Source organism: Limanda limanda, chromosome 12 (genome assembly GCF_963576545.1).
Source record: "Limanda limanda chromosome 12, fLimLim1.1, whole genome shotgun sequence".
Lineage (NCBI taxonomy): Eukaryota > Metazoa > Chordata > Actinopteri > Pleuronectiformes > Pleuronectidae > Limanda > Limanda limanda.
The window spans coordinates 655,226-799,404 of NC_083647.1; the positions used below are offsets into that span (position 1 = coordinate 655,226).

At 41.3% G+C, this 144,179-nt stretch overlaps 1 pseudogene; it reads left to right on the forward strand.

Moving 5' to 3' along the window:
* Positions 1-11,183: 11,183 nt before the first annotated feature.
* LOC133015653 (uncharacterized protein K02A2.6-like) lies at positions 11,184-96,228 on the forward strand (annotated as a pseudogene).
* Positions 96,229-144,179: the final 47,951 nt, after the last annotated feature.

Here is a 144,179-nt window from a genome sequence, read left to right on the forward strand (position 1 = left end):
TCTTTCAGTCACTTATATAGATCAAGTTCCAAAAACACTGTATGCTATATTATAACTTGAAAAACTGACTTTTCTTGTAAAATTTAAATTTCCTTGAAAAAATGTAAAAAACACCAATGAGGATAGATCCTGCCATGAAACGCAGCCAGCATTCTCATCAGTGGTTGCGTAATGGTAAAGAATGCTCACAATGCATATTCATTGCAGGTAGGCAGGCTGCCCCCATCATCAGTGCTGTTGTGATGCAATGCTGCTTTTTCCTTTCAACACCAGTGGTGCTGATGCAATCATGTTCGTTGGAGAACATGCTGCAGTTATTACGTTTCTGCTTAATTACATCCTGTTTTCATGTGTTGGTGTGTGTGTTGGGGGGTGGGGGGGCAGTGTACATGTTCACTGGCATTGTTGCTCATAATGGAATCATATGTATATGTGTGTGTCCACGGTGTCCTTGGAGATCAATCCTCTGCATCTTGTCTTTAATGAGGGCCCTAAAAAGAAAGAGAGAGAGAGAGAGAGAGAAGGCGAAAAAGAGAGAGAGAGACTATGGGATGGAAAGAACACAAAGTTCGTGACACGCAGTAAATAAATGTGAGAGACATGATTCCAGTGCTGATGTCCTGGCCCCTGGCTCAAAACAAGCATTTTAATTGGTTGTGAGTAGCTGATTAATGCCGCTGGTGGCCGAAGTAGCACTGGCTGAGTCTCCTCACCTCCTGTGGCTACTTTACAATCACTAAACTGACAAGGGTCCACTGGGCCACTACCAGGCAGCAGGGAGATCAATCTGCAGTAAGCAACACAACGCCGAACAACTGTCCTGATGACACAGCAGTCATTAGTTAGCCTGATTACCCCAGATAGTTAACCTCCCTGATGGACACACACACACACACATACCTGATCACCGCAACAACAATGATAATACCCATTTACATAAATATGTTTCATAACTGTGAACTCTATAGTAAGCTATATAACAATAAATAAAATTGTATTATATTGAATAAATTGAAAAAACAAATGAATAGTGTATGACCGATATATACAATCAGGCCATGATTCCCTTTCATCTTTAATCAACCTTGCTATTAATTTGCCAACCCATTATTTCTCCCAGCCCACAATTAGTCAAACATTTCAGATTTTCCAATGAATCGACTTGTAACGACTAGAGAGAGGACTGAACTCAAGAGCACAACAACAGTTTAGTGCAGTAAATGTGGTTTATTCACCGAAGACCAGAAAAAGACAGGCAGGGGTCAAAACCAGGATATCAGTCTGTACAACAAACAAATCCGAATGGGCAGCCAAGACGGGAATCCAAAATCCAAACAGGGTTGTAACCATGTCAGGAACAGGCAGGCAAGAATTCAGAAATATAACGCTGGATAACAAGGCTTGAACACACTAGACAGAGGGGCGGCTGTGGCTTAGGGGTAGAGTGGTCATCCTCCAACCTGAAGGTCGGCAGTTCGATCCCCAGTCGGACCCATCTGCATTCCGAAGTGTCCTTGGACAAAATGCTGAACCCTGAATGGCCCCCCATAGAATAACAAAGTGCTGCAAATAGATGCACTGTGTGAATGTGTGTGTGAATGGGTGAATGTAAAGCTGTTCTGTAAAGCGCTTAAAGTGGTCGTAAAAGACTAGAAAAGCGCTATATACATACAAAACCATTTACAATGTGGCAGAGAGTGAATATAACTGACCTGTAAAAATAAACAGATGAACAAATGAGGCAATGGGGAGAAGGTGAGTGTGTGTGGAGACTCAGGTAAAGGGAATGGGGTAATTAGCGGCTTGTGAAGGGTGGTTGGATCTGAAATGAAAGATCAATCAATCAAATTTTATTTGTATAGCCCATATTTACAAATCACAATTTGTCTCATAGGTCTTTAACAAGAAGGACATCCTCTGCCCTTAACCCTGAACAAGAGTAAGGAAAGACAAAAACAAAACTTTTAACAGTGTAAAAAGAAAGTAGAAACCTGTCCACATGTGAGGGATCCCTCTCCCCCGACGGACAGAATGGCAATAGATGCCACGTGTAGTGGAGAACATCAGAAAGATAAGGGTTTTTACTGGTTTGATTAGAAGAAACACTTTGTAGCATAACGGAAGGTAAATGAATTGAGCAGTCTTCTTATAATCATAGTCCATGGTCAGCTTCCACCACGATCATGATCCGCCATCACGATCGGATGCCACCATAGTCCACGATCATGATACATCAGGATCCACCATCAGCTGCCATCTCGATCCTGGTCCACCACCACTATCAGATGCCAACACAATGGGGCAGGTAGAGTGGTCTTTATCCAACAATAACGTTGCAGGTTCAATCCCCACTCTTTCCCATCTGCATGCCGGAGTGTCCTTGGCAAGATACTGATCCACTAAATGGCCCCTCATAAATGTTGAGTGTACTAATTGTAAGTCGCTTTTGACAAAAGCGTCAGCCAAATGACATGTAATGTAATGTACAGGATACGCCATTATGATTACGATCTCTGAATCGCGATCCACCATCATAATCCACGATGTGGCTGCGAACTGAAAGTGGGAGATTATTCCACAGGAGAGGAGCTTGACAGCTGAAAGCTCTGGCTCCTACTCTACTTTTAGAGACTCTAGGGAAAACATGTAAGCCTGAACTCTGGGAGCGCAGTGATTTTTAACCTTTTTTGTGCCTCTGCACATTTTTTACATTTACAAAATCCTGGGGCACACCACCAACCAAAATGACACAAAATGACACTCTATGGCCTAACACAGTACATATAATACATATAGTTAGTAATATAGTTTCTAAATGTATTAAAAAGCACGATTTTAAATTACTTCAGCCCTTTATTACTCTTATCTTTTAATGAGCACAAATTGAATCAGATTTATGAAACAATCTTTGATTTAACTAAATTTTATTTAACGGAGACATATTATGCAATTTACTTAAAGGGGACATATTAAGCCCATTTTACCACAGTTGATATGGTTCCTTGGGGTCTTAATGAAATGTCTGTAACATATTTTGGTCAAAATACCACAAGGATCATTTAAAACAGCACCTTTTTACCCTGTCTAAAACAGCCGTCCTCAGATTGACCTGTTTTGAGTGCCAACAGTTACTCCCGCCGTTTACCTGCGCTTCATTGAATTTCTTCACCTTGACATTCAGAGCACTGGGCAGAAATCACATCGCGTCAACACCCACCGTGGGCCTTCGCGATGCTTTGTTTTAATTAAATAGTCGGATTCCCCTGGTCCGCACCAGTTCTAAGTCAGCTGCTATGCGCCAGCTGAGGTGCACTGCCGGAGGGAGGCCCCCCGCGCGAATGGAGGGTTCCCCAGCGGGCGCCGTAGCTGAGGTGATCCGCGAGAAGGGCCCGACACGCGTCCAGAGTCGCCCCTGCCGACCGGCGTACCCGGTCCCCTCCAACGGCCCGCCTTCCGCACCGGCGACGGACACCATCCCGCGGTCCAAGAAAAAAAAAAGCAAAAAAGCCCCCGCACGCCGTGAGGCGCCGCGGACGAGGACCTCCCCCCCATAGTTATTGGTATTTGTGTTTAATCACAAATACCAATGAACAACGGCCAATGATATCGGTGAAAGTCAAGATTATTACCAATGTGCCGATGTCAGTAAACGAGGAGAATATCGGCCGCTACCGATGTTCGGCCGATACATCGGTGCAACTCTGGATATTAGATCATTTCCATCGGCACACCTGACGATCTCTCACGGCACACTAGTGTTGACAATCACTGCTCTAGTGGGTTGATATGGTACTATCAGCTTTTTAAGAGTGTGGAAAGAGTGTGTCCTGATAATGTTTCCTAGTGGAAGCATATATAATGATAAAAATTGAGCTGAGCAGAGAAACCTGTGGAACACCGTGGTTAACTTTGGTGCACATAGATGACTCATCATTAATTTGCACAAATTGGAATTGATCTAAAAAATAGGATTCAAACCAGTTAAGGGCAGTTCATTTAATGCAAATTAAGTCCTCTAGTCTCTGTAATAAAATTTGATGATCAATAGTATCGAATGCTGCACAAAGATCTAAAAGAATGAGGACAGACACAAATCCCTGGAAGATAGGGTAGCAAAATTCCGGGAATATTCAAAGTTAGAAACTTTCCATGGGAATTAACGGGAATATACGGGAATTAACGGGAATAAACTGGAAATGTTGTGGGTAATTTATACTAACTGTATTTACCTTGTCATATACAGACATAAATATTAGGGATGAGCGAGTACAGCATTATCTGTATCTGTTAACCATATGAATTATCCGTATCCGTACTCGGAATGGGCGGGGCCTAACCCGGAAGTGGGTGTGATTTAACCCGGAAGTGGGCTGGTTCAACATAACTTTCTTTATTAACTTTGAATTTTTTTTATGATTTTTTTATTTTTATTTTTTTTTAAATTTATTTCCACACCAGGTGTGTGTGTGTGTGTATGAGATGCGAGGGACGTTCACTGTCTCCCGGAGAAATGAACACTCTGTTTTTAGTATGGAAAGACGTGAATTATATTCGTTCACAAGTCATACAGACTGGTTTTGTTATTTTCACTTTACATTAACACTTAAAGTTTAATGCAGTGTAATTGTTTGCCGTGATAATTAAATGCCAGTGTGATAATAGATGACAATTTCAAACCAAACAAACTGTCATGTTGTACTGTATTTAATAGAGGTTTACTTTACTGTAAAGTAAGTGTAAATGTAAAGTGAAAATAACAAAACCAGTCATTATGACTTGATTATGAACAAATATAATTCACGTCTTTCTATACTAAAAACACAGAGTGTTCATTTCTCCGGGAGACATTGAACGTCCCTCGCATCTCCAGCGCTCCTCTACTGAGCCATTGCAGGTCTCGTGAAAATTTTTCCAAAGACTCGTACCCGAAGACCCAGTCGGGAAATGAACGAATCATTTCTGCTTCCTTGACTGAGCCTATGGAACAGTCCCGATGCGCAGTGAACCTGAGTGACTGAGAGACAGAGAGCTGTTCTGTGAGTGAGTGAGCAGAGCCGTGTGTGACGGGAGGAGCGCTGTGACGCTGTGTGAGGATTTTCATTCAGTCCGAGCACAGATAATGACTCCGATTACTCGTATTATACTCGTAATCGGCAAAAGTGCTTTATCCGTACCGGATACTCGTTTCAGCCGAGTATCCGGCTCATCTCTAATAAATATAAACATTTTGTTTTGTTATAGGCTGATTTGAGCCCTGAGGAAACTTTGGGCCCTTGACTATATGCTTCTGCATCGTTGTGTCATTCTTAACATAGGTCTTTGCACAGTATTTGCAAATAAACACAGATCTACATTGGATGGGGTGAAATGTCTCCAGACATGAGATAGTGCACTTGGCATTGTACTGTAGAATAGGATGAGAAAAAAGTTTGTAAAAAAACACTAATGCAATGCTAGAGATATAAATAGTTAGCCAAACAATTGGACTCATCTGTAAAAAATATTTTACAATTGATGGATATATGAATGGAAATAGGCTAGATGCACAGATGAACAATCCTCAATCAGCATGCTAATAGATTTCCCCCGGTAATATCATCGAAACATACCTGACTAGTCCTGCACACTACAGCAGGTAACAATAATGCTGTAGTGTGCAGGATGCTGGTAATTATCTGCATGTGATGGAAGAATGCACAGTGGAGGGTTGAAATTCAACGTGTAGCGTGTGCTGCATTCCATACATCTTCAAAATAGAGTTTTGAATGAAGTTTGTATTGCTCAGCGTTTAATTCCCAAAATTCCCGAGCTAAACTTCCCATGGAAAGTTTCCGGAAAGTCTCCGGAAATTTACCGGAAAGTTTCTGCCCCTTTGCAACCCTAGCCATCAGTGACTTTTGCCAAGGCTGTCTCCGTGCTGTGATTAGCTCTAAATCCCGACTGAACGTCTTCATATACCGTACATTACCTTCCTGGAGAAACTCACACAGCTGATTGGCTAGAACCTTTTCAAGGATTCTAGACAGGAAGGGGAGGTTGGATATCGGTCTGTAGTTGGCTAAAACCTCCAGGTCCAGGGTGTTTCTTTTTAGAAGGGGTTTGATTACAGCTAGTTTAAACGACAGTGGTACATTGCCTGATGAAAATGAAAGATTATTGTGTTCAGTAACATACTATCAATTAGGGGCAGAATTTGAAACTGAGGGCAGGAGATGGTTGATTTTATTTCTAATAGTTAGAATTTTATCATTACAGAAGGTCATAAAGATATTGCTATTCAGGGATTGAGAAATACTGGGTTCGATTCAGGTGTGACTCTGTCAGCCTTGCTACAGTGCTGAAGAGAAACCTGGTGTTGTTTAAATTTTATTCTATTAATGTGGAGTAGTAGGCAGCACTTGCTTTGTTGAGGGCACACTGCGCTGACATGATAGCACACACACACACACACACACACAGGTTTACTGAAGTAGCTCTCAATGGAGCTGATACATAAGTCCCCTCTAAAAAACCCTAACACATTAGGGCCTTCTACATGGCATGTGAAGTATACAATATTTCAATTGTAATATGATGACTGACTATGCTCACTTAATGCTTCCATTTTATGTTGACAGAGCCCTCCCTCGTTCCCCATCCCACCCGCTCCATGTCAGTTTATTTGGAACAAGAGAGAGAGAGGAAGAGAGAGATATACAGGCATCAAAGTAGGTCTGTCAGTTCGTAGGTACGGGCACATAGTCTTCCCTCCTTTCTTCCACCCTTTCTTGTGTTTTTCAAACAGACATCTTGAGCCGATGGCAGGATGTTGTCTCATTAATGATTTTTTGTGTGGGTGTGTGTGTGTGTTTGAGCATAAAGATGACCTAAAAAAGTTGTCTTTACTCATCATTGAATGTCACTCCCATCACATTTTAATATGAAGGTTGTCAGGTTTCCTCTTCTTCCTTCTTCACAAAAATAATGCTATATTGTGGTTGACCCTGCAGTGCTGCAGAAAACATGGCATGAGCTGTGATGTCTGTCCTCTATTGTCTGGAGTTAAAAGTGTAATATTAGCATATGTGGCTGAAACACTTTATTATTGACACCTTCCACAAAATCATGACATAGTTAGAAACACTATGGCCTCAATGTCCTCTGTTAGCAGTTGCACAAATTATAACACTGGAGGGGAAAAAAACATTGTGCCAACAGCAGGCAAAAACTTTACCTTTTAATTTCCAGGTTTGTGAGTAAACAACTACAGACCTGTCTCTCTTCTTCCCTTTCTTTCCAAAATTCTCGAGCAAGCTATCTTTAATGAACTCTCCTCCCATCTCCACAACCTTCTTGACCCTCACCAGTCTGGTTTAAAGACAGACTCGGTGAACCACCCAATTCTTCTTTCCTCAATTCAGGACCTGGGTGTCTCAGGCTCTGCTCTCTCCCTGCTGTCATCCTACCTCAACGGGCGCACTTACCGGGTAACTTGGAGAGGAACTGTGTCTGAACCTTGTCATCTAACTACTGGGTTCCCTCAAGGCTTTGTCCTGGGTCCCCTTCACTTCTCTCTGTACACCAACTCTCTCGGCTCGGTCATTCACTCATATGGCTTTTCCTACCATAGCTATGCTGATGACAACCAACTAATCCTCTCTATTCCCCAAGCTGAAACACGAGTAGCAGCAGGAATGTCTGCCTGTCTGACTGACATCTCTCAGTAGATATCTGCACACCACCTGAAAATTAACCTTGACAAGACTGAACTACTTTTGTCAGGGCTGGCAGAATGGCAGGCGTGAACCCAAAAGCAACGACACTGAAGCAGAGTGGGAATGAGCAAAGTTCTTGGTTTATTAAACATAGCAGGGGTCAGGAGCCAGGCAGTCAGTCCGATACAAACAAATCCGAGAAGGAGCAGGCTAGAGGGAATCCAGGATAGACGGCGCAGAGGTCAGGAGCCAGGCAGTCAGTCCGATACAAACAAATCCGACAAGGAGCAGGCAAAAGGGAAGTCCAGGGAAAAAACAAGCAGGTCACGATGGGGATCAGGCAGGAGATGAGTCAGGAGAGAAAATGCTGGAAGGTCAGGCACGAATACACTAAACGATCTGGCAGAGGACAAAGGGGAAAGGCAGGCAGATATACTAATGAGTAGATGGAAGACAGGTGCGTCTGTAGGTGGGGCCGGTGAAGGGATGTGAGGAACGAGGAAGTGCAGAGCAGGAGGGGAGTGGCTGAGTTGTGAAATGACAAAATGGATTAGTATATGCAAAACTATGATAATAGAAATGACAATATTAATAAGAGGGTGAATCCGTGACAACTTTTCCTTCCAGGAAAAGGCTCTAAAGGCTCTCCCACCCACGACCTGACTAATACCTTTGACAACTCTGTGTTAGCCCCCACCCAGATTGCTAGGAACCTGGGTGTGACACTCGACAGGCAACTCTCCCTTACTGCCAACATTACTGCTACAAGACGTTCTTGGAGATACACGCTACACATCTTCAGGAGAATACGTCCCCTTCTTACTAAGAAGGCGGCGCAGGTTCTGGTCACGGCCCTGGTCATCTCACGCCTAGACTATTGTAAATCCCTCCTGGCTGGTCTACCTGCTAGTGCTATCTGACCTCTGCAGCTCATCCAGAATGCAGCAGCTAGACTGGTCTTTAACCTACCTAAATTCACTCACACTACTCTGCTCCCTTCACTGCTTACCATTGGCTGCCCGCATCCATTTCCAGACCCTAGTACTTGTGTACCGTGCTGCGAACAGATCAGGTCCAGTCTACATCCAGGACATGGTCAGACCTTACACCACAGCCTGTTCGCTCTGCATCTGCCAATCAGCTTGTTGCTCCCTCACTGCGAGAACCAAGAAAAGAGAGCACATTTCTCCAGTATTAGCATCGCTACACTGGCTTCCAGTTAAATCTAGAATAGAATTTAAAATTCTCACCTTCAAAGCCCTAAATAATATGGCGCCATTTTACCTTAAAGAGATGTTAGTACCCTATCAACCCACTAGAGCACTTCGCTCCCAAAATTCAGGCTTACTTGTCGTTCCTAAAGTCTCTAAAAGTAGAGTAGGAGCCAGAGCTTTCAGCCATCAAGCCCCTCTCCTGTGGAATAATCTCTCGCTTTCAGTTCGGGAAGCAGACACCATTTGTACGTTTAAGAGTAGACTCAAAACCTTTCTTTTTGATAAAGCTTAAAGTTAGAGCTGGTCCAGGCTTGTCTTAGACCTGCTCTTAGTTAACCTCTAGAAGGTTGATAACATCAACTGGCTGTATGCATTAACAAGTGCGGCAGAGCTAACTTTACCTATGTTCTTAAATAGGACGCGTTTAGTTCAAAAAGGCATAGAGGTATTGATGTGTGATCTACTGAGTGGGCCACATGGCTTTCATAGTACTGTCATACAAACCAGTAGCCAGTCAGATTTACCTTGAGCCTCACTGTACCCTCAAGTTCGGCCTGTATCATTGTATCACTAATTACGAGGCAAAAACACCTGATGGTGCAAAGGGAATTTATGACACATGACACACAGAGCTTCTCTTTCCAGCTTCTCCTTCCTCTTCTCCATCCTTATTACATCAAAGTAATTCATATCACATCAATACATGTTTCTGACTTGACCCCTTCCCCGGAGTCCCTGTGCCTTATCGCCCGCAGATCCAGGGCCACAGCTGTGGCCACATCATCATGGATTGCGATTTGTGGATCCAGTTTGGTGGATTCTATGTTATGCCGGCTGATCGTAGTGGGAATGGCGGATCCTTTGTCACGTTGGCATCTGATAATGGTGGTGGACCACGGCCGAGGTGGCAGCTGATGATGGATCCTAACTGGCTGCAGTGGACAATGACTGTGGACTATGGTGGCATCCGATCTTGATGGTGGATCATGATCTTGCTGGCTGCTGACCATAGACTATGTCAAGCAGTCCTGCTGCAATCATATAGTGTAACGGACTGGGGTTATGTTTCGTTATGACGTATGTTCAGTAAAACACTGTGTTGAAGGAGTGTTCTGATATCCTGAGGGGCAGTGAAGGGGTCAGGGTGGGACATGTGACTGTTTGGACCAATAGGATGGGGTTGTGTAGGGATGTCAGGCTCTGATTTGCTGGTTTTGTTGGGTATCGAGGGCTAATGAGGAAGTAAAGTGACGGAGGGAGTTGTTGATGTGTGGAGTGAAGGAGTAAGAAGAAGAAGTGGACATGTTCGTGTGAACTATAATAAAAGTTACTAAACCGAGAAGAATTTCGTGTCGTCTGTAAGCAGGGACGCTACATTGGTGTCAGAAGTAAAAAGTTCGCCTCCGGATTCCGCTACACTGACTTTAGCAAGATGAGCTTAAAGAAGATCAAGAAGGAAGCCGACCGTCCGGATTATAACAGCGCTGACGAGGGACGGAGTGCGGCCGAACACAGAGAGGGGGTGAGAGAAATGACCCGGAGAATGGCTGGATGGGCTGGCTTCAGTCAGGGGCAGTTTCGACTGCGAGAGGAGCGGTCCCCAAGACCTCATTCAAGGGTCTGCTGGGGATGTGGACAGCCTGGCCAGCTGGTTCGACAATGCCCTCGCAGCCCAGCTCGCCAGGGAAACGAGCCAGGGACCGCATAATCGAGACGATGTGGACCCCTGCTTCTGTTTCCCGGTCCCCTTCAAATAAAAAGACATTAAGCTGCACTAATCAGGTGGAAGTGCTACCATCAGCAGATGAGGTTGACGGCCAGCTGGAACGGCTCATCATGCTGGGCCAACCGTGGATTGGAAACTGCTGGTATGCACCATTGACTATTGAGGGGAAGATGTGTTTTTTGCGCTTGTGGACACAGGCTCTTCGGCGACGCTGGTGAAACCAGCGATGGTAAAGAATAAAGCAAATATTCTCCCCACCATGGTGAAACTTCAGACAGTCACCGGGGAGCGAACACCTATGGTGGGGGAAACAGTAGTGACTCGGGTTGGGGAAAAGGTTTGCCTGCTGTCCAGTGTGGGTTGCGAACCTCGAAGATTGCATACTGGGGCTGGATGTTCTTGGGGCATTGGACTGTATCATTAGTACAAGGAGGGGGACCCTCACTTCTCCAGCTGGACACACTATCCAGATGTATCGGCGACCACCCCAGCCAGGCTGTCTTCTGACTCACACCATTACAACAGGGCTCAACTGAGACCGGGACAGGCATGCCTGGGTGCTACAGTCCCTCAGGGACGCTGCCTGCGCCATCTTTCCCCCCGCCAACCACCGGCGTGCATCTACGACCAGCCCCGTCTACACAACCTGAGGGAGAAGAGAGAGCACTGGCGGTGAGTGGGGTCTGGCAGAACAACTGTGATGGACTAACCCACAATGAACAGAGTCTACTGCTACAGCTTCTGCTGGAGTTCAAGGACTGTTTTTCTTTGTCAGAGAACAATGTTGGTTGGACTGATCTCATCGAACACGACATCGACACTGGTGAGGCACAGCCCATTAGGATGAGACCACGACGCCTTCCCCGGGCTAGACAAGTAGCCACAGACAAAACTCTGCTGGAGTTGCAACAGGCTCCTCCAGCTCATGGGCCTCCCCAGTAGTCATGGTCCCCAAAAAGCAGAAGGATGACTTTCGATTCTGCGTGGACTTCAGGCCCCTAAACAAAGTGACCAAAAAGGATTCCTATCCCCTTCCGCGCATTGATGAGGCCCTTGATGCAGTGGCGGGGTCTTCGTGGTTCTCCTTGCTGGATCTGCGCAGCGGATATTGGCAGGTTCCCCTCGCCCCTGATGCCAGACCCAAAGCTGCCTTCATCACTAACAGAGGTTTGTGGCAGTTTAAGGTTCTCCCATTTGGCCTCTGCAATGCCCCCCCAACGTTCGAGAGGCTGATGGACAAGGTGCTGGCTGATATTCCCCGCCGAGAGTGTGTCGTATATCTGGATGATATCCTGGGACACGGAGAATCCTTTGAGTCTGCTCTCAGGTCCCTCAAGCGGGTGTTGGAGAGGCTGGCAACAGCAGGACTGAAACTGCATCCCCAGAAGTGCTGCTTCATGAGACAGGAAGTGACTTTCCTTGGTCACAGGGTTGGTGAGGGCGGTGTTGGCACCATGGAAGAGAAAGTACAAGCAGTGAAGAACTGGCCCACCTCCAGTTCTATCCAGGACCTAAAGAGTTTCCTCGGCCTATTACAGAAGGTTCGTGAAGGGGTTTTCCTGCATGGCAAGAAAGGGGAGGCGTACTTATGGACAGAAAAGTGTCAGACAGCGTTTACTTCGCTGCAGGAAGCCCTGCTGGAGGCACGGTTCTCAGGTGCTGTATTGACCCAGTTGACACCTGGGGGAGAGAGAGTGGTGGCGTACTACAGCAGGACATTCAACTAGGCTGAGCTTCACTACTGTGTCACCAGGCGAGAACTTCTCGCTGTGGTCAGCGCCATCCGGCACTTCAAATATTATCTTGGGGGCCTCCACTTCACTGTCCAGACTAATCATTTCGCTTTACAGTGGTTAATGTCCTTCAAGGAGCTGGAAGGCCAGCTGGCACGCTGGATCGAGGAACTACAGGCATATGACTTAACAGTGGTACACAGACCAAGTACGCAGCATGACAACGCAGATGCACTCTTCCGTTGGCCCTGCCACAGCGACGGCTGCCTCTACTGCGATAAAAGGGAGGCACAGGAGTGCGAATGCATAAAGACTGAGGTGAAATGTGCAGCTCTGGGACTTGGGGGTCCGTCTGCCGATCAGCGACTAGTGGCTGTGGAGGCTCAGGTCCTTCAATGTCTGCAACAAGATGCTGCAGATGTTCTACCAGTCTGTTGTGGCGAGCACCATCTTCTTTGCTGTGGTGTCCTGGGGTGCGGGCATCAAGGCAAAGGACGCCAACAGACTGAAAAAACTTATAAGGAAAGCAGAGTCTGTGGTTGGCTCTAAGCTTGTCACCCTGGAGGAGGTGGTGGAGGACAGGATGCTGGCAAAACTGCTGGCAATCATGGACAATTCCTCTCACCCCCTCCACAAAACACTGGACAAGCTAAGGAGCAGCTTCAGCCACAGACTCATTCAACCCCGCTGCTCTAGGGAACGATACAGGAAATCGTTCCTCCCAACCGCAATAAGACTGTACAACTCCTCCCCCTCTGTCAGAGCCACCATCACAGAACTGCACTAAACCTGTCTCCTGCACTGTGTACCCTGTACAACACTCCGCTCCATATACACTTACTTCACATCATATGTGATATGTGTTCATATAAACCATATTGATATTATATATCATTTTATACAATAATATTGTCTTTTGCACACTCTGTCTACATATTCTTACACTCATAGTATATTACACCGCGTTCCACATTATTATGCAGATTACACTTTGCTCAGATTTTCCTAAATAGTAATGCACAGCCAGTCAGTATATTTTTCAATTCATCAACTGTTAGAGTATAATTCAAATTTTATTGAACAAAACTCCCAATGATAACAGTATTTTTTTCAAAAATAAAAAACTCAAAATTCAGTGTTCCAAATTATTATGCAGAGTCTCTGAGTTTCTGAGTTTCAAGATATTTTATAGGTTGTAAAGAACTAAAAATTGTCATTTGTTGAATTTGCAGCATTAAGAGGTCATATTTACTGAAATCAAAAAAAGGTTTTAATCAAAAACATCTTAACAGGTCAAGTTACATGTCAACATAGGACCCCTTCTTTGATATCACCTTCACAATTCTTGCATCCATTGAACTTGTGAGTTCTTTGATAGTTTCTGCTTTAATGTCTTTGCAGGATGCCATAATAGCCTCCCAGAGCACATGCTTGGATGTGAACTGCCTTCCACCCACATAGATATTTTGCTTGATGATGCTCCAAATGTTCTCAATAGGGTAAAGGTCAGGGGAAGATGGGGGCCACACCATGAGTTTCTCTCCTTTTATGCCCATAGCAGCCAATGCCCCAGAGGTATTCTTTGCAGCATGAGATGGTGCATTGTCATGCATGAATATGATTTTGCTTTGGAAGGCACGGTTCTTCTTTTTGTACCACGGAAGAAAGTGGTCAGTCAGAAACTCTACGTACTTTGCCGGGGTCATTTTCACACCGTCAGGGACCCTGAAGGGGCCTACCAGCTCTCTCCCCATGATTCCGGCCCAAAACATGACTCCGCCACCTCCTTGTTGACGTCTCAGCCTTGTTGGGACATGGTGGCCATTCACCAACCATCCTCTACTCCATCCATCAGGACCATCAAGGGTGGCACGGCACTCATCCGTAAACAAAACAGTTTGGAACTTAGACATGTAGTCCTGAGCCCACTGCAACCTTTTTTGCTTGTGAGCTTGGTTTAGAGGAACGAATAACAGGTTTAAGGACTCTTGCAAACCTCTTGAGCATCCTTCATCTTGAAGTTTACAAGACTCCAGAGGCACCAGCGGCTTCAAACACCTGTTTGCTGCTATTCAATGGCATTTTAGTGGCTGCCCTCATAACCCTACGCATTTGTTTGGCAGAAATCTTCCTTATTTTGCCTTTGTCTGAACGAACCCGCTTGTGCTGTGAATCAGTGACAAATTTCTTCACCGTCCGATGATCACGCGCAATTCTTTTGGAAATATCCAATGTTGTGATACCTTGACCAAGGAATTGCACTATTTGCTGCTTTTCAGCAGCAGAGAGATCCTTTTTCTTCCCTATTTTGCCTGAAACATGTAGCTTGCTTAATAATGTGGACCATCCTTCTTAAGTAGTTTTCCTTTGATTGGGCTCACCTGGCAAACTAATTATCACAGGTGTCTGAGATTGATTTCAATCATCCAAATAGCCCTGAGACACAATACCATCCATGAGTTTAATTCAAAAACTAAAAAATGAATGTTTTTGACCCTTATATCCAATTTGCATAATAATGTGGAACGCGGTGTATATTACCTATTGTATAGTCAAATACTTATATTCATACCTCTACTATATATCATATATTATATCATACTCTCTGTATATTCTTTGTAAACATAAGTCTATATACACATATTTATACATGTGTACATGTTATAATTACTATTATTATATCACTATTACTATTATTATTATATATACTGTTGCTGCCATTATATATACTGCTTTTATATTGGTATAATTACTATCATATATAAATGTATATTATGTTATAATGTATACTATATATACTGTACAAAAGGACCATGGTCAGTGTTTGAAACCCTGCGCCTGTGTAATGGTGTTCTACAAAGGGGGTGGAAGGAACCGGCTACAGGAGAGACACAGTGGCAGGTGGTGGTTCCAGGGGCTCTGAAGGAGACTGTGCTCCGGGCGGTAAATGGAGCTCCTGGATCTGGTCCCTTTGGGATTTCTAAGACTCTGCGCCGGCTCCGACAGGGATTCTACTGGGGCCAACACAGGCGAGATGTGGAGGACTATTGTCGCTGCTGCGACAGCTGCACCGCACGCAAAGGCCCCACAGACAGATCCAATGAGGAACTCCGACAGTTTCCAACAGGGGGTCCCATGGAGAGAATCGGGGTCGATGTTCTGGGGCCATTCCCTCGCTCAGAAAGGGGTAACCGTTATGTCCTCACCGTCATGGACACCAAGTGGCCAGACGCATACAGCCTGCCTGACCAGGAAGCGGAGACCATCGTAGATGCTTTGGTGGAAGGAATGTTCAGCCGGTTCGGGGCACCTGAGGTCATCCACACCGACCAGGGCAGGAACTTTGAGTCCCGTTTGTTCGCAACCATGTGCGAAAAGCTGGGCTCCCATAAGACACGCACCACACCTCTCCACCCGCAGAGCGACGGCTTGGTCGAGCGATTCAACCGCACACTGGCGCAACAACTTGCCATAGTGACGGCTAAACACCAAAAGGACTGGGACACCCATGTTCCCCTCGTGCTGATGGCATACAGGTCTGCTGCCCTAGACTCCACATCCTGCTCCCCATCCTTATCATGCTAGGCAGAAAAATCCGGACTCCTGCTGACATGATGATGGGCAGACCTCCGGACACCCCGGTGGATCCTCCGGGGCCTGAATATGCCAGGAAATTACAGGACCGCCTGAAGTCAGCTCACAAGTTTGCCAGGGGCCAGCTGCAGAGTGCAGGGGCAAGGCAGAAGAGGAACTACAATGTACACACCAGAGGACGGCATTTCAAAGCCAGCGAGTTAGTCTGGGTGTACAACCCACGGAAGAAGAAAGGCAGGTGCCCAATGCTGGAGAGCAAATGGATGGGGCCCTTAGAGGAAGGTTGCCCTCCACAGAGATAGACTGGCTCCCTATCGGGGCACGGCGACCCCACTGCGAGTAGAGACTGGAGCACAGGGCGTCAGGGACACTGTTCGATCTTCTCCCCAATGTCCCTCTGAGGTGCCGGTGTCCTTGTCAAGTTCCCCACAGTCAGGATCTTTTCCCCTGTTTCCAGTCCCTGCCCCGGATTCCACGTTGGATGGACCCCTGTAAAAAGGGTTTTTAGTAGTTTTTCCTTACTCTTGTTGAGGGTTAAGTAAAGAGGATGTCTCACACTGTTAAAGCCCTATGAGACAAATTGGGATTTGTGAATATGGGCTATACAAATAACATTTGATTGATTGATTGATTGATATACACTCAACAAAATCACAACTGTTTTTCTGGCTCCTAGATGGTGGAATGAGCTCCCCAATGACATCAGGACAGCAGAAAGTCTATACATCTGCTGTCGCAAACTAAAAACACATCTCTTCTGACTATAACTTGAATAAAAAAAAAGACATATATAAATATATAAAATATATTTAGAAAAAACTTTAGTTTAAACAAAAAAATGTGTAGCACTTAAATGGCACTTACTTAAAGAGCTTTGTAATTTGTCTTTCTTGAAGAAAATTGTACTTTCTTGAGCCTCATGGTTGAATGCACTATTGCACTACTATTGTAAGCCGCTTTGGATAAAAGAGTCCGCTAAATGAAATGTAATGTAATGTGAGGGCTGTTTGAAAATGACGAAACATTTGTTGTAAGAATTTGTTGTAAACAGTCCCACTAAAGATTTACAATATTTACAATATTAAATAGTACAATTTTAATTTTTTTTGCAGATTTACAGAGGGCAAGGATTCGTGACAAAAGGTCCAGGGCAAACTGGAGACAAGATTGACAATGTTTAATTTCAGGGACCATGTTAAAAAACAGCAAAATCACTTTTCCTACAGTACAAAATCCTTAATATTAAAAAGCAAGAGGGTTAAAGTGGATGTGAGACAGTCTATTCCTTTTCTATGTTATGCACAGACTTAAGTTTGTAGTAATTCATTGTCGGAAAATAAATAGTTGTAAAATGATTATGCTTTAAATTATAATACATTCATTGTTGCAATTGACTTGGGCTTTTGCTCGCTGCCATATTGATATTACGTCACTGGCTACGTCATTTGGTTGGTTGGTTGGAGAGGTGGCATGGGTGGGTCATGTACTTGTGCTAATACAACCATTGAACGGCAGCAAAATTTCTCAATACAATGCTTCTCTTGTATTTGCTTTGAACTACACATTTTGACAGCATGTTAACAAGCTAGGGATGTCGTCAGTGAATAGGTATTTTAGAAGATTTTTTTAATTCAGCTTCACTGTCAAAACCTATACAGATTTTCAGTGTCGGAATCCCTTTTTTAAGTCATGTTTCATTTCCACATTAAGGCCATTGATTTCAATATGTATGATATTTAGACACAGAGCTCAATTTATTACAGTTGGCTTTTCTACTTGATCAGTCAAACACTTTACAGAACAGTTTATGGCCATTCACACACACATTCATACGGTGCATCTATTGAGATGGCGGCTCTGGAACATGGTGAGAGCTCACAAAGCAAATATATTCAGAGAGGAGGCTGATGACTACACTGGCTCAAAGAGCACATAGAGAGAATGTAATATATTAAATTGGTCTCAACATGAAATATTGACAAGATCCACTGCATCGGCTACACCCGTATTGCTCCTAACTCTATAAATGAGTTGAATATCACAGACCCTTGCTGTGGTTTGATGTAATAAATGGCTGGTTAACTTGCTGTGTGGAGTGTGGACACTTCATGGCTTACATTGCATGGATCTTATTGAGCCTGAGTCAACAACTCATAATGCTCTGTTTTTATTTGAGCTTTGCAACTCTTGTAAAATCGAAGGCCAAGATCGTTATTGGCACATCACTTTTTAAAGTTAGCTCCATCAGCCTATCCTATAATCACCAGTGGGACATAAAAACTCAGACACAGGATAAAATACAGAGCAGTGGAACAGCACCACCGACAGACAGGGAGGAAGAACAACAACACAAAACAACATAAACACACACATACACACAATATGAGTCATAACAAGTGTAGCAATCAGCTTAAGTTTTATGTCTAGTTTCTATCACGATTCAGGAGCTATTGTGACACTATTTATCAAGGCCTGGTTAAGTGAAACATTTTGGTGTCAGGGGACTTTAAACTCAGCTAACTGTAAAGTATTAAACAGAAACTCAAATGTGTGCCAACACACCAATTTATCAAGAAACTTCCCCCAAACTTAAGGTCCTTAAATGTACGTTAGATAAATCCAAGGGAAAACAAACTCCTTAGGCAGCTCGCTCAGTCCACGGAAGATAAAAAACTGTAAAGGTCCTCCCTTCAAAATGCAAAAACAAAAACAGAATCAGTGTTGACAGTGGTTATGGTCCTTCACGCACACTGTGTTCTCTAATTAAGAGGTCTTCAACAGGGGGTCGGAATTTGTAGTTGATCAGACAATTTTTAATCTTTAAGTTATTTAAATATTTTTTTCCACAAATTGAAATGTCTTTAAATACACATTAACATGAATCCAACATATTGTAGCGAACGGATAAATGGAGGCAGAAGACGTTTTCTTTCAGTCAGCAATGCACACATTCAGCAACACACAGCCCTATCAAGCTGGGAAACGGTTCACTCACAGCACCAGACTAGCCTAGACCTGTCCCTCCAAGCCTCGTGTACTAGGGGTGTCACGATACCAAAAATTCAGTAGTCGGTGCCAATACCAGTAAAATAACACGACTCTCGATGCCAATTTCGATACCACGGTAAAAAAAAAGTGCATTCTTTGGATGTTGTTAATGTCATATACGGTAGTTCAATGTGCTTGCACATATGCTGAGGGTTATACAGTAGTTGTGGACGCATGTGAGTGACGCTTTGTTGTGAGACACGTTATGCATTAAATGATACATCTGCCTCACACCGGGTTTACACCGGATGCTGAAGCGACACCAAAGCGACGCGTAAGCGCAGCAACAAGCCTTAAATAACAGCTGGCTCCCATCCACTCCCATGTTAAACCTTTGTGCGTGTAAATAACCAAGCACCGGCGCGCTTAGGATTAGAACGGCGCGGCGGTGTTGCTTCCGTGTCCGGTGTAAACCCGGCGTCAAACGCAAAGTACTTCCATACACGACTCATTGTGCCTTTTTAATAAACAAGTCGAGGTGGGGCAAACGACGCAAATTTTTCACGTGACCTGCATAAGCTCAGTACTGGCAGCTAGAGGAAACAGAAATGATTCGTTCATTTTGACTTGGTCTTCGGATACGGATCTATGGATCATTTTTCATTAGACATGCATAGGCTCAGAAGAGGAAACAGAAAGGATTTGTTTACCTCGTTCACTTTCGCGTGACTTGGTTTAGTAAGACGTGAATGATATTCATTCACAAGTAATAATTACAGGTTTCGTTATTTTAACTTTTTTGTACTTTACTTACAGTTCAGTGCAGCGTAATTGTTTGCCATGATAATTAAATGCTAGTGTGATAATAAATTACCATTTCAAATCATCCAAACTGTCATGATACATTATTTTAATGCAGAAATGTCATGCATTCGTTCATTTTACTTTACGAGATTCAAAGAACCGAGTCGGTAAAATGATCCGAACTTCTGTTGAGCATATTTCATAATATGAGTAGCAATGCCATGTTTAATAGCCCATGCAGTGATGTCACATTAGACCATGTTGTGCCTGCCTGCACTGGGATGCTGTTGTGCGCATGCGCAGAATGAACGGTCTCTTGAGTTCACAGACCAAAGAGACGAAGGTGTGCTGACTTTTTCTCCCATTAATATTAGCTACGAGAAGCTACAAGCTAACCACTCTGGTGACTGTCAAACGATAGACTGCTGCAGGGATGTCTAAAGTTACAACTTCCCATCACTATCCTGTACACAAAGAGGAGGACCTCTTAAAATTGTGTATAAAAACGCAATTTTATACAATATATATAGTAGGGGTCCCTGCTCCATAAGTTTGGGGGTCCTTGGCCTAAAAAACATTGAAGACCCCTGCTCCTATTCCTCGTGGTTAAGGTATCACCATAAAAATGAAGCTAATATCCTTTCTCTTCCCTATTGCTTCTTAAAAAAAATCACCTATCTCCAACAAACAATTCACCTCTCTTTGTTATCCTAAGCCCCACCCCCATACACCTGTGAACTGCTAGTGGAAATTACCTGTGAGAGTGATTATAGCAGGAAACTACACAGAACAGCCCAGTGACAGCACATGTGATGACGACAGAGGTTAAACCTTGCAAAGACTCAGCACTAAACCATCTAAAATACATATAAACATTCTCTTAAACTTGCAAAAACTTCTCAAAATCTGAGTTACTTTTCAAGTTACTGTAAAGGCAATGTAATAAAAATGAGAAAGATTTCCAGGTAATTGGACATAAATCAAAGAACTGCAAAACGGAAATTATTGACTTGACGATGGCACTTGATGAAAATAGGAGTAAAAGTACATCATCTTTAAAGGTAGAGTTGATAATAGACTATAATAAGAGAATGCCCCAACCATATCCAGCAGTGGTAAACTCAGGTGGAGCCGTTTAAGTCCCTAATTTGGAATCTGATTTTATGGCCATCCACACTACAATCAATAACTATAACATAGCTATAATGATGCATGTATAAGCACTAATGAGCGATCATGTTTTGTAAACTTGCATCCCTCATGCATATTTGAATTTTTTCAACTGTACAAATGAATCTGTAGTGTCTGTTAGGGTAATTACTAATGAACAGTACATACCCAATGTAGTGTAACAAGGATCTGATTTGCTTAATTCTGCACAATATGAAATGAAATCTCCCTAGCCCTGATCACACCAGAAACATCACAAAGGTTGTCTTTATATGAAAAGTTATTGTAAAAACTTCAGGTGCAGGGCAATAAGGTCTCTCTCTCTCTTTCTCTCTCCCTCTCTCTTGCTCGCTCACCCCCCCCCCCCCCATTTTCTAGATTTCCATTACAGACTTATATTGTGAAGGGTAACCAACTGAAGGGGTTGTTTTTTTGGAGCGAGACTTAACTCGATGTAGAAAAACAATGGACATGTCGTCCTGGTTCAAGACCACATTGTTCTTATTTTACTATGAGTTCTCAGTAAAGGCGAATTAAACCTTTGGCTACATGAACATCAGACAACTGCGAATCTGCGACACACAAACAGCCAGTTTCATAACTGTGATAGTGGTTCGTGGATCATAATGGCAGCTGATCGTGGATTATGGTGGTGGATTGTGGATCGCAATTGTGGTGGCAGTTGATAGAGCATTATGATTATGGCTAGATTGCTTTGATATACAATATGCCTACATATACTATTATTGGCAGTACCTCTACTGTTACTAAACTGCTCCCTTCATCTCTGTCAGACATTTTCTTTTGTATTAATACTTCAGACATTGCTACACAACTAATGTATTTTAGGCACTGTCTTTTCAGAATGTTCTGACTTGTGTCTGTCCTCCCTCACATGTGGCTCTCTCTGAATGTTCAACTTCTGAAATGTATGTAATATATTTTTTATATTTAATCATATTGTATTACTTTTTTTTGTGTTTGATTTGTCAAATGTTTATCTTTAGAGTTTTGTGGTTACCACGGGACTAAAATGTGTCCACACTGGCCTCCAGTCTGGGGTGCAGTGTCTCTACTTTAGCTTCCACACTGATATAATGGGAGAACATGGGAATATCCATTATCCATATCCAATACATTTTATGAAGATTTCAAAATCGCCATAAAATACACACAGTAATTATGATTATAATGTTTTCTACTTTGTCAGGTAAAATGACAAGCTGTGGAAAAAATCATCCAATGACAGCTTGGTTAAACTCAGAATACTGCCTAAGATGATGCCATCATGCAGGTTTTCTGGGTAATGAAGTCCTCTAAATTCAAACAGGGCTGTAGCTTTACAGTATGTAATTCATAAAACATTCTCTAAAATTCATCTATGTTTATGTCAGGTCATTAATTTGTTTTTGTCTTTGTATATTTCAGATGGTGTATTGTTCCATCTGCCTCTGTCTGTCTGTCTGTCTGTCTGCAGTTCCATGAATGAGTTGGAGATGACGTTGGAGACATGACTGATTTCCCTGTAGAGTAAGTGCTTCTTCCAGGCTGAGTTGCTGCCATCTGGACCCTAGACCCTCGGAGCTTTATATCTTTCTTCTCACTTCTTCCCTTCCGCTGACACTAAATATATCCACTGTATCAAATTTTAACATCACTAGCACAAAAATATTGCATCTTTGACAATTTACATCACTATCCAGCACACAATGTTATAGAGGTTGCTACACTGTAAAACCTGACAAGTTAGGTCAACTCAAACTGTTTGCTGAAACTGATTGCCTTGAACCATTTAAGTTTATTAACTCAAACAATTTAAGGTTTACAAATTATTTGATTTAAGCAAAAGTAACTCAAATATTTATTGATGAGGCAACTTGAGAAACTAAAGTTAATATTGCCGATCCCTATAAGTTACCTGACCTTAAATCTATTTAGTATTCTATACTCATATGCAGTATTTACACAAACTTATTTACAATGTGTTGACAGAATGTAAGTGAATTAAGTAAGACTAACTTAAATTAACCTTCTTTATACAAATGTTACCACTTAAGTTCAATTTACTTAGTTGTCTTCCATGATGAAAATGATTACATTGTAGTTGTGATAACTTAAAACTTTATTATGGCTACTCAGTTCATTTGATGAAACTGATTGCCTTAAACATTTTAAACTCTATTAACTAAAAATAATAACACCCACATGACTCAGTTTGAGCAATTTATTTTGTTGTTCACATTTCAATGCAACCAGCTACTGAAATTCAAAGAAATATCTCTCAGATTTTTCACATATGCAATCTTAAAGGCTACAGCAGACTAAGCACATTATTATGCCAATAACGATGAACTGTATAACATAAAGCAGGGCAAATTTTAAGTAAACAGTTTAAAGGTATAGTTCACCCAAAGTGTCAGTAACTGAAAAAAGAAAACATTTTTAACGTCAACATTTGGATACCCTTGGATTCTGTGCCAATATTGTTTTACAATGAAGCTGTTGAATTAAATGTTGTATACATTAACATTTATATGCTGGAAATAACAATGAAATGAGGCTCATATAAAAATAATATAAATATAAATTAAAAATATTTCCATGTGGTAAAGAAGATAAGTGAGAACACCACAGAAGCAATCCAAGAATAGGATCTATTTTAACACAAAAATCAGAGGTGCCATAGTTTACTCTATATACATGTCATTAGCTACCAGTATTTGGCATGCAAGCAAAAAACGATGCTGACATTCAACATTATAAGCTACTGACAACCTACTCAATCTCATTTCTCAAGGACTGCAACTTAGCTTTGAGCTGCTTTCTCCCATCATCAAGATTTAACAGGACAACCTGGATGAACTCAAAGAAGCCACTCAGCTTCTCAGGGTACCTCAAATGTAGAGCATTGATCAGTCCACACAAAATTACCAGTGAATCAGTCCAAGATCTGTGAGACAATACAACTTGATCTTCGAGAACGATCGACACATGATGAGTTTCAAAGGGAACTCCTGCAGGCACCTCCGCTTCATCCACCACTGCAACCAGAGCCACTGCTCCCTCCTGGGTTGCCTCCATCTCATCCTGAAAAGGGAATACATGTCCAGTGTAGCTGAGTGTACTTTTACAAACCATATAATATGATTGCTGTGTGGACCATTACCTTTTTTTTTTTTTTTAACAATATTTTTTATTGAAGTTTCAAGTGCATATCAAACTTTATGCAGAATTTACAAACATTTTCATTTATATCCCCTCAAACAGCCACTCATTCACACAGACAAAAAAATAAAAATAAAATGGACAACAGACATAAAACTAATGGAGTAAAAAATAAAATAAATAAATAAATAAAAAGAAAAATAAGAAAAAAAAAAAAAAAAAGGCAGGATCATTTCACAACCTGTTGTTCAGTCAGTGTTATCCGTTTCATTGGTCAAAAATGACATAAATGATTCCCAAATACAAGCAAACTCCTCCTGTTTACCTTTAACAATGTATGTCAATCTCTCCAGTCCAAGACAAGTCATCAACTCCCTCTTCCATATTGCCAGTGATGGTGGTTCTACATTTTTCCAATATAGTGCAATCACTCTCCTTGCATGGAGAAGTCCAAAGTCAACCATCTTCGATTGCTTTGTTGTTCTGATGGAGTCCTTGGGGTATATTCCAAGTATACAGATTGTTGACGTCAAAGGAATGTTACACTTAACCATCCGTGATAAACATTTAACTACATTTTCCCAAAATACCAAAATCCTAGAGCATTCCCATAGGCAGTGAATCAAAGTTCCCTTTTCAGTCAGACATTTAACACAAACATCCGGGATGTTAGGGGAGATATGGTGGAGTTTTGCAGGGGTTATATAAACCCTCATTAACCACTTATACTGGATCAATTTTAACCTTGTGTTAATTTAATTCTTTTGCGCTTTTAAACATGCTCTTCCCCAATATTCTTCACTAATATTTTCATGTGTGTCTGTTCTCCACGCATTTAATTTATCTGATGCTGATTCTGTTGAGTACTCCGCTAAAAGGTTATAGAATCTAGATATATGTTTTTTACCATTCAAATTATTAATCACCGTTTTCTCAATAATCGATAGCGGAGGTATGGCCATGAGTGTCTCAGATTTTGATTCTATAAAACTTCTTATTATACTAATTCCTTACTCTGCCCATAATTTGAATCCTCCATCCAATCTACCAGGTTTGAATTGTCTGTTGCCCCAGATAGGAGTAAAATGTGACAAAGTTAATGTTTCATCAACAAAGTTATGTGCTGCATACCACACTGATATTGTATTTTTAACAAAAGGGTTTCTTGTCTGTTTTTTCAGTGTCTTGATATCTGAGGAATATAAATACTGCTTTATGGGCAAATCTGACACTGATTTTTGTTCAATATTTACCCAAGCAGGTGGTGTGGATGAAGAAAAATAGTACATTGCAGAACTTAATTGAGTAGCCCAATAATACCATTTCAGGTTTGGGACCCGAAGTCCTCCCCTTTCATAGGGTAAATATAATAACTTGAGCCGGATTCTACCCTTTTTATTGTTCCAAATGAACTGGCTAAATATACTATCAGTTGTTTTATAAAAGTTACTTGGTAATGGAAGCGGGAGTGCTTGGAAAAGATATATAAATTTGGGTATAATAGACATTTTAATAAGATTTATACGACCAATCATTGATATCGGCAATTTTGAGAATTAAGTTATTGTAACTTACTTCATTTAGTAAGATGTACTGTTAGGTTTTACAGTGTACTGAATGAACAGGTGTCGAACATAAGTTAGATTTAGATTAATAATAATTAATAATTAGGGCGCAAGCCCCGACCACTGGAGAGTCATCTTAACCCCTTGGAGATGTTGTTGTTAAAAGCGTGAGTTTTCGTCACAAAGTGTGACCATGATGTGGCATCAAAGTTAAATGACTCACAATGAAAACAGGATGTTTAAGGAAGTTTTAGTTTTGTAGGAAGTCTACTCCAAAGTTCTCAACCTGACAACATCTACACAAATAAACTACACAAATGTCTTGATTTTTACATGTTTATCACTTTGATGTACTGCTTCTAGTCCATTGACCACAACAATGTCAAACTTTGTGAGAAGGGCCCTCAAGATATATATGATGAATTCTTGTGAAAACTGTCAGTTTACATTGAATGGCAGTCTGTGGCATGGTGTCAAATTTCAAGAATTTGCCATGAAACAGGAAGTTGTTATAACTGCCAATCACCACTTGATGTAACCGGATGTTAGCGACCACCACGGTTGTTAATCAGTTGTGTGCCTTAGGATCAACAGGGGTTTCAGCCTTTTAACCACAATACACCCTCTTCTAAGGCAGGCCCACCACAGGTTGATCAGACCTGAGTGTGTCCCTAACATTTGGAGTCTTTCCTCCTGATCCAGAGCTATTGGCTGCAGGGTTCTGTAGTCCATGATCTTTCCTTTATAGTCTGGCGCAGGGTTTGTCAAAGATTCCTAGCTCTCTGAGCAACCTGATGGTGGATGTTACAATAAAACCCCTGCAGTCAACCTCCACAGGGCAAACTATTGCTTCCCAGCCATGTTGCTCTGCCTCAAATGCCATGTCTGCATACAGCAAGCTTTTCCTGTCATTCGCTTTGTCAACAGCTCCTCCCAGGGTACAGTCAATTCTACGAAGTGGACAAGACGCACGTTGTTGGACCAGAGTACCAGGCCTGCTCTTAAGGTGGTAGTGACAACCTGTGATTGGACTGTAAGCCGCTGGCCTACATCCACCAGCTTTTCCCAGTCTAGGGCTTGTGCAAACTTACCACTCCTGTTCAAAACTTTTTCTCTTAGGTGGATAACGCTCCAGGAACAGGCCCTTCTTCAGATGTCTAAAATATAAATGGTTTGTATTTCCATAGCACTTTTCTAGTCTTGGTGACCATTCAAAGGGCTTTACAGTACAGTTTTACATTCACCCACTGAATCTCTCACATTTTATTACTTGCCACTGGTGTGTTTTTTACACCCAGAACATTTTGATTTTCCCAGGAGTAATAACAACTCACATGGAGACATAAAAGCTTTACAAGTGTGAAACTGGTAATTACTGAAACTCTGATATGATGTGAACACGTTAATTATCATTGTCATGAGTGTCATGGTCTTATTTTAAAACCAGAAATTTCATTTTTACAGCCCATGATTTCCGAGTTGAATTGTGTACTTGTTATAGCACTACAGTTCTCTAACAGCTGTTATGATTCTGCAGTCTGGACCTCTATGAAAAGTAACCAATAACTTTTAAGTACTGTAAACATCTGTGGCAAAGAGTGTCTGATTTACTCAGCTTTACATGTTAATTTTACACCTCACACCATGTTATTTTCTATTTGAATTAATTAAGCTGTATTTTACCAGTGCTGTAAGATTCAGATCCCAAATGTGTTTGTAGTGTGTCACAACTGATGAGTGTGTAAGTGTGAATTAAACACCATAAGTTTCCTTTGTGTTAACGTTATTTCATGCAGTTATTTATTTCTTGTTATTTTTGCCAGTAAGGTCTGCTAAGTCTGCCCACCTATATCTTTTCTTGACCTTAGAGGTAGATTGTAGATCACAATTAACTATATTTATGTCACAGCTTTAGTTACTCATTAGGTTTTAAGATATCGTAAAATTATCTTTTAAACAGTATACAGTATACAGTACTTGTGCTGAGCTCCACTACCATTGATTACACTAGTAAATTGTATTTTAATGTAAATGTGCCGACATTACTGCTTACTTTGGCTCTGGAAACAATTCCACTGTAGGTTATTTGATGTAGAATCTTTGTTACGTAAAGGATCAGAACATTTCTTAAAAAAAATTCTGAGCAGACAACTTTTAGTTCTGCCTCAACATATTAAGGATAGAAGTGCAGGAGCACACACACTCAGACACACAAAGCACTGGACTGCCCCTGAATGCCCCCTGCCCCCTGTAGAGGGCAGCACTGCCAAAACACCTCAGGCTCCATGTCTGTATCAGAGGATAGCAAACAGTGAGAGTAAGAGGGAACAAGGGAGGGGAGAGGAGAGGAGGGGTTGCAGCGACAAAAGTGTCATTTCCAGAGCGCATCAACAGATACCCTCTTCTATCCTCTACCTCCCTCATCCTCTCTGCATCACCCACTCCCCTCCCTCCCTCCCCAGCCTCAGGCCTCATCAAATTGGACTTATGGCTGTGTTGCCAGCATAAATAAGTCCCTTTGATACTTAGCGGAAGAAGTTATGACCCTCCTGGGTATGGCGAGGGACAGTGGCAGGGCGGCGTCTGGTGTTGGCTCGCCTGGCGCCCCGTGGCTCTGATCCTAACACCGATTCAGGGCACGCTCTCTTCATTACAGGCGGCCACCGGGGACTTGTTTTTTCTGCAAGATTAATGAGTGCCGCGGAAATTCTCCAGCGCATCTCGATAATTAAGTCTTTGTTTATCAAAAAACAAGTTATATTAGGAGCAGGAAATTCACAGTAATTATTCATAATCCTAACAATTCAAGTGTAGCTACCTCATTTGCCTGTGTAATTCTGCTTTTTAATTTCTTGCATATATTTGCATATTAATTTTGCCTATCGGCTGCTGCTGAGGCTCTGACGATTTTTTTTAACTTTTTTTTTTCTTCCCTGTCCTAGCTTGCTGTGATGTTTTTGTTTTATTTTTTCATGGGTGTAATGATAAATTATGATTTTTTCTAATTTGATGCATAATGAAGTAAATCCTTCCCATCCGCTTCCTCTCTGTCTCACTGATCCTTCCTCCTCGGCCTCATCAGACAACCACCCCCATCCCACCCCTCCCCCAGTCCCTTTCACCTCCACCACATTCAGCCATGTGGTCATTAGGGACAGAGAAGCCACATTTCAATGGTGTCAGAGGCTGTCGGGGGGTGAGGGAGAGGAGATCAGCAGTCATCAACCAACATGGCATTCTGTCCATCTTTCTGCTTTGACTGTCTCTCTGTGCCCTGGCACACCACCGACAGCCTCTTCTCTCCCTTTCTTTTCGTTTCATTTACTTTTCTCCTCCTCTTATCTAAATTTTCACCTCGGATTTCTTCTCTCCACTCCCTTTTTCCTATTTCTTCATATTTTCAATTCATCAGTCTCTTCATCCCCTTCCTTCCGGTCTCTTCTCTGCTGGATTTCATATTTCCTTTACTCTCCTTTCATACTCCACTTTGTCCTGATGCCCTGTACAGAGGTTTGTTTCTCTATTCATGCCCAACTTTCAGGGCTGTGTGAATATGTGAGTATGTGTGTTTAAGGCATGTTAGTATGACTGAGGATCGGCACAGAACCCTTGTCCTTGATGAAAACATCTTTGTGGTTCGCTGACATACGTTTAAGTAGGGAGTTAAACATTTGTTAAGGGCTAAGCGTCACACAAGGCTGACTGCCACTGTCATGCGGAAATTAATATTGATGATCCTAAGGCCCGTGATGCATGCTGGATGACAGAGAAAGCGTTTTGGACCCCTATTTGATGTCATCAGGATTTGTAGGGGGTGGAGCAGAATGTAGGATAGGAAACCCCCCAAAGGGTCTAGACACAGATGGAGGTTGAGGATCCAGGTAAGGTGATAATGATTCTGCTGAAGATTTGAGAAGATTGGGGTGGTGATGGATTACTCGCGTAACTGAATGACGGCTGACTGGGGAAGAGAGAAGAAGGGATTTAAAGTTTGACAGCAGCCGCATGATTTGCTGGAAGAGAATGTGGGAGAATCTTATTGGCCATTTAGAAACGCCCACAATCAGCTTATTAATAAACATATAGAGAGAGTAAGAGAATGCAGTGTGGAGATTGATTGATTTGGGAAAGTCTTCCTGATTGAACTTGTGCTGAGCTTCATTTAGAGTACACACACACACAAACCCAGTGAATGAACGGTGGCTAAATCGGACACTTAGCCACTGTTATTAAATATGGAGTGTGCTTTAAACTGATAAATACATGAGAAGACAATACAACTTAATCAATACTACACTGAATTATCCAACTGAAAAGGTTTAACTTACAGAAGACAAACCACACATGCAGAACACAATACGCATACTTTACAGACTTTAACATTAAAAACTGTTACTCATCAACTCAGAGCTCTCTTCTTTTTTTATCTCTATGATGTGGTCACCTCAAATGAGATGCTGATGTTTGTCAAGGCTAATGCTCCTCCAATTACCGCTAACACAGTGAGGAACATATCATTATCCATATAACTCCAATATAACTTCTGTTTTTTTTTTCACTAAAAGGAAATTGTGCAAATTTTGAACTGATTTTTAAACCAGTCTGGCAATATCTCAGTATCTCATGATGATTCATTTATGCTACTGATGTTTCAAAGGTCGAGGTCGACAAAAAATATTTTCTGGAAGACACTTCTAAAATATCACTGCAAATATTAACAACAATTTAAAGTTTCATTTGACCAGATTATTATTCCCCATTGTATGATTGTATCCTATTTAGAAAATAATTCATGATAACATGGTAGGAATGATGTTGCAGCCATTTCTTATATAAGAAGCTTCCATTATTTGATAATGAAATCAGTTTTTATATCATCATACTCTTATTTGTTCTGTCTGAAGACATCGTTCTCCATTCAGATCACAGCTCTCCCTGAACAACTGACATCCTTCTATCTTTCCTCCCTCTGCCAACATGCACTGTGGTCTCAAAGCCCATGTAAATGTCAAAGATTAAATATTCAGCATATTTTGGGATTAGATGCACTGGAGTAGAACCATTGCCTTTCCCCTGTATACATGCAGACATATTGTCACTCCTATTAAGCAAACTGGTGTTGATGCAAGCAATCTCTTTGGCCCCTGACCTTTGTGAACACCAGCCTGGTTCTTGTATTAGACATCTTAGATTGTGTTCTCCATCTATTTGCAGATTCTTAAAGTTCAGCAATTGTACACAATTTATGCATAACCCTGTCATTCACAGCCAACTTGACTAATGTACGAACCTCTAAATAATCATGGAGGAGGGAGTGGAGATAGAGATAGGGACATGGTGAGAAGAATCATTTAGGAAAGGTAAGGGAGAGTGGTGGGGGGTCATCTGGCAAATTTTCGACTAGATATGTGTTATTGGCTGCCGGGGACACGACCCTTGTAATTGCGAGGTGTTAAAGCATCCTGCTACCACCACAGAGGGCTGGATCCGAATCTGGGTGACACAGGGCAACACCGCAGTTCCGGGGGAGTTGGAGTTCAGGTCAAACCGGATGACACCTTGTATTCAAAGGAGGTGACATGTGAATCAAACACAGTACCAGCAAGAAATATTTACTATGCACAGACACCAAGAGCCAGCACCTTTATACCAATATTATTTCCAATAGTTTTGCCAATAGAGAGCATTATAAAATAAACTCAGTTTATTAGGTAAACCTAACCAAGACAAACACTTTAATACAACAGTCCAACAGGAAATAGAGAGGTGATGTTTGAACTTTATGGTCATTCTGGAATAATATTCAAATCAGAAACCTTGTTGTTGTGTTGTGTGTATTTGTGTATCTGGTTTTGTTGCGTATATTTGCAGCTCACTGTTTGTTCAGAGGGATGAAGATGAGTGTGCCATTTCAGGCGCTGTGCACAGAGCCTCTAGACCAGGGGTTCCCAAACTTTTCAGCCTGCAAAATAACGGTACCAGAGACTGGCGACCCCCGCTACCCTGGAGGTGGTATGTAATGTTGCACACAGCCACGCACACGCACTATTAGGCCTATGCAAACACAGGCCTTTATACAACATAAAAGAAAAACAGCCTTACAGCCATGATATTATTTAATATTGTTACAACCCTGAGGTTGTGTGGATCCCTCTCCCTCTCCCCCTCTTTGCTGTGATGCTTGGGTGTGATGTGTTGTACGATACCGAATGACAAAAGAAATACGATCAGTCACACATCAACCCAACTCTTTAACTCAACCCTTGAAGTTGCAAGTAAAACTTAACAGTGATCTTGTACACGTAAGTTGGGAACCCAATGAAAGTTGGTAAATCGTACAAAGTTTGTATTTATTTTGTGGTTTTCCAGTCTTGATGACCACTCACCACTTGCCATTCATCCATTCATGTGATGTCTTGAGGTCAGGAGCTTTTCTCTGGGAGTTTTGGCAGTGTGGGTTCAGGCAATAACAATAGCAAAGCGTTGTTTTTCAACTTAAATGCAGTGTACACAGACTTCTTTGAACAGGTTAACTTAACTCTTGCAGATATTGGGTGAAGAAAACCAAAACGGGTATTCCAATCAAAACTTTTAGCTCACTGAGTTCTTCGAAACTAAAGCATAGCTACACTATGTTACCTTCAGAACACCCTCATGACATCACATTACACACATTCATACAGTGCATCAATGTACAGCACTTTCTATATCACCCATCACTTACAAGCACAGTTTTCATATGCAATTAGGGATTCTGTGCCTTGCCATTCCATGTGCCCCTTTCGAAATTTGATCACCTGCCCCTCTAAAGGTCTCTGCACGGCCCTGCTAATTAGTTTACAACCTCTTGACACCATAGATGCACCTGTTCTGAATTCCATACCTTAACTTCTAACATGAGAACAGAGATAAAAAAGTGGACAGCATGGAAGAAAAAACAAACAATTGAGTAAAACGAAACGAAAGCCATACATTTGTTAAAATCGCAGCAGTAATAAAGATTAAGTAGAAGTTAATGGCATCCTCAGTCATGCTCGTGGAGGTAATCTCTCTTCTTTTAAATCAAAATTAGATTTGGAGGGGGGGAACAAACAGGGGGTGAGACTTTGGCGTAATATTTTAATCAAATTGTCATGAGTGAGTGGATACAATTAGGTAGGCTGTCAATCACCAAGGCAGGGACCCTATTGTTGTTCAGCTGGCAAGGAGGCTGAGGAGGATGGAGTGAGTGCCGGATAGGCCACGGATGGGAAAGGAAGGATATTAGAGAAAGGGTATCTCATCAGATGCACTGGCAACCTGACTGAACAGGCTCAAAACACAACCTCAATGAAGAAATGTTTGCTTTTGAGGGTTAGGGTTAGCAAAGTTAATGATGCTTTGCCTTGCCCAGTATGTATGGGAGATAGGGTTAATAATTCAATGACTTATTGTGGGACATATCTCCTGATGTAATTGATTTAATTGACAGAAATGTACACACAGTGAAAAATAAAACAGGTAGTTTCACTACCGTTTCAGGGGGTCTGGAGAACAAAGTGGGGGAGCTGCGGGGGGGGGGGGGGGTGAGCGAAGACGCGGAGCGAAGGTGTGATCTAATTAGCATATGAATCGGAGTGAAGCCGCTGGTACGAGCCTGCCACCACTCACCATTGGAGGAAACCACAGACCCTTGAAACGAAAAGTCACTTGTGATTGGCTGGTAGATCTGCTGCTATTGGTCACCCTGGGTCATTGCAGTACACACGTGGGTAAACCCCTCCCACACAATATTAATAACAAAAATTAATATATTGATGTTACTAATAATGTATATATTAATATAATTATTTATTAGTAAACCTTTAACAAAAGCACTGCAGTTAATTAAGACTATACATTCATTCATGTGATGCTTGATGTTATATGTGAACATATTGTACAGGGAACAAACATAAACAAGGTAGATGTGGAGTCAAAGCTTTATTTACATACAGCACAAATATTGTACAAACACAACTGGCCTAGCCAGTGAAAAACTCAGGTGAAGCTTGAAATGTCTGTTTGCAGCCTCTGGGTTCTTTGTGGGACTCTGCCTGAATCTTCTCCAGTGTGTAGACGTCTGTGGTGTGTAGCTGTGAGATCCAGTGTAGCTTCCAGTCTTATATGAAGAGTGGCACACAGGTCGGTGAGCTCCTGGCTGTGGAAGGATGGATCCATGTCGTCTGTCCCGCTTCAATCAGCTGTAAACACAATCAGTACAATTAGCACAGTTCAATGACAACATACACCTATACATGTAACTGAAAAAATATGTAATGACTCTAACCTTACCCTCTTTCTTCTCTGTCGATTCCTGAACTCCTCAATGCTGCTGCAAGGTCCAGTTGAATGTACTGGAAGCTCCTTCATAGTGTGTCTTAGAACGTCATAGTACAGGGAGTTGGAAAATAACATGAGTTTATTATTAATAAACTGAAATAGCCTCGCTGCATCACCGTTGGAAGATCCACAGCAAAAAAACACATAAACAATTCCTAAACAGTTACTGGGCGGCTGTGGCTGAGGGGTAGAGTGGTCGTCCTCCAACCTGAAGGTCGGTGGTTCGATCCCCAGTCTGAACCATCTGCATGCCGAAGTGTCCTTGGGCAAGATGCTGAACCCTGAATGGCCCCCCATAGAATAACAAAGTGCTGCAAGTAGATGCACTGTATGAATGAATGGGTGAATGTGAAACTGTACTGTAAAGCGCTTTGAGTGGTCTTCATCAGACTAGAAAAGCGCTATATAAATACAAATCCATTTACCATTTACTTACATACAATGGCTTCATTTTCCGCACTTTAAATCCGGACTTTCTGCGAGTCTCAGCCTAACGCGCAGTGACCGCCTCGTTGTGTCCTGCTCAGGCTGTGAAAACACAATGATGAAATGGATCACATAAAGTGAACCTGGAGAATGTATTTTAAACAGCACAGCACATCTATTCTTTAATCTTAGTCATCTTAATCAGTTCGTGGCGCCGCCATTTGCATCAGGTGTGAAAAGACGGAGACTTTCCAAAAAAATACAAACAGAGAAAAAAGTCACGTTGATGAAAAAACTTAACGAGAACAAACTGTTAGATTTAAGTAGTTCATACATATTATCACATGCACTAGTTCTGCTCAAGCACTCGATGCTTTATTCTTATTTTAGCAACTTTCTCGCTATCCCAAAGTTGCTGACACGCTTTTCAGATCTCACCTTAACTAAGGGACTGTGCGCCCGGCCTCGACTCGTCCACACGGGGCCCGCGGCTTTGCTTTCCAACGCACTTTTCTCTCCTCCAGGGAAACAGCGTTGTGTCAACTTCAGCAAGTTATTTACGCCGAAAACAGAGTCACTCGTTCCGACCACGCTAACAAGAGCCGCTTCATGTCTGCGGGAGACTGACGCTGCATTTACAAGGCTGGGATTGGACGAGCCCATCAGGTGATGACGCGAGCGAGTGACGTGAGGTTTCCAGACTTAAACTTCACAACTGTCCTTTTCATCTTAAAGCAGCGGTTAAAACAGCTTTTAAATTGCACCTTCATATGGGATGAGTATGTGACTGAGGACCGTTTATTCTTTCTGGTGTTAAGTAAATGTACATACATGATTCTCGCTGTTCTGGGTTTGTACCCTCATAGTTGAATGCACTTATTGTAAGTTGCCTTAGATAAAAGTGTTCAGTGTTTTAATGGAATACTGAGAAAGTTTAATAACAACAATAAGACAATTGAAGTTCAAATTATCAAGGAATTTCAGCTCTATATTGTGTCTTCTTTATATTTAAAATAATAATCAAACTGAGCAGAGATGTATGTTGTTGCCAAACAGGCGGCTGCTGTTTGGTCACTGTGCAGTCCATGGGGGATTAAATATTACACTGAAAAAGGAAATCAGTGAATCAATGAATGTTTAGTAGCAATTTTGAAAGTAGTGGTGAAAACTAAGCAATTATAATGGACATGAGAATATGGTGCTATATTTGCCAGTATTTTGGGAGGACAGATATTTTTATGTAAAGTCAGTAGAAGTTTGGAGTCTACAGGGCACAGCATCATTTCTTCCCGTTGAGGGGATTGTTGGTAGATGTGTGGTTAACACATCCACTGTGCATTTAACCAACACAAGTGAAAAAGTAACTGTAATCATGCCACTCTGCACAGTGGTTGAGATTTAGGATAGTGTTCATAGGCAATTAAGATTGAAGAGGTGGTTTGTCACTCCTGTCCAGGGAAACAGACTTACTGAGCCTCATTGTTTTGGATTATAAAAAAATGTTGAAATAAAATGCACTGTTTCAAATTTTTTTCATAGCATTGACCTTTACTCATGGTATACAATGTAATTCATTATAGCACACTCACTTACTTAAGGGAAACATTTTACGATTTCAGGTTTTATATTTATTTTGAGCCTGGTGTAGTTGGTATCTTTTAGAAAAAGGTGTTATCTGCACTGAGGGATATTATCCTGATTTGCATTTGTAAAGCTCAGAGCATTGTCATTTGCATGTGAAAGCCTCGCCTAGGCTAAGGAGCAGGGGGGTCACCTCCCAACATTCTCAGGCCTGTAAAACTGCCAGAAACTGGTACACCGCATCAATTCATGACAGTTTTCTGTGCTGCCTGCAGATTCCTGTGAACAGCCGTTAACCAAAAATTCTCCCAAAACACGGTAATTTCCCGTGCTCAATCCTCTCCGGTACTCCCTGTTCACACATGATTGCGTGTGCGTGGCCACCCACAGCTCCAACACCATCGTTAAGTTTGCCGATGACACCACTGTCATAGGCCTGATCACCGGCGACAATGAGAAGGCCTACGGAGAGGAGGTCAGAGCCCTGACATCTTGGTGCCAGGACAACAACCTCCATCTCAATTTCGGAAAAAATAAGGAGCTGATCGTGGACTACAGGAAGAGACGATGAGATGAACAAGCCCTCCTCTCAATCAACGGGACTACGGTGGAGCGAGTCAGCAGCTTCACATTCCTCGGGGTCCACATCAGTGATGACCTGACCTGGACCCATCACACAGACTCCATTAGTAAGATGGCCAGACAGTGGCTCTTCTTCCTCCGCAGGCTGCGGAAGCTCCACATGGATGCCAGGATTCTCTGCAACTTCTATAGGTGCACAAAAGAGAGCATCCTGACTGGCTGCATCACCGCCTGGTATGGCAGCTGCACCGCCCTGAACCGTAAGGCTCTACAGCGGGTGGTAAAGTCTGCCCAACACATCACAAGGTCGGCGCTACCATCCATGGAGGACCTCTACACCCAGCGGTGTAGGTGGAGGACCAAACAGATCATCAAAGCCCCCTGTTCACCCCAGCCGTAAACATTTTTGACTGCTGCCGTCTGCAGCACTATTGTTTTTCTTTTTTTTCTTCAGGTGTATATACTGTATATATTTTAGATATGTATATTTTATTTCTATTTACATTTTTTTTTGTATTCTATTCTATCCTATTTTATTTACATTTGTTTTGTCTGCTTTTAATATTCTGAGCATTTTCATAAGAGAGCCTGTGACCCAAGCATTTAATTGTAAGCAACTGCTTAATGTAATCGTTGTGTACATGACAGTAAACTCTTGAATCTTGAATCTCTTCCACAGTCTAATCCTAAAAGTTCACCAGAAGTGGCTAAGCTAGCGGATGTTAGCATTTCAGTCCCTGAATGCACCTCGCCGGATGATATCAGAGGACATTAAGGCTAGAAACATGTGTAAATGTAAATGACGGTGATGACGATATAGTTAATTACAACTTGTGAATTCAGTGGTGGACCTTGGCAATATGCATGCATGAATGTGGGGGCAGAGCAGTGAAGGGAGGGTTATATTTGTTTTAAAATATTAGGTTGTTCTGCAGAATTACTAACTCCACCTTTAATCAAAACACTTTAACTTATTAGCGACATTTATTTAAGTTGGGTATATTTGTTGGTTGGGCACATGCTCCATGTGGTCCCCTGAACTAGTGATCATGATTATGATCTTGTGATCAGACAGAAAAAGCTCAAACAGTTTATAATATTAAATTTTTTTCCTGACAAAAATATTTTATTACAATTTAATTTCCACTCGTAAAACCTGCTTACACATTTATATCTGCTGATTAGAAGCTGAAGGGAAATTTTGTGGTGTAATGTAAATACAAAGATGCCGCAGCAACAACACATAACACTCCCAAACAGTTGCTAAATAGTCAATATTTATATAGTGCCGTTCTTCTGCCGTTTTACCAACTGATCCACAGCCACCTCACTATGACAACAATGTCAAAGATAAGGAGATGAGACACATTGTAACCACATTCATCAAGGGACAGGACTATATGTCAGGGTTTTGTGAGGAGCAGGTGGACCCAAGATGCAGAGACAGAGACGATTCAACAAACAGTCGTTTTAACAGAAAAAACAACTAGAAGTAGACATCAAAAGTATAAACTTAAAAAAAACATAGAGGACACTGGGGAAAACACTAGGAACTCATAAGAGATGGAGATGACGCAGAGGAATGAAAAGCAAAGGGAAGCACAGAGATTTATATACACAGGGACCTAAATGGTGGAATGAGCTCTCCATTGACATCCAGACATCAGAAAGTTTACACATCTTTCGCCGCAAACTAAAAACATACCTCTTCCGACTACACCTTGAAAATTTTGAAACTAACAATTTATTTGCACTTAAATGGCACTTATTTATAGACCTTTGTAGTTTTACTTTATTTTTGAAGAAATTGTACTTTCTTGATTCTTGTTGTTCTGGGTTTGTACCCTCGGGGTTGAATGCAATTATTGTAAGTCGCTTTGGATAAAAGCATCAGCTAAAAAAAATAAAATGTAATGGAAGGCAGGGGCAATTGAACACAGGTGGAACACATGAGGACTGGTGCAGACAATCAGAAGGGTGGGAAACAGGACAAAGACAGGAGGTGAAGATACATAACAACTGCAAAATAAAACAGGAAACAGAACACAGGGAGAAAACAAATCTAATCACAGAATGAAACACAGAAAGAAACAGAGTGGGACAACATGAAACACAGGAATTGACACAAAACACAAGGAGGTCATTTTCAAAACTGAAAACACTCTTCTATAAAGAGGCGAGAATAAACAGTCCGGAGTCTGGAGTGAAAAGCTGTGGCATAGAATGATGCATAAGAATTTGTGTGTTTGAAGGGGAAAAAAAGGAGGAGAGGTTTAAATGTGCAGATACTGGAAAAAAGCTTCAGTGTGGTACAGAACAAGCAAATCACAGATCCATGATGTTCCTCCTTTTCAGCCTGACCCCCTCCTCATGTCTCTTTCCTTACCATCCACCCTTTTGCATGAGCTCTGTAAAGCCTAAACACGTGTTAGAACAGTCGCTTATTTGCCCCATTTGGGCCTGCGCAGACTTTCCACACGTGCACAAACACCATCTTTTTTATCTGTGATCTGCAAGCACTGGACTGACTGCTCATGGTGAGATAATCAATTTGTGACACACCTAAAGAGGACTGAGGTTAGTTTCCCTTAATTGGGCCATTACTGGAGCGAGAGGCATTGACTAACGAGAAAGGGACTGTGTTATTATTAACTACATTGCATTATTTGTCCTTCCACTGGCTGCATTGGCTGGTTTTCTACCACTCAGTTAAGAGGTAAAAACAAATAGATTTACAGGGGACGATTGTAGTTGAAGGGGTAACGTAGCCATTAGGGAGTCATTTGTTCATTTTACTTGCTGATGACAAGTCATTCCTCATACACTAGATTGGGATGTATTCAAATAATTTACATTACACTAGTGCTGCTGCCAAGTCATTGAATGATTATACAAATACAAGTAAGCTTTTCCACGCAAAGCCACCCCCACCTCGAGTCAACCTCCCTAAGTTGTACATACCGTAATTATGATTTATCAAATTAATTTGTCAGGTACAATTCATCACTCCGTGTGACATGTGAAAGAGCAAATTGACATGTAAGCACACAGAGTGAGGACAGGTATCTCCTCCAACATTTTGTTACAACTAATTAAACACAATTTATGTCAGATAGAGTGACTGATGCCTGGTGTGATGGTTTAAACAGCAGTCAAAAAAAAGTATTGAATCAAGGAGACAAAAAGGAAAATATTTATATTTTCGGCCACATGTTTCATTCCATGTCAGTCTTTTCCGATTAATTTATCTGCCACTGAAACTAATAACTTTGGTAGTTAGGTGGACACACAAATCCTTGCCACAACTATGGATATGGTATCAGTTTAACGACGTTTTAGTTAAGTACTTATCACAAACACAAAACTATTTTTTTCAGTATTACAACCAACTATGCAAAAATCGTATATTTTAAAGATTTACAGTATGTCATTGTGCAAGTTAGTATTTATTCTTTGTTAAAATTATACATTAATCTGAAGTATATTCTGTCATATAGAGGTTGTAATTTTATCCAGAATACATAATAATACAACTGCATTTGTGTTGTCTGCATTTGTTTCATAGCCTTGAAAACAGATAAATGACATTCAGATACTCGTGTGGTTTAGTTTCTATATGCTAATGATAATACTAAATAGCACATAAACCTCATGTTATCTCCAGGTCTGTCAGTGAAGATTTTCAAGATCCTTCCAGCAAACAGAGAAGACAGCTATATTTCTGTATGTAACACATAACATTACCTGATTGATAAACAGACATTGAGGAAAGTGCAGTGAACACTTGAGGCAAGGCTGTAAAAGTAAATGGTATGTCCTCCGCGCTTATACACTGGGCCATCGCTAAGAAGGGGAAACTACTGTAGATATTCCCTGACAGGTCTGTATATGGTGAATGGACATGGCAGAGAGTTTAAGTGGATGGAAGATGGCTCTATATGAGCACACATAATAACTGAAGAGCACTGCAGAATGAAATGTACAATTAAAAATCTTCCTTCGCTATAAATGCCAAATGATCCAGTATATTCAAACCAGTATCCCTATAGAATTACATTCATGTTGGATTACTCACTAACACAATTTATGTCCATGCCAACATGTTCTGCTATTGTAGAAAGCAGTTGACCCTTCACAGATGGAGTTAGGTGTATGTAGGGCAAGAAGGTGGATGAGTATGTACACACACGGACACAATTGCTTTTAAATTGTGGTACAACAGAATAATTTTCAAAAGGCTAATTAATGATAATGGCCTAGACAAAAATGATGGTACCCTTAACTTAATATTTTGTTGCACACTCTGAGGCAATCACTTAAATCAAGCAATTTCTGTAACTCTCAGGAGACTTCTGCACCTGTCAACAGGTATTTTGGCCCACTCCTCGTGAGCAAACTGCTCCAGTTGTCTCAGGTTTGAAGAGTGTCTTCTCCAGACTGCATGTTTCAACTCCTTCCACAGATGTTCAATGTGATATAGATCAGGGCTCATAGAAGGCCACTTCAGAATAGTCCAATGTTTTGCTCTTAGCCATTCTTGGGTGTTTTTAGCGGTGTGTTTTGGTCATTATTCTGTTGGAGGACCCATGACCTGCGACTGAGAACAAGCTTTCTGACACTGGGCAGCCCATTTTGCTCATGAAAGCCTTGATAGTCGTGAGATTTCCTTGTACCCTGCACATATTCAAGACACCCTGTGCCAGATACAGCAAAGCAGCCCCAAAACATAACCGAGCCTCCTCCATGTTTCACAGTAGGCATAGTGCTCTTTTCTTTTTATGCTTCATTTTTGCGTCTGTGAACATAGAGCTGATGTGACTACTAAGCTCCAGTTTTGTCTCATCTGTCCAAAGGACATTCTCCCAGGAGCTTTGTGGCTTGTCAATATTCATTTTGGCAAATTCCAGTCTTGTTTTTTATAATTTGCTTTCAACAGTGGTGTCCTCCTTGGTCGTCTTCCATGAAGTCCACTTTGGCTCAAACAGTGACGGATGGTGCGATCTGACACTGATGGACCTCTAATCTCTTTGGAAGTTGTTCTGGGCTCTTTGGTTACCATTCGTATTATCCGTCTCTTCATTTTGTTCACAATTTTCCTTATGGGGCCAAGTCCAAGGAGGTTGGGTACAGTCCTGTAGACCTTAAATTCTGAATAATATGTGCAACTGTAGTCACATGAACATCAAGCTGCTTGGAGATGGTCTTATAGCATTTACCTTTAACATGCTTGTCTATTATTTTCTTTCTAATCTCCTGAGACAACTCTCTCCTAAGCTTTCTGTGGTCCATGTTCAGTGTGGTACACACCATGATACCAAACAGCACAGTGACTACTTCTCACCATTTAAATAGGCAGACTGACTGATTACAATTTTGAATACACCTGCAATGCTAATTCGAGGACACACCTTAGTTTAACATGTCCCTATGGTCAAATAGTTTTCAATCTTTTCTAGGGGTACCATCATTTTTGTCCAGGACATTTTCATTAGTTAATTTTCAGTAAATATTTATTTATTATTACTTTTGTCAGTTTCAAGTTATTTCAGTGAACATTGAGGGTTTTTCTTCATTTAACGGAAGTGTACCAACAATTTTGTCGTCGTGTGTATGTTTTACTTTGATTTAGGAGACTGGAGTTTGCATTTCCATACAATCGATATCTGCTCTTTAGTCATATAACCAGAAAGGGTCGGCAATAGAAACTATTAAATGGACTGCCCGAAAACTCATTTCATTCACATTCATTGTCTCCAGACGACATTTCCAACCTGTTTTAGTGGTCTTTGACTTCTCTGGTGTCACCATTAAGTTGACATTAGTTGTTCAGACTGGAATGTATTGAAAAATATTGGATGGATTGCTACAGATATTCAAGATCTGGCATTGATTAACTCATTAAAAAAGTGATGTACTTGCTAAACTTACCATACAATTACTGTTTTTTATTAACATCAATCCAAAATGTCCCGATTCTTAAGTATTAAGTAGTTGTCACATCACAATATTGTAAATATTATAGAAAGAAAAACATTTGTCGAAATGTTATGTAATGAAAAAAATAATCAAATCTGGGTTTTGGTTAATCATTAGCGTTCTTTCTGATGAAAGGGCTGAGTATGTTTTCATTCAAGAGGAAGGGTAAAACTACACTCGTACACTTCCACTCTTATCTATTGTGGCATTTTGCATTATGACACCATTATCAATAATCATCACCAGACTAAATCTGTCTTTATTAATGTGGTGTGCTTGGGTTCTGAGCTGGGGGGCAGCCTGACGGAGAGCCATGTTCATGCCAATGTGATTTCTTGTCATTTGTCTACATCATGGGCCTGTGCATCTGACTGAGATTGAGCTCCAGCCAAGCTCTACCACTTAATCAGCAGGTTAATGCCAGCCTCTGAGAGAGAGGTGGGGGGATGGGGTGGAGGTTGTTTCAGCTCATTGACAAAATGTGCATAGGAAAGTACCTTGTGCCCGGATGCCGATTGTCCCCTCCCATGCCCTCAGTGCACCCTTAAAGCTGGCAGGGCATGGGGGGAGGGATGATGACAGAAGGAGTGAGAGATGCTATTATGTCCAGAAGAATTATGCTTTTCCCTCAGTTCCCGGTTCTCCCTCTCTTTTCTCTTTGACATGTTGTCTCTCTCTGTCTCCCTCCACCTGTCCTCTGCCTTCCACCACCCCCAGCCTTTATCTGTCTTTCTTACCCTCTCCTTCTCTGTTGTCCTCCTCTTCGTCCTTTCCCTCTTTGTCTGTCACCCCTATTCTGTGAAAACTGACTCTGTGCATGTGTCTGGCTGCATGTGCGTGTGTGCACGTGCAAAAATGCACACATGCCTGCTTGTGCTCTGGCAATATGCTCTCACTCAATCAGATTTGCATAAGTAACCTCTCAGCAGGCCTGCTCCACTGGCCAGGTGCGTTGCTGTATTTGCATATAGAACTGTGAGGCTCCCCAGAGTCACTTTAGACTCCAGTGACTGCTGAGTGAGCCCACATGAAATGTGAATTAAAAACCCTCCGCCTGACACCGTCCTTCATCCATACCGATCTACATATCTACCTCCATCTTTTCCCTCCTCTTTACCTATCAACCTTTCAACCTGGAAGACTACCTCCATCTCTACCAACATACTTCTCAAGTTGACTATCTATCCCCCTGTCCCACCTACTAACCTTTCTACATGGCTACCTATTTCCATTCAAACATACAGTATCTGCTGTGGGTCCTCATCCTATAAATTACAGAATTTGTTGTACACATGCGTAAAGATTTACTCATATTAACTTTATTCGTCACCTGGCAAAACAATTATAACGCGAAGCACAACTACTCACGAGATCCTCGAACTTAGGACTGTTTTTATAGTCTTGGGGGTACCTTGGTTGTCAGGGAACTATTGGTTTTCAATCTTTCATTTTTTCTAAATCCAAGAATTACCCCAGTCAAAAGCTTCCAAAACAGAAAGTAAGAGGACCTTAAGTCAAAGATGTTTTGTCAATGCATTTGGATGTTTTTTTGAACAGTTATGACTTTTGGGCATGCAAATAATGACTAACGCTCGGTTTACACTGGACGCAGCAGAGCAGCGCCATTCTCAAGGGCGCATCCGCCTGGCTGTTCACACGGGACCTTTCTCCGCTTGTTGTTGTATGTAACCCGTTCAATGTAGGGGTTCGGGGGTAAATGATGATGGTCTTCATTTACCCCAACCACCACCCCTCTCTTTCTCTCTCTATGTCTATCTGCTTGTATGCGTGTAGTGGATGGGCAGAGGAGGACATTTACTTATGTGATTGGGAAAATTAAAACTCCAGGACAATAGATAGGGAATACAAAGTATTGGATGCATATTTGATCATTTATATCATATCAAATATGTTTATATCGTTTAAAATCATTTTTCAGTGTGTTTTCCGGTGCGATACGCTCGCGGCAGGCAAAAAAAATAGACTCAATGCCGAAACCATCATCACTAACGGGGGGGCAGAACGGCGGCGCCTGGCTCCCTTGGCGGTGCGCGGCGCTTCCGCGTCCTGTGTAAACCCGGTGTAAGAAGAAACATCTCCATCTTTTACTAATGGTCAACATAGGATTCCCTGATCCATGGAGGACATGTGTAATGCCCTTGTGACAGGCCTCTTTTTGTGCACCATGACACTTGGTCATGGTGGACAGATGGTCCAGAATGTGGTAGCAAGCCTAGTTGTCAATCTGCCTACATGTCACTCCGCTGCCCATCATTCTCCTGCCTACCCAAGGTGAACTCTAATAAAGATAATTGTTATCATGAAAACTAGGAAAAGAACTGCCGACCTGAGGGATAAAGTTGATAATGCCGAGTCTAAGTTTGTCCTCCAACATTTGCTTTATTAATGTTCTTGAACAAACACAATCGGCATCATGGACCAACTGATCTTACTACTATTTGGCAATGACAACTTTCCAGATGCTTATCAGGGAAAGGGGTCACTGCTGTCGAACCATCAGACCTAGCTCCTACTTTAAAACTTTTGATGTTTGATTTTGAGGAAATTAAACTGTACTCTGCCATATCCTTGTCTGCTATGAAGTCTCCTCTTTTCGAGAATAGTGCTGTAACAAATCAACCTGAATGCTGCAAACTCAAAATTGTGTTTAAATAATGGATGTTATTCAGTTCTTTCTCCTGGAAGATTTTTTGGTAACTGTACCATTGATTATATTGATCCACTTATAAGTTTATTTTTTATGTTTTTATCTGCAAATGATAACTCTATTAGGTGACCTCTCATGATGTGAGTCGAAGTTAGGCCTTCTCTACCATAACCCGTGGTTGTTTGCGTTCTGCTTTTTTGTGTGTGTGTGTGTCCTGATTTCCATAGCATTGTCATTGGTACAAAAGGCTTAATTGGTAACAATTTAAACCTGAAGGGAATTTGATTTCATTTTGTCTTCAAACAGTTTTTTTTAAAAGACATCACTAATGGAGACATGATTTAGTTGCATATATATGTCCTCATATCCACTCTGACATGCGCAACATTCTGTTTTCTTTGTCTGTAAAATTTCAGTAGAATTCATATTCAAGTCATTCCAATACAAAGCTTCCTCTGCTTGGAATAATCCTCCACTTTTTTCTGAGATCACTGAAAAGAACATTTAAGAAGTCTTTGGTGAATTTTGTCTTATAAAATGTCCACTACACCAGCAATGATTGAACAGAATTCTAAACAGTGCACAGTGTACTCAAACCGTAAAAAAAGTTATGTTTTATACTGTCAGCAGTGGACATAACACACCACAAAAAACAATACATGGAATGCATTTAAACGTTCAGTTACAGCTATATCAGGAAAAAGTCAAATAATTATATCGGATTTGAAGTCAAAATAAATATTGTGAAACACAGAAGAGAGGGGGAAAGAAAAGAAAGGTGCACAGACTTATCTGAACTGGAGCAGCACATCATTGGAAACACAGCACTGCAGGTGAACCCTCAGCTGAGCATAATGTGGATACTCAACCTGAGCCTGACGGGACCCATTGGGACTGGACATGACAGGGCAGGTTCATACATTATGTTTTGAGTAATATTCGGGCTCAGGTCCCACTCTGTGTGCGATGCACACATCGTTTGGTGCTGTTGCATCTCCTGAGCCTCCCTCATCTCTGGTCTCAGCACAGAAATAAACTTGGTTTCCAGAATTAATAGGCCACACTTGTATGGAACATTTTAACTAAAAGCTGTAGCTGTAAAGTTACAGAACATGTGACAAATTTGATGTGTAAACACCAGTGTGCAAAACCTAAAGATTGGTGACTAATTATTTTCCTCTTTAACATGTTCATGAGTTTGAGATATGATATATTTTGCAGTATAAACCAAATATTCTGTGTTCTCCTCTTCAACATTTCCATGCTTTTAAAACAATTATTATTGTGCACTGAAACTTGTTTGTCTTTTTGAGGATACAAATTCTAAACTATTATGGTAATTTAAATATTATAATACAACTGTAGAATTAAAAGTAAAAAACACTAACTGATACTTTTAGTCAAAACTTTCAGTTGTCAAGTGTGCGTAGATTCTGTTCTTACATAAGAACAAATCCCAGATAAGAAAACATTGGTGAATGTCAGAATCTTCATAAAAACTGTGTAAGTAGGTTTTATGAAGACATTTCCTCTTAAGAATGGTTGGTGAATGAGGCCCATTGGTCTATCATCAGTGGTTAAAAACTACAAACGACAAAACTATTGTAGAAAACAGACGTGTGATGTTTTCTATCAACGCCAGATCATCAGATGGACTGAAATATTATTGTTATGCCCTCATGGTGTTCATTCAGTAGAAAGAAGAATGCATAATTTCCCTGGCTCTTAGCTTGACCTCGACTTGAGTGTGTCCTTAACTAAGGACTATTTGACGAAAAAGAACTGGCTATACTCTATGTCATTTGTACTTTCATATATGTTAATGTATCCAGAAATTTATTCTAAGACCCTTGTAGAAAAAAGGGGGAGCCACATGGGAATACCAATGGCTGAGCAATATCGTTTTACCATGAACAGAGGAAATTGTTCAGTGACCCTTTGAGGATCTACCCCATTTAAATGTGTGTGTTGTCCCTGTCTCTGGCCTAATCAAAACAGATTGAGTCATGGCCAAAACACAACACGGGTGGTTCAATAAAATGAAACGCTTTTGTTCTGGGGCCCTTGATAGAAATACACATTAAACAAGCTATGCCTGCCAACTAGCATTTCAGAAATCTTAAAGTAGAAAAATTATTTGAATATTGTAAAATTGAAGAACACAGCTAAAGTGAATCTACCAAAAAAGGAGGTGATTCTATTACCAGAGTTGTGGTTTTATACCCAACTTTGTTAAGGCTACTTTCTCTTTTCTAACAGGAACTTCACTAACACATTCTCAAACTCTCCTCTTCTCCGCTTCTTCTTCCTCTCCAGTTTATCAACCACTGTGCAGAGCCTTTCTGTTCAGTAGTTTACTGGCAGCAGCAGGTCAGCTAGCCTGCTGCAGACACATGGAAGGACAGTTGTTATATACAGAAAGGGTAATGTTAGGGTCCGGGCAAAATTATAATAACATAAAAAAGGTTACGGTGAGCAGAGGCACGAGGTCTTCATCTCTCATGTATAGAAATTGGAAATGTCTGACCAGCCGAGGGTTCCTTATCTCAGAGGGCAGATAGCATCATGAAACAGGCCTGTAATGGCCACATGCTCCACTTGATAATCCCCTCCTTCCCCTCCCAGCTGCTGTCCGTCCAGAGATATGGGATCGTCGGTCGCAGGGCTTAGAGGCTTGGAGAGCAGGGGAGCATTACCAATACAAAAGAAATGCATTTGGGCTCTTCCAGTGCATCGGTGGACTGGGTTAACATAATAAGTTCCCCTCCCTGACCCGTGCCTTGTTTTTGATTGATACTTTTCAATTACAGTCCACTCCCGTCTAAGCAAGTCCCAGCACAGCCCCTCCCCAAACATTCAAAGTGCTATTTTTCCCACCGTGTGATAACTTCAAACATTTAGGGGGTACAAGAGCACCGGTAACCCTTTTTAGCTGTTGCAGTAAATTGGTTCCATGCTCAACATAATAGCACTGACAGGCTTTTGCTAGGGAAATCAGTGCGGCAAAGGGACATGCCAACGATAAGACATCCAGCTTTGAAATTCTATTTCTCCGTATCAGAATTAAATCTGGACTTTATATTTCTTTTTGCCCGGGCGCAGGCTCTCCAGTCGCTTCCCGGCTGTACTATTTGATCATGGGGTGACAACTAATACTTACCCCTGAGATCCTTTGCTCTCCATTTTCTGGGACTTTGGACCCTATTTTTTCCTCGTACCTTGTTATTTTTCCTCTTCTTTTTTTCCATATTGCTTGTCAAAATCTCAGATGATTTGTGCACCCCCAGATGTAATGCATTGGAACGTACTCTGTGCTTCTGCAGCATTTTAAGATACAGCTATACACCTGGGGGCTCTCTGCACACAATATTCACAGGGGCAATATCATGTACAGTTAAACTGAAAAGCTGGTAAACGTGTATCATGGGAATCAGCATCTTAACAATAAAAATCCCCAATACCTAACAGGGCTGAATAAATATAGGACAAGTGTGATACCAGACTTTTGCTCAGTGCTTTTTGTAACCTTTCTTGACTGTTTTAGCTCCTTGCATATGAGCCCTATCTCGCACCATGAATCTCTTGATAAACATATTCGTAAGCAGCAGCATTGCTGTAATCATTAGCAGAAGGAATGCTTTCCAGCTATATCTGGGCTGATCTGATATGTTGCTCCCAATGACAGCACCAGGCCCTGCAGATAATTAATCTATTTAGCTGAGGGGGTGGAAAGCCCTCTGTCGCTAGGTTAGATAAGTTTGTGGATTTACACATTTTAAAGCCATCCAGTCCCTCTATGGCACCAAACTGTGCAATATTCTAATGCCATTAATTACCATTTCCGATTGGATGGTCACGGCTGTGTCTGGACCAGCTGTTTCATCGAGCCTGTGTGTGGCAACAGTCTGTGTGTGTGTGTGTGTGTGTGTGTGAGTGTAACTGAAACTCCCACTCCCAATGCACCCCACATGCATCTTTTCCTACATTCTAGACTCCTACTGTAATTCAGAGTGGAGTGTTTGCGTCTATGTGCATGTGTTTGAAAACTGAATTGTGTTATTGTGTTGTTTTGTCTATTCAAAACCTTTTTTTGTTTAAGTAGTAACTTCGAAATAAAATAGACTGCACTTTTCTACTCTTAATGGCCACATCAAAGCACTTAACTGTAACCTATTCACATAAGCTGCTTTCAGACATGCAGTCAACTCCAGAGATTTTTTGTTTCAAAAAGTGTTCTACATTGTTTTAATGCAGAAGGAGAGAGAAATACACAAGACATGTCTCTAGTGAGTGTGCTGTAACAATTCCTTAAGGGAAAAATCACAGGTAAGTGAATTTAACAGTAAATATAAATATATATCTTGCTGTGGATCAAAATACTGTAATTTTAAGCGATAATTAGTCTTCTAAATTATTAGTCTTACATTTTGTATATTTTCTAACACAGCACACAACACTTTAGAGACAGGAACCCAACATCTCAATCTTTATTCAGCCTTCCGACTTTAACAATGTAACTAAGATCTTTATTTTTAAACTGTACATTTCATCACAGCTTTACCTGTGTGTGTTACATTAAGAGTGCATCGGTAGAAAGAAGAGAGACTCTTAGCTAGTTGTCTAAGGTAGGGCGCATAATATTGCATAATATAACCTATTTGCGCATGAGATGTTGTTATTGGATGACAGTTTGTTCATAGCTTCACTACTTTGTGTCAAAGTAACATTATTAGATATTTAAATTGAAATTGGGCACCTGTTCGTGTATGTGTCCGTGTTTGTGTCGCAATGCTGGGTAGCTAGCTTCGTTTGGATCGGCCAGACGCTCATTTTGCCTTTAGTAGCTACTAAATATATCGGTATGAGGTGCTGAATGGTTCTGCAGTGGTACAAGACAAAACACAAACCTTTTATGCAACCTGAGCATAATAGATTGGTTCAATAGAATTCCCTTCATTAAGATTTTTGACATTACAGTATATTAACTCTCACAAGGTATTTTTGCAGCAGTTTGTCTATTTCCTTTCGGGCTGTGTAGCCAATGGCTGAGGTGCAGCAAAGATAACAATTACTTCAGGTAGAGGAGTAAACCCTTATGTATAAATTGTGTTTATCAAATGCAAAGAATGTTATTTTTCAGCAGACACAATCCCAAGATACATCTAGCATTTCAAAATGCACAGAAATGTGCAAACTTTCAGTTTCCATGTGGAATCTACAAGTGTCCTTGTAATTTCAAGACATTTTTTGCATTACAGACCCGCATGTACTGAAAAAAACACAAAACCGACTTGTCAAATTTGGTGACCATTAAACGTTGCACATTAGAGATGGGAAAAAGATTGTTTGACTGATTCTTTTCATTTTCAGATCTTCGTTCACCCCACACATTTCTGCAGGAAGCATGCAAATGACTTGGTAGTTTGTAAAGATTTAGCAGTGGACAATGATGACAACAGAGGTTATGAGCTTGGTAAGATTATACTTCTTCTAGTCAGCCAGGAGTAGGTTCATTTTGTGCATTTTGTAATCGTGGACAGTGCCAGCCTAGGATCTTGGTGTTCACATTCTCCACTATGATATAGTGCAATGCCACCATTCACCAAATCAATCTCCAGCAATTGTCATCATGGGAGTTGAGACAGCTGATACCATGGAATTCATAAAAGAAGATTATTTGAGACACTTCCTGTCCCAAGTTAATTGCAGGAAACTATAACATGCATCCATGAAAACCGGTAAACATATTATACTGTTCAATAATTTTTGTTGAATATAAAGTTATTATAAAAGGAAATATTTTAATAAATCCAAAAACTTTTTATTCCATAACTTTAATATATTCAATTTGATTTTATTTGTATAGCGCCAAATCATAAATAACATTATTTCAAGGCGATTTACATGAAAGGTAATTATAGAATGACTATACAGTTATTTCATTTATAATCAATTTACGTTCATGATTTTTGTATTCTTAACCACCTTTCCTTAACTGATTCTATAGGACCAATTTCTGGCTTTTCGTCTGTTTTAGATGCACAGATGTACATCACATAATGAAATGATCACCTTCCTTCCCTAATGTACACAGAATTTTACAATAGCAAGCAAGCAAAAATGTAGTCTCTAATGCTTGCCCCTAAACCTGATACCTCAGTTAGTTCAGAGCTTTCTTTCGAACTTGCCAGTGTTGTGTCATTTTATTAACAACCGATGTTCAAGACAGAACATCATACATGGTTTCAGAAAGTTGGCAAGACAAATTTGTGAGTAGAAGACGGAAACTTCTGATAAAGTAGAAGAAATAGAGGACCAGCTTTCCCTGCAGTGGCCAATGCTACAACACTGCTAAGCTGTGTGAGCCTGCTAGGTTGTTGACTGACTCTTTGAGAGAGAGGAGACTTTTGCCTTTTGTGAAGACAGACAGATTAATGCTTTGTTGCTGTTATAGTAGTTACTCCTCCCCACCACTAAGAGGCGAAGGGAGACAGTGAACAGGTCGAAGGAAGAGAAGAAGAGTGTAGAGATGTGTTGTACACCATAGATATATATAAAGACTAGATGTCTAGTTTGACGGAGCCGGACGTCCGCACATGGCGGCCATCTTTTTAGAGTGAGCACGCTCACCCATAACATCGTGTTGTAGTGGTACTTACTTTTTAAATAACCATAACTTGCTCAATTTTCAACCGATTTTTAAACGGTCTGGTTTGTTATAAACGTCAGAGATGTAGTTATGACACTGCATAAATTATTGAATTTTTTAGAAAATAACATAATTATTCATAAGTATGCAGTGCCATATCTACATCTCTGACATTTATACAAGTACTTATATTTTGAAATGGATGCGAGCAGCCACTGAAGGGAGCGGAGGAGCGGAGTAGTGTGAGTGAATTTAGGTAAGTTAAAGACCAATCGAGCTGCTGCATTCTGGATGAGCTGCAGAGGTCAGATGGCACTAGCAGGTAGACCTGCCAGAAGGGAATTATAATAGTCTAGGCGTGAGATTACCAGGGCCTGGACCTGAATATGCCCCCTTCTCACTCAGAAGGGAGAGAGCAGAGCCTGAGACTCCCAGGTCCTGAAAGGAGGAAATAAGGATCTGGTGGTTCACTGTGTCAAATGCAGCAGAGAGTTCTAGAAGGAGTGTGTCGAGAGACACATACTCCCAGCTGTGGATGATACTCTTGCAAAACTTGTTGTAGTATTGTAGTATTGTCTAAACTGGACGCTACATCAGGATTTTCACAAATACCGTTTCATGAAGATCTTGATCCAATGACAACGTTCATTACACTTTCGGCAGGGATTGCTTTAAGAGAGTACCCTTAATTTTGTCCGTGCCGGAGCAATTCAGCTGATAATCTCACAGATCGTTGCAGGAACACCAGGAACACTGTGCCATGCAGATGACGTTTTAGTGTTCTTCAAAGATCAGACAGAACATGATATGTAAAGTTCTCTGGAAGTTTGAGAGTGCAGGTTTGACCCTACATGAAAAATCTGAGTTTGGTGTAAATGAAATGAAGTCTCTGGGACATAAAATTATTGCTCAAGGGATTGAGGCCAAACCAGACCATTATCAGCATGCCAGAACCTCTCAATGTGGAAGGTGTTAAACACTTTATAGGAATGGTGAACTACATCGTGGGCGGCTGTGGCTGAGGGGTAGAGTGGTCGTCCTCCAACCTGAAGGTCGGCAGTTCGATCCTCAGTCTTCCCCATCTACATGCCGAAGTGTCCTTGGGCAAGATGCTGAACCCCGAATGGCCCCCCATAGAATAACAAAGTGCTGCGATTAGATGCACTGTATGAATGTATGTGTGAATGGGTGAATGTAAAACTGTACTGTAAAGTGCTTTGAGTGGTCATCAAGACTAGAAAAGCACTATATTAATACAAAGACAAAGACACATAAGACATTTACATCGGCAATTTTTGCCCTCACTTGCCCAGTCTCACAAAGCCTTTCAGCAACCTGTTAAAGAATGACAGCACATGGTCATGGGACATGCAGTAAAAGAAGGCCTTTGAGGAAGTACTGAAGGAAATCAGCTCCCCAACTGTCTAAAAGTAAAGTATAGCTCAAAAAGAGACACTCTTGTGTTTGCAGATGCATCGTCATATGTCCTTGGAGGATTCCTAACGCCGGGTTTACACCAGGTGCTGAAGCGTCGCGTAAGCGCTAATCCCTAGCGCGCCGGCGCTAGGCTGGACACACAGGACGCTGAAGCCTCGCGTAAGCGCCGCGTAGATCCCTAGTGCGCAGGCGCCAGGCTGGTCACAACAGACACGCTTTTCTCCGCGGCGGTCATCCAGCGATTCCTCTCCGTGATCACACATACAGCTGATATTTGTCATTAACTGCAACGGCGTCCCAGCATTATTCCTTTTTGGTGTTGTCTTTATACAACATGTGCCGAGGATCATACAACTCACTGTACTTCTCCATATCAATTATTAATTTAATGTCATCCATCTTCAATAACTTCGCCGCTGTTTACTCCGTTCAATGTCGGTTGTCGAGGGTAAATTACATATTATCCACTCAAGCCTATGAGGAGAGTACGTAGACACCCCCCCCCCCCTCTCTCTTTTTATCTTTATGACTGTTCGTGTGTCTGGATGGATGGGCAGAGGGGGGCATTTAATAATGTGACTGGTAAAATTGGTAAAATTAAAACTCCAGGACAACAGAAGGGGAATACAAACTATGGGATGCATATTTTATCATTTATATCATATAAAATATGTCATCAATATCGTTTAAAATCATTTTTCACTGTGTTTCCTGGAGCGATACGCTCCCGTCAAGCGCAAAAAATAGACTCGACGCCGAAACGATCGCTGCACGGCGCTCGGCAGCCTTGGCGCAGCGCTGCACTTCAGCCTCTGGTGGGACCGGCACAGAGGATTAACATGAGAGTGGATGGAAGTCAGCTGTTATTTAAGGCATGGCGCTGCGCTTACGCGACGCTTCAGCGCCCGGTGTAAACCCGACGTTAAGCAGCGACAGCCACATGGAGAATACAGACCAGTGGTGTACATATTCAAAAGCCTGACGTCCACTGAAGCTTGATATGCACAGATCGATAAAAAGGACCTCCCCGTGACCTGGGTGTTCGAGTGACTGAGCCCTGGGGTTGGACTTCACTGTGCGTACAGACCAAACGCCTCTGATCTCCTTGTTAGGCTCCCAACCACTTGAGTGACCTCCAAGAATACTCAGATTCAGGCGGAGTTTCAATTTGGAGTATTGAAATGAGTATCCGGTACAGATAATGAACTTTTACGAGCACAAGTAACATCCGAGTAAAATGTGTATATATAAAGGTCAATATACGTACTCGTGATTAATGAAAAAGTTCACTGCTGCTGCTCCAGCAACGCCACACAACACAATCGTGTTGTTGTCACAGCCACTCTGTCCACAGGGATACTAAAGTGTAACATCGTTATCTATGATTATATATTCTTAGCGTCCACTGGCCGGCCAGACAGACAGAGAGCCACGCTCCGCGCATGGGCTCCACAAACCAAGTGCCAGTGCGCAAGGCCCTGCAGGACAGAGACCCGGGCGGCATGCACAAGCTCCTGCGCACGTTTTACTTTGTGCAAAAATAAAAAATACATGCCCTCCCCCCAAAAAACTACAACAGGTAGTGAAAAAGACCTGTGATCAGTCACACACACAATCATCACACTGTGTAAATGTAATTAAAAAAAAGTTTAGAATGAAAACTCGTTGAGTTGAGTATGTTCAGTATGAACCTGCATTTTAATGAATACTTCTTAATACTGCATGTGTTGTGATCATTGATTCACTGAAATTTATAAAAACCTTCTGAATAGTTCTTTGACTCTTGCAATCAAAAACATTGATCTGAAGTTCAATTCTAAGGCGTTTCTGTAAATAGTTACCTGTAAGACCGTGGCAGAGAGTGGCTGCAGCCATCTTTCAGTGGGGAAAAGGCCCCTAATTAGTAGTAGTTGAATTATTTCAATATACTTTCAAAGTAGAGTAGAGTGAATAATGAGTGAATTTTCCTTTTCAGCGTGTTCAACATTAAATATCCAAAAGAGGCAGCCACATTACTGTAATTTACTCAGGGGTAAGGACTTGTTTTCTATTAATAATCTTCACTTAGGATGGGAAAAAGCTACTTGGTACTTGTTATGTAACCATCATTCAACTAGTAAATACTTCTTTAAATTATTAAATAGATTCTTTTGATCTGAGACAAAAACTGAAAAAACTAATTTTATCCTGAAACTGAATCCATAGGGTGGAAGAAAAGCAGTCAGAGCTTTTTTTGGTTCTACATGTAAAGGTCGAAATTTCAGACTTTCACTTTGTAATTTAAAAAAAAATACTTGAGGGACATCATGTTGTTGTCTGTCCATCCCATTCTCATGAGCGTGATATTTTAAGAATGCCTTCAGGGAATTTCTTCAAATTTGGTACAGATATTCACTTCACTCAAGGATGAACTGATCTGATTTTGGTGCTCAAAGGTCAAAGTCACAGTGACCTCACAAAGAACATGTTTGGCTTTGGGAAGGTGATATCTCTGGAATGCCGACAAGGAATCCCATCACATATAGCACAAACATTCACTTGGACTCAAGGATTATATCACTTGATTTTGGTAGCCAAAATTCAAGGTAGCTTTACAAAATATAACATTGTGTTTTTCTTGAACATACATATCTTAATATCAGCTTGAGGGACTGTCTTCATGTTGGTAGGTCAAAAGGTCAAGGTCACATGATATTTAACACAATATATCAGTAATTCCCATAGAGAATGTCATTACATGTGGTACATTCTGTCTACACGGATGGCGGTGCGTGTAGACGCAGCGACCACTCACGCGGTGTTTTGTTTAGTTCATAAGTGTTTATCCGAAAGTTTGTCGTGTTCGTAATCGTCTGTCTGCGTCGGATTACAAGTACAGTCAACAGGCTCTGTTAGACATCTGCAAGAGCAAGCAACGCGTAGGAGGAGGTGTTTACATACATAATGCGTGGTGCCAGGACGCTGTGGTAGTATGCAGACACTGTTCACCTCTGGCAGAGTTAATGATCATAAAGTGTTGTCCTTTCTATCTGCCGAGGGAATTTACTGCGGTTTTGCTTATCGAGTGACAGGAATACGGCACTTTGTGAACTATATCAGGCCATCAGCGAACAACAGACAGCAAACCCAGATGGATTTACAATCGTCGCTGGAGATTTTAATCATGCTGATCTTAAGACTGTCCTACCAAAACTTCATCAGCATGTCAATTTCCCAACAAGGGAGAAAAACACCTTGGACTTGGTCTATACGTCATACAGAGGAGCATACAAGGCCTCCCCCCTCCCACACATCGGACTTTCCGACCACATCACTGTTATGCTATTGCCAGCATATAGACCCAGAGTGAAAGTGGGAAAACCGGTTCGGAAGGAGATTACAGTGTGGCCGGAGGGATCAAGGTGTGCTCTTCAGGACTGTTTTGCGACAACAGACTGGGGCATGTTCAAACAAGCAGCTACACAAACAACCACATAGACAATGAGAAGCTTACAGACACTGTTTTCTCTTACATCCGCAAATGCACAGATGATGTGACCCACACAAAGACCATCATCACTCGGGCTATCAAGAAGCCATGGCTGACAGGAGCTGTCCATCGGTTGCTGAGGGCCAGAGATAAAGCCTTCAGAGCCGGGGATAGAATTGGCCTGAGAACAGCGAGAGCCAGCCTGTCCCGTGGCATCAGAAGAGCAAAACAGGACTACTCAAAAAAGATAACCAGCCACTTCAAGGACAGCAGAGACACGCGCAGCCAGTGGCAGGGCATCAAGAACATAACGGATACAAGCCTGCATCACAGACCTGCGACGACAACATCTCTCTGCTCAACGACCTCAACAGCTTCTTTGCACCGCTCAAAGCAACAAATAACACAAGCCCACAGAAAACTCCACCTTGTTGTCTTATCCTTTGTGCCTGTGCACTTTATATGCTTCACCGTGGGAGAGTGGGAAACGTTTTATCGATTTCTTTGTAAGTCTGAACATGTAAAGTAATTGACAATAAAGCTACTTTATTGACTATTGTTGTCAACACTATATTGACAAACATTCACTTAGACTCAAGGATTACCTGAATAGAATTGGGTGGGCAAAAGTCAAGGTTTGTTCTCTTCATTACAGGAGTACTGGAAATTGTAACAGAGTAGACATACTTAAATAAAAGCTGTAGATAATACAAACCAGAAAACATTATTTTGAGAAACAATAGAAAGCTGAAAATATTTGTTTGGTTCAGGTTTGTATTTTCTGGCGTACATATATATCTTTTTTTCAATTATATTTATCTTAAGGAAGAACAGAAAAAAAGATCTTGGAAGACTTAAAAATAAACTACAATTAAATAATTCCAGGCCATGCAGTTACTCGAGCAAGGGGGAGATTTGTATGTTTAGGAAAGTATTTGTTCTTTAATTTTATAAAATGAATAACACAAAATCATTTTCAAATGTGTGAAATTGTTGAAAATGAAATAAAGTGATTACAGTGTGTAAATATTTTACAAATATTCATTTACAGTATTAATAAATAAGACAGTGATGCTTTTTAGAGTAGTGTAATATTAGTTATAAAATACAGCACACTATTACTTTGATAACAATTACAGTACTGTGATTACCTTTACTGTAAGCATACTAAACTAAAGTAAATTCTGTGTTTGACTCACCTGACATTGAATGGACTTATTTTTCATTGCTTATTGGTGATAAAAAATGATGTTGTTTAACTTGGCCCGGTATGGAAATCTTATACCTGCCAGGTTTAATTAAATATTATGAGACCAAACTATCTTGAATAATTGAGTGGGATAACCCTATTACGCACCTAAGTCTGCTGTATAAAAATGTCCTTTAAACCTCTGAAATAATAAACACACCAGACACCATCTTGATAAAAGTTATTTAACTAAGTTTGGAGCTGGGGCCAGTTCTTGAAACCGAGGCAAAGTCAGGGGCCGGAGGTTATGAGTTATCACGGTAACAAATAAAGAAATTTCAACAACATACTGAAGGAGTCAATATATTCTATTTTGTAAGAGCTTAACAACATATGCCCAAGAGGCCGCTTAGGCCCAAGGATTCAAAAATCAAACCAGGTGAGCAATAACCAAGCCATATTAACAGACAATTGGAGAAATGCAATTAACTAACAAAAACATGCACTTCATTGTACATAGCTGTACCAACACAACTTTACTGGTAATTATCCTCAATATTTAAGATTAAACTGATTTGAGTGATAGGCAGAATCAAATGTATCTCCACCAACAAAGTGCATTGCATGGAACTGAATAGAATTGCAACAACTTAAAAGTGCATGTTATTCTATCAAGGAAATGTGTTTCAAATTTCATCACTCAGTTCAGGTGAACTGTATCAGTAGTTTAGAATTTCATTCATTTAACTGGCAAACATCTTCCAAGTGCACCAACAAATCCAAAACAAAACTGCATAGTGCAAAAGTGTCTTGAAAACGTCCGATGCAAGGGACTCTACTCTCCTGACGAGTCAGATATTGGAACTTGCTTGATGGAATCGATAACGCTTTTTCGTGTTTTCTCATCTGTTACCACGTCCTCATTGGATGCTAGCATACACTCCTTGACCATCTCGGAGTCTGTAAACGGCTTTTTCTTTTTAGCCAATATCCATGCCACTCGTAACGATACCACCGTTGCTCTCTCTTGATCCGTAGAGGCCCTAAATAAAGTTTGACATCTTCGCTCATAACAAGATTTGAGGCTTGATATCTTCTGCTTCCAAGACAGTAGAGCCCAGTGGGAAAGTGACATCAAAGTTAGCATGCGCCGTCTTCAAATGCCTTTTCAAATTGTACTCTACTGTACTTTACACACAGCGAGGCACTCATTGCAGATTAAACATACCGGGGTCCTACAATCCACAGTAATAAATAAGTATTTCTCTGTCCATTCATTTTTGAACTGCCTATTTTCTGAGTCAACTTTTCTTTTTTTTAAGGTGGAGAGACATTTTTGTCTCGTTAGCACAGCTTGAAAGGTACGAGTCGGAACAGTCACAGTGATGCACTGTAGAGCCGAAGTGGTAAATTTGATTGTGGTGTCAGCTGCGTCTCAGGTACGTGAAGTTACTGTGAGTTACTGACCATGATCCTGTGACAATACAAGATACTGGTGATTGAAAGTTATAAAGGCTATTTAGCTGGATGTCTTCTGTAACAGAAAGTTATATTAAATAAAGTTGAGTTAAACTAAAGATTGTTTCATAAATCTGATTGAATTTATGCTCATTAAAAGATAAGAGTGATAAAGGGCTGAAATCATTTTAAATAGTGCTTTTTAAATAATGATTTAATTATTTTCCTGGCACAAAGGGTGACTGAAACAAAAACAAAATAAACAAATATCGTATCGGCTAGATTTTTGTTTTAAACATCGGTATCGGCCAAGAATTTCCATATCGGTGCATCCCTATCACGAACTGAATGAGGCTACTGGAGCATTACATTACATTACATAACATTTAGCTGACGCTTTTATCCAAAGCGACCCACAGTAAGTGCATTCAACCCCGAGGGAACAGACCCAGAACAACAAGAATCAAGAAAGTACAATTTCATCAAAATAAAGCAAACTACAAAGTGCTATAAGAAAGTGCCATTTAAGTGCTACTAAATTGTTAGTTTCAAAAATTTTTAGTTTATTTTTTTATTTATTTATTTTTTATTCAAGCACTTTTCAAGCACACTCGGGGGCCAGTCCAAAGCAGCTTGAGGGCCGGATTCGGCCCGCAGGCCGCCTATTGAAAAGCCCTGGTCTAAAGGATCCTTATTTATATGGCACATTCTTGTCATGATGAACACTTACAGCACTGCACACTACAATTTTGCCATTAACCCGTTCACACACACATTACATCTATTTTCAGCACTTTATCACACATCCCCCACATTCTGCTGGCACAGAAGCAGTTGGGAGATAGGGATCTAACCGCTGATCCTCTGCTTAGTGAACAACTCGCTACTCTTCAGCCCCAGCCGCCACTCAGTCTCTTTACTATGACTACTATGACTAAATCGTCATAAACTGCTCCTAGTAAAGTTTATTAATACTCACTCGCAAAGATTAAGTGCTAGTGAATTTCATTTCAAATTTCATGTGTTGGCAGTGCAAAGATCTATAACTGTGTGTTGATGTTCATCCCAGCTTGAGACACAATGGTCATTGGTGCGGACAGAGTTTGCAGTTACCCAAATTCCTAGTATTCTGCATTTCATCATACCAAAACATATGCAAAACCGCCCTTGCACCTGCCAATTGACTTGTTGCTCCCTCACTGCGAGCGAGCCACTCTACAAAATCACGACTGTCTGCTGTCCTGGCTCCCAAATGGTGGAACAAGCTCACTATTGACATCAGGACAGCAGAAAGTCTACACATCTTCCGCTACAAACTAAAGACACATCTCTTCCGACTACAACTTGGTTTCAAAAAATGAAAATATATATTCAGTTTAGTTGCACTAAATGGCACTTACATGAAGCACTTGTAGTTTGGCCTTTTGAAGCAAATTGTACTTACTTTATTCTTGTTGTTTTGAGTTTGTGCCCTCATGTTTGAATGCACTTACTTTGGATAAAAGCGTCAGCTTAATGGAATGCAAAAAAAGTGTTTCTAAACTGTGATGTTTGTTTACTGCAGGAGTACAGCATATGTTTATGCATATAGTAGCATTAGTGTTGTTGTCTCGTGTAGATGTCATTGGGGCATCAGCATCTGTACTATCTCCAGCCTAAGATTTACACATTCCAAGCAAGCATCAGGAGGAGAGGGACATAAAGAAACAGAGCTGGGGGAGAATGACAGAGAGAGAGAGGAGGGTGGGGAGCAGGGTGCTCCTGGGTTTCCTGCTCTGACATTGTGAGTGTCAGACTCCGATCACTTTAATCAGAGCGAGGATATGCATGATAAAATGGATAAGGGACTTTAATCAAAAAAATCCGCCGAGCTGGAAAGGTGACACACTCCGACAAGCAGGCCCCTGCCAATCCCTCCTTCCTCCCATCCCCCATCCTCCACCTTCAACACCCCCATCTCCCCAAGTGCCAGTGTCACTGCCACTACTGCCCTGGTCTGGGCTTTCCATGAATATACATGGTCCAACCAAGACTTAGGCGAAATATTTAAATGGACCATTGTGTGCTCAGCTGGGGAGGAAATAAAAAAAACATCATGTACTCCTGACTCATTCCACTAATACATACATATATGTACACACAACACATAGTCATCGCTGCATGAACATCATTCTGCTCATTTAAAATATATACTACAGAAATAGAGAAAGTGGACAAGCTCCTATTTATTTTTCAGGAGCAATTTGTGCAGCAGCTGCGGCCCCTCCATATTCTTTTACACATTTCCTCTTTATCACGTGTTAATGGGATTCATGTTCTCAGTAACAGGTTCATGTAAATACAGTAGCTGCTGCTTGTTCTTGATATATTAAAAGTGTTGGCACTGACATGCGGCACTCCTTTAGATAAGTTCATATTTTCAAATTAAATTAGTCTTGACACCGCGTTAAATCTATATACAAACTGACATCAGCACAGTGTGATAGAGAGTGATTGCTACGCAATTCATAAGAACTAAATGACTAGCTGGTGCATGGCCTCTGAGTCAAAGAGATAAATACAACAAGAGCTCTTATGATGTATTAAAGATCTAAGAATTTTTAAACTATTAAAACTATAACTGACAAAATATCAAAGGCACATTTGGCCCCTTTTCCTCGATGCAAGAAGAACACTGTGGCCTCTTATCGAAATCAAAGCCACTTACATATAAATGATCTAAAACAGTGACAACTGAAATGAAGTCACAAATGATTATTATTACAACTGACAACACATCTTATTTAACCAACAATGTGTTAGTCCATCTCCTAAACCTCTCTGTCCTCCCTGCCTTATGTGATAGTCCCTGCTGACATTCATCAAATTTCAAACAAATACTTCACAAATATCAAAATTTTTAATTGGGTTCAAAAGTACTAGGTAGGAGCAAGTAGTGCATTTTTTCTGGACTACTTTCAGTGGTAGATCAATTTTCATTTAGTGCTGAAGTGTTGGGGAGCGACAGGATGGTGTGTGTGTGGGATTAAGTCAAAAATAAATCTTTGGTTGACACCAAAGGAGTAGTGAGGAGGCATTTTTTGTTTTTTTCTGGTGTTTTTTTTTCATTTGAAGATGGAGTCACCAGTTACTTCAATTGTATTGGATTTGGTTTACCCCTTTAGACTCCTAAAGTGTTTAGGAGTGTAATGGAAAAATTAACTAAGTATGTGTGAAACCTATGTTGTAGTTGGATAGTAAGTTTTTGTAGCTCTGTCTAAAGGCTTTTATGACCTTTCTACATGCATATACAAACTGTTCAAATTGTTTATGACCTGGACTGTTTTAATGGTCTGAACTGTGTATGACCTGAAAACTGTTAGACCCTGTAGACTTCCCAAAGAACTGAATGTATGTCTGCTTATCTCCAAAGGAAACACATGTAAATCAGTTGTCTGTGTTTAGATAGCTCTCTCCCTGCACCTACAGAACCAGTCTGGATTGGCTGAGAGAGATAGCCATAGTCCTCCTATATAAGATCATATATTTGACTGTCCTGCATCTTCACTCTGGGACCCTTGTGGTTTCCCTGTATTGATCCTTTCTGCAGAAAGCCCCTTATTAAATACACATAGATAACTTTGGTGTTTCCAGCCTCTTGTATTTCCAGATTTCCATCACAGTAGACTTAAAGACTAGAACAGCAAGAATAATGTAAGTACATTAACTTTAAAAAAGTGTGACATGTAAGTGCAATATATAAGTGCAACTAACTCTTTTTCTTCTTTTTACATGCTTATAAAATATAATTGTATATTTGGGGTTTGGGCATTTCATCAGACAAATCAATATTACTAATAATACAAATTTTATTTTCATCCAATCACAACTTGCAATTGGCCAATCACTCGTATGCTGTCAGTGTTTAACACTTTCTCTTTCTCTGCTTCATTCAGCTGTCATTTCAGAACTGCGATACTAAGTCACCCACCTCTGCCCTGCACCATCCAGAAACCCCTCAAAGATGTCCCAACTCCATGCTCCGTCCATTCCTCATCATCATAACCAGTGTCTGGGAAGTGTACATCATATCATAAGATCCTAATGCATAGGACTGCTTTCAAGGTGTTCATGCCAGGGTCTAAGCACCATGGACTATTTCTATGTTCACAGTAAATAACCTTTTCATTCTAATTTACTCTCTCATAAGTTGTTTCTCCTGATTTAAACATCTTCACTGTACATTTGCATGGCCATGTTGACATGCTTATAGGGCCAAGATCCAAAGACTAACTGTCAGTGCAGGGAAGATGTGAGTGAGCGGTGAATGACATGCATGGCATGTAAAATGCTATGGGTCTATATGTGTCACTTGATATACTCATACAGTACAAGGGGTAAATTGCATGGGCGGCTCCAGTGTACTGTTTGACACCAGATGGCCTCTGAACGCAAACCTTTTGGCCTGTCCAGATTCAGCCTAAACAACAGCAGAGGACAGATGCCACGTGACAACAATTTGGACAGTTGCTCCCTCTTCCTCACATCAAAGCTAATGAAGTGTATTCAAGTGCCATGGAAAGACTTGTAAGAAAGAGAGGTAGAGAGCGTGTCTGTATGTGGGGGTGTCGGGAGGGACTACATTACAGTATAATTGCTTCCTGTGCTATGCTAATTAATTAGCACATACATGCATTTCCGAGCGGGTCATACATGCAGAGCCAGATGGTCTAAAAGAAAACATGTATGTGCGTGGAGTGCTATCAGGGAGTGAATAAATAGTACATAGCAGGCGTAGCTGCTGATATTAGCATAATATATTGGTTGGAGCACTGCAGACAATTAAGAAAATTAACTGTGTGATAGCGGGGATACTTCCTGAGAGCTGGCACTACAGGGGGAAATTGAAACTCTGGCACACGTTACGCTTTCAATACTTGTGGCTAGGTGTTTTCCATTAACTACTTTTATTGTCCATCAGCCAGAGTGTGTGTTCATTAAGATTAATGTTACGGGTACAGTTTTGGCTGATGTTAGTGTTAGTGTGGGGTTTTGATTTTGACTTTACTCATACATCTGACTCAAAAACATTTGTTTCAAGGCGGGACCATGTCATGTGTATAGAGTTACACAGATTGACTGGGGGTAAATCTATTAGACAATAATAGCTCACGTAAAACTAAGCAAAGTTCATAATTTCTTGCATGACTTAAGTGTTTTTGCATCATTGGGCTAATTTCTGCCACATGTTTCACTTACCAATAAGCCGCAATGTAACATAATGTTAAATGTGCGTTAATCGATTACTTCTGCCTCTTAAAGGCAGAACAAGCTCTGAACAGACATATTCAGCCATATAAAATGTATATGACAAATATGCAAGCATCTACATTCATTTGGTTTGTTTCTTGCCAATCCCTCTCTTTTAGCTCTGGTTTTGTTCTCCACCAGCTCCTGGCGCTTCAGCTGCTAAATGCTCCACTATGTAAGCTTCAGCTGTTTTGGTAAATAAAGCTGCCTCAAATCAAAACAAGATTGCTAAGAGCTGTGAGAATTGCAGTCCATAAAAACAAAACAAAACAAAAAGACAATAAAAAACCATCTTGTCCCATATGTATATTGCTACAGAAATCCTCACACATGCATTCATTTAAATTTTTTTTATATCATGCAAAAGATAGGCACATTCAAATCAAGTTGAACAATAAACCCTGTGAATAAATAAGTTATTGATTGAAACTGTTATTTTTATTACAGAGACTGTATTCTTTTAAATACCTTCATACATATTCAACAAAGTCATAGAAACTGAAGTTTGCAAGGTTAGGCCTTCACTTGCAGGTGTAAGTGTTTGTAAATTTGTTTATCTCTGTTGCTGATCTCACAGCAATTAAACATGACAAAAAAATGTGAAAACTTCTGTCTGTGTCTTTAGTGCCTCTCAGCCCAGTTACTGACGCACCTTCCAGAACAAATCCTTCTAATTCTGAGGATGTTCATTTGGAGGGCAAGGAGAATGTTAGCCTAATGATTGAGTTTAACCAGCCCTTTAATAATATATGGATGTGCTTCAGCTGAGCAGAACAGTGTAATAGTCTGAAAGTGAGACAGTAGACTACGGGGAGGAGTTCAGCCTAGGAGTTAGAGAGGTAAAACTATGTTGGTGGAGAGGGGTGGGGGAGGAGATAAAAGAGGACAAGAAGACAGGAAAAATGCATGGGAAAAAAATGTTATGTGATTATTTACCTCTGCTCTCCTGTGCATTCATTTCTGGCTACAAGAGGAACAACTAGGTGAGCTCTCTCTAAAAGGGGGTTTGGTGATCAGCTAGAAGCGCTCACTTCACAGGAAGGCAGAGAACTGTAAAACCCTGAAGTTGAAAAACACCCTTCAGCCAAGCATGTTCTCAGTGGGCACACAGTTTTGCCACGGTTGTGCGTTGTCATATATTTTCCAAATGAAATGGTTTTGCTGGGGTTTTCAGACTGTGACCTGCAGTCTGCCTAGGGACAGTCAGCAGCCCAGTGTGAAGCAAAATGAGGGTGTCAAGCCATGGTAAGACTGTTATATCTCTGTGTTAACAGGTGGACTGGTGCTGAATAAGCAATAATGTCTACCCAAGTAATCTGGTGAGAAAAGCCTAAAATATTGTTGTGAGCTTTAGTAATTGCCAAAACAATGATATTGTGGCTACAGAATTGCTGCTTACCCTTTGAGGTGAGAAACCCTGACATCCAGAGGGACCTCTGACTAAATCCACTCTTTTGGGTTAAAAAGAATAACCTATCCCAATATCTTGGCACATGCTGCTGGGAGGAGACACAGGGGCAGACCCACACCATGCTGGAGGAGGTCAGGGTCGACTTTGGCTCAACTGGTCATCCTCTGACCAGAAGGTTGGTGGTTCGATCCAAGTCTTCCCCATCCTACATGCAGTAGTGTCCTCAGACAGGATACTGAACCCCAAATTGCCTGATGGCTGTACTGTTCTCATAGAGAAAGTGCTGCCTATATGCGCTGTATGAATGTGTGTGTGTGTTATTGGCAAAAACCTGTGCTGTAAAGCGCTTTGAGTGGTCATCAAGACATCAAGAGAGTGCGATATAAAGACACACCATTTACATATCCAATCTGGCCTGAGAAAAACTCAGGATTCCCCAAGGTCAATGGATGGATAGATGGATTGTCAATGGTATTGTTCAATAGTGCCAATTAGCCTGACAAATATTACCCTAGTTCAGGGGTCGGCAACCTTTACTATCAAAAGAGCCATTTTGCCCCCTCTTCCACCAAATGGAATTCATCCGGAGCTGCAAAACATACGTGATAAAACAGCTTCGGAAGTTTTATATATAGTTGTAATCAGTGTTTTGCCAGTTCACACTTAAAATGAACCAGGCGAAGTTCATAGTTAATTTTTTTAAATTTTGAACTAAATTCATGGTTCCAAAAATTAACTAGTTCACGTTCATTTTCATTGGAATGATTTAGGTGACAAACTTACAATCATCTGTTTTTATTATTAATGGATGGTGTTGGATCATGTCTGTGTGTCGCATGTCCTGACTGAGCGTCACGTTTCGTGTTGTACTGAACATTTTTCATGATGTTTAAATGCAGTCTCATAAACTCTGGAGAGAACCAAACAAAGACGAAGTTAACGTCATGTACTGATCAGTTCTTGATCACTAGTGAAGAGTGTTTATTAGTTAAAGTGAGAGCAGGTCAGAGTGGAGGAGGACACAGAAACTCCAGCTCAGTACAAACCATCTGCTCTGATCATTGATCAGATGTAATTAGAGATACTCTGTGTTTTCACTGTTTTCACTGTTCTTTTAACAAAGTCACTGACCGGCTGCTTCACATGAACGAGCTATGATCTCACTGCGTGTGTGTCTCTCTCGCTCCTGGTATTCACATGATGGCCTGATTCGATGATGATTTAAAAAAGGAACGTGAATGACATTGATCCTCGCTAGAGTGTGGGCGTTATTTACCTTCACAATCAACATATAAAAACTGATTCGTTCAGTTCATCACTCACATAAAATATAAAACGCTTTCATGCACAACACTGTACAGGGAGCCACTGCAGAATGCTGAAGAGCCACATGCAGCTCCTAAGCGACGCGCTGCAAACTCCTGCCTTAGTTGGACTGTATTTGAAATCTACCCATGATTCCCATGTCTACTGATCATGATGATGAGTAACACTCACAGTTTAATACATTTTACTCTGGTGATTTCAATTAATTGTCCACTGAGTTTATGCAGTGTACCCACTGTCTCCAACAATTAATCTTTATCTATGGTCTGGTCTGGTCAAATGTCCTAATCATCTCCCCTTTCTTCTCTAGTTGTGGACCAAACCACAGCCTAGGTCACGCTAGCGTCCCAACTTCCCTTCAACTGAGCACTGAGCCTCTGTTTAACTGGAGATCTGTGTTAATTATTTTATGCAAGATGGTAAGATAATAAAAATGGTGTTTGGCGAAGGTCTTTGCAATATCATTTCACTTCAGCGTCATTATCTCTTGAGATGTATGAAGAGAAGATATGGGATGGTCATGTTTCCCTTTCTAAGAGACACACCATTAGAATTAATGAGGAAAGGTCAGAGGGGATTTTCGGTAGCCCTCTTAATTCCTCTGAGCTTGTCATGACATAGACATTTATTCAGGAGCACAGAGAAAATATATACTATTGATGTTATCATAGTATTTAGCTACTGGTTACACAGACTCCATTTATTTGTTTTTAAATGAGTCTAATCAAATCCTTTAATTTTAAATAGGTTCTCTGATAGCATGGTAGATAAGAGAGAATGCAAAATTATCAATTTATATTATGTAAATATTGATTGAAATGCTCATCTACATACAGCATTTGCTGTGTGCTAATGTTGTATGTACAAATAGCATATCCATAGACTGCTTTTCCTAAACTGTCTCTTAAAATTCAATAGACTGGTACACTTGGAGTTTTTATTTGATTGAACGGTGTATTAAACTGTTGTTTTATTTATGTTGCTTTCCCCAGTTGGCATCTTGTGGGCATGGAGGTGGCTGGGAGAACACCTCCACCACAGGATAAATCAGTGCAGGTGAGAGCTGCTGGCTAATTGATCCTCAGGTTTATAAGGCATTAGCAGGACTGCCAGAGAGGGAGAGAACGGAGAGACACAGAGACATGCGGTGAGAGACACCGACTAGAGCTGCAAAGGTGAGATGCCAGCAGAGACTGCTGGCACTTTAATTTGACTTTCTGTAAGTTTGTTTAATTTATAAAGAATAATGAAAAGCAACATTCGTCTTTGGCTGTGTTTGGGAGACCATGGTGGCAGGGGCGGATCCTGTTATAGGCTCTTTTCTGCGCCCATGTTAATCAATCGGGCTGTTCGCACTGGCAGTGAAGTACTGGGAAGCAACGGGAAGCCCCCACATGATGAAATGTCCCCATCTTTCATTATGTACTTATTCCACACATTTGTCAGTTGTGTCTATAAAGACAGACAGACACAAGCACACAATCTATTGTGGAGGGGTGGCGGCCATAGGCTTGCGTAGGTCAGTCACCAGTGAAGACCATCTTCATTTACCCCCGAATCAGTGCAGAGAAATGCACTTCCTGTGTGAACAGCCAGGCGGCTGCTCTAACAACAATTGCACGTCATTAATGTTTATTTTTGTCGACATGAATAGCTAGCTTTCAGTACAGCAGATTCCAGACTCTTTTTGTATTTTTTATATATATTAGTATTGTTTTTTACAGCCTACATCCATTTAAAACATTTTTTTGTTAACTGTTTTAATGTAACCTGTGGAGTGAAGGTAGGAATTTGCATTTGTGTGTGTGTGTGGGGCGCCAAACAGCCCTGCCTGGTGGCAAAGACGGCATTGATTCGGATGGCGGAAGAGTACATGGCCATAAACAGGGAGCAAGCAGTGGAGAGTGCGGCTGGAGGCTCTCCAGAGGCAGGTGGAGAGGCGGACGGTGCTGGTGGAGCATCTGCTGGGGTACCTGGCAAGATCAAGGCCTGGATTTACCAACATGGCATCCTCCCACAGACTTGCTCTATGAGGTCCTGATCTCTACACTCTGCACTGTATGTATCGCAGAAGGGCAGCACAACAGCCCGCTCCTGGTCTTTCCTGCCGCCTCCACACCGCCACCTAAGCCCCGGACGGCAGTGAGGTTGACGCCCCCTGCTTCTGTTCCTATTCTCAGGAAGGCAGTGAGGCCAATCCCCGCTGCTCCTGTCCCTGCCTGTGGCCCCTCGTTGGTGGTGAGGCCGACGCCCATGCTCCTGTTACGGCCTGTGGCCCCTCGTTGTTGTTGAGGCCGACGCCCCCTGCCCCTGTTCCTGTCTGTGGCCCCTCGTTGCTGGTGCCTGCAGCCCCTGTTCTGGGTTTCTCTGTCTTTTCCTGTTTCCAGGGCGCCTGTCCGATATCAGGACCTTACGGAGGGCAGAGTGGCATAGGACGTGGAAGAAGGAGAGGGACAGGAAGCGAACTGCCTTTCTAGCAAGGTCAGGAGGTCTCCCAAGGTTACTCCTCAGGCTCTGGAGGATCCTGAAGGTGATTTGGAGGAGGGGCCAGGTAGCTCATCAGTGGAGGCATGCAGAGTTGGTGTGGATTCCAAAGGGGGAAGACTCAAGGAATATCAATCAGTTCCTAACCATCCTGTATGGGCATAATTCAGCTCGATATGAAACATTACAGCAACGACTAAACATTTTTTGCTATGTACTTTGAAGACATAATTTAGAGGTCAAAGGTCAAAGTCTATGTGACCACACATAAAAACTAATTTAATTCATGGATAGCTTGAGAGAATCGTTTCGAATTTGCAACATATGAGGCTGGAAAGTACAGGTCCATTGGTTGAACTATGCTGCAGAGGGTTTGTGGCGCCATTTAAAACAAGGCTTTTGCACAAGATTCTAGGCCCTATACACAAGCAATTTCTGTGGTCCCCCTTCCCCTGTCGATTCATGATGATGAATGTGTGCAGGTGGTTTTGTCTATATATGTTTGATTGTATCTGTGTGTTGCAGTGCAAGTCTTTGTTTATCTGTACATGTGTGTCTGTGTGTATGTACGTGTGTATCATTGTGTGTGGGCGTGACCATATGCCATTGCACAGGCATATCATATGGGTATCTTGCAGTGCTCTGAAGTGGAAAGATCCAATGCAGTGCAGGTTAGATTTTCTCTAAAAGCTCTTCTCTGTGATGCTAATGGAAGCACTGAGGCCACAGTAAGGTCAGGCGTGTGGATATGCCCAACAACTTATCTCCCTATCACACACACTAACACACACAAATTCATGTCTCCATGACTTCACAGACTCCAACTTTAACACTAACTTCTTCGGGCCCACCCCTAAACATAACCCAAAACCTTACAATATCCTAATAATAAAGTGTGTCTCCTGCTTAAATGTAATGATTTTGTCTGTAATATGTTTTCGTTTTATAACAGCATTTTAAAACTAAAATGATCCACACAAGCATTTTAGCTCTATCGGTAATAATCCCCATCCATAATTACACGCCTGAGGAACGCATATCACATGCATGCACATACACTGGGCATGTGCAGGGCCAGTGAAAACAGGAAATGTTTAGTCTGCAGCCAGTTTCTTACTGACAGAAAACACTACTAAAGAGAAACAACAATGGTGAGCGGTAAAACAAGGGATCTTTTTCTTAGACCAACTAAAAAGTGAAATTGTTGGTGCTTTAAACTTTTTGCCTTCACTAACAGTTGTTGAGTTGTGGCTAATACTGACCAAATTGAAAGCGAATGAGGGTGATGGTGTCTTTGTTTTCAAATGTCTCTATTTTTGCCCTTGTATTTTCAATCTTAAACAAAGCCAGTCCCAAATTCTCCATCTTAAGTGCTCGAAAACTCCTGAGTAGTGTGGACAGGAAAACTCAAACATAGTAGTGTGGTTTCAGCCTGAGTGATGTTAGTCACAACCATTTATTTTACATATGATGACTGTAAGACAGGGATCACATTTCCTTTTATTGTAATATAAAGGAACCAGTTCTGTTGTGTTCGTGTCCAACGCAAAATGGTTCCACAAAGGCTGATCTTAGGAAACTGGTGTTTAAGTGATAGATCAGACAGTGGAAAGAACAGTGCATAAAGTAGGATAGATAATCTTTTCAATGCTAAATACCCCAAAACACAAATAGTTTGAATTTGAAAATTTAGTATTTATTTGTTCTCCTCTGTTGGAAAAAAATACTGAAGCTTAACTCAAAGCAAAGACAATTAAAAAACAAAATGTGGCTAGGAAGCATTCAATTTTCAAGGTTACCTTTTGGATTCAAAGCTTGATTTCAAAAACCCATAGAGAGAAATAGAAAACAATCTGTGTGGGAAAATATCAGTTGCAGACATTACTGTCCTACCACTGTCAATCAACAGACTGAAAGACTTTAGGCCTAATAAGGCCTCTTCAACTCGGACAGCCTGCAGGAAAACCATCACTAAATCGTCACTATGCAGATACACTCCAGACTGGCACAACAACATATCTCTCTACATAACTCCTTATATCATCACGCGATTTTTGTTGATAGTTTTTATTGAACTATACATTATATAGTGTTTTCAATATATATATTTTTTTCCTTTTGAGCAAATCATTTCTGCACATGCTAACTTGAAATTTCAGTCCATTATCCTTATTTTATTCTATTTCGGTTATTTCCAGACTTTTTTTTTCATAAGATCATTCTTTCTTGCATATTGTTAGTTTTTTCTCCATCGTTCATCTTTAGTTCTGCCTAACTGGCTTTATTTTGTGTTCTTGTTTGTACTTGTTTGTCTCCTTCTTGTATATTTTCCTTCCCATCTTTCTCCCAGGCCAGGAAAAAAAGTATTTCCGCGTCGCACATATCGTGCATAACGTGCGGTTCACGACAAAATAGAAAGTTAAAATTATCTTTCACCAGAGTTACTGTCTTACTGTCAAATACTTCACAGATATAAATATTCAGAAGCAGTATCGCATTTCCTTTGACTTTCAATCCTTCATTTGTTTTTCCAAGGTTTTGGACCAAGATGTACAACCTCATACCTATAGTCCTGGCATTTAGTTGCACACATAGCCCGATTTTTCTCAAGGAAATACAGTAGCCATACCAGAAGCCTCACACTGCAGTTCTGATGTATCTGGATGTCTATGACAACATGTGGTGGTTAAACAGCAAATTTATATCTGGCTTAACAGACTACCCTAGTGAATAAAATAACCACAAGCACAAAACAGAAATAAAAATGTGCCGATGTAAAAAATATTCATAATAGTATTTAACATGTTAAAGGTCTCTTCAGGGCAGGACATACCACTGCTTTACTCTGCTTTCAATCACACACAAACACACTTTTATTTATTTGGGATTGGGACTAAATGTAGTAAAAGCCCACTTCGAGAAAAAACATGCACACGCACACACAATTTTATATTTCATCCCTCTGTGTATACACACGACTCCTACACATTTGTTCTCAGATATTTCCTCCTCTGACAAGCAATTTAACAATAGTAAATGTGTTTAATTTATACAATTTTCTGTCTCACTGACTTCTGAAGGGCAAGACGGGGGGAGGCTGCAAACAGTTGGCAACAGACAAAGACAATCTAGAAGCAGGTTATTTTGTGAAGTGTCAAACCTGTTTAAGAAAACAAAACTCCACTCCTGCCGCCCCCGTCTTCTTCAGCGGACGGAAATGTGAGACTCTGCTTCTTCTTCATATTATGAAAGCAGGAGCAGTGAGTATTCTATCAACGGCTGGCAGACAACTTGCAGCAACACTGCTGAGATGGCCAGGGACACAGCACACAAATTACAATTAACCACTAATCCTTTAAAGACGAAATCAAGATGGCAATTTAATTTAATTTCCCTTTTTAAAAATCTTTTTCAATTTCCCACCCTGCATTCCGAGGTGCCAGACCAGCTTTGAAGAAGTTACCAATAGTTTATTGGCACTGAGTATTAATTTAACATGGGGCAATACTATTTTTTCAGACACAGAAATGCATTTTGAAGGATTAAAGAGGTTTTCATCCACTCTGGAGATTAGCAGCAAAAATAATGAATTTGAGAGTAAAAGTGGGGAAAGGCATTAACGAAAACTTCAGAAAGATATCTTTAGAGACAGATAAGAGGCACATGAGAATGCAAGCTTTAATGTGTCATTATTTTGGAGGAGCGAACATGGCTTCTAAACACAGGGCAACTTGCTCTGTAAATTTGCCTGCAATCTTTGAACAAGAATGTAGAAGTATTCTCAGTTCTGAAGAAACCTCTTGAATGAGAGGTGAAACGTCTTCAAGAAACTCAACCAAGTCCAGTTGACTTGTTTGGTAGCACTTGGATATACCATGATCTCGATGACTGAGAATCTTTAAAGGCAAGAACGTAGAAGGTATTAGGCATCAGCAAGAACACCATTATCTGTATCTGTTCAACCAACTAAATTTACTTATCCGTATCCTTAACCCGGAAGTTGGCTGGACCTAACCGGAAGTTGGTATTTTAAGAATTTTTAGAACATCCTTAGAATTAAGCTTCAGATCAATGTTGTTGATCACAAGAGTAAGATAACTATTAAGAACAAGTTTTTTATAAACTTCAGTGAATTAACGTCAATGAATCTATGAACACAACACATTCAGTATTAACTGATGGGCCTATATAGAATACAAAATTGAATATACCAAGATACACCCCAAAGTTTCCTGTTCTGCTTTTGGAATTATCTTCTTCTTGCTCTTTAAAATCTTTACTTTTCTTTCTTTTAAATAAACAAATTATGATCAGTCAGGGCTAGTTAAGTTGGATAACATGAGTGTATGAGTGAAACACATTTTTTATTTTAGTTTCAACATCATTCAACATGTGGTGCTGATTATTGCTCTACCATAGACAAATTACACTAGCAATCTGCTAGAGTAAAAGAAAAAGCTTTTTTTTAAAACTGACATGAATCCCAGATTATTGTCTTCATATTGCTTTTCTGTTTGAACCAATAGTCCAAAACCCAATGATATTCCATTTGCAATGGCATAAAAACAGAAATGACTGAGATGGCCGATATTTCATGCCTTCATATCTGCAAAAGAGTAAAGGGTGATTACTCAATACATACATACAATCATTACAATCAGCAAAGATTAGTAATATTAACATTCAATATTAAAACAATTTAATTAGACAGGAAAAACACTTCTAAAACCTCCTTAATATTTTTTTGACAAACTTCTAGTGTCGTTGCTGAAGAAGCTTTCTTTGAGAATGCCCCAGGCCATGCCTGGTTGTGGCACCCCAAATAATGTGCTATCAGTAGTGGGTGCTTAGTTACACACAGCTATGCACAGGTAAATCCAACACTGCACCTTTGTTATGGCCAATAGGGCTTGAGATTTGATGTCACATGCCACCACATTTGAGGTTTATACTAGGGATACAGGATATGGATTTTTTCATGCGATACCGGTAACCAATGATTACATGCTTCACATGGCCGATACGATAATAATTTCAGGTTTCTTAAAAAGCAGTTAATCGCCTGTAGATAATGCACACCTGAGGGTAAAATTGCAAAATAATTTTAAACAATTTTAGATTGAGGAAGAAAATTTCTCCTTCAAAAGAGTTTAAATTAAATATTTGTTTTTGTATAATGTATAATGTATCTGCTACATTCCAGCACTTAGTTAACACTGACTTGTGTTTTTGAGGGGTTATTTCATGCAAATCTCGCACTTTATCATGCAAAATACGAATTAGGCCAAGCGTCCATAACCTATTTGGGTAAAGTTGTGGGTTCGGGGAGAGTAAATCCGATACACTTGATAATGGAAGCTATCCTGTCATTCCCTGCTCTTGTCACTCAATTTAGGCTTCACCATTTTTTGACGATGGAAGGGTACTGTCAAAGTTCTGGTAAAAACTTTACGGCTATACGGATACTGACCTGTTAAGCCTTAAAAAACACTTTCACTGGTCTGACTGTTGCCATCATTCTTTTGACTCCATTATAGCTTTGTTGACCATTGCCACTTGCGGCAACAGCATTTGATCGTACGTTCAACTTATCTGTAGCCAGTGGTGCAGGGGCGGGTGCTGTCCTCCTGAGTGAGACGATACTGTGGAACATCCGGTTTCATATTTTTCTAAGAAAATCAATCATAATCAGCGGGTGTATTCCACCATCGAAAATTCACACCCACTACTAATGAACTGTGCTCTTTTTCTGCAGGCTTTCAACTGAAGCTCATCTACAATCAAAGAGCAGATTAGAAGCTGTAGGAGCAAAGTTTATCTTTCTTCTTGCTCTCTTGCTCTGTCTTACACCACACAGCATTAGCCTGCAGCTTGGGAAAGATCCCCTTTCCCTTTAGTTTTGCCGTTTGTTGTTTTGTTTTTACTCCTGAATACTTGTTGGGTCTTTCTTATTTTTGTTTTTTGTTAAAGTCCAGTTTTCATGTTTTGGTTTTGATTTAGATATAGATTATTTGTTTATTGTTAAATTAGGGGGAAGAGTGTCAACTGCAAGGCTCGTCCAACGTGTTCCTAATATTTAGTTAATTTTAGCCAAAATCTCGACCTCTTTTTGTCTACATAACTTAGTCTGGTTTTCGTTTGGTTGAGAATAAACTCCTATTTTGGTGCATCCAATCGTTTGTTTGTGTTGTCTTTCATATATGTTATGTCATCTGAGCCTTTCTGTGGGGTCGTAACAATCCTGTTTTACGGTTTGTGGAAGTTTTGCTTCTATGTTAATATTCTTTATATTCTATTACTAACCACATCCCCCAAACTTAAATTTCAATCTGTGGCCAGGGGTCTTGACCATACCCTCTATAATATTATTTACAGAAACCAACAATCCTAAAAGCAAGTACTGTGACAGTGGAAAGAAAAAAATCCTTTATTGGGAGAAACTGATAAATACACACCATCAGTTTTTGTTGAAGTGGCGATTGTAGCTGTGCTTCCCCACCCTGAGGTAGCAGTCCATTCTGCACTTGGCACAAATTAATGAATAGGGGCATGGCACAGAGGAGGGGGCTACTCCTTGCAGTTTAGTCTTCTCCGGTAAGGTGGAGTAAGTAGCTGAAGCAACATGCTGTGTCCCACCGCTGTGGTAACTTGCAGCTTCCTCCAAATTGTTGGGGTCGATGCCTTCCTACTTTATGTCACAGGCCTGGGTCCTGTCGACAAAACACTGTACAGAGTTGCTCCACATTAGTAAAAATAAGAGTTATAATAATAATAATAAAATTAGGAGTGCGTGTTGGTCAACATGATGTGGGCAGTACGAGGCCCGCAGTCAGAGGTGCAGACTGGGACATCTAATAAAGAAGTACAATAGGCAAGTAACAAAAGCTTGGACTTATTTTATGTGGGAATCAAATTACATATTTAAGTACAATAAGATTGGGTTATATAACCACAAAACACTTATGGAGCAGTGTAGCTGATTAGTGAGTTATCTTCAGACGCAATTTAACAACAGCAAAACCATAAGTGTCCGGAAGCTCCGAAATTCAACTCAAACGAGGTCATTTACCGTGTTTAACACTAAAAGTCCACCAGAAGTGGCTAAGGTAGCGGACGTTAGCATTTCCGATGGTCACTGACTACACCTCGTCGGAAGATATCAGAGGACAGAAGTGTTTTGTGGACTCAACCCAACCCGCCATCGCCATAAGGGTGAGTAGATAAACAGTGAATTTTCATTTTTGGTTGAACTATCATTTAAGAACAGTAAAATTTTTATGGGCTTCTACAAAAGTAATGTTGTCTGTTAACAGGTTAAGTAGATCTGCCCACACTCCCTGACGTACGACCCAACATACCAGAAGGCACCTTAAGACTTGCAGACTGAGGCTTCTGGAAGACTAGAAGCATGTCCGCTGACCCATTCCAACCTCACCCCTTAAACCAAGCTTTGGCACTGGGGGTTGGAGGGGAAAAGAGGTGGGTGGGTGCTGGTGGGTACAGAGCTTGAAGGCCTGGTGCTGGCTAGAGTGCCCAGGCTTTGGCAGGCAGGCCTGGGTGAACATGTCAGGTTGATTTATGTGATGGCTGGCCCCGTAGCTGACCCCGGGGTGGACTCCACCTGTCTTCTATCCAACCAGCCACCATATTCCCTCCCCTCCCCTCCCTCTGCTTCTCCTGGCCTCAGTGCCCATCAAAACGCTGGAGGAAAAGGAAGAATAGGAAGAGGAGGGGCGAACGGGCCGGAGGTGAAGTCACTGGCTTCAGTTCATTGATCATTATTGAGCTCTGGGTTGTATCGGACATGAAGGGCAGGAAAGGGGTCAAGCAAGGATGCAGAGAGATAGAGAGAGGGAGAGAGAGGCTCTGGCCAGTTGTGGAAACTCGGTGGCGTGTTTGATGAATTCAACTGAACTATTAAGTGTAGAAGTGGAAGTATAATGCATTTTGTGATATCATGATATCCATGGCACACAGTTCCAAAAGTAGTAAATATGGTTTCAGTTTCCTCCAATGAGTTTGATTGAGAAAATTGTGGTGGCCTAACACATGCAAATAGACACAACTCATGAAAAGTAATCTTGTTAATAAATACATATAATACAACAGTACTTTTATGGGGGAAGATTGGTGTCACCTTTGGGATTTGCTGTTTTTATTATTCCCCCAAACAGTCTGCTGCTTTTTGGCTATTTGACTGCTCGCATTTGTATGACATTGCAGTGTCACCAGCAATAGATGAGTACATGAGCAAGAGTGTATGTTACTGATGGAGCTGCTGCAATCATCCTTATCCCATCTCTCTCTTTTACAGTTCTCTCTCTTCATCATTTTTCCTGAGAAGTTTATCCAATTAACTGACGATGGGAAGAGGCAGTCCATGCCTTTTATCCCTGGGGTGCTGAGAACCTACCCTCCCAGCGGGAATTTTGATTGGGTTGTCTGGGTGTTCCAGTGGTTCACCCAAGTAGAAAGAGGCGAGATGGAGGTGATCATTGGCCATCGATACCCAATTATATGATGAGAAGGGGTGCTACTGGCCCTCAATGATGGCCCAGCCTGGGGTTTCTTCTCTAACCTTTATGTTTGATAATAAATTGTATTGCTGGAGGGGTAGATCGGTCATCCTGCAACCAGAAGGTTGGCAGTTCGATCATAGCCTTCTGCATACCGAAGTATTCTTGGGCAAGAAACTGTCCCCCAAAATTGTCCCTCATAGAACAAAAAAGTGCTGCCCATAAATGTCCTGCATGAATGTAAATGGCAAAAAAAATGACAACTGGAAAAGTGCTATATAAAAACAGACCATTTACCATTAATGGTCAAAGTTATAATGTTCCTTAAAGGTGAGTCATAAAAGGACTCTCAGAGTTAATCCAAGACCTGGACACAATTTATGGACCTTGATTGCCTGGCTGTTCAAAACGGACACACATTTCTCTGTGCCTGTCAGCCCGCGATTCTGCTTTCTCCGCTGGTTGTTATTTGCTCCGTTCAATGTAGGTGTTTGGGGGGTAAATGATGATGGTCTTCATAGCCCCAACACCCACCCCTCACTTTCTGTCTCTGTCTGTCTGCTTGGGTAGTTGTAGTGGATGGGCAGAGGGGGGAATTTAATCATGTGGGGGAAAGAATCAGGGAAATTGAAATTCCAGAAGAACAGCAGGAAAATCCAAAGTATGGGATGCATATTTGATCATTTATATCATATATAATATGTAATTTATATTGTTTAAAATCAATTTTCAGTGGGTTTTCTGGCACGATACACTCGCGGCTAGTGAACAATGATTAGCAATTATCACACACATACACACACGCTTTACATTTTAAGTACAGCTAACCTTTTACATGCTGCACCTTAATGGATAATTATTTTACTATTTTATGTGTTTATTTTATTATTATTTTACCTCAAAACCAAAGTTTGTACCAAACCGTGATTTTTGTGTACCGATACACCCCTAGTTATATATTAGATATTTTAGAAGGTGTAAATGTCTACATAGATATCAAACCAGAATAATGCGGTGACCAGGTTACTTGCTGTGCATACATGTGAATATTCTTTGTGACCTTTCATAATAATGTCTAATCCAACACATGCTTATTTAATATCACATAAACTCTGGTATTGCAGGATGATGAATGTAAACTTCATTAGGAGCCGGAGTGACATCTATTGCCTCTGGGTTTCGGTACTGACAACCTTACACCCCCTGCCCCTCCTTCATCTGCCATATACAGGTCACAGACGGCGTCCCGGCACCCTGAGGTGTCCTGTAAATGTGCCTGTGGAGTGATGGGCGGGCATACCACGATGCCACATTCATTTGCACATCAAGAAGGCAGAGAAGGAAGCTTTGGCCCAATTAACACTGAGGAAAACCGATTAAATAAAGTCTGCTGCCTTACTCCTGTAAGTCCAGTGTGACTCTGAGTGTGTGTGTGTGTGTGTGTGAGAGAGAGAGAGAGAGAGAGAGAGAGAGAGAGAGAGAGAGAGAGAGAGAGAGAGAGAGAGAGAGAGAGAGAGAGAGAGAGAGAGAGAGAGAGAGAGAGAGAGAGAGAGAGAGAGAGAGAGAGAGAGAGATGTAGATGGATGATGAGGTCCTGCAAGGGCCACAGGATTAAAGTAACACTACTCTCAGCCAATCACAGAGGGTGTGGATAACAGAGGAAATATTGCTTTGTGGAACTGGCACTGCTGTCAATCTTCTTCAACCAAAAAGCTGATCGGACTAGAGCTGATTTCTACATTGGCCTTTAACTGAGACCTGTATCAAACCTCACATTTACATTAACATTTCAATATCAAAGATTTATTTTGGTTGTAATAAATGACTATCCTTGAATAACTGGGGCTTTCAAGATGCTTAAAGCTGTCAGTATGACAAATAAGAGAAATGCTGCAGTGATGTCATCAAAATGTTTTGTTGAGCAACTTTGTGGATCTTGAGACCAAAAATCTTTTCAGCCAAAAAAAGCCAAGATATTATTTTGCCTTCTATTTATTCATTTTTTTGCAGATTGACTTATATAAATTAAATTTAAGCAAACAAAGTTGGATTTAAGCTGCTTTTGGGTGCAACACATTATTAAAAATCTGAAGGTTAGTGGCTCATTGTATACTGTCAGATCTTGGTCTATGATGTTACAAGCATAAACACACATACGCACGCACCCAAGTACTTTTTATTTCTTTACTTTGGTCACTTTCAAAACAAGTTATTCTTTACTCTTCAATCGTGTGGATGTTAATTCAGCAGAGGATCTCTTTTAATTACATTTTTTACAAAGCTAATGTTAAAACTCCCCCCAGCAGTGGGCTAGGTTGTAGGACGAGACCTCTCAATATTTTTACATTAACATAGAAGTAATAAGTGATCATCACAATGGGTTTTATTTTAGGACACAAATATAGACCCAGCATATCAAAGTTCAAGACTAGCCCGGTCTCTCAAATTTCATTCATCACTGACCAAAAGCTTTCCGAGCTATAGTGTAACAGATTACCCACATCACATCGTTTTTCTGTATCAGCCAATGTTTGCATTGTGTATTTCATTCAAAATATGAGTCAGATGAAAAGACAGGGAGAGACTCAATGATGAAACCTCAGAATCTGTGTGTACCTGTCAGGATCAGGTCAGGTATGCATATCTAAAGGAAAAAATAGAGAGAGATGTGAAGCTGAATAAAAAACAATAAGAAAGAGCAAGAGAAAGGGAAAGACAGAATGAACAAATACAGAAAAAAAAGAAGAAAGTTGACAGGGATGAAGGACGGAGCAAGGGAGGGAGGCAAAGAGGGGCAATGATTTCTTTGGGCTCCATGCCTTGTTAGATTTATCATCCCTTTAATTAATACTGTTTTTAGGAAGACGTCTGAACTGTGTCATTTCCATTATTGGAAAACCCAATGCGATTAATGAATAATTTTCATTTTTGATTCATTATATCATGCTAGTTGATCTCCTCTTTTCCGCCCTGCTGAGTGATAGCATCGTTTTCTGCCCCTCGATCAAATTTAATTTGGCCCCCTATTATATTACACTGTTGCGACTGAAGTGTCAATTTTTGTCAGGCAATTAGAAGCTATAACCTGTGAAGCTAAGTTTGATAGGCATTGTAATTGGATTGTTTCAGCAATAGCTTGCAACGCTTTTAGCTTTTATTCATCTCTACCTGCCCTCCTCCACCCTCCCCCACCCTTCCCAGAAGTTCTCATCTGGTTGTTATTTTTGATAGGGCCTTTGTCTATAGGATGAACTTCAGAGCAAAAAATTACATATAGCTGATGCTGTTATCTAAAGCGATTTATAATAGGTGAATTCAACCATGAGGGTACAAACCTAGAACAACAAGAATCAAGTAAGTACAATTTGCTTCAAAAAAGCCAAACTACACAGTGCTATATGTTAGTGCCATATACGTGCTAAAATAAATGTTTTATCCAAGGTGTCGGCGGAATAGATGTGTCTTCAGCCTACGGTGGAAGATGTGTGTAGACTTTCTGCTGTCCTGATGTCAAATGCGGAACCAATTGGGAGATAGGACAGCAAACAGGCGTGATTTTGTTAGAAAAGAGGGACATCAGACTGGACCAGGGCCGGGTCTAGACAGGCATGTATGAGGGGGCAGCCACAAATCTTGAGGGGGCATTGTGCTTTATTATATTATTATTATTATAAATTGGGATTTAGTTTGAGGGGGCACAACATTTATTTGAGGGGGCCAGGCCCCCTCTTGCCCCTGCCTAGACCCGGCCCTGGACTGGACGGTCGCTGGTTCGAGGCCACGGACTAGCAAACATACCTGGACCGGAGCATGGACCAGACCTGGATCTGTTTGAGTCCAAGAAGACAGATTGACTCTCCCTGTCCTACTGTGTAAGTGCCCCTTACTCCCCGGGCACTTTCCGTAGCTGCCCACTGCTCAGTGTTGTCACTGTGTGTGTTGTGTTCCATGTGCTGTGTTCACAAGGATGGGTTAAAAGCAGAGGGTCAATTTCCCCATTGCATGTCGTGCTTGTGTGTGCATGATTGCGGAACAATAAAGGAATCTTTATTGCTAGTTCGCAGTGAGGGAGCAGTGAGGGAGCAGCAAGCCAATTGGCAGATGCAGAGCGTAGTGGACGGGCTGGGGTGTAAAGTTTGACCATGTCCTGGATGTAATGGAGAGTTGACTGTCGAGTGTCACACCCAGGTTCCTAACAGTCTGGTAGGGGGGGCCTTTCCCTGGGATGCCACCAGTTAGGTTTTTTGTCTGTTTTGAACCGGTCCTCACCTCACCTTTCAAGGCACCACTATAGAGATTTTCAATAGTCACTAATTCTGACTATTCCTGCACAGCTCATTTGTGCTGTTTTCCTTTTTTCTTTTGAAAAGTGAGCCACAGCTGCCACAGAAAACATGGATCTTCAGAAAAACTAAAATTCCCAGTGACAAAAAGTTATACACATTACAATCTGCAATTACACATTAATTAAACAAAAGTTTTTTGACAAGCCCCCAAATATTATTTTCTAATACATATCTTATATCTGTTTATTTTAAGAGCAATAGGGTAATACCTTAACAAACTGTCTACTGCCAAAGTAAGAACAGCTTTTGAGATTAAATACGTTTCCATCCTCTGGTTTTTAATGCACTTACAATTTTCACCTTGGAAGTAGATTTGGTGAATAAATGAGGATGTATCTTACATATGTGACTGAGTGGGTGATGACGCTTCTTATACGGGAAAAAACTTAACGAAAACAAGAGATCCTCCACAGGACGTGTCTGAAAATGGCTTTAGCAAGACAGTTGCTATGAAGGTAAACTGTAGGTGGGGAGACAGAGCTGGGAGACAGAGAGTTAGAGCAAACTGGTTTGTTAGTCCTGTCCTTGTAGCTTTACAGAAGTTCCTTTTAATTAAAAAAAATACTAAAACAGATTTTGTTCACCAGAATAACACTGATGGGTCTTTGGAGAGCAGCATTAAAGTCATCATGTGACAAGTTCTACTACAGTGGCTTTTCAAAAATCCTTGTGTGACCGAAGTTCACACACACACACACACACACACACACTTATATGTAATGGTGACACATGGTCAGCCTAGTCTTCAGAGACAGACAGTGGGTTGACCGGCTGTCTCCCACCAAACACACCATCTTAGCTGTGTCCTGCAGATTCCCGTCTTGGCCTGCCGGACCATGAGATTAGATGACAAGCGGGTTGAGCTGCATATTACAGGAAGGAAATGCAGGTGTCTTTGTTTTCGATGCACTGGGGGTTGTGAGAGGTCCCCCCTTCACATGTAATTACCCGACGCTTCCTGGTACTCACTCAAATGAGTTTTTCTGTGGGTTGTCCTGCACGATAGATAAATTTGGTGCCACTTTGAAATAAAAGTAAAAATTAGATTTCACCAACATCCTATATGCAAAAGAACCTTTAGAAAACCAGGCCCAGCTAACAATAGCTGATTAGTAAAGACTGACTCATTGGATGTAGGCTATGGTAAGGCTGCCATTGGCCACATTCTCCTCCCCCTCCACTTCCACTTCCTGCCTGTAAAAGTGCTCTTAACTACAGGAAACAAAAACAACCTCTGAGCTGCGGCTCACATAGAGAGTCCCGTCTGTGCTTCAGACAGCAGCAGCTCTTTCAGAACAGAAACATAAGGTGGAGACTGTAGCAAAATCCGATTTTTAAGTGGAAAACAAATACACTGTATTTAACTGATACTTTCAGTATCAACATATTGTATACCAAATTTTTAAGTTAAAACATTATCCAGAGCGGGTAACTCTTTATTCAAATACACACTGAGGATGAGATGAGATTGAGACCCTACTGGCATCTAGGAGGGATCACACAGACACAAACATACACACACGCATGCACACAAAAACACACACACACACAATGCAAATATCCACCTTCATTCAGTGACAAATATTTTTTTTAACCTCCATACATGTCTGCATGATTTTGTTGCCCCTTAACATGCAAAATTTTCATCAAGCAAGGTAATTATGCCTCATATTACAAATCACCTGCTTCTGAAAGTTATTTTCCCTAAACACACACTTAGAGAACAGCAGAGAAGGAAATGTGTGTTCCTAAGAGAGTGTGTGTGCACCTGCTTTATACCAGTGGAGGGCAGAATTACATTTCATAAATTAGAAACACTGGGTTTTGATTAGAATGCACGGAGAAGACGGGATGTGCAGGGGATTTCCCCCCCCTCCTTGAAACGGGATTATACTAGATGATAAACAGGCAGACAACGCAGAAATCAAGACTGCAAGAATTTTGTATTTTTATTTGTAAAGTTGAAATAATTTGACTATTTCAAAATTTCTAGGATGTGCATTTATGTTTTTTGCGTGTGTGTCAAAGTTCCCTCTGTGAGGAAAACATCTGAGACAGTCCATGGCCAGGTTTACAGAACCTCTGAATATTATTTTTGTTTTTAGTACACATGGTGACTGAGTTATATACTTGAAATGCAGTACTATTAGTCCAGTTAATAAATTATCTATGAGTTTTGGATTAGAGGAAACAGCATGTCAAATACAAACAACGTGTGCACAATGTAAATTTCGTTTCATTAATTTGCAGTTAATTGCAACATCTGCAATTAACAAACAGGGTCGTAGGATTCAGAAGTCCTTAAAGGGCAAACTCCACCGCTGTCAAAATACAGTAGATACCAAAAGTAAGGTCTATAAATTAGATTTTATTTATCAGGTTTTAAGCTCATTTCTGTTCTCCTCTTAGCTACCGTCTTAAAGCGACTAAATAAACAAATGAGAAATATTAAATTACTAGTTTATTGAAAAACATTTTTTGAAATTCATATATGTTGGATCTAAAGAGACGGAAATGACTCTTGAAAATAACTAAATGAATGGTATTAAATCAGCCACCAGTTGTTAAAACAACCATATACACAGTGGGTGATTTAGCAAGTTGTATATTATTCGTGTCCAAATTCATACTGCCCATTTCAAAGAATTAACTTTGATCCGGATTGTAGCTAAAATTTTATAAACCAACTCCCTCACACAAATGTGCATGCACGTGAAAAGCAAAGAATTATTATTATTATTACTAAAAATGTATTTTTAAATATATTTTCAAGCTTTTATTTTATATTTTAATATAGTTCTGATTAGATATTGAGTAAAGTCATGGAGCAATACTCGGGCTACATGAGTATACATGGGCTTGTTTTTAAATTGTCGGTTTCCAGATGCAGAACTTGACCAAAGTATCTTCACTTAAGTGTCTTTAAGATTTGTACAGCCCTGAAGAATAATACAATAATAGTTACTGAATGTACAAACATATTATAATATATTATATATAAATACAAAATATATAAATCATTTCGTCACGTTAAATTATAGCTGATTTTGCTGAATCTATACACATCTTCACATAATAAGAATTATTACAGTATTATTAATAATAATGATAATAATAATTCATATCCCCAATGCTTCTCAGAAAATAATGTTCTCTACATGAATGTGTAAAAAAGTGTAAAATACATCGTGCAGGGAGGAATCAGAACAAGGCTCATCCTTCTACCAATACGTTAAACACAGCACGTTGAAATCTTTGCATTAGCATTAGCTTTGCCGTGCTAGTAAATGAGAGGCTATGAAAATACATTGAAAATAAGGTCATGCCTCTCACAGGATCTCCTGTGTGTGCTGCCTCCTAGGTGAATGTGTGATTAGCCTAATCCCAGTAGTCACAGCTCTGCTCCCCTGATGTGGATGGAAAGATTCAGATGGTGATACGCTGCCATCGAGAGAAGCCATGCCATGTCAGAGCTGCTGGCAAAAAAGAAAAGAAAAAATAAATGCTTTAACCTCGCTTCAATCCTCCAGACAGCAGAGACATCTGAAGAAACGATTTAATTCCAAAATGATATGGATGAATTTAGACAGAGAAAAAGTTGCTGAGATTCATCAGTTCATCGCTAATATATTAATATATTTGTCACAAATTTCAACATATAAAATTTCTGTTTTATTTTACTTTCAATATCTTTTTCAGACAAGTGTTTGTCCTCATATCTACCAGACTACTCTAACTATTAAGGTCAACAGAGAGGCCTTTCATTTGCCCCTTAAATTGTCTCTTTGCACACATCCTCTCGGTCTCTTCCACTTAAACATGAAGCCTTTTAGGTATTCAGCCTGCACCAGTGACGTCACCCCTACCACAGGGTAGCCTATCCTCTTTATTATTTGTATTTAATCTGAAAGCAAATACCAGAGAAACATTTGGTTGAATGGTAATAAATAGAATATGCCAATCAAATTAAGAGTGGCGTGTCATTATGGACATAGGGAAAGTGATCCACTATAGATGGTCAGGGCCAGCTGGCCATACCTCATTTGATTGGTCACTGGGGTCATCAGAGGCAGGTTCAGATGTTTGGAGGGAAGCAACATAGCTGTTAATAATCAACTATAATCAAAATAAAATTAGCTATATTTTACACAATAACAATAATATATTTTAATAATAAGCTCAGACAGGCGATAATCCAATTAATATCCAAACTCTACTCATATCATAACCTCAAAAGCAAACAACCAACCTAGAATTAATGTGTAATTGAGGACATGGACAGTGTCCTCAGTCAAACCCTGGCTAATTACTTGTGACAATTGAGCAGTGATAAGGTGTGGAAGTTCCCTTTCAGAGATTTGCTGAAGGGTTGAAAAGTAGTGGCCTCTTCGTGGCAATAAATACTTTCACTTCCTCCCTTTAGCCACTTTTACTCTGCAGTAATCAGATGACATAATCAGTGGGTTCACAAAGAGGAGCGGGACCTTGTCCATTTACTGGAAAAATGTCAACCTTCCTTAGACTTTGCAGATCTGCCAATCAAAAGCTTGCTGCTAATGAGACAGTGAGACAGAGTGAAACCTTATGTGTGTGTGACTTAGAAAGGCCTTCTAAACACCTAACAGGCATTTTGTGTTCTTCTCTTATCTGTCAGGGCTGAATGGATGATGCCATCCTGCCTTATTTATATGAATATGACAGCATATTTTAAGACAATGCCATCTGTCAAATAGTAAATGAAGAACTGCCTCCACATACGAGAAGAGATTCCCTCCTAAATCCTTTGAACTGCTCCTTATGAACTCAGCAGCCAAACAAACACAGATTTTTAGATTTTTAGACATCAGCAAAACCAAATTAATCATTCGCAATAGAGAAGCTTTTTTCATTTTTGGTGCCACTGCCGAGACGTTGATGGCACAGAGGAGATGATACATGGTTCATCTCTGTGAACGTGATCGTTGCTACGGTTGTATGATGACTAATCTACACAATCTTACTGGCACTGGCTCATTAGAAATACGTTAAGCTCACCAGTTTGGTTTACTCCTTTAAAGACGGGGGGAGGGGATATTGTGTTGTTGCTCCAAGGCACATGGAAAAAAGCAGGGATGACAGATGAGTTATGGAACCTGGATGGAAGGAGACAGGCAGCAAAATGCAAAGGGAGGATCTGTAGTCCAGCTACTTTAATGGAGAACAGAGAAATGATTCTTCCGCCTGACACTTCAACTTGGTTTGTTAATTTATCTGAGCTGCTCAGACAAGCAGACATGAATAGAAACATTCACATGACACTAGAGAAAGCAGCTGCACCTCCATTTTGAGTGCTACATTAGGATGAAACACAAACCTGCACCTCTCACAGATACAACACACATATCTGTTTTCTTCTTGTGTGTATATATTTTTTGTTTTATTGTATCATCATAGTTTCTCAAATACTGTATATATAATAAACATGGCCTCTATCTTTTATCAACACAACACAGACTGTGAATGACAACCCTTGCCCTTTTAGCTAATGAAGCTCATATGTGTGTCCAAGCCACTCCTGTCCCCTCTCCCAGTAAACCACCAAACAATTGGCCAGACTAAATGTATTGTTAATGTCATTGTGCAGGCCAGAGAGCTAATAAAGAAGTCAGCTGTGGCGCATGGAACATGCATTATGTATTTGTCCCTTTATGTCAACATTAGACACTAAACACTGATTCATGGAATAAAACGTATGGGATTTTTTGGAACTCTTCAGTTGAGTTGAGTGAAGTGTGGGATTACAACAATATAGAGAAAATCAATTAAATTCAGGTTTATTTTATATGGGTTCATGCAAATTCATTTTATTAAGGACCACGAAAACAAACCAAAGTGAGCAAATGGTCCCAGAAAAAGACACATGTCTGTATTTTCTCTGTGTATGTGGGCCTCAGTTAGGAAAGTTCATGTCAGGTATTTCTGTGCATAAATCAAAACTGAGGAACGTGGAATGTTTGTGTGACACTTGTTTTCTGAAGTTACCAGACCACTGTCAATCAAATGTGGTTCAACTTCATGAAGCAGACTGGTGTTGTAATGTCCCCACTGCAAACAAAAAGCTAACTGTGCTACAGTGAGTAGCTGCTCAACTCTCAAACATGTACACCAGCCTGCCTGTCTCAGGCTCAGAGGCTAAAGTAGCATCTCTGAAACACAGCATCTCCGCAGACCTTTTACCTTTGTTACACTCAAACACTAAAAGTTATTTACAAGAAAGTTGACTCGGTTTTCAGGGACACGTGTTAGCAGTGTGAGGCTGTGCAGTTATCGTCCTGCTCAGACGACGCCAAGTACAGGCCTTGAAGGAGCAGGCAGCTGTCATCTTCAAACATATAAGAAGACAAGTGGAGGCAGGGAGACAAGGAACGGGGCAGCATGCGTGAACCCCAGCTCTGCCAACCTTTCATCGACTTGAACGTATTCAATAGGGACTTCTCCTTTCATAAGTGACACCTTGCTATCATAGTGGGGGATGAGGTGCGTTTTAATGTCTCTTATCTGTAGGCAAAGAGAGAGGAAGAGAGAGAGGAAGCTCTTGCTGGGCTGTCGTGATGGTCGTGGCTGGGGGGGTGAGGTTGGGGGAGGAAAAGGAGGGCAGAGCTGTGCCCCCAATGTAGTAAAACTTCCTCCTTTGTTTACGGGGTGGTAATTGGGACGCTAAGGATGCCTGAGCAAGCCACCCAAGCTTCCCATTTTCTCTCCTTGTCATTCTCTCAGAGCGACTGTGGCAGCTCTGACATATCATGGCCACCGCTGCCACAGCCTCTCGCCCCCATGGCTTCCTCTCTCTGTCTTGATTTCCTGTTTCCTGTGCAGCTCCCTGCCTCGCCAACCCACCGGCGCCTGTGGCGTGGCAGCGGCAGAGGCGTGGCCACCAGAGGGGAGACGGTTGAAGCGAGCAGGAAGACAGGAAAGGCGGCAAGCTGCCCTCCCACATTTCACCCCACCCTCCCCTCATACCCGTTCCTCCTCCTCCTCCTCCTCACCTCAGCTGCACAGACAGGGAATAGAGACCGGTTAGATCTACTTTAACTCGGAGCGTCTTTCACACGACAGCTGTACGTATGTCTGAAGTATAAGTAAGCTATTGTGAAAATGAGGTGAAATTAAAATTGTTTTCTTCTATCTCTATTAATTACTGAGTCCGAAACATTGAACTGCAGTTGGAAAAAAGCCCAAAAATTTTGTGTTGACGTGTAATTGATCATATTGCAAAATCCAAATTTTCACGAGTGTAAACTAATTATCCATTTAAAAATGCATTAAATGTGCACATAAAAAAACAAAGGTAGCTGCAGATGTTAGTTGTTTTGGGTGTACATTCATTATACAGTAGCTATCAATGGAAGGATCATACATGAGAATCCTCAGTTGATTTAAACCACTTAAAGATGACTTCCTGGACGGGTGACAATCCACTCTGTGTCACTGCTCGGCATATATTAAACTCCTTATTTATCATCAGAGAAGTTGAATGCAACTCTTGCAGCACACATACACACTCATTCGTACCACAACATAGTGATAATCCCAGTAGCCGTAAATAATTGATCATAGTGTATTTCCCTTAAAGTAAATGACGAGTGGCACTTTCAGTTTCAAAAAGGAAAAAAATTAACCTGGAAAAACATCATAAAAATAAAAATAATGAAACTGTTAAAAACTTTTTTTTTTTATACTTTCCTGTGAACAACATGAAAATATAATTTAAAACAAGACATTATAATAACGTTAGAGTGCCAGTAAGTTTGACAATAAACAGTGAAGAAATCACTCTCCTGGTACACACACACACAGTTTTATGGCTCTCTTCTTCAGATGTGTCTGCAGCTGATTGATTTAATTAGTTTTACATACATGTGCATAATTAATGCCACATATAAACAGCACTGAATATATCTCAACGCATCCTGAGCGCACAATTATTTTCCAGGCGCATGAAATAAGTAACATCATACCAACAAGCTGCAAGCCCCCACAATATTTCTTCCTATAATTGAAAACACTCTATTAAATATTAACAATTTACAGCAAGACTTTTGAAGAAAACACAATATTTAAATAGCATGTCATTTTCAGAATACGCATACTATGACCTAAAGTTGAAAAGTGATCAGAGCAGAGGACACTGTGTGAGGATTATCAGAACAAATCAATTATTTTATACAATTCACTTACATGTTTACAAGAGATTAATGAAAAGCACATTTCTTCTGTGTTTCCTCCTCATGCGAGTGGCATCTTTATCATTTGACCCTGTATATATGCTACTGTTTGCTGGGTTGTAAAAATCGGTTCGTTGCTAAGTGTCATTGTTTTCATCAGACACTTTCCCTCACAATAACCTGTCTCCATTCTCCGCTTCCCACTCTGCTCTCATCTTTTCTCACTTGTTATTCTTCCTCCTCCTCCTCTCCTCTCACTTCACTCCATCTTTAATGCCGCACAGTATTTCCCTAATTGATGGAATCTTCCTGAATCACCAGGGTGTTATAAAGGCATGCATGGTTCATTGGTAACGCAAATTTTTTTTTGAAAACAGCACTGATCATTGTTTGAGGCAAAAAAATAAATCACAGAAAATCAACGGAGAGCGTGGAATCAGGAAAGATGTCTGTCAGCAGCTTCATGGTTTTTTTTTGGGGGGGGGGGGGGGGGGGGTTTGTTTCAAAGTAAAACACAAATAGGAGAATAACCACTTAGGAAGTTAACCCCCCCCCCCCATCCTCACCCAAAAATCAGACAGAATTCAGCCGGGCGCATTTTGTGGTGAGGATAAGCACCGTGGTTAAGGTTTTGCTGATTTTCATGTAATGACTGGCAGCCGTAACACCTGGCACTGTGAAATCCAGAAATTAGCACACTCTGGGGAAACAAATTGCTTTGTTGATGCAGAACGTTACAGAGAGGGGGGGGGAAACAACATCAGTTTGACTTTGGCTGGAGACACACTTGTTTTATTTCTCACAACTGTTTTTGTGAAGTAACTTGATGTATTCTCTGTGATTGAAACATTTTGATGCCGGCCACCTCACTGAAGTTTTTGCTTTGTTTTACAAAGTTCATGTTTGTAGACACGTTACAAAATAGTAGTTATGACTCTTACAATGAAATGCAGGGGAAATTATAATCATCGCCATTCAAGTCAATCCTTTCTGTCCTTTTTAGTGTCCTCAATCAATTTTACTCTGTAGTATGAGTGAATTCATCCAATTATTCATTCCATCCCGGAATAGGATTCTCTCTGTTTGACTGAGGAATACAGGAAATCTGACTGTTGACTCTCGATGATTGTTAAATTAAGAAACACACATGTTAGTTGTATCTACTGAATGCATGTTGCTGGGTACAAACAGCAAAAAAACAATATCTCTGTCAGGGTTCTAACAAATATTTAAACAATTAATTTGATTAAAAAAAAAAAAAAAAGTTCTAATCTTGTTAAGATAAATTTTGAAAATCACAGATTTTTTGTGTCCAGTTCGCAGTAATGCAGATATTTTAAGGAGTGCAGACAGGATTTCAGAAATACATAGCTCATCCAATTTATTATTATTTAATGTGTTTATTAACCATTACATGCTATCATAATTCTATCATTTCTTTTCATTAAAACTTCTAGTAATAATGGTCAATTTTTTACAGTGTGGTATGTATACTCTTACTAAGCTAAAGCAGGTTAATTCCAGTAGTTCTGCAACAGACCTTTTTTTCAAAAATATTTTTTTCTAAATGCTGTCTCCTATAAATGTATTTACTAGGCTTCAAGTTATTCATTTGTAAATATCTTAAGTTTTGAAATACTTGGTTCAGCCTGAAAAATATCTGCCATATGTGTATTTAAATGTAGATTGATTCCAAAAAAAATCCTTAAATGCTCATATAAAATACAAAAAATCCAGGATTTGGGTATTTCCTTTCATGCCAATTATACTTTCAAAACATCACAAAATCTGAATAAAATCAGTTGTAGTTTTTATCCATTGAATTTTGGAATAAACTACACAGGTTAAGCTGGAAGAAGAAAAATTTCTTTATTGTTTAAGATTCAATCAGAACTAGCTTTACCCAATTTCATAGGTAAACATTATTTGTGATATAATAACTACAGTAACAATGTAAGACACACTGATCCATTTCTCTGCAATGAGGACTTTTGTTTTTGATTATGTCATGACAGGTAATTCTTCTGCCACCTGCTTGATTGATAGCTATGGCCCTGTTTCTGCAAAACGTAACCCTTTCCAAAATATTTATCTGAGAGCGCTTCCAAACATTAAAACAACAGATGAAATGTCTTCTGGGTACACATGTGTTGGTGCAAATGTTATTAAATCTCTATATGTCTCTAACCCTTTCCTTAGTGACGTCTGATTCAGGGAACCAAGCTGAGTCAGCTCCTCCCAAAAGTATTTTCCCTTCCAAGCTGAGTTGCAAAGGAGGCACATTTTACCAGAGGATAGAGATCTCTCCCTCCATTGAGGCATCTTCTTATCCTGTCAATCAGCAGCCCGCCTCCCACCCGGGTCTGTGCGGTGCTGAGCAGCTTGGCAAAGATGCAGGGTGATGATGAGACCTCGTCGCAGCCTAGCAGGGTTTCCTCCTCATCAAGCTCAGAACAAAGGGGGGGCCTGGTCCGCTCCACTGCTCTAAATACAGCCTGCAACATGCTCGAGCCAACTGCTTAACACACTCTGCTTTAAGACACAGACGTGAAAATAGAAGTGTGGTTGCAGTAACTGGTGTATCAGAGGGGTAAAGTCAGGATGTTGGCAGTCACAGGTAGGAAATAAGTCGTGATTCCACGCTGGAGGAAGTGGTTTAACAAGAGTTCAAATACAAAGGATGTTTTCAAAACTTTATGAAACCCTTGCATGCATTTAGAGGAAGTGTGTACCTTAGATCGGTCTTCAAGCATCTGTGTTGACCCAGAAAGAGCACATCATTTTCAAAATATATTTTCAAGTTTCCATTTTCAAATGTAGGTCAAGATTAAAACAATGATGCAGAATGCAACTGTTGATCAGCAGATCCTGTTTAAGTAAGTAAAAGTGGCAACACCACTGTTATACGTTATATGTTACAAGTCCTGCATTCAAGATCTTACTGAGTAAAAAAGTGTAACAAATTAATTTAAGTACAAAAAGTGCCCATTGGAGAATAGTATTTAGTACTAGTTCATTTGTCGGTTACAATTATTCATGTTTATGTTCATTATGTAGCTCATAATAGTGAGAATCACTTTAAGTACTGCATATAGTGTTAGGTAAAATAATCTATAATAATGCATCATACTTCATTTGTTGATTTTTTAAATAAGCTGTTCCACAGTTAATTTCTATTAGCAGTTAATACAGTTTCTAAAAAAATTTATGAAATAAAGTTTTTGCAGTTGGTATAATAATGCTTTACGCACTGACAAAGAATATGTTGTTTTTTTTACCAACCATGATCTTTCTGTATCCGTCTAAACACCATCTGTAGTTACAGTCTTGATCTAACAGTAATATAACAATAATTTTAACTTTAACTTTATTTGTATAGCACTTATCTTAACAAGGTTACAAAGTGCTTCTGGTTGTTGTAATACAAATAATAATGCATGTCATTTAATTGTACCTCAGGTGTTTCAGCCTTTTAATTACAACAATATTAAAAGCTGAACCTGAGGGTACTGTGAGGCTAAAAGTAAATCTGACTGGCTACTGGGTTGTATGGCAGCGCTATGAAAGCCATGTGGCCGGCACAGGTGATAAGACCTTTTTTTTTTTAAATAAGCTAGTATCTTATCTAAAATAAGATACCTTCTCTCATAGACAGCAGAGTTAAAAGCTGTCATATTTAAGAAATTACCTAAATTGTGGTTGCAATAAAATTCAGATAAAAGGAATAAATGATTTCAAATAATACAGAAGTACCAGAATTACAAATCGCTTGTTAAAAATGCTTTCCTGTGATTTAAAGATAGATGGAAATTTGGCGAGCCTGATCTTGTAAGGCAGGGTTCCAAAGCCTTGTGGGCCCTGACAGAAAAAAGCCCGGTCACCTTGAGTAACCAGCCTTGACCTAGGGACAGCCAAAAAGGACAGGCTGGCCAATCTCAGGTTGCGACTGGGATTGTAGGGCGTCAAGAGCTGCAAAATGTAAGTGGGGGCCAGCCCATGTTGAGCTTTGAAAGTTATTAATAAAATCTTTAAATTTACCTGAATTTGACTAGCAACCGGTGAAAGGATGCAAGGATTGGCGTGATATCAGAGGTTTGTTTTAGTTCAAAGTTGAGCAGCAGCATTTTGAACAAGCTGCAAATGAGTTACTAAGGTTTGGCTAAGGCATGTATAAAGGGCAGAGCAATAGTCCAGGCGGGAAAATACAAAGGCATGTATTAGCTTTTCTCAGTCGTGGAGAGATAGAATTTATTTAATTTTGGAAATATTTCGTATATGGAAGTAGCAAGATTTAATGATGTGATTTGAAATTCGGATGTAAATCGAATGTGACACCTAGAATCATAGCATTTGTTTTAATATTTGTTTCCAGAGGGCCGAGAAATGATAAGAGTTTGCCTGCTAGCTGGTCAGGACCGAAGATTATTAATTCTGTTTTGTTTGAATCTATCTGAAGTTCAGTCAGACAACTCACGTTCAAACGTTTATTGCAACAGTTGGCCCTCAAGGGGAATATACTACCTAGTGAGACTGCTATGAGTGCATCATTCTTAGCCGCGGTGTGGCCATTCGCCGTAGTCACATTAGCCTGTAGGAGAAACTACTTCCTAGTGAGACTGCTGTGGGAGCGCCATTCAATGGCGCATTGTGGTCATTCGCTGTAGGCACATTGGCCTGCGGGAGAATATACTACCCAGTAAGGATCCCCTTCAAATGCACCCTGGGTGTAGGGGAATATACCTAGTAAAATTGAACACTTCAATCCCAGCAAACCAGAGCAAAGCACTTACACATTATTGCTTGTACAACCCATATTCACAAAACATCGTTTCATAGGGCTTAACGAGTGCGACATCCTCTGTCCTTAACTCTTAACAAGAGTAAAGAAAAACTACCAAAAAAACCCATTAACAGGGGGAAAAACGTTGAAACCTCAGAGAGAGCCACATTTGAGGGGTCCCTCTCCCAGGACGGACAAGATTGAGATATATACCACGACAAGGGTGCAGCGAATCTCTTGGCTTTGTTCGCCCTTGTGTCGTCACCCCTGGCAACAGAGCCTCCTCGACCACACACAGCAATCAAACGACAGTCACCCCCTGTGCCAGAGTCTGACACACCCGCAAGTCAGGAGTTTGTCCACCGGCTCATGCAGGGCCTGACGGGAGGCACCCCTTCTGGGGTTGAAGGAGTGGAAGTGTGAGGAGGTGGGAAGTAAGACGGGTCTTCCTTCCCACCTCCTCACACTTCCACTGCCACGGAGACGTGGCAGTCTCTGAGATCTGGCATGCAACAATGGAAGTAGGCAGCGGAGAGTTCATATTAAAACAACCAGGGTGCAGCAATTGATGATGTTTGAGTCAATATTCCTTCTTGTGGTGTCTGACATAGCATGTTTAGCATGGCTGATGGAGAGCTGCAGTCGTGGCTGTGCCACATCGTAGGGAGTGGGGGGAATAGCATTCAGGTGATAATTCAGAAGTCTTGACGATCTATCATTCTTTGAGTGCTTGGAAATGACGTGTATATTTGTTCTTCTAAGATTAGAGAGGGTAAGGTCATGTAGAGGATTAAATAAGAATGTCCTTGGCAGATTTCTTGCAAGACTACTTCCATCATCGTATTTACTCTGACTCACCTTGACTACAATTTAGGAATACGGATATAGAAAGACGAGCTAAATGTTGGGTAAGACGTGATTGAGGATTTATATATTATTTCTACTGTAGCAGCATTAACAAATGAAAAAGTAATTTGTTCTTGATCTATTTACTGCTCTGTAGGCATTGGATGAAGACCATGGGGTAAAGACCATCGGGTTTGGCTGGCCAGACATTAATGAAGAATCCCCCAAAACCAAAGGAAGGGGCTGGATCAGAAAACTGTGGGAATATGCAGACTCTCTTATAGTGAGAATAGCCGCAACGAATTTCAGAAATTTCTATCTAGGGTACAGCTCAACATAAACTTTATGGTCCACCCACTCTCCAGCATGTGTGCCTATTGTCTATTCATGTCTTGCAGAAGTTGATCTTGAGATCACCTTAATTCTATAGTGACCTTTTGACCTCTACTCTGGTTAACTGTGTTTGTCCTTCAAAGATCCAGCTGACTGACACAACACCCTCACCATACATGGTACGATTTCCTCTCCTTACACATTTGGGATGCATTTGGGATGCAAGTACTTATACAACGAAATGCAGTTTAACATTTAACCAGAAGTGCAAAAAAGCCAGTAAAAGTGCAGAGCATTGTGCATATTAAAGTGAATATGTAAATAAATAAGATCTGTACGGTAAGAAATATATATGGAATATTACAGTATTAAGAGGAATTGTATGATATAAGAGCGATGAATACACTATGAGGAGGATAAATATATAAATATTTATAAATATGAAAACACTAAAGGTGGGATCATACAGTAGTAAAAAACAGTCTAGTGCAAATGGTCAAATGTACAAATATTCAAATGTTCAGTGGTTGGAGGAGGGTGTGTGGCAGTCCAAGCCAGGGTGGAGGGGGAAAGTATAGTCACTGGAGAAGGTGTGTGTGGGGGTGGGGGGGCCGCTGCTATCACTGTGGTGCAGAGTTCAGCAGGGTGACAGCCGCAGGGATAAAGTTGTTCCTGAACCTGCTGGTCTGGGAACGGAGGACCCTGTAATGCCTCCCAGAACGGAGGAGGGCACCCTGGTGTGATTTCTTGACCAGGGTTGAGGTGTTGAGGGTCCTCGAGAGGTCCTCAGAGAAGTGGACACCCAGAAACTTAAAGCTGGTGACACGCTCAACCTCCGTCCCCTTGATATGGATGGGGCTGTGTGTGATACCTTTCTTCCTGAAGTCCACAATGAGCTCCGCCAGGTGCTGGACCTCTTCTCTGTAGGCGACTCATCGTTGTTGCTGATGAGGCCAATCATCGTTGTATCGTCTGCAAATTTGACAATGGTATTAGAACCATGTACAGGTGCGTAGTTGTAGGTGAAGAGGGAGTAGAGGAGAGGACTCAGCACACAGCCCTGTGATGAGGGTTGAGGAGCTGTGGTTCTCTAACCTAACAGATTGGGGTCTGTTGGATAGGAAGTCCAGTATCCAGTTGCAGAGGGAAGTGTTGATGCCTAGGTCACCGAGTTTCGTGATCAGTTTGGAGGGGATGATGGTGTTGAAAGCTGAACTGAAGTCTATGAACAGCATTCTTACATAGGAGTTGTTACTGTCCAGGTGAGAAAGTGCGGAGTGAAGTGCCTTGGAGATGGCATCCTCCGTACTTCTGTTCTGATGACCAACTCATTGGCATGGCTTCAGTTATTTTTGGCGCTTGACTCAGGATTTTAAAACTGGAACGATGGAGACAGTAATGTTTGGCTAGGTTTAAAATGAAACAGCACACCAAGGTTCTGCAGTTGCATCTGGGGACTTAAAAATGTACATTTGTTTTTTTTTCTTTAGTTTTATTGGAAGGGGTCCAGTGTGGGTGGTAAACAGGTTTTGAGGTGAGACAGGACCATCCTCTCGAAGCACTTCATAATGGTGGGGGTGAGTGCAACAGGGCGGAAGTCGCTGAGGCTCGCTGCAGTGGATTGTTTTGGCACCGGCACGATGGAGGTGGTTTTAAAGCACCTCTTCAGGTCAGCCCTGGATGAACTGTAGGCCTGAGCATCACCTGATCTGAAAGCAGTGTCTCGTGCCTTCAGCAGTAGTCGGACCTCTTTGTTCATCCATGGCTTCTGGTTAGGGAATGTGGTGATTCGTTTGAGGGTGTTGATGAAGTCCAGAACGGAAGAGGGATACGAGTCGATGTCCGTGTGGGAGTCCAGTGTGGCTTGAATGGCAAACACCCTCCAGTCTGTGTGTTCAAACAGGAGCTGTAGTGCAGTGTCTGCTCCCTCTGGCCACACTTTAACTGTCCTCACTGTGGGTTTCACACGTTTGATGAGTGGTGTGTATTTGGGGAGTAGGAACAAAGAGAAGTGGTCAGACTGTCCTAGGTGGGGGAGGGGGACGGCTTTGTAAGCACCAGCCATTCTGGTGTAAACATGGTCCAAAGTCTTGATTCCTCTCGTGGCGCAGGAGACATGTTGTTCGAATTTTGTCTGACATTTGCTAATGGCAGCATGTAGTTCTTTCATTGCCAGCTTAGCATTAGCATCAGGGGGATATAGGCTGCAGTCACAACAGTAGATGTGAACTCTCTGGGCAGATAGAATGGTCTGCACTTAGCCATGATATATTCCAGGTTAGGAGAGCTGTTACTCTCAATGATGACAGTGTCCATGCACCAAGCTTTGTTCACATAAATGCACAGACCCCCACCTCTGGTCTTACCGGAGTCATCAGCTGTTCTATCCACCCGGAGGAGATAGCGCCCCGTTAGCTCGACGGCGCTATCGGGAACGCTGCTGTTGAGCCATGTTTCTGTGAAAATTGTGACATTGCAGTCCATAATCCATTTGTGTGTGGTGATCCGCAGCCGCAGCTCATCCATTTTGTTCGCCATTTGAACAGACTTGAAACGAGTAGGCAGGTAATAACTATTTTGCTAAATCTGGGGAGACGCTGAGCCTTGCGTTGTGCACGCACCGCCATGTTGGTTTAATTAGAGATATTCCATGGAGTCATCAGACAAGGCAGTGGACCGGTTGGAAGTTGGGGTGGTGAGACAGCCTCACCAGAGCCCCTCTCACGCCCACAGACTACAACCTCAGCCCAAGGGTACTAGTGGTTTGGAGCAGAACAAGGATGAAAGCCGGGGACAGGTGGAGGGGTTACAGAGAACAGTGTCGAGTACTTTGGTCTGCTCATCGATAAAGCTGCTCAAGATGGAGTCTCTGTTCTGCAGCTCATCCGAAAGCTGCCGGATGTCCTCCTCAAGGTCAGCCATCTTTTTATTTGCTTTCTGAAGTGAGACACAGTTGCAAATACTTGGTAGTTCTGATGTTTGGTTAACACCCTCATCCAGAGATATATCAAGTTTCTTCACTGGCTTTTCTGTGATGGATGGTATCTGGACCTCTCCCACCCTGAAGCTGAACTTGTTTGTGACCTTCCCTCTTTTAGAACCAAGGACTGGGACTTTGCATGTTTGAAACTCATGCATGTCCATGTCATGAGCTTCTCCAACCATTACATTACAGTACATTACAGGGTTTCCCCCAGAAAACTTGCTAAGCCTGGTGGTAGGGCTGCTAAAGAAGCCGACCGGCCGGTGGTCGGCCGCCGGTCGGTTGTGTTTTTGTAAAAAAAAAAAAAATGTTAAAAGTTGACAGGAATTTTTAAATTATGACAATTATGTGTTATTGTAAAACATTTATTAACACAACAATACTTATTAACAACATAATACCGTTTACAAACACAAAAAAATTATAAATAAAATAAAAATAAATATTATCAATATGTTTAAGTAAAATCTAAGTGAATCTAAAAAAACAAGCCATTTCTAGTCACATTTAAAAGTAAAATAAATTAACACAAATAAAAAAGTGCAAACATGGCCAAGGGGGAACAGGGAACTCAGGGCCTGAGGTATGCTGTGTGACCTCTTTTACTTCTTGCACAGGTTGCAGGTTGGATCACTGCAAGTGATCCGTCTCGGCTTCTGAAAGAACTCCTCCAGAGCCTTACTGTAGTCCAGATCAGCCACAGAGGGACCATTTATTTTGATACGGAGGCAGGCAGTTAGGCTTTTCCCCTGCAGCCTGTTCCTGAGGTCTGTCTTGATCTATTGAAAAATAATCACATAACTGACATTAAACAAATGTGTACCTACTTAAACTGCTAGCAGAAAAGTGAAAACAAAATACTCACCCTGTTCATAGCCGAGAAATCTCTCTCGCAGTTGACACTTGACACAGGAATTGTCAGTGCAATGGCAGAGAGCTGGGCCAGGTTTGGGTACAGGAGCTTCAGCTCATCAAAGCCAGAGGCCAGCGCCTGCATTACCTCCAACTGTGACTTATCCTAGTAGGATAAAGCAAAGAGTAAAAAGTGTTAGGAAAACAGAAGTTAAAAAACACATTTCTATTCAACATTTTGCTTCTGCTGCTTACCTTAAACATGCCCTGGCCCACATGAACCTTGAAGCTAGTCCATTCTTGCAGTGCTGCTCTGCCATCCACAGTGGGACATTTTTGGGAAAGCAGTTGTATGTTCTCTTCAAAGTCATCATCTCCCCTCTCCACTGCTTGTGGGCTGAGTATGTTAAATGCACCATGGATGTACATCTGTGGGAATCTCCTCTCAAGGTGCTCAATGAGAAGGTCCAAGTATGGCTCCATTACCTTTTGAAAATTTGATTTTTTAAATTAGTAAAATTACAGGTTATTATACTATATTTTAAGTTTGTAACTTGAAACATTGAACATTCAATACCTGAGTGCGAAAACGGGTCCAAAAAGAGGTGAGGTCAAAATGATCACCCCTGTGGCGTCTCCTCTCCTCCTCTGCCTGTATGTTGAGGCTTTTCACTCTCTCTTCCAACCTACTGAGATATGACCCTGGTGGCTGCTTGTCTCCTGCCTCCTTAACTTGTTGAATGGCCTCAATTGTAACAGGCACCTAAAACATTAAATGAGTATATTAAAGCTATATTGTTTTTGCTTTTCATAGTTTTCTATAAACAAGTGTATGTGTACTCATTTTAAATCAACTTACATGTTTCTTGATAGCCAATAAATGTACATCTTCCTTTTGGAAAAGCTTTGCAAGCCGTGTCAGGTGGGGAGGGACATCTGCCTGGAGGTGGACGGCAGCCACAAACCTATATGTTGCACAGTATGTATAAAGGCCCCTTGCTACAGGGTCCTTCTTCTCTGCTTCCTCAACAAGAGCTGCCAGCACAGCTGCCAGATTCCTCTGAAGAGTTGAAATGGCTGTGTCTTGGGACAGCCATCTTGTGTCCTTCACCTCCTAATGTCCAAAGAACACATAAAGAGGACACATAAAATCAAAGACAGTGGTGTGGAAAATTATCTTAAAATGTAGAAAAGGCAAGGCAGGGAAAGGCAATTTGTATAGCCAATTTTTGCAAACAGTTTGTCTCAAAGAAAAATTATTAGATTGCTTACAGTTATTTTCAGGCTGTCCACTCCTAGAACACTGGAAGCTGCTTTCAGCACAGCTGTGCGATTGGCACTGTTTCTGAAATAAATGTGCAGGCCTTGAAGGTGCCCTCGGAACGTTTTCATGAATGGCACGTTGTCTGCAGCATCTTTGCACGCAAGAGCAAGGCAGTGTGCTGCACAGTGCACAGACACTAGCTGTGGCCAGGAGTCTGTCAGCTTTTTGGCAACATCATTATGGCATCCTTAAAGATAGATATTACAATAATCAGTACTTAGTTAGAGGTAAATAGTAACTATACCTCAAATTAAACTTATTTTCAGTTCTTACCTGTCATCACAGCAGCACCATCTGTCCCCAAATCAAAAATCTGATCTGTTGGTATGGCTTTGAGTGTGATCACCTCACGAATGGCATCTGCAACGGTATCTGCCTTCCCATCATTTAGTGGCACGATGTCAAGAAACTGACAAAAAAGTTGGCCAGGTACCTAAAAAATGTTTTATTAATATTATTTTCATTTATCCAGCACAAGGTCATATTTATCATTGTAAAATTAGTAGTACTGTAGTAGTACCTAATATGTATATCCAGTTGCCTGGTCATGGACATATCTGTGGACTCATCCACCTCAAGGCCAATGGCGGTAGAGAGTCTGATGGCCTCTAGAATTGTTTTTTCCACAACACTGGCCAGGATCTCCAACATCTCATCAACAATTTTGTGGGATCTATAATTGGCTCTTTTGTCAATCTAAAAAAAGATAGAGGGTAACATTTAAAGTGTTTTGAAAACTTTGTCAAAACCACAAAATATACATTCAAATAATTTACCTGCAGTTTGGAGAAGTAGTCACAGCCAAGTAATTTGGCAAGATCAAGCAAGGCACCATAATTTGTATGGTGGGCAATTTCATGTTTTAGCAGCCAGTAAAGGCATTTAAACCCACCAATAATTGCCTCGTGCTCCATGTTAATCACTGGCTCAAAGGCTTCAGTGATTGACAAGCCTAGAACATGAAAAACGTGGAAGCTATTACTTATTTCATAATAGATATTTCATATTAGAAATATATTTACATTATTTATTGTTTACTTTTGCTTTTAATGGCTGCCATCTCAATGCTTGTCCGATGGTGTAGAGACCCAATATGTGCGTTTAGCACATCTTGCCTGTACGTAGTACAAGGAGCTTCAATGAAAGTTCTCGATGAACATCCTTGTGTTGCCCGCTGGCGGTGAGTACGACACACCCGGCAAAACATACCTAAGAACGACACACACAAAAAGCCACAGCTTAAACAAAGCGTATCTAATGCTGAATTTAATAGCAAAATTAAAAACCAATATGAAACTAGCGAGCATAATATTGTTGATATAGTACAAACATGCTTACCATACTCGGTCTTGTAGAGCCATCCGCTAAATTTAGGGTCACATAACCACTTTGGGTTAAATCCGCTACTTCAATGTTTCCCATCGCGGCTCGCAGCAGGCTGCTCCGACACGCTAACATCAGACGAGCTAACATCCGCGCTAACTAGCTCTGGCTCTGCCTCATCATTGAGCCGCGGCTCGGTCGCCTCGCTGGCGATGCTCTCCGCTTGGCCTGGGGGTGAACGAGCGGCCTCATCGTCTCCTCCAGTGCTCCCCCGACTCCGGAAAAAGAAAGAGTCCAAGGTTTTTTGACCCTTTCTCCGTGACACGTTGCGTGAAAGTTGTTGCGAAAGTTGTTGCATGGTAGAGACAGGTCGTGGTTTTGGAGGTTCAGGTGATGGAAAATACCCCGGACCTCTCACCTTATGTGTTCACATACTGACCATAAGATGTCGCCATTGCGGTTTCAACTGTATCACCAGATGCGGCTAAAAGCGCAATGCCGTCTTTGGTATCATGTTTCTGGTGCATAACATTTTTTTTTTTTTTTTTTAAATAAATAAACAAGCAACGCTTAGCTTGGCGGGGGGGGGGGGGGGCCTGGCGGCCCGCCAGGCCTATATAGCAATGGGGGAAACCCTGCATTACATTACATTTAGCTGACGCTTTTATCCAAAGCGACTTACAATAAGTGCATTCAACCCAGAGGGTACAAACCCAGAACAACAAGAATCAAGAAAGTACAATGTCTCCTACCCATGAAGGATCCGCCAGGCTCCTCTCACCGATGATGTTGTCACTCTCAGGTTGTCCTTGAAGGCTCTGATAGGTGGCGGCCTCGCTCCGGATTTGCTGAGGGGGCCCCAGCACTCTGGTTCTGCTGATTTGGAGCCCCACAAGGTTGTGTGCTCTCCCCTCTACTCTTCTCCCTCTACACCAACAATTGCATCTCCAGCCACCCCTCTGTCAAACTCCTGAAGTTTGCAGACGACACAACCTTAATTGGATTAATCTCAAATGGGGACGAGGCCTCCTACAGAGAGGAAGTTACAAGCCTGGCTTCCTGGTGCAGCCAGAACTACCTGGAGCTGAACATTTTAAAAACTGTAGAGATGGTGGCAGACTTCAGGAGGAGCCCAGCCCAAACCGCCCCCTCACCATGTGTGACTCCCCAGTTAAAACAGTGGAGTCTTTCAGATTCCTGGGGACGATCATTGCACAGGACCTGAGATGGGCGTAGATCGTCACCTCAACCATCAAGAAGGCCCAGCAGAGGATGTTCTTCCTGCGGGAACTGAAAAAATTCAACATGCCGCGGAAAGTGATGGTTGAGTTCTACACAGCCATCATTTAGTCCATCCTCACCGCATCAATTACCGTCTGGTTTGCTGCCTCCACTGCCAAGGACAAGGGCAGACTGCAGCGGATCATATGGTCAGCTGAGAAGGTCATCGGCTGCGACCTGCCGGCTCTCCTAGACCTGTTCCACTCCAGTAAGAGAGCGGGCAAGATCATTGCTGATCCTTCCCATCCCGGTCACCACCTTTTTCAGAGACTTCCATCCGGAAAAAGGTTCCGGGCTATGGTGTCGTGAGGATTAAAACCTCACGCCACCTGAACAGTTTTTTCCCCATGGCAGTGGGGCTCACAAACAAGCCCCCTGAATCACACTGAAGGCCAATTTATGCTTGTGCGTATTTTGTAAAACGGACAGATAAGACCGCCCTATCCGTCGTGGAACGCCCTCTCCGAGCGCCTCGGAGAGCTTTTCGTACACCTCTGATTTTTCGAACTGTCCGTGTTTATGTCGGAGAGCCCACGGACAGCTCTTGGCTGTGATTGGTCCGCGAACAACATCATTTCCGTACGACGTCATTTCTGTTCGACGTCATTTCCGGACCTCAAACTTCCTGCTTCCTGTCACATCAAACCCAAACACAGCTATGATTCTACGATTAACGTGACGTGTGTGCTAAGCCAGCGGAGTTTTCCGGCTGACGGTGGCTCGTTAGAGCACTGACGGCATGTGTGCACGGTCACAGACGGTTATAACGAGCTTTCAAAACGGCGCTAGCGGGCTAGCAACCATGCTAACTGCGGTGGTAACAGTGCAAAAACCCGCCGTCACGACTTTAATTCCACTTCTATCATGACACTGTTTCTATAATACGTCAGGTTAGAAGCAAACACTGGATAGTAGTAGTTAGTGCCAGGAGTCCCTGCTGACTGTGTGTGGAAGCTGGGGGGGAGCTAGCTCCGTGTAGCTTCTAGCTACATGTAGCCTCAAGCAGAGTCAAGCTGTTGAATCAGCAACACAGTTCGGAAACAAGACCGGGGAACCGCTGCGATAAGAAACGATAACATCAGCATCTTGACACGCTGGGTGTCACTTTATTTAGTTCTGTTAGTTGCCATGGTTCAGTGTGTGGGGACGAGCCACAGAGATAAACAGACACACGTGGACTTCTTCTTCCCAAAATTGGGGTAGGCTTGTCTGAGCTCGTCTTCCGTTGCGCCAAATATGGGTTTGGCGGTGAATTTTTTTCGACGTACAGTGGTCGGAGAAGCAAAAATCAAAAAGACTCTTCGCCCCCCGTGGAGCCCTCTCCGAGAAACGGATAAGTAGCAGTATATAAGAGCCTTGACTCTGCCCCCCCCCGCACATAATTTATCGCCATAACTTATTTTTTCTTACTGTATATAGTCTTATTGTATATATTGTTGTTTTGCACCAACCACACTATGGCAATTTCCAATATATGCAAATATACGTGGAAATAAAAAGAATTCTGATTCTGACCAGTATGTTCATTGTCAGCGCAAAGAGGGTAAGGAAGATGGTTAAACCAGTGATTATTCCTACTCGCAGTTGGTGCCAGTCCGATGTCACTTGGTCAGAGGAGACCCTAAACCTGAATTCACTGTAGTATCCCAGTATGAGGTCTTTCATATTCTGGGGTATGTGATGTCTCCAGTGCAACCTCGACCAGCTTGTGGGGTATTGACCCATAGGTGTATGTACGGTCAAGCCACAGTATAGCCATCTCCTTTGCCCTCTCTCGCCTCTCTGATGAGCTGCGTCACCACGCCCGTGTGTTCTAGGGAGCCAGGGACGCCCAGTCCCTTCTATTCTGATGTGTCAATGTAGTTGTTGCCAAGCAGGAAGTCGGAGAGTCAACGTTGAAGAAGATCTTGCTCTCTACGCTGAGCAAGGAGATGATTCGGAACTGAACAATGTTTTCAGACCACTCTTATCTGGATGAATACCCCCTCACTATATGACCATGACTGGGGTATCCCCCCTCTCTCCAGATCACCTTAAGGGCCCTCCAAAACCAATTACCTGGCTTCAGACAGACCTTGTATGGTACTCCACTCCGTATAGGTGATGAGCTGGATCTTACTCTCCTCACCACTTATTCCACTTCGCTCAGGCAGGGCTCTTTCAGATTAAAATCTGTTGTTGGCTCTGTTGGTGTTATCAGGGCATTACATGGACTCAGTGGTTGGTCTCTCCTGGAGTGACTGGTAGGTGCTCTTGAGGTGGTTGTCAATGACGTCTGTGGAGCAGGTCAAGTGGCCGGTTCTTTTCTGGCCGAGGAGCAGCTTAGCTATCTTGAATAGGTTGGCTAGGAATGCAGACTCCTTCAATGGTTCTCTGCAGGTTCAGAAGGTCCTTCCTTAGGATTGCCCAAAGATCTGCGAGGCTGCAACTTTCAACTTCTCCGACTTGTACTGCCTCTTTAGTGACTAGTGGCTGCTGTATCCTCCTTGCTCTGTGGTTTGGAGAATAGGCTGATGAAGCAGGTTTGGCTGGCTCAATCCCAAATCGCTCAACTGCAATGTTCACAATGATGGTGGCCATGGTCTACGTCCCCCTTGGTTATTCCTTCCAAGATGCGATCCACAGCCTAATGTAATTGCTGCCATACTGCTCTTTGTATGGACTGGGGCCCTTGGATCCTTGGTTTGAGTGACAGTACTTTTAGATTTTTCTTTCTTCCTTTTTTCCAAGCTTTGTCTGAGGAGAGGCCGAGCCTCATACTTCGATTTAAATTGTTGACTCACAAAAGTGCATTTGTTAGCTTTTCTAGTCTTATGGTTTTGAAACATTGCTGGTAAGTAGCCTTTGCTCTGCTAAATATGGGTGATGAGATGGTGAGGTGGCATTCAGGAACAGGACCTTTATTTACCTTTTGCAGCAGCGAACACACATACACCACCTTCCAACACTGTTATGCTACAAGTTTGAGCTTATGTGGACTATTGTACCTCACTGCCAGGTTCAATGTACCATCTGTGGTACTTTACACTTGCATACTAGAGAGATCTACTTCCCATGACACCTTGTCTAACTACACCACACCCATGCAGGTCATGTATCACAGTGCAACAGTGATTGTGCAGTGAAAGTAAGTAAAAAGGACTTAGAGAACATCGTAAGCAGAAGAGATGTACCCGATGAAATACAAGAAAAGCAAAGAGCAGAGCATCAAACCTGTCATCTGCAAGGTGACAAAAGAGCAAAGTAACAACAACACGCTAAAGTCCATGATCTCAGCCTCACTGTCCTGCTGCTAATGCAGAAGAGCGTTGCTAAATGGCTCGGCCCAACTTTGGCCATCACATCTGTTAAACTGTCAAAAAGCATCATGCACACACACACGCACGCACACACACACCTCCCTCTCCCCTCCAGCAGTCTAATTGCTGCCTCGCCTTGTTCCAGGCCTGTCTGTCTTTGCCCTGGGCTTGAATTTGGGGCGTGTATGTGTCTGTGTGTGTGTGGGTTGGTGGGGGGGGGATGGGGAGGGTTCTCTCTCTCTCTGTCTGTGTATATTTTTCTATGTCTCTCTCTTCAGGGCAGCACGTCACATGTGTTTACATCTGTCCAACTACAGCACTAGAGGAAAGAGAGATCAAGTGTCGTGTGCCAAACAGACATCTATGCTAATCTGGATACAAATGTAAGTCTTAGGAGAGTTGAAGCACCGGGTACCACACACACACATGTCGCATTGGCTATGCTGATCATCTCCATTATGGCCTGCATGCCTCAGCGCTTGTTTCAATCTACATCACATTGATTTACATTAAACGCACATAAACAGGTCACTAAATGATGCCACTTTTCGTTTCATTGCTCTTAGTCTAAGACACAGTTCCACAGCATAATTAGATTATATTTGTACCAATGAAGGCAAACCACAAACATGGGAGATAACATAAAAAACATTGTCTCACGTGATTCTTTAAAAAGAGATAAATATGAAATTCTTAGTTTGAGAAATGTAAAGCAGAGTTCAGAATCAATAAATACTTGATCAAATCAATATACTCTGATTATTTTCTACTGCAGCCTGACTTTGTTTGTAATGAACTGTAACGTATATTATTTTTATAGTAATGTTCGCTGACTTTAGATAAGTAACTTATATTACTGGTTCAGCTGACACCACAGTACACCAAACGTCAATTAGTAAATCTAACATTAAAGTCACACGACTGCTTTCTGTTTACAACTGTTCACTTTTTTAGACATCTCTTTCACATAATAATAATGATTATTATTATTACAGCCCATTATCATGGTTAACCAAATACGGATAATCAAAAAACCCGCCCCTTGAGCTATTTTCAACTGCTGAAACATATCCATGGCTATAAATCGTAAATAGTGTTTATATAGTGCTTTTCTAGTCTTGTTGATCACCGTTTTTTGAAATGTTTCCCCTTATTCATATTGACCAGTTAATCTGTTTTCCAAATGAAACAACATAATATGTTATAAGTAGGTGTTTCCCTACAACCCATGCACACCTCATGGGCTCATGCTTGAGGCAGGATGACTTTGTTCATCGATTACAAAACCAAATGTCTAAACAGAATTGCACAGATGCATGGTGAAGCTGAAAGTGAGCATTTTGAAGCTGTGCAAAATATGGTTATTTACTTTTTTTCTGATCTAAGAAAATGCCAAGAATCCTGATACATTAATCCTTCACCACTTCATGAGAACAAATGTTATTCCCTTGGAGATGAATAAATGTTCTTTCATCAGTTAAGATGCCACGTACAGTTTTTGCACAGATGGCAATTAAAATAGTTTGCTAGGCTCATTGGTGAGGGTCTTGCAACCAACTCTTTTATCACAAAGGAAGACAACGCCCTCAACTAAGCTGGTATTGGTATAAAAAAAGAATGTATCGTTAAGAATTTTTTAAAAAAGGACTGGAATGGTGGAGTTGGCTAGTGAAATGAGACAAGTAGTAAAAGTAAGTCTTATTTATATCTGTGTGTTGGAACTCTTTCACGGTGCTGGCAGATTGAAGAATGTGGTGGGCGGAAGAATCACATAGCGGATGGCCTCAGTGCCATGTGCACATTCCCACTCCTGCTCCTTACATAACATAACATAGTACACCATATAGATGAGGACAGGAGGGGAAATGGTGGAATTCCTTCATTCATGGAAGTTTAAACCTTTTAATCTAACAATCTTCAAACAGATATGATTAAGGATTTATCCATTATCAAATTCTTATCAATTATTGTCTATGTATTAACAAATTAATTAGTCAAGAATTATCTATAAACAATTATATGTATTAATGCATATCTTTATTTTTAATTTTTTGATAACAATGAAGGACCTTCCTTTCTTCCTGTGTAACTTTGAAAAATAAAATGTAAACTGCACTGCAGATCATGTCCTACAGATTCATGTCCGTAACAGTGCTCATGTCATGTTGCTAATGTGCTGCTTAATGAGGAGTCACTTTAACAATTTCTATGTTAATGTAAGGATGCTCCTCTCAAGCCAAAGTGTGCAATTCTTTTTTCACCTGCTAACTATCATGCCCGTTGTATATGTTCATGTTTAAATCCTCTGCCACAGTCCCTGGTGAAAAACTACCTCTGTGTGTGAAATAGATTTCCATAATCTAAATCAATCGTCCATCCATCGCTGCCTTATCGTCCTTACAGTCTGCAGTCCTCCCATCTCACTAAGAAACCCATTACTCTCCATTCACGATAACCCCGCGTGCGCAATGTACAATTAAAACCTTATTTCTGCTGAAGGAAATTAGATTTAATGAACGGCAGGCTGGGCAACAACAGATGGTTCTTCTTATTGGAGGCACAAAGATAGACTGGGTGTTGAACGCCTTCAGATCAAATGCCAGTGGTTATCAATTAGGAGTTGAGGTAAGCTCATGACAACATGAAACAGTGCAGAGGCATCGCTGCCGTGGCCCTCACCCTCACTGCTGGGAGGGAGATGTTGCACTCACACTGTCACTGGGAAGAGATGGAGCCTTTCCATATGCTTGTGTCAGAAACCCTGCACAAGCCCAGATGTTGCATAATGTCAAATGAGAAACGATGGACTATTCAATTAAAATTGTGTTGATGATGATCCTATGTGCATCCATACAATTATTTCCAAAGAACTAGCAAGGTATGCCATATTAGGTTATCCTTTTTCTTTCGCACAGAGGCTGTTTAACATCAAATAAAGTGAGGGAATTGAAGTTTTCCCATATTTACTTAGTATCCTACATGTATTCTTAATCACATAAAATTAAGAAAATAAGAATGATTAAAAAATGCTAAATTTTGAGTACTTCTGGGAGCGGCTACTTCCGTGCCGTCATTCTGCTTCAAAGAAAAAAGATAAATGATGATGCTATTAAAAGTGAACTAATTAAGGAAGGCTTCTTTTAAGAACTCATTAACTGCAACCTCATTTACATAATGATGCATATTAATTAAGTTTTAATGAATCTGAATTTCCAGCAAGCTGCATTTCTTTGGCTGTGGAACAAATTGAACAAATTATTTAAAAGTGTTCCTGAATCTACTTTTCACACCAAATGGGAGAGAGAATGCAATAATTTGTAGAAAATCATATTTCCCCCCTCTCCCCAGCCTGTGCCCATCTGTTAATTATTTTTAAATGTAATCATTTACCCTTTTGTTTTCAAAACCGCTGAGATTTTTCTGCCTTCCAAAGCAAATTGGGAGGTAAGGGACTGGCTCTAAATATTGCAGTGTGTAAAAGTCTGAAATGTGTGATTACGAGGCAGATGAAAGATTGCATATTTGCTTGTTGTCATGTGGGAGGTCGAGCACTCAACACTTTAGTGGGTTGTCTGTTACTCACTAATATGCAGCATGAGTAGCCACTGAATGAGCCATCTTGTTTTGGATGCTGTATGTTTTATGTCTTCTACTCATACGCACACACATACACTGATAGTGGCAACTCATCATCTAAAGGTATGAGCAATTTTAATGTCAGAGCACAAAAGCAAAATTGTGGTAATATCTAAAAGTGTGAGAAGTATAGGTCTGGTAAAGGCAGGGTATTGCAGTAGCGAAGATGTGGGATAGTGTGTATATTTCCCATTATAATGTCCTTGTTATTGTTAAGTTATTTAACATTAAGTTATTTATGATAACTTCTCCCACGCCTGCAACATCGGCTCAAGCGTTCCTCTCAAAATGGTTTTATACCTCAACAATATCAAGTAGATTAGGTAAAAGAAATTGCAGGATGCTAAATAAATGAAGGCAAGTAAACAAAGAAGCGCAAAATGTGAAAAGGCTGCTGTGCAAGTAGGCCTGCTACTTATTACAAATAGAGATGTTCACTACATAAAAAAGACTGTTTATAACTGCATCATGTCTTAATAGGTACAAAATTCTATTGGCCTATCTACCCTGTTTTCACACCTGAGATTCCCAATCAAGGTTCAAGCCTTTGTTAAATTGTTTGCCTTTAGTCCTGTTCAATTTGGTATCAAACTGTAAATAAGGGAGCGGGCTAAAGAATTTTGATTGACATACATGTCCTGTCATCATCACTAGGGATGAGCGAGTACAGCATTATCTGTATCTGTATCTGTTAACCATATGAATTATCCGTATCCGTACTCGGAGTGGGCGGGGCCTAACCCGGAAGTGGGTGTGATTTAACCCGGAAGTGGGCTGGTTCAACATAACTTTCTTTTTTTACTTTGACATTTTTTTATGATTTTTATTTTTTTTTAATTTATTTCCACACCAGGTGTGTGTGTGTGTGTGTGTGAGTGAGTAGCGAGGGACGTTCACCGTCTCCCGGAGAAATGAACACTCTGTGTTTTTAGTATAGAAAGACGTGAATTATATTCGTTCACAAGTCATACAGACTGGTTTTGTTATTTTCACTTTACATTAACACTTAAAGTTTAGTGCAGTGTAATTGTTTGCCGTGATAATTAAATGCCAGTGTGATAATAAATGACAAGTTCAAACCATACAAACTGTCATGTTGTACTGTATTTAATAGAGGTTTACTTTACTGTAAAGTAAGTGTAAATGTAAAGTGAAAATAACAAAACCAGTCATTATGACTTGTGAACAAATATAATTCACGTCTTTCTATACTAAAAACACAGAGTGTTAATTTCTCCGGGAGACAGTGAACGTCCCTCGCTACATCTGCAGCGCTCCTCTACTGATTCAATGCAGGTCTCGTGAAAAATTTTCCAAAGACTCGTACCCGAAGACCCAGTCGGGAAATTAACGAATCATTTCTGCTTCCTTGACTGAGCCTATGGAACAGTCCCGATGCGCAGTGAACCTGAGTGACTGAGAGACAGAGAGCTGTTCTGTGAGTGAGTGAGCAGAGCCGTGTGTGACGGGAGGAGCGCTGTGACGCTGTGTGAGGATTTTCATTCAGTCCGAGTACAGATAATGACTCCGATTACTCGTATTATACTCGTGATCGGCAAAAGTGCTTTATCCGTACCGGATACTCGTTTCAGCCGAGTATCCGGCTCATCTCTAATCATCACCTTCTTGGGCTGCATCTACTTATATTTGACATTGATTGGTTTGGAGACAGGCTTGTGTCTGACGTCAACAGTTTGTCAATTCTGTGGGTAGTAGTCTTTCCATTTTAATTATAGGGATAAAAATGACTTAACCTGGTAATTTAGTTAATTCCATTGGTACTGTAATATCAATATACTATTACTATAAGCATCACCAAATTCAAGTGCATTAGTGGACACTAGTTTGAATGCACCAAATTAATGACTTCAACATTGTAACATAATATTGTTGGAGACCAAGACTGCAAGTAATCCAGCGAGCCTTGGCAAGTCTGTTTAAGCAGAGATCAGAAATGCTTGCGCTTCTTTTTCTTCTATTGATTAATGTAGTGTCAACTTCCTGTCAACTTGGCCTTTGTCTTTGGAGTTCAAATGGATTTCAACAAGTTTAGCCTCTGAACTTCCAAAGCAGCAAAGCGATTGTGAACAGTGCTCTACATAGGAACTGTATATTTTGGAAGGAGCTTGACATGTAGAAAAGTACTAGATAGTCTGTGATCGTAGATCTTTGCCTTGTGATCTGATCTGTGTTAATTTGGGCAGCAAACTACTCAACTACTGTACTTCCTAATCACCTGTCATGCCAGTTTAGGTCCTGGGAAAATTAGCCCAATCATTGGGTGAACTAACGGTGTCACCAGATGTCAAAGAGCATGGTATGGCATAGGGCCAATTGTTTATACAGCCTATTTCTGCAGAGATATCTAGTTCTCTTTCTTAGCATTCGTGTTGATGTCTCACTATGGTATACGCCCCTCGCACGTATTCACAGAAGCACTTATACCAATTCACCAGCCCTGATTGGCTGGCAGTTGTGACGTCCACGTCAGGTACCGCACCTTAAATACGGTGGACGTGGCGTCACATGTCATTCAAACACCTCTTCTTGCTTCAGAAAAAAGCATCTTTGATCGGCGTCGATGCTAACTAGCTGCTGTCCATAGACCGGAGCTAACACCTCCATCGCCGGACGCTAGTGGTAAAAATGCCGATCCGACTGTTTTCGCCATAGGTAGTTTTTTCTATTTAAATAGCTCACGGCACCGGGAGCTTGCGGTCAGCACACTGCCTGCCACCGGAGCTAGCTAACAGAGATTATCACTCAAGATAATTCGCTCCTTTTAGCACACCAAGCGAAATGGACCCAGCAGCCAAGCTTCCCTCCACTTGCAACTAGTCAATGCCCATCGCCTGTGCACCTGTGGAAATAAAATCTCGAGCATGGACAAACACCAGGTCTGTTCTGTGTGTCTCGGGCTGGAACATGCCCGCGCCGCCATCAGTAACGCAAGCTCGAGCTGCTTCACAGCGAAGAGTCTCCGCCGACGACTAGCATGCCAAGCTAGCCTCTTCGAGAGGGACCCAATCCTTTCCAGTGCCGAGGAACCCCAACCGGGTGTGGACGAGGAGGACACTCCCAAACCAGAGATTCAGCGCTGGGGCTCCATGCTGGATTTGCTGTACCGGCTAACGGAGCCACCCCTCACGTAAGATTACGGTGAGGAGGATGAGTCAGACGGCGAGGATTGTCTGGTGTCGGACGGTGATGACGAGGATTATGAATCCTGCTTCGTTCCACCTGCACAGGCTCTCAGCTCTCCAAGCCTGGCAAATGGCTTGGGTGAGGAAATTACGCCCCAGTTTAGCGACGATATGCACGATGTGTGTAAACGCGCCGCGGAGAGACTTAAGATTCCATGGTCGTGGCGGAGGCCCCAAGGTCCCGCTACAAGGGGAAGAAATTACCCCAAGCCAAAAGAGCTGGAGACAGCTTCTCCCGGTGTTCCCGGAGCTCCTGGAGGTAGTTACTGCCTCATGGAAGCAAAACCACCATTCAAAGTGCGTCTTCCCTGGATGTTGAAGGGATGGACAAGCATGCCATGGCCTGCATGCCACCTATGGAGCCCCTGGTGGCAGCTCACCTTCATTCACGGCCAATCTGTCAATAGAAAAAGCAGGACATCCTGGACATGCCTATTGTCCCCTCGGGTGTCTTTGGCTCCGCTCTCGCCTCAATGCAAAAGAGCTGCGAGGCAGACCCTAGCAACAGCCTTCTTCCCTGACAGGACGAAGAGGCTCTGCCTTCCGAGGAAAACACCTGCCGCGGCGCATCCGCCCCCACGGAAGACTTTCGTTCAGGTGGCCTCAAGGAGCGCCCCACGTGCTTTCCGCATCCCAAAGCGCCCCAGGGCTCAGTTACCGGGTGCGAACACCAACGGCCCCCCTGACACCAAGCCCGCTTGGCTGAGAAAGCCCTTCTATTCCCCTTCACCCCAGGCGTCTTAACCTAAACCTGTTTGCGTCGAGAGGGAACGCATTGACGTGACTCTTGTTCCGGCGTCAGAGGTCCTCGCGGCGTCTGTTTCAGTCCCTGCTCTGCGCCCGAGGTTGCCCATTGACGTCACTCGTGTTCCGACGTCAGAGGTCCTCACGGCGCCTATTCCAGTTCCTGCTTTGCGCCTGAGGTTCCCCATTGACGTCACTCATGTTCCGACATCAAAGGTCCTTGCGACGTCTGTTTCAGTCCCTGTTCTGCGCAAGAGGTTCCCAGTTGACGTCACTCATGTTCTGGCGTCAGAGGTCCTCATAGCGCCGTTACAGGTCCCTGTTCCGCAGCTGGGTGTCCCTGCTTACGTCGCTCCAGTTCCGATGTCAGGGGTCCCGGCGGCTGCTACTCCAGTCCCTGCTCTGCGGCAGGCCTGCTGACGTCACTCCAGTTCCGAACGTCAGTGGCCCCTGCAGCAACCATGCCAGCACCTGTTCAGGCGTCGGCGGTCCCAGCAGACGTCACATCTGTTCCGGTGTCAGATGTCTGAGCTGCTGTGACTCCGGTTTCTGTCCCATGTCCGGGGCTGAGGTCTGCTCGGCCTCCAGACCGGCCTCCGCGTTGCCCGCCCCAGACTCTATACTCAGTCCCTGAGCGGCCACAGAGCCGTCTGCCCAGATCTCTGTCCCCTGCCACTAGGGCTGAACGATTAATTGCATTTGTGATAAAATCGCAATATTATAAAAAGCGATTTTCTAATCGCAACGTGCGCGATTAAAACGTGGGAAAGAGAGTAGGGCACTGGGTTGCTGTCCTCACCCGCAGCCAGAATGCTGCGGGACAACAAAACTCTGCTGATCCAGAAGATAGCGAAGCAGGCCTGCATCACCTACAGGGGCCTCAAGTCTTCGGCCGATGTGACAGACACACAGAGCGAGCTCATCTCGCTGGTGACTGCGGTGCGGGCGGCGGACCTGAAAATCGCTCCCAAGAAAAGCAAGCCGAGCTTGCTCAAGAGCCCCCCGGTCACCTACATGCACATCTGCGAGACGGAGGTGTCCAGCATGGGGGTGTTCCTGCTGAGGCCCGGCGCCTCCTTACCACTGCACGACCACCCAGACATGAACAAGCTCAAGGTCAAGGTCTTTTCACCGCCTCGTGTCTGCTGTTTTGTGGCTCCACACACACTCTGTCTGTTAGGTGACTTGTTTTCGAAAGGGTTAAAAATCACAGTCTAAGCCAAGGAGTGGGACCATTTTATTAGCTTCAGGAAACTGTTCATACATGCAGTTGTACTGTTTGACTTAATGATCTGTGCATTTCTCCGTTTTTTATTTATAACTTTATTTACTTTGATTTTATATAATATTTTCAAAGTAGTAGAGGCAAATTCTAAGTTTCAGTTGTGTGAACTACCTGCCACTGACCGGCCTCCGCGCCGCCTGCCCGAGACTCTGTACTCTGTTCCTGAGCAGCCACGGAGCCTTCGGCCCGAGCCACTGTGTCACGCCTCTGGTTCCCCCCTCCTCCCTCCCGTCACAGTTCACGTTTTGGGCCGTCTTGAATCCGGCCCTTGAGAGGGGGTTACTGTCACGTTCTGTAATTTTAGTTTGTATTTTTCAGTCTCTTTGTTAAAAGTGTTTTCTGTTTCCCGTTTTATTTTGTAAGCCCTGCTTCTCGGTGTGTTTTGTGTCTTGACATCCTGTCTCTGTGATTGTCTGCCCCAGTCCTCATGTGTTGTACCTATGGCTTATTACCCCTGCCTTCCCTGTGTCTCTATATAAGTCTTTGTGCTCCCCTTTGTCGGATCGTTACTAGTTGTCTTACAAGGTGATGTCGTGTCCTGCTGTCCTTTCCTGCTTTCCTGTCCCGATGTCCCGTGTTCTGTGTCCTGTCCTCCTGAGCCTCTGCACCTCACACCGCCTTGTGTTTTTGTTTCTCCAGTTTTCACCCTTTAGTGTTATCCAGTTTTTCCCCTTTAGTGTTAATGTTTTGTTTTTGTCTGGTTTGAGACTCTATTGACATTAAAATACTATTTTTGTTAAACCTCTGCATCCTTGGTCCATCTGCTTCCCCAAATCCTGACAACATTGAAACGAATGCTATGAACTTTAGGTAACTGTCGTAACCCCTGTTCTGTGAGTAACATGAGGGAGATGTCTCACCAGACTGCCCTTCTTGCTACTGGGGTGAAGCGAGAAGAGGTGTGCTTATTTTGAATGATGTGTGACGCCGCGTCCACCGTATTTAAGTTGCGGTACCTGACGCTTACGTCACAACTGCCAGCCTATCAGGGCTCGCGAATTGGGATAATTGCTTCTTTGAATACGCGCGTCGGGCGTATCCCATAGTGAGACATCTCACTCATGCTACTCAGAGAACCAGGGTTACGACAGTAAACTAAAGATCTGTGAGTTAAAGCCATGTTTTTAACAGCACCCTCATGCACAATAACAAGAGGATAATGTGCCACCACAATTCCAAGGCGTCTTGAGATGCTTAGGCTGAAATTCTTATTGATTTTCATTAAATATCTGTATTATGAACCATCAGAATAAAGCAAAAACAAATAGATTCTTACTTCTTAATTAACAGACAGAAACTTGCTCAACCCTTGTACAACAGTACAACAATGATGCTACTTAATGTGTATATATTGTTTGTTTAGTCTTTAACATGACACACCTTCATTCAATGCATCTATTTGCAGCACTCTCTCTCTATGACACATCATTTACACACAGCCATCAAGGGCAATTTGGGGTTCACTATCTCGGGATTCAACAGCCGACCTTCTGATTAGTGGATGACCTGATTTACCTTCTGAAATGTACACTGGCATTGTGCGTCTACGAGAACTGACCCAAAAATGCTTATGAGTCTGCAATGTCTAATATTCATGGATTGTGTTTTCAGGCAGAAAATAAAAAAGAAACTCTACGAGCTGAACCACACACACAAACAGACACAGACACACACACCTGTTTGGCAGGTTAATTTGGGAATACGGTAGAGCTCTGGTGATGGGAGGAGGACAAGGGGTCCTTCATGGATAGAGACAAATAGAGACAGGTTGGTGCCAAGAGAGGACACTTGAACCAACAGCAGCACAACACAAGGAGTGCCCTTTCTGCATCTGCTATCCCTGAGGATGAATGGTGTAAAAATCTATGTGAGTTTTGAACCAGCCCACTTGCCTCCACCACCTCCTCCTGCTCTTCTTCCCTGTTGCGAGCTGGAGGCCTCTATGGCGGAAACAAAAAATGAAGAAATCTTCGATGGCGGTGGCCGGGTACTTCTGACAGCAAGTGCCTACCTCGGGGGAGGTCAGAAGTTGGAGATTCATACGAGACAAGCTGGCAATGCAGTGTAACCAAAAATGGAAAGCAGATGTTCGTTAATTAGGGGAAATGTGACTGACAAGACTTGAGCGTTGAGGTACACGAGCTCACCCGCCATACAGCAGCTGTTGTAACCCGACTTCATTGTCAGTCTTGTACACAAGTCACAGCTTCCCTGCCGCGCCAGCCCAGACGCCCAGCACCCACAATTATCAAAATAGAATTAAGCTTGATTGAATTGAGCAGATTTTCTCCTGAATATTTTTGGTGTCTTTGTCTGTGGATGAGCAGCGATACTCACCCCACCTTCTGGATTTTTTTCCTGTCCCACTCCCCCTTTCCGCTCATCTTTTTCTTCACCCCGCCTCTCAGCTGCATGAAAATGCTGCAAAAGACAGACAATGATTTACAACAAAAAAAGGTTTCTTATTCTGGAAGTCATATTTTCCTTGATCGCTCTTTTTTCACCTCCTGGAAATTTGCTCAAATAGTTGTTGAACAGGAAAGTTCATCTCAATTTTACTGCAACCTCTGTTTGTAGAAGACCCTTTCAAATTTCATTCTGAAAAAGACATGATAACAAATAAAGAAGTTTCTGGTCACCACAGTGAAATGTCCTGTGAAGAGTCCTCCTGGGGATATGTGAAATGCAGTCCAGAGCTCGTTCCTTGAGGGTGACAAACACACTTGTGAGACCTTTTGACTGATGTGCACATTCATTCCTCTCGTTTTGGTAAGGCAGAAGCAATGAGTTTGTCCTCTATATCTACTATAAAACAAATACACATACCTGTGGTCAACAACATAATCCTACGAAATAGATGAATTGCTAGACATTAGGCCCATTGGAACAACAGATGTTAATTCACTTCACATGTTCATTATCAAATCATGTATGTCAGGCAGCAGAATATGAATGACACAGATTATCTAAGATTTGGGGCCTCTGCTGGCAAACTCCACCATCCTGCAGGCCTCAAGGTAAACCTGCTAATTATGCGTGTGTGTCAAAATGTGCCATTATGTCTGCATGTGTGAGGGATGATATTTCTGTAGAAGGACTTGAAGGCCCCTTCAGACCTGGAGTGGAGAATGGTGCCTGATGGGAAACAGAGCCAAAGCCCATGTGTGGATATAACCAACATGGTTGTAGTGTTAATTACAGTTTTGGGGACAGTTAACTCAAATTATGACTGACAGCCAGAGAAAATGGTTCTATCACTTGAATAACCAGTCATCCATAGTCTATACCACTGAAATCAAGAATGATGGAAGACGGCAGCTTTGTCAATAAAAGAGACCCAAAGAAAATGTTTATTGAGATTTTGCACCTTTTATCTTTATGTATATACCAGTGTTAATTTCGTTTACGAAAACTATAACGAATAATATTCGTTAACAACCTTTTTCCCATGACTAAGACGAGACAAAGACGTAACGAAAACGGATCTTTGGAAATAAAAACTATGACTAAATCTATCTTAACTTTCGTTGACTAGACGAGACGAAAATGTTGGTGTAAGTCACAATAATTTATAATTTATTAAAACATCATCGTATCAGGCCGTCATGAAATACCAGGAGCGGGCGAGGGTGTGTGTGTGCTCCCAGACAGCGCCACACACCGGTCCCGGGACCCCCTTCCCCCGACCTCGTTCACGTGAAGCAGCCGGTCACTGACTCACCGGCTGCTTCTTAACTATGGAAACAGTGAAAACACAAAGTTTCTCTTGTCTCAGCTGCTCAGTGATCAGCGCAGCAGCTTCTTGGTCACAGCAGAAGCTGCAGTTGGTTTGTACCGAGCTTTAGTTTCTGTGTCCGCCTCCAGTCTGACCTGCTCTCACTTTTTGTTTTCACCTTTGCCAACTAAAATATATCTTTTTAAGCCATTAGGCTACAGCTATATGTTTTTATTTTTTTCAAAATAGGGTACTTCTTATTTCATACATTTCCCACAAATATGGGGAGGACTCAAATAGCCCTACATAGTTCAGTGTTTAATTTATTTCAAAGTAGGCCTACACTTGCCTGTGTATTTTCTTCTCTTCATAAGCGTTTGGTGTTTTCCTTTGTTGTAACAGGTAAAAATAGCAATAAAATGTACTATTGTTTAGAAAAGTATAACTTTATATAAAACTTTATTAGCTTTGTTATCAAATATGTTTTGCGGCTCCAGACAAATTTTATTTGGGGGAAGAGGGGGCCAAATGGCTCTTTTGATAGTAAAGGTTGCCGACCCCTGCTATAGACCTATGCTAGGAGGGATATCTAATGGACAACCTAAGTACTGCAAGCTAGATTATTATGCAGTTGGGTCCCTGGGCCTGAGAAGGGAAGAAAAGGAGTTTAATGTGGCTATTAAATGTGACTAAAACTAGACTAAAATGTTCTGAGTTTTCGTCGACGAACACTAGACTAAAACTAAGAAGGATAAAAATTACTAAATGTGACTAAAACTAATATGCATCTTCGTCTAAAGACTAAGACTAAATCAAGAATAGCTGCCAAAATTAACACTGGTATATACCTAGGTTGATGTTAATATTATGTTACAATCTGTCTAATTTTGCAGTATATCAAATGCACTAATTTTATGAAAGTAATTCACATAATTTCATTATATATTTGGTGTATTTAATTACACAATATTTCTGGAAAAACATTGTAAAAAGTAAAAAGGCCTCAACTTTAATTTGAGTCATCACTTCACTTTTTCACTGCCTAACAGATTAGCTCTCTTTAGAGTTAACATTGTGGTGCATTATGTCATTGCATGAAGAGGTGTTTTGTCTTCTACCATTTAAATATTCTTAAAATGACAGCTCTTCTATATACTTCTCCTGACTGTGAATATGCAAATATTTAATTCCCTAATTTAATAACCCTAACCCTAACTGCAGTCTCATGTGAGTGTTTACCTATGCTAATTAGGAAGAACAAATACTTTCAACCTATAAACACATGGTTTCAATATAAGAACACAAATGCAAAACAAATTCAGTTTAAGAATGCTTAGAAAATTCTTAGAAATCTCATTGAACAAAATTTACAAAAAGAAAATTCTTCAGAAGATATTGGTGAATAAGGCCCAATGCTCCTAAGTTAAGTTTGGGTGACCAACACTTAGCTTTCTAAAGTTGAGACACCCCAGTGTTGTGTTGAAGCCTGTTCTCTTGTCAAAATGTGTCGCCATCCAGTTAGATTTTTGCCCCTCTTTTTACTAGTAAATGAACAAACTCTTTCTATCTTAGCTGTGATTGAGAGAATGTCTGATAACTTCCTGCTGTATGTGAACAGTGATGCAGTCGCTGTGACTATGTAGTCACAGCTACACACTCATTAACTATGAATAACTACTGGTGACTACAACTCATCTGATTAAAGTGGTTAAAATCGGGAAAGCACAGTAGTTTGTATCCTCACCTTGGCTCTCCTGGTGTCTGAAGATGCACCCTGTCCTAATGGTTGCCCTCTAGGCCTAAAGTCAGCATCCGCTATGTGCTTGACCTCATTATCACAGATGTGAGGGGAACAGACCACAGAGCAGCTGGATGGACATTGTGTGACTATGTGAGTGTCAGGCAGTCATTTGAGAAGATGTGTCCTCAGCGGGGAAGATCAGCTATGCGATTAGGAGGGGTTGGGGGTATCCTGTCTTCATGTGCAGGCAGCTGGACACAGCATAAAGATCATCATTACATGGTGTGTAAATGCATTTTTTTTATCTAACACTGCCTGCGTGTTTCAGGCCTTGTCTTGACCACCCCAAGGCAGACCCCCACACCCTGTCCACAGATAGGCATGGCTGTAATGGGACTAATTAAGCTGGCCACCACAAAGGGACAGCAATGTATCGTCTATGACAGGACCCCAACCCACCCCTTATTCCCATTCTACATCTGCAAAATATGGTCAGAAAACACATTCATGTAATTAGCAATGAGCTCTGAACGTTCACGACAGCTCGTTTACAGACGGGACAGTAATGGTTTCATGTCTCAAACTGTGAGTGTGTGTGTGTGTGTGGAGGGTGATGTTATCTCTCCTGACCATGCTACAGCAGGACAGCAGCTGACCTTAATTGCAATAATTTAGTTAGTAGCCATACTGTATGAATCGCCACCCAGACCATGACCATCCGTCATCTACATCGCCTGTCCTCCAATCAAAAGGCTGCTCCCATTACACTGCCCAGGGCCGACAGACAAAAGGAACTAATGAAAATGACAACATAAATGCTTTCTTTAAGTAGTCAAAACAGACTAACAGTCTCAGCATCCATGTCGTGTCTAGATGGGCGGCTGCGGCTGAGGGGGAATAGTGGTCGTCCCCCAACCAGGAGGTTGACAGTTCAATCCTCTGTCTTCCCCATCTACATGCTAAAGTGTCCTTGGGCAAGATACTGAACCCCTAAATGGCCCCTCATAGATGTCGAATGCACTAATCGTAACTCACTTTGGAAAAAAGTGTCCGCCAAGGGACATGTAATCAGGCCTCATGACAGGAACATGGAGGCTTGATGGGTCCAGAGCTATGAAAAGCTACACATGCTAATGAGTCCAGACCAGCTGAGCAGATCCTAAATGTGTTCTCTTTACAGCAGCATGTAGGGAACTGATGGTGAAAGGTTATTCAGGTCCAACCAAGTAGCTCCCACCATACCTGGAAACTGGGATTAGCGATTCACTCCTGCAATGAAACATACTTGACTTTTTACATAAAATCAAGTGTGTTTGTAGCTTGGCTCAGAAACACCTCTTCTCTTACACATTGTGATAACATGAAATAATAAGTGAATCCTTGCATGTACCCTTATGTTTTACATTATAGCACAAAATGTGGTTACTGTTTATGAATTAAAGAATATTCCATTTTAAATTTGAATAATATTATATTCAAATTTAAATCTGAATATAACATCTTAAACTTGATACCCACACACTTTGATAAAGCAGGTTTGGGGAACATCTGGCCCATTAGACAGCTTTACAAGACAATCCAAAAACAAAGAAATGTTATGACAGCAAATATTTCTTCTAAGTTAAAATAAAATATAAATAATTAATACTAGATGGATGAAGAAGTAAGTGGTCACCTTAATAAAGACTGTTTTTAACCCTTGTGTTGTTTCTGGGTCGGATTGACCCAGAGTGTGTGTGTGTGTGAGTGTGTCTCTGTGGGGTCATTTAGACCCACAGCTGATTCAAGTAATTTTGGGGGAGGCAATTAGACCCATAGAGAAGCCGGTGTGTTTTGTGTGCCGTTCTCCATGACCAGAGGTCTCATTTATAACCGTTGCGTACGCACAGAACAGGGCCTGAAACGTGCGTACGCCACTTCTCACGCAAACGTTGGGATTTATAAAAACAAACTTGACGAGAAAATTTGCGTATTTCCACACAAACTCTGACCCATGCGTACAAATGTTTTGGAGACGGGAAAGTGGCAACGCAGACGTGAGGTGGTGAACTGAACCAGATTATTGATCCAATTCATCATTTACATTAAAGGGGACATATTTTGCCCATTTTACTACAAGTTGATATGATTCCTTGGGGTCTTAATGAAATGTCTGTAACAAATATTGGTCAAAATACCACAGGGATCATTTAAAACAGCACCCTATTTACCCTGTCTAAAACAGCCCTCCTCAGATTGACCTGTTTTGAGTGCCCCAGGAACGTGGTGCTCCTGAGCATGCGGAGGCCGACGTCAGCGACCGCGAGGACGGGAAACCGGTCATCGTCCTGGACTACAACCGCAACAAAAGAGGCGTGGACAACCTAGACAAGGTTATCGGAACATACAGGTGCAGCAGGATGACCGCGCGCTGGCCCCTTGACGTCTCTTCCTACAATGCCTTCATGATATGGAGAGAGATCAAGCCCGACTGGATGCCAGGCAAGCGGAACAGGCATAGACTGTTCCTCGAGCAGCTGGGAAAGGCTCTCATGACTCCGTTCATCACACAAAGGGAGCTCAGTCCACAAGAGTATTTAGGATGACTATGAATGTGTGGAGAGATGGGATTATGCGAAGTAAACAGAAATATATTATGTATTAACCTGATGGCTGTCCCCTTGATGATAGTACATTAGCTGCTTGAAGAAAAAAAAAACCTGAGGGCACATTGAATCAGCACATTAAAATTAAGGTAGGTTTATGATTATACTATGTGGAACTTACTTTTGAGGCGTGGTTGTTATGTACAAATAGTTTAAACATAGACACACTTTCCATTATGTTACGAACAGTTTTTTCTAATCAGTGTGGTAATTGTTGTTATTTTGCTGATGTTCTCAGTTACACGTGGCATCTATTGCACTTCTTTCCATCTCTCTGAGGTTTCCACGTATTTACCCCTGTTAATAGCTTTTTTTTGGTAGTGTTTCCTTCCTTTAATCCTTGTTGAGGGTTAAGGACAGAGGATGTTGCCACTTGTTAAGCCCTGAGACAAATTGTGATTGTGTATTTACGGGCTTTACAAATATAATTTGATTGATTGATTGATAAAGGTCACACGTGGATCCATTTTTTTTCTCATTCATTGACAATCACAAGTTTTTAATTTTAGTGAACTTCTATTTTGGAACTTTCCAATCGAAAAAATGTGTAATCCAAAGAAAGTCCATTCAATTCACTTTTATGTAGTGGAAAAAAAGGACACTCTTAAATTTGTTTATTCTTTTCAGAGAAGCTACACCCACAGGATTTTATAGTCAGTACAAGTGATACTGGGCTTTTGTTTGGAACACAGTAATACAAATTAATAATGAGTAGAATTCAAAGACAAGCTATTCATTGTGCTGCTCCCCTGAATGCAACGCCACCCTAACTGCAGCCAATCTGGCAAACAAACAAACAAGCTCTGCACGCAGACCAATAACAAGTCATCTAGGCTCAATTTTCACTGTCCCTCTTTCTTGAGAATACCTTTCTTCTCCTATTTTCTTTTCCTCTGGGCAATCTCCCACTACTCATATACATCTGTACAAATTGATTTCCTCTTTACAAGGGAATATAATGACTGTGGCAACAGCAATACCTGTAAGTGAGGGATAATTACACCGCTAGACACCACCCACTGAGTCCCTTTCTCTGAGCCCCCAAACAACAGGAATTTTAAGCTTCAATAGCACTCAAAGCTGTCACACCACTGAGGCCGAGATTTGATTAAAATTATACTTCTTTTTGCTCCTACTTCATCTATTAAGATAAGCATCTTGTTGAGGATATTTTTCTATACGTATAAAGAGGGCCTGCTGTAATTTAACATTTTTACCCTGCTGTTAGACATGAAAGGGAACACAGTGGGGTCCAGTCGTATGTTAGCTACCTGTACAAAGCTGCTACAGACAATTGTGGGGAATCCTCTCTCTCTCGGTGCATCGCTGACATGTTCAAATGCTTCAACATTGGGTTACAACATTTCTCTGTACACTGTGCTCTAATCTTCTAAAGTGGGATAGATCAATATTGCATTGTACATACAGTAGCCTGTACTTTATGGATACTCTGAAACAAACTGCATGTAACATTAAAGGAAGTATTCAGCGGGTGGAAATGTGTGGGGATGATCTCTGAGAAATAATTATCACAACTGATGATAATCGTCTCAGTAGAGCACTGTCTTGCTTATTTTGGTTGTTACTTGCAAATCCATACTGCCTGCGAAAGGGTCTGACTGTCTTTTTATTGCTTTTATTATTGTGTTTGATCACTGATTATCACTGTCACTTATTAAGTTTAATTTGTTATTGTACAAATGATGAAATGATTGAACAGTTGAATCAGTTACAAAAGTCCCAACTCCTACAATGATTATCTGTCCTCATTAGTAACCATTTCTCAAATCTAAATCAAAGGCACTTGCTCACTTCGATTTTTTTCCTGCTGAAAGTCATCAATGAGCCCCAAACTTCCAAAACAAGCCTCTTCAGGCGAGCACAGGGAGAGAGAGAAAAAAGGAAAAACAATTGTCAGAAACAAACGGGAAAGGACAAGTTTCTATATTCTGAAGTAACAACTAAAAAGGTATGCAGATGTATTCTCATCCCTCTCCTTCCCAGGTGACAGGTATGTCAAGGCCCTGAAAGCCCTCGCAGTATAATTACACATCATTCTATCTCCCCCAGCAAAGGAGGTGTTGCTCGAACAGGCGCGTTGCGCTATCAGATCCCTGCGACTCAAGGAGAGGAACCCAGGGGAATCGCATCTTTAACAAAGCCCATCTCTTTCGCCTTTAAATATCTGTAAGTGTAACCCCCTACTTCCCCTACTCCCCCCATCCCTCCGAGCCTTTCTCAGTTCTCTGTTTCTCCACCCAAAGGTTTCTGAAGTCATCAGGTTTTATTTGTTTCTAAATGCAGTGAGGCGATGGTTTGGAGTCGGGTGAATGGCACCAAAGTCTAATGATGAACATCTTGACTGTCCCTCGAGTCTCACTTTCTGTTTCTGAGTGACTGGACTGATGTCTGCGAGGCCTCTTTAATGGGACATCAAACCTAGAGCCGGTGGAGGGAAGAACGTCTCATCACTCACAAACAGAGAGGAGGAGGTCCTTATGGTCCTTATGAAGATACTAGGAAATGATCATAGGCCTCAGCCCATCACCGCTCTTCCAAACTGTGACACGACACAACCTCAAACATGTGTTATTTTAAATTTAGTAGATAACCACACGACCAGCACTGAGTTTGAACTTCCTGCATCCTTCCTCAAAAATGTCTTTCACCATGAAAGTTAAAAATAGGGAGAGATGAGGCAGTTGTTTAACATGTCCATCTTTCTGAGGTGACAAAATGGTCTAATGAGATCAGATAATTTCATGATTTTCTTGATCAAGTGAGTTACTTGATTAGCTCATCTGACTTGATATAAAATAGCCAACAAACACATAATGTAATAATGAATATGTGTATGAACATAAAAGTTTTTTAAATATTCTGAAGTGATTTTTATGTATCCTTCATAGGTAAAAGGCGAATATGTTTGGCTCAATATGTGCCAGGGGGTAAAGTTTGTAATGTCCTGTGAGATATCTGGGGCCATACTTATGTTAGTTCCATGAATATCACTCAAAAATGCTTTCTTAAGTGGTCCAATGACATGTGCAGGGAATGGTGATGCAACATAAATGTAATATTATATATATATATATATAAATAAAATATATACATTATTAAATAAGATGTGATGTGTTAAGGGTTCAAATAGCCTGTGACACTCAAACACATAATTATATAAGTAGTAATCTTTTTAACAGTGAAGAGCATCTGAAAATCAACTTAAAAGCCTGTGATCTCAACAAAGTGAACTTACTTTAAGAGGCATTCATTCTGCAGTCCTACAATATTGAGCATTCTAAAGTATTACTGAAGCTTTTACTGTATAAAGGTGCTTTACTACATTAAATACAGTGGGACTGAAAGGGTATCCTACACTTATTATGTAGCTCATAATAACTTGAGTGGACCAGTGTTTCCCAGTTTTGCTGTTTTCATTTTAAGTGCTTAAAGACACATGCGCCAGTGGTGCGATTCACATCCTTTTCTGCTGACAAGTTCCTGACAGCAGTGTTTAAAATATGTGTGTGTGTATAGGCATCATGTGTTATGATATTATCATAAATATGGACTATTTGCCAATAATTTAACTGATATCATTCAAACAAAGTGTTCATATCAAATCACATCTTCAGAAATATGAATGTGTACATGGGCAAATAAAATAAAACACTGAAATGTATGAAATAACACACACATTGATATATGAAAGGTATAAACTGTGTTTGGGTTCCAAGGAAAAATAACAACTCAAAGAGGTTGCTGTTGGGAAAAAAGTATATAAATGAGTGAGGATTAAAACTAAAATTCCAATAAAATATCTAAATTGGGAGGTTATCAAATACTAGCTTATCCCATGCATTGTTTACCTTTTCTAATCTTTTAGGGATCATCCTCAGAAAGAAGCAGCTGGAGACTGAATGCGCTCTGGAAGGTGTGCAGCGCCAACCAAAGTAGGTCAAACTATGTGCAAAGAACGCAACTCAACAAACTTTGCATCGTTGATGCCATCACAGCGAGGTGGGGAGAGGGCGTGAAAAAAAAAACAATTCACTTGTCACAAACCTGACACTTTTTTCCTTTTCCAGAGGAGGATGAGGAGGAGAGGGAGCAGAGACAGACTGGGGGAAAAAGACTCCAAAGGAGTGTTTCATTGTTCTGAAGTTTCCCTCCCTTTTTGCTTTGCCTATTGCTGCCACTGAAATCAACACTTACCTTGTCAATGACAACCTGGCAAATTGCCAGACATTAAGGGGAAGTGCATAGGGTGTGTGTGTGTGTATGTGTGTGTGAGTGTGTGGGGGGGTAACTGTGTATTGCCTGGTCCCAAGGGCAGCATGCAGGATGCTTAAATATCTCCTCGCTTATACTGGCTCCAGTGTAGAATGGCATTTTGGTTAAAAGGCTCCTGCTTTTTTTCAGTCCTGTGAAAACAGAAATAGGTTTTTCTTCAGGGACCCCATTACAAGGCATTGTGAAATGATCCGAGCTTGATTGAACCTTCTGTGCTCTCAGACAAAACTGTCCCTATAATCACTGCTGGAGAAACAAAAGACTAAATCCTTTAAGGAATGATAAGACTTCTTCTGTGTTTCCTAATTTGAGAAAAAAGATGGTTCCGTGGCCATATTTCAGAATCTGGGTGAAAAGTATAGCATGTCAAAAATACACAATAGCACAAGCTAACCACTCTTCTTCAAAAAATATCCTAACACCCCACAGTGTAGCAGTAACATTGATTCAAGAAAAGAAGAATTGCATGCCTGTAACAGAGAGGCTATAACCCGAAGCCAGTCTTTTTACAGTGTTTGGGACTCCTCTGCTGTTTTTTTCTTCTGAATGTTCCACTGAGTGTATGGGAAGCTACCAGATTGCAGCAGAACTCACTGGAGGAATAATCACTCCCAGAGCAAATTCATTTGTTTTGTGATAACGGTACATTTCAGAGAACTTGTCCGACATCTCTCCTCTGAAATGCTCCCTTATACACTGATAACTGCAGCACTATGGTCATTTGTCTATTTGCTGAAAAAACCTTCCTCCTATATGTATAGAAATTTGCAGAGGGCCCATGCACATCCAGGAATACGCAAACAGAAAAAAAGAGTATTGAAGCGCAGGAAAGGAAACCTAAACGTCATCTGTTTCAGCTTTAAATCAGAACAGTATATAAGATGTGTGGTCTCCTACCATGTCTGTACTTGAATGCTTTGCCACTCGTGTCACTAGTACCAATGGTGAGAATTAGCATTCTCCAAGAGTTAGACTGGTAATTAGCTTTTTAGTGTGTGCAAACTGGAAAAACAGCGTACATTCCTTGTGTTGGGAGCAGACTCAGTATGCACTATTTGTGCAAATAGACCACAGGGCTCTTATCACAGTTAAGGCCAATTTATGCTTGTGCGTATTTTGTAAAACGGATAGATAAGACCGCCCTATCCGTCGTGGAACGCCCTCTCCGAGCGCCTCGGAGAGCTTTTCGTACACGTCTGATTTTTCTAACTATCCGTCTTCATGTCGGAGAGCCCACGGACAGCTCTTGGCTGTGATTGGTCCGCGAACGACATCATTTCCCTACGACGTCATTTCCCTACGACGTCATTTCCGGACCTCAAACTTCCTGTTTCCTTCCCTGTAGCATCATACCCAAACACAACTACGATTCTACGATTAATGTGACGTGTGTGTTAAGCCAGCGGAGTTGTCCGGCTGACGGTTGCTCGTTAGAGCACTGACGGCATGTGTGCACGGTCACATACGGTTATAACGAGCTTTCAAAACGGCGCTAGCAGGCTAGGCTAGCGGGCTAGCCACCATGCTAACTGCGGTGGTAACAGAGCAAAAACCCGCCGTCACGACTTTAATTCCACTTCTATCATGACACTGTTTCTATAATACCGTCAGGTTAGAAGCAAACACTGGATAGTAGTAGTTAGTGTCGGGAGTCCCTGCTGACTGTGTGTGGAAGCTGGGGGGGAGCTAGCTCCGTGTAGCTTCTAGCTACATGTAGCCTCAAGCAGATTCAAGCTGTGGAATCAGCAACACAGTTCGGAAACAAGACCGGGGAACCGCTGCGCTAAGAAACGATAACATCAGCATCTTGACCTGCTGAGTGTCACTTTATTTAGTTCTGTTAGTTGCCATGGTTCAGTGTGTGGGACGCAAGCTAACAGATGTAAACAGACACACGTGGACTTCTTCTTCCCAAATAGGGTAGGCTTCTCTGAGCTCGTCTTCCGTTGCGCCACCTATAGGTTTGGCGGTGAATTTTTTCCGACGTACAGTGGTCGGAGAAGTAAAAATCAAAAAGACTCTTCGCCCCCTGTGGAGCCCTCTCCGAGAAACGGATACGTAGAAGTATATAAGAGCCTTAAGTCACGCTACAACTGGCACAGTTATCGACTGAAACACCAGACCTTATATCCTGGGATAAACAAATAATAGTTGGTAAAGAAAACTCATTATTCAACTCTTAAAAGTGCACTCAAATGATTAAGTGTAATATGAAAGATGGAGCTCAAAGTGACTCATTCACAGAGAACCAACTTTACAGCCTCATCAGCTCTATTTAGTATTTTAGAATCTGTCGTGTGTTCTTTTATCCCAAATCTGAGAAGAGCCTCTCTCGGTTTGGTTCAATCAAGTATTTATTAAGAAGCAATTAAAAGGTATGAAAAGTTACAGTAAAGCAATGGGCACCCAAGGCACAATCCCCGGCCCTCTAGCGGCACCGGGCAGTCACGAGTCGCATCGCACAGACAGCGGTAGTAATATTTTATAACAGTAGGTATAATTTGATTGGTCAATAATGAAGGGGAATCGAGACTTGGTTCTTCCTCGATGGTGTGCATGTGTAGTCCCAGCCTCTTGTTACTGGAATAAGGATATGACAAGCAGCCTCTCCTGGTCTCGCTCCTCCTCTGATAGTTGCTGATCTTCAAATAAACAAGCCTTGACTCAGCTGACGCCTTGTGGGTCGGTGTTGTTGTTCATTGGAGTAAAGAATATTGTTTTCCTGCTTTATCGGTTGTATGTTCTGTTTGTGTAAACATTTGTATCCTCCAAACAAAACAACGTCTTTCTATCTGCCCCCCAGAACCTGGGGCAGCTGCTTGAACCCTGTGTGATGTTGAATGAAGCTAAGGGAGTTATGCTTTAATATAAAAAGTAAGGTATGAGAACAAGGTAAAGTACAGTGTATAGTATGCCATAGATTCATAGTTTCACAACAGGCAGTGGCTCTTGTCAGACCTCTTATCAAGACAGGTGTGAGAATGACCAGCGATGTGACGCACACACATTCTAACCAACTTCAAGATTAACACTACGGTTATTATAAGTCACTGTGTGAAGGCCATATATCTGGCCCAAACTGCTCCGGCCCCCACCCTCCTGCTTTTGTTTAGAGTTCAGTTCTATTGCCATCTTCACAGACACACACACAGACAAACAAAATTTAAAATCTCAACAAATCTTTGAGCTTATGGTTTTGGTTTTATAGCCACAACTTCATTGTTTTTGCTTCACTTTCTCAGTGCTCTTAATGGCAGCTGAAATAATGTAAAAAAAAAAAAAAATAGTATTACTTGTTGAGTTCTTGTACACTTTTAGATAGAAGATACATGATGGCCTTATTGCGTCCTCCACGTTAAACCAATCATTTAATCTGAACAGTCAATTAGGGTTCAACCTGTATATGTTGAATATTAATAAACTTTCAATAAACAGGCCAACAGCAGCGGGCCATTCATGACAACAAGCATGTTAACGACAAAGGCAGTGACAACTGGCCCAGTTCAGATTCTGCATACTGAGTCGAGCCTCTCCGAACTATGAATAAACAGCTCAGCTCTTGCAGGCGGTGGGTTCAGACTCTAGCGGACTGGCTCCTGAAGTTGTCGTGGATCAATCACTGCAGGTCACTTTTTCAGTATCAGAAAAAAGCTGCAATCAGCATTACCACAGGAAAATTGTCAATTCCAAAAAGGCATGTTTAGAACATGCACGACACAAATCAGAAGGAAAAGTCCTTTTGTCAAGACACAACCATAGAGATGGGGATCATTTTGGGCAGTGTTTCCTTTTTAGGTTTTTAGAGGGGAACTTGGTCTTCTTGGTCAACATATCCAGAAATAGCTGTAACGGACATTTTACTCTTTCCCTTAGTTGAGAAGTCATACATTCATAAATTGGCTTTAATATTGCTCATGGGATGAGGCTACAGGTTAACAGAAAAAAGAATTGTGCCATTTGTAAAAACTGATCCCTCGCAGAAAACTCAGGATCTCTAGCGAACACAACTGCCACAAGGAGATCATAGCACTTATTTTCTATTGAAAAGACATAAATAAACATGCAAATTCTCATCCAGCTGCTTGTCAGTTCCACAAAGCTGTGTCCCGATCAACAAACCCGACAAATTCTCAGTCAGCAGTCTCCAAAGGGCCTTAGCCTCCCTCAGCTCTCTCTCTACTGCATCGCTCTGCATTCATTTCGATTCTACTCTCTTTTGCTTTAAAAAGCCTTGCGATTGGGGCCTCTTTTGCATTTGGCCACTATCTACCAACACCATCCTCACCCCACCACCTCCTCCCCTACCCGGAATGGGGAGATGCTGCTGTCCATGTGCTTATTCAGAAAGAAATGTCCTTTTGTCTCTGCTGCTCTCCGTCACAGAAGGTCACGCAGGCTTACCCCGCAGAATAAAGCCTCGGCCATTGTTATAATTTGCATTGATGCATAGAGAGAGGAGATAGGGGTAACATAGGGCAAGGGTGTGTGTGTATGTCTGTCTCTGTGTGTGTATGAGTGGTGGGGTGGGTTGTGTTGGTGGGGGGGCTGGGGGAAAAGAAGTTATGCAGAACGAGGGCGTCTTTGCATGGAAATGTGAGCAATGGACGGACGCTGTATTCTCCCCCCTTCCTCTCTGTCTTTCTCACACACACGCACACACACACCACACTCCTCACCCATCCTTAGGGGAATGACGGCCTTTTCCACCCAAGGTCAGTGTCAAGGACACAGCAGGGCCAATTAGTATGCAGATCAGGGGTGTGATGTCGTTTAAGGGTATTGCTTTGATGCAATCACATTAGTTAGGCCAGGGAAGAGTTCCCTGTCTGACCTCAATCATACACAGGGCTGAGGGAGGAAGTGATGGGAAATAGAGGGGGACAGAGTGATAGATAGAAAGAGAGATGGAGAGAGAGGTTATTCGATCACCTGCAGCCAGACTCTCTCCACCGTATCTTACCCTTGTATTTGTTTTGTTTTTCTTGTTTACTTCACATATGACACAGGGTCACATGACATAGTGATTGATAAACTAACAGACTGACAGGTGACGTAAAAAGATTCAAATCTGATCATCATGAGATGTGTATTGAGATCTGGAGACTATTGTTCATGATTTTATTTCCTCTCACCCTTGTCTAACTGCAGTTCTCTCGATGTGAGAATCGGTCAGTCAACATGATCTAACCTGCATCTGGTCCAGACTGCAACAGCGAGACTCATCAGTAGTATAATGAAGACTTGATATCCTCATACTGGTATCACAGATCTTTCCACGTGTGGGACACAAGAAGCCATGGGCTGGTGGTGTCTTAAGGACAGGCTGATCCTTATCCTCCACAAATATCTTTAGCTTCCAGCTAAAGACATGTCTCTTCACAGCTATCATGAAGACATTATAGCATGATTTCATTGACTTTTATTTGATTGTCATGATCAACCATTTAAATAAAAATTACTTCTTTCAATATTTGTTGATTTTAAATCTGTTCTTTACCAAGTGCTTAAAGTGATAGTTCACCAAAAAAGGAAAATTAATTTATCATCTACTCACAACTATGCCAACGGAGGGGTGGATGAAGTGTTTGAGTCCATGAAACACTTTTGGAGTTTCTGGGGTAAACATTGTTGCAGCCAAATCGAATACAATCGAAGTAAATGGTGACAAGACTTCAGACGTAATAAAACAACAGAAAAAACACGACATGCCTCAAAACTGCTCCTGTGGTGTCATCCAAATGTTTTCTTAGATATTTATTTTATCATCTTATATCATTTACATTGCATTTAAGCCGAAAAGTCCACTGGAAGTGGCTTTACTAGCGGATGTAGCACAACAATAGTGTGTCTGAGGGTCCGTGAAAGCACCTTGTAGGAATGCCTGTCCCTTTTCAAAAAAATGAATCTACAAAACCTCAAAACTAAAAAAGAAAGCTCTTAAAATAGACCTATGGCAAAATTGTCACATCTGATTATATTGTGGTTCATACACATTTAATCAATTCTGATACAATGATTCCCCAATGCTCTTGCTTTAGCATGAATAGTTTTTCCTATGGATAGTTCTGTTTATTTTGAAGAGGTGGGGACCTCTGAGGTTAATTCAGCACCTGCTTAAAACCTCCAGAAGAGCTTGTTTTTATTTTGTTGTTTGTTTTTGGTGTGTGTTTTTACCCTATGTTTTGTTTTTGTTTGTGAATTTGTATTATGTCTTGTCAACACTTTGTTATGTATCTGAAAATTGTAGATAAAGTATTGAAAAAAAAAAAAAAAAACTCCAGAACACTGAAAGAGAAGCTTACTGTAATGACAGCATTCGTGATCCCGTGCTGCTTCATCATGTACAGACACAGTTATTGTTTCGATTAAGAGACCCTTACTGGCAAAAATAAATAATTTAACTGCCTCTTAAAATTGTTTGTTTCTATCGCAAATATGACTGACTGTTCTAGCTATCAGATGATAGTGATGGGACAGAACACAAAGGCCAACACTGTGGCCTTAAGTAGCGATTGCACCACATATAATACAGCATCAACATCGACTACAGGGGAGCATTACCCACCACAATAAGCAAACAACAGGATTAGATTACAATTAGATTTTTAATGCTGAATATATTTAAATGTGACATATTCATAAACACGCTAATACTAAATCATGAGTGCCACCAACTGAAGTTAAACCTGTTGTATAGGTGATCATGCCTCAATTCTCCATTTCTCATTCCATAATGATCTAAATGAATGCATAGTAACCAGTGGCTCATGGTTCCTTCACTACTCTTTGTGTCCTGTTGAACCTAGAAGTCGATAAAAACCGATTACCCTTTGTCCTGGTCATTATGTGCTGTTTGTCCTTAAAGCACCATTGGCCCACAAACAATGCTATGCAGATTGTAAACAAGTGAACATTTAAGTCAGATTTTCTATCACTTTCTTAGAGAGTAAAACCAACAGTAGTGACTCTCAAAATCTGTCACTGGTAGTGTGGTTCTCGAAAATTATATATATTAGTTCCATTACACAGTTATAATTATAATTATACTTAAAAAAACTAGAACAGACGTACAGCCGCCTTGTGTTAAACAGGTGTTTTCCTTTGATGCACAGACTTGAGATAAGGTGGGTGTCCACCCACCTATTGTATTGGACAAAAAAAAAACATGGGTGAAAAAGTTGGAATTTTCAACATATAAATTTTCAAAATATAGCAAAACAGTTTTTATGCTTGCTTCAGATGGAAACATTGGTCTATCAATAAAAGCAAAATGTGACAAAGTGTGATGGAGAAATACTTCACTAATCATGATGTACATGAAGCTAGAACACAGTGATTGTAAGGTTCTACAACTGAATCGCAAAAAAAAAAATATCTGTGTTGAACGTTTCAAGTTTGAGTGCCCTTCTTTTCATTTCAATATCTGGTTTTCTCCTTTTCTACGGTGTTGGTTAAACGGCACCTGGCAGGAGAATCATTCCCACCAGCTGTTAATAGCTAATATTCACATATCAGCTGTCGATGCAAACATTTTCATTATAACCCTATTGGTATCAAGCTACTCATCTAACACTTCCCATAATGTTAGACTATCCCATCAAATTCTTACACATATTTTCGAAAGTGCTTAACAAATTATAATTGATGTTCTTGTTACAGATCTTGTGTTCCTTTCAAATGTCTTTGCTGTCGACTGGACAGGCTTTGGGTCAGAAAAAACTCCTCTACAACAGTCAGCTTATGCCTCAGAGGGAAGAATGTAATTTGCCCCCTCCAACTCCACCACCACTCTCTTTTGCGTTTTTGAGAAATCTGTGTCTGGGTTGTAAATTTCCTCCAATTCTTCCTCTTTCACTCCCTCTATCTTTCTCCCCCTTGTCTGAATTAATGAGATGGGGTTTGATCAGGGCAGCCAAGTGTTCAGTGGGAAATCTCACAGCCCGCCTTGTGTCCCGTAATAGAATTTGCATCTAATGCATACATAAATCAAACATCTTTCTGGACATTTTCATATGCATAATGTCATTTCATCCTGTTTCTTTCCAAGTGGAGAGCTGTGTCGGGCTGAGGGTGGGGGTTGGTTATATGTAGGTGGCAGGGGGGTTGTAGTTGGTGTAGAGGTAATTTTGTTTTTAAGGAGGTTTTTTTTGTTTTCGTCTGGTTTTCTGTTTCTCACTTTTTTTTAAACTTTTTTTTTAATGCTTTCAATTTATTTAGCACACTGTGTGGCCACAGTGTGAAGCCATGCATCAGGGATCTTTGGGGTTTGTGCTGTCAGATACTTTTATTGAGAGATGATAAAAAAAAGAGAATACATGTAGATATGTGTGTACGTGCACACACATCTATCTGTGTTTATGTGTGTGGCTGAGGCATGTTGATAGGTGTACAGACGCAGTGGTGAAAGCTGCTTCATCACATCTCTACCTTATTCCTGGGAGCTTTGTTATGTTAATGCAGGAGAAAAACTAGCAGATTCAAAGTGCTTTCTCTTCACAAGGAGGTAGGAGATAAAAAAAGAAGTGACAAGGTGTCTTGATTGTCCTTAGTGCTTTGCTACTTCTGCACTAACAAGGCTTGATATTGTAGAAATTCCATTTGCAACCATCTGAATTTGCATGTCTCAGACAGTACTTATGTGCACTATTAACTCTTCCTGCTTCTTGCTGCGAGGAGAGAAAACACATTTGATTGTGGAACAATTAAATATATTGAACCATGTATAGATGAATTTGTTTAAAGTTCAAGCTGTATGAAAACTGGTACAATATAATACATATATATATATATATATATATATATATATATATATATATATATATATATAAATATATATATACACTTCAAATATGCCTCAGGACAGAACCAATCTGAACAATTAAATTGTATGTGTGACATGACCAGCGAGGCAAGCTGAAATATGAAACTTTTTATGAAATGTTTTCCTACCAGTAAACTTTAAATGCAGTTCTTTGTTCTTATTTTAGTATTTGGTTTAATACTATCTCCATAGAAAATTCACTGTCCTGTGGCCGCCATCTTGGTTGTTAACAGACATGCTTCTGTGGCAATGTTTCTTTCAGCCGTTGCATTATACCTGCCACATTTTGACCTAATGGTTGTGATTGGCTCAATCAGTGGCTCAGGACAGATGAAGACCAATTGGTGAGTCTTTAACTCTTAGCTCTCTGATTGGTCTGGTTTCCAGGCTACTCAGGACATCACTCGCTCCCCGCTGAGTCTGTTTTTCTAACTGGAGTAATTACATGTCCCTTTTTCATATTGGAGTTATAAAAATAACTAATTTATATGGCCACAGATCTGAGACACACAACGTGTACACACATGCAAATGCATGGGCAGTCCCATCACACACACTGTCAGATGAGAAGTTCATGGCTCCAGATTTGCCTTTTTAATAGCAATGTTAACACAACTATCAAATTCTACCATCCCTAATTCATGAATATCTTCAAAACCACTTAGATATGTTTAAAAATATAACAGCATCAAACAAAAAAAAGACTTTGACTTCTAAGGATTCTATCCAACAGCAATAAAAATGCTTAGAAATCACTAATTTTAAGTCTGACAAATATACAGTGACAGTGAAATGCTCTATGGAGATTTGAAACCCTGTGAAGCATCAAGCTGAATATGTTCAAACTTATACTATAGATTTCATCAAATTACAAAACAAACCTGTGACTTTGAATGTGGCTGCTGGCTGCTGATTTCGTAATAATCACCACCTGACTCCCATGTTCAGTACTCTACTGCACTTTTACATGTATAAAACTGTAGCAGCAATTTCTATTTTACTGCTACTGGTGGCTGAGTTGGGTTTGATCCTGACGCATGTATAAAAGATGAGGAGTAGAGGTTTGTCCGGTTGGTCCCTTTGGCCATTTATTGTAGAAAAAAGATGGTTTACAAATTGCTTGAAACAAACTAAATACATTCAACTAAAGAGTCTCTCGTAGAGCACATTGAACGTCACAAAACATGGTCAAAAAAGTGTTGCCTCGCTCAGCCACGCCCAGATGCTCTTGTGGCTGGCTCTTTAAGCCTTTCCTCTTGGCTCCACCCTTCGCCTCTCAGGTTCAGTTCAGGTGTCCTGTAGGTGGGGTAAAAACACCTACAGACACAGTGTCACTCTCACACACGCACACACATGCATGGCTAATAAAGAAAGATAACAAAGGTTAATATGGCTCCTACAAAAACCTTAGGTTATTTTTCTTCTCCATTCTGAAATGCTTTGACTCTGATTCCTGCTATAATCTGCAATCAGAGCACAGTTACAGGTAAGTATTCTATAATATTATTGTAGCCTTTATATCACATTAATAGACCAAAGCCAACAATTACTGCACTGTTAACACAAAAAAATACACCATCAGTGAGCCTCTCTGAATGTTGACTGATATGTTCCTTTATTTCCATTAACACACACACACACACACACACACGCACATACACACACACACACACACACACACACACACACAGTCCTGCATGCACTGTCCTCACTACAGCACCAAATATGGATTCAAGTCCCCAACAAATGAAATGTTTACTCCTATTTGAGAGATTTTTGATAAAAACGGTGAGCAGCTGTTTTACAAAATGACTGAGCCCTTTTATATGAACAATTGGTCAATAGGTTAAACATCTTCAATAGGACGCAACGGGCCACAGAAGGGACAGGGTGGTCAGAGAGTATTAAGAAACAGTAATACGTACTTCTTGTAGGATTGTTAGTAGGAACAGAAACATAAAATAATATTAGCCTTAAATGAAAGTTGTGAGGTAAAGATTATGTTTTAGATGAAAACTAAACTCATGAAGCATTTACAGAAATAAATCAGTCAACCACCACATTTATTATCATGAGTTATTTTATCTCAAATTTAGGGAATTAACTTGTTGACTGCAGCTTGCAAATAACAAGAATAACAGTAGAAAGTTGAGAAAAAAATGCTCCAGTTATTGATTTTTGAAAACACAAAAGACATTTATCATGAGAAGTGAAAATAATGAGGTATTGTGATGCTGACTGATATCTACAGAGCCACGGCCCACACTGTCTTCTACCTCCACCTGCACAAAGTCTCACACTTGCCTACTCCACAAGTTTAGCTGCAGCATCTGAGTTCATGCGACCTGAAGCCGATCAGTGTGTTGTCTCCTTTCTTTGTATATTTGTGTGTTGTGTGTCTGTTCTACCTCTTTATTGGATTTTCCTCACAATGTGGCACCTAAACTCAGAAAGTCTTTCACTCTGGCCTCCGCTGGCAATTTCAACATGGATGAGGTTCTCGCTCAGTTCCGTGTTGACGTCAGTGAGGATGCCAGTGTAGCAGCAAGCAGTCAGCTGTCCTTGTGTGTGGATGCGTGTCACATGCTGCGGGATCTGTGTGCTGACCTCGACACGCCCCGCCTTCCTGCTCCCTAATGTAATGTGACGAGGATGTGTCCACTCATATAAATAATAAAAACAGCTGGCAGCGCTATCTCTGTGTTTACATTGGGATAAGGTGTCGCCTCCCTTTGCTTTGATGATGATTAAAATGTAATGTGTTTTCATTTACTTTGCTCATCTGAGTGGCTGCCACACAAATCATCAAAAGGAAAGTCATGAGCAGAGGGAGAATAGTGTGTGTGTGTGTGTGTGTGAAGGGGGGGGGGTGTTGTAGCCTTTTTTTTTATCAATTTCCAACATTTTTGACATTTGAATCTGACATTGTTTAATAATTTCTTATTATCACTCTACTAATTTAATCGCTTTATATTGCGTTTTTACGCTGTTGTCTTAGTGCCTTGTGAAGCACTATGTGTTTTGATGTCTCTTATGTCTCCTGAGTTCTACGATAAATACATACATACATTTTTAAAAAGCACTGTGTTTCATGGTGTCCAAAGTGTGCTCAAAGTGTGTAAAAGTTGATAACTTAAGCCTGATGAAATCTATCAGACACAGCTCAGCCATTTGCACATTGTTTAAACAGTTGGACAGAATTTCCTAAAAAACATGGCCTAAAATGGGACTTTGCAGTGTTCTAATTGGTTATATTGAATGTAACTCTAATCAGAGAATATTGTTATCCATGCAGTCAAAATCTTTTTCACCCTCCATTCGACAGTTTAACTTGTGTCACAAAACAACTCAGCTACCAAACAATTTTAGGTTTTAGTTCAGTCGATTGTACATTTACACAAAAAGTGAAAATCTGATCATTCAAACGTTTATCACAATGTTGTTTACTCCTCATTGTAAAATCAAATACATATCAGTACCCTGTGAAATCAGGCTCTTCTGACCATATTTAGAAACCGCCACAGTTGGCACAGTCCTCGCCAAGTGTACCATATATATTCATTTTTCAACAGCCGCCACCTCAACAACTGCCGTCAGCCTCCAACAGCACCCAGCAGCTCCACCATCCAAAAGTCTCCTGCCAGAGCCATATGTGAGCCTGACAACTTTATAGTGGAGGTTGGCTTCCAACAACTTGTATCAAGATGTTTTCTTCTTTGTCATACCTGCGTGGATGCAGTGAGGTGGAACCTGAGGTGAAGCAGCTGCAGAGGCAGGTGTTGGCCAACATGGAGGATGCTGCCTCTTTGACTGGCCGTGCCGTGCTTTCCCTTAGTCAGCTGCTGGAGAACATCTGGGCCTTGCTGGTTGATGCTCTGCAGTGACTAGATTAGGCTGTGCTGGACTGCTCTGACATATTGTATGACTGTGTGATGACAAAGAGGCATCTGGAAGAACAACAAGCGCCTTTAATGTTCCCTCAAAAGATCGTCCAACTTCTTTTTTTTTAAGGTTACACACTGTAGCTTCTGATACAGGTACTGTGTTTTATATAATTACCATTAATAGAAAAAAACCTTCTCTTGCAAAAGAATAGTTTGTTTTAAACAGTGCTGAATTAGGGAGAAAAGAGGACTGTCCTAGCAACTGGAAGTAATGTGGCTTCTTGTGTGAAACCTGTTAATATGATCGTCTATCATTTTACAATTCACCTGCATTCAAAACACACAAACCAAAGCCTTAACCTGTTGATATTTAAACTACATACTCAACGATGTGGGCAGCCGAACATCTGCATGTTCTCCAACATCCCATAGTGGCCACACAAAGTGATCCAAAATGTGGTCCACACCATGTCTGCCACCATGCAGGAAAATAATATATTACTTAAAGTCAAAGTGCACAGCTGGCTCAACCAGCATCCTGACAGCACCTAAGATCAACGCTGTGTGTAGCTTTAACTATTATTACTAATTCAATGCCCATTGTAAACACGGCGGCCTGCTAATCGACAAGAAGCTCTATAATTCAGCTCAATATAAAGCCCCATAGCAACAAAACAAATGGGCTTTTACTTTGAAGTCAAATTGCTGAAGAGAAAGGGATTCTATGAATGTAGTTGCCATAATGGAGATCAGCCCCCATGAATGTCTATAGATGCTTTCAGACATACACTGAACTCCAGAGCTGCTATAGAAGTGGTGTATGTGTGAACTTAAATGTCAAAGTGAGAGCCTCCGGAGTTGCTGCAGACTTTATCCATTAGCCCCCTAGTATAAAGTCTGCAGAAAATCCAGGGAGTTGATGTGAGAACACAGCAGTAGATCTTCAGCAGGCGCAAAAATGAAAAAGACAAAAGGAGACAAATACAACCGGAGGAAAAAGTGAAGATGATGCAGACAAAGAGGAGTTTGTGGTGATAAGAGCTGATGGTGGTTTGGCTGTGCTGTAAACAAAAACATGTGATTCCCTCAGTGGAATCAATAAGTTACATCCTGCCTCTGTCTGCTCCACAACCCCTCACCTAAATCCTGTGGAATATTTGTTGCTGTTGTGAATGCTTCTGAGCAGAGAGTCTCCCGCTGCGTGGTGCATGTGAGAAAGGAAACCTCTGGTGAAAGTCTGGAGCAGATTTTCCAGACACCAATAGGAGGTCAAGTCTGAAAACGATTGTTGAAATATGAATAAATAAATATTGATTGTTGAAATATTAATAAATAAATATTAAAAAATAATTAAATTATCAAAACGGGGCTATTTTGACCCACGGTTTGACCCAGTTGAACAGCCACAGCTGTAAGTTATCCAAGGACATGGAAGAAGACATGTTTAACTTGGTGCGCAGACTGAAGGCACACTGCCCTGCCCCAGTCTTCATATCAGTAAGGGAAATCTGCTGAACTTTTTTGCACATGTTCTGCATTCTGCACTCTGGATTCAGTAGATTCAGTGAATAGGGACAGTAAAATCATTAATGTAGTCTTGTTATTCCCCGATGATGATGAATACACAGTGAACACACAGTGCATCTACTGTGTTGTATAAAATGAGGCAGCAATCAGCACCAGTTTGGGTGTTCACATATCCACATTGAACAAAGACAGGGGTTCCAGTGACTCTCTCTTGTATTAGACAAACAACCTTTTGGAGAAATAAGATAAAGCTTCAGTTTAAAGTGTCTCTCCCCTGATGACAAAGTATGCATCAGAATGTGCAGGTTCATTTATCGGGGGCAGCTAGTCGTGTAGTCGTCCCTACAGTCGTGTAATGAAGCAAATGTACAAGGGAAGTGGTCATTGAGGCCTGGGCTAGTTAATGACAGCTGATATCTCCGAGCCCAGCGAGAAGGAAGGCTTGAAATATTTGTTCAGGAGATTCGCCGTGGGTTTCAATCTCACCACAAATCCATTTATATGTTTGCCCACTGATTTATGGCCTTATTTTAACTGTCTTCTACATGCAAATGCGCAGCAACCGCCAAAGAAATATACATAATGTGATTCTCAGGGTCATTCCTCCAGCCTGTCAAGTTGAAGAGGTAGATGGTATAT